General features: G+C 37.8%; 1 protein-coding gene across 2 annotated transcripts; it reads right to left on the bottom strand.

Moving 5' to 3' along the window:
• Window positions 1-37,493: 37,493 nt before the first annotated feature.
• Window positions 37,494-129,235, bottom strand: LOC149237414 (syntaxin-71-like). Of its 2 annotated transcripts, XM_089372648.1 has the most exons (10): window positions 128,783-129,235; window positions 128,574-128,699; window positions 103,785-103,953; window positions 103,432-103,514; window positions 72,872-72,940; window positions 72,731-72,775; window positions 72,569-72,631; window positions 72,051-72,167; window positions 71,403-71,479; window positions 37,494-37,919 (listed from the first exon to the last, which is right to left on the bottom strand). In XM_089372648.1, exons 1-10 carry the CDS (start codon window positions 128,936-128,938, stop codon window positions 37,904-37,906), a joined length of 921 nt encoding a protein of 306 aa, XP_089228774.1. In that variant the 5' UTR covers window positions 128,939-129,235; the 3' UTR covers window positions 37,494-37,903. The 2 variants fall into 2 exon arrangements, with proteins under 2 accessions (XP_089228774.1, XP_089228775.1); XM_089372649.1 differs by lacking the exon at window positions 72,051-72,167 and having other exon boundaries at window positions 128,783-129,232.
• Between the last annotated feature and the right edge of the window lie 14,944 nt (window positions 129,236-144,179).

Here is a 144,179-nt window from a genome sequence, read left to right as displayed (position 1 = left end):
AAATCTAAAGGAGACCTTGGTGTGAAACCAAAACAAGTCTCAAAAGGAGATCTTTGTGTAGAAGAATGTTTTGCTATGTGGTAAGCATGTTGCACATAACACAAATGTTCATCCCAAAGCTTAGGATGTTTGCTGCAATATCCTCTAAGTAACTGGATCACTGTCATGTTAGCTACTTCTGTCTAACCATCAGTTTGTGGATGAAAAGTTGTGCTTTTCTTCAGTTTGGTGTCCATCAGTTCCCACAGGCTTGACCAAAACTTCCCTACAAATCGGGTGTGAGATCAGATACAATGAAAGTGGTTAATCCAAAATGAACCCATACATGTTCAAAGAACAGTTTTGTAGTTCGTTCAACTATAATTTGCTTATTACAAGGCATCAAAATACACATTTTACTGAACCTATCCACAACAACATACAGATAATCATGACCTCTCCTAGATTTAGGCAGTCCTCCAACAAAATCCATGGAAACACTTTCCCAAGGGTGAGAAGGAACTGGTAATGGAGTGTGCAAGCCTAGTTTTCTATTTTTGGGTTTGCTTTTAGCACACATAGTACACCCTCTTACATATCTAGAAACTGTCTCATTCATTTTGGGCCAATAACAAAATCTTTGCAGCTATGCAACTGTTTTACTTACCCCAAAGTGACCTGATATCAGAGAAGTGTGTGCTTCTCTAATTAACCTTACTCTCTCAGTTTGTGGAATGCATAACTTCCCACAATGGTATAAGAGTCGGTCCTTCACATGATAGTCCAATTCTTCTACTCTTTTGCCTTGACTTAAAGTTGCATATACATCTTTAAAGTCTATATCTTGAGCATATTGTTCAATGTAGCTTTCATGTAACACAGAATTATGCTTAAGTATAGTAGATGCACTTATAATGGGTCTAGATAACATGTCTGCAACTTTATTATGTATGCCCTTTTTATATCTGATGACTAAATGAAATTGTTGTAGAAAACCCATCCATCTGTAGTGTCTTGATTGTTGCAACTTAGTTTGGGAGTGTAGATATTGAAGTGGTTAATGATCAGTATGTATTACTGTCTCTTTGTCCATTAAGTAATGTTTCCACTTTTTCACACTTTGTACTAATGCATACAATTCTTTATCATATGTAGGGTAGTTAACTACTGCAGGATTAAAAGTCTCATAATGATAACATATGGGTCTATCGTGTTGTGTCAACACTGCTCCCATGGCATAGTCACTGGCATCTATTTGGATCTCAAATGGTCTTTGAAGATCAGGCAGTGCTAGTACAGGTGTTGTACTAATCTTTTCTTTCAAGGTGTCAAAGGCTTTCTGATGTTTGCCTCCCCACTGAAACACCTTGTTCAATCCTGTCAAAGCATGTAATGGAGCTGCAATTGAGGAAAAGTTAGAAATGAACTTCCTCTAATATTGTGCTACTCCTAAGAAGCTTCTAACTTCTGTAGAGATTTGGGTTTAGGCCAGTTCACAATGACTGCCACTTTAGAGGGATCTATCTTCAATTCACCACCCCCTACTATATGACCCAAATAATTCAGAGATGTTGTGCAAAATTCACATTTTGAGAGTTTAACATGAAGTTTTTCTCTTTTCAAAACATCTAATGTCTGCTTAACATGTTTTAAGTGTTCTTCCCATGTTTTACTAAAAATCAGAATGTCATCCAGATACACAATAACAAAATCATCAAGAAAAGGTCTGAGTACATCATTCATTAATCTCATGAAAGTAGCAGAAGCATTAGTTAAGCCAAAAGGCTTAACCAACCACTCATACAATCCCTTCTTTGTTTTGAAAGCAGTCTTCCATGCATCTTGTTCTGCAACTCTGACCTGATGGTATCCACTGTGCAAGTCTATCTTGGAAAAATAAACAGCTTCTTTCAATTGATCCAAAAGATCATCTATGCGAGGAAGGGGATAACGATTTTTGATTGTTATCCTATTCAGTGCTCAATAATCAATGCACATTCTCCATGAGCCATCTTTCTTTCTCACCAAAACGATTGGTGACCCACATGGTGATGTGCTAGGTCTGATGAACCCCTTCTTGAGCAACTCCTGCACCTGCTTCTTTATTTCAGCATTCTCTAAAGCAGACAACCTGTACATTCCAATATCAGGCAATGGAGCATCTTGCTGCAAAATAATATCGTGTACTATTTCCTTTTTGGGTGGCAGACCTTTAGGTTCCTGAAACAAGATATCATACTCTGAAAAAACCTTTTCTAAATCAGCTTGTTGTTTAGCATTACAGCCCTCAAATACATTGGTTTTATCAGGTTTCTTTTCCTTTACAACTATCAATAAGAATTGTTTGCATGAATTTATCATTCTTTTCATCTGCCGTGAGTTTATAAAAGTATAATTATTCTTGAGCTTATGAGCTCTTACAAAGTATTTGATTCCATATTTAACAAGTAGATACTTGTTCTCAGCTCTATAGAAAATAGCTTTTCTGTCATACAAGTAAGGACTTCCTAAAACAATTCCACATATATCCAAAGGAATTATGTCTAACTCAACCTCATCTACAAATGTTGAACCAAAATAAAACTTGAGTTTGCATTGTCTAGTCACTTGTAGTTGTGCTTTATCATTCAACCATCCTAATGGGTATGGTTTCTTTTGAGGTGTAGTTACTAATCCAAACTTCTTTACAATTGCTTCAGAAATTAAATTTACTTGTGAGCCACTATCAAACAAAGTATCAATCTTTTGATGTTTGGAAATAACTCAAATATGGAAAAGCTCATGTCTTTTTCTCTCATTTTCTTCATCAATAATAGATTAAGCAGAATTACTAGTAGATGCTTCAGAACTCTTACCTTTTATACCTGTGGTTGCAATAATTGTTTCATCTCCTAAGTCTGACCCCAAATCCTTCTGAATAGCTGCAGCAGTCTTCTTCTTCTTGCCCTCGAACTTCTTAGGTCTCAGCTCTGGATGTAGAATCCAACAATTCTCATCATCATGCCCATCCTTTTTACAATGAGTGCATGAAGCTTTGCTCTTTTGTGCAGTGTTAGCCTTCCTTGCTTTCCATTTCAGCTTTCTTTTCTCCTTATTCTTGCTTGCAGTGGGTTGGGATGGTCCCCCAACTTCTGGATTTCCATTCTTTCCTCTAGCTTCTAGATGAGTAGCTTGTACAGATACCTCATCTATACTAGTGGGATTAAACATGAGGATGGTGTGCCTCATGTAGCTGTGTAGACCACCAATGTACTTCAAAAGAGTTTTAGGTGAGTCTAATGAGATTCCTAGAATCAATGCTCTCTTTCTAAATTCTTGAGTATACCCTTGCACACTTTGCCCTTTCAACTGTCGAAGAGTTTGCCAACTCATCATGGCTTGTTGCATGTAGGCCAATGGATAGAACTGCTTTTTGATTGCAGAAACAAATTCACTGCAGACAGAGATAGTCGTACCATGTCTCTTCAAGTCAACTTGGGTCCTGCCTTCCCACCAAAACAAGGCAGTGCCTCCAAGGCATAGGCTTTCCAGCTGAATCTTGCTCTTGTATGAATCAATACTCTGCACTCTGCAATAAACATCAATTTTTCTAATCCAATTGTCCAACTTTTCTACATTCAACTCTCCATCATATATAGGCAAATCAAATTTAACATCTAGCTTAATCAAAGATGCCTTCTTGTTATGTACAGGGCTATTAGGAGGTGTGAGAAAGCTTTCCTCTTTCCCTTTGCCCTTTGAGTGGTCATGGAAATGTGACTCATCTTCTCCTTTGTCTTGCTTAGAGCCTGATGAATCTTCATCCTTATGTTTTCTAAAGTCCCTATACATTTCTTCTACCATGGACTTTATGGCTAGGAAACTTTCTATGAATTAAGGGTCTGGCCCCACAGAACCTTCTTCTAACATTGTCTTCTGAGGATAGACTCTCCCAATTTCAGGATTAGTTTCGACCAACTCTCCTTCTCCTAATTTGAGCTTTGATCTAGTTAGCATTCAACAGCTAAACCAACACAAGCTTGTCTAACCTTAACAGCCTAGAGCTCTGATACCACTTGATCTGAAAATCACTCTTGAGTGACCTCAGTTAATTAATTATTGAATGAAGGTATTACAGACTCATGTGTTGGTGTGTGTCTATGTTATTTTAGGCAACGGATCGATCAGATTGCAAAATATACAGACACTGGAAATAGAAAACAGCAGAGAAACATAGTAAGAAAAAACAAGAACACAACAATTAATAAGGATTTCACCCTATCCTCCAGGGCTACGTCTCTAGTCCAGCTCTCAGTGGTGGCATTCTTTTATTGTGTCTTTAAAGCAGAGAATTACAATAAGGAGCTCAATCTGAGTCTCCTGAAATAGAATTGCTTGGCAGGGTGGTTCTTGGATTCCCCAAGCCCCTAGAGTGCACAGACTCTTTTCCTTACCAGCTCTTGACCTCTCTGGTCTTTAATTGGGGAGCCCAATGTGGTGCTTAGTTCCCCGACAGATCCTCTCAGGGATGGTTCGATGCTACCTTATGCTGCAGGTCAGCTTGCCTCTCTTTCTTTCTGCTCTTTGCTTCACTGTCTCTTCGTTCTCTGTCTTCGTCTTCTTCTTTCTCCTTGTGTTATGTTCTGTCTGTTCATGGCTTTAAAGCCAGTCGCTCTCATGATTGCTCGTTTCCTCTTCCGCCCCCGTCGAATTGCCTGCTGTTGCTCGCTTGGAGTTCCCTGTCTCGGCGTCATCATCAATGGCTTACAGGGAGTGGCCACTTGTCCTCTTGCGAACTGCGCCAACTCTTCCTCGTCGGTTTGGTTTTCTAGTTACACTATGGAATGAGTCATCCACCATCTCAGCGGTCAAATCGGACCTCAAATCCTTATACATCACGGCTTAATCCCCTGTTAAATCTGGTTCCCCCATCGAGCACGATCTCAGCCGTTAGATCTGGAGCCCCCAGATCCGACGCCATTCGCTCATTTTGCGTGGTTGACTTGCTCGGCCTTTAGTGCACGATGCGCAGCGGTTTTCTCTCTCCTCCGCCTGCCACGCATCGGGCAATGAGTGGAATCACTCACTTTTCTTCAATTCCGCTTACCGCCCAAGGGTGCCCCCGATAAATACCGTCGGTTTTGCAGCGCGGGTCCCACCTTTAGCCTTTAGCGCTTTCCCCACGATTTTCCTGGCTTCCATGCAACCGAGCACTTCGAGGCTTTCCTTCTCGGGGGGTTTTGCCCAGCGATGCGCGATTCACGCATCAGAAACTGCCTCCTTTTCCCGATCCGCGCTTCCCAATGGCCAGTTTCACCTCCCGCGTGGTCTCCATGGGCCTCGGTCAACGCGCTTTGACTGAGGTCCTTGTTGTTCCTCGCTGGCTACCAACTGCCACTCTTCAAATGTCTTCTTGATCGCTCTATGCTCTTGAATTCGAAGTTTTGTCCTGATTTGATATAGTCATGGTGCTTTGACCATTCTTCATGGATCCAATTTGGATCAACAGCTCCACTCTGTTTAGCATTTGTGTACATTTAGTCTGCAAAGCAACATATAGCATGATGAACTTGATCTTTTTATAAATCAAAAAGAGAATAAAAATAAACAAACGAATGAAAAATGTATACAGTTGTCTCTAAAATGCAATACCATATCCATGGCATAAAAAATTGAGGATCAAAACAAAATACATCTCAAAAGTAGACAAAGCAACAGTGTCTGAAAACTAACTTATGTAGCAATTTTATTACTCTTAAGTAGAACAAGCTAGTTGTGACTCTTGAGTCATGAAAAAGCAGGTTAATCCAACATTACTCCTACATTTTGTGCAGCACAGTTCATCTTGGTAACAAAAGCTAGAGATGCTAGCAAACAATTAAAATCTCGGATGTCTGAATTCAAAGATGTGGTTACCTAGCCTCGAATGCTTTGGATAGCTGCAATCAGCAACTTATCTCCAACAATCATTCTGACATTCCTTATGATGGTTTCTTTGCCAATTTTTCCTACCTGACAATTAAACACAGGTGGCATGGATCTAAATTTCTATGCACTTGATTTTGGAATCTACATCACTGCATGAATGGCAAGAAAAATCTTAAATAAAAAACAAAAAAAGTAGCTACCTTGTACTGAGCATAGAGGTGTTCCAATGTAGTCATATAAGCAGGAGGCAAGGACATTCTTATGATCGAGAACAACCTCGGAAACAACACGTTGGCAGCACTAGGAATTCGCATTGATCCTTTTGCAAGGTTCATGCATCTTGCATTTTCTTGCTTCAATTGAAGATGAAGAAGGGTGATGGAAGGCAATTTAAGAAGTATTAAACCAAAACAAATTGTTGATAGGATAAAACCAAGAACTAATGACTTAATTAACCTGTAGGAGACATATAACCTCCAGTGCATTAAATGGAAATTGCCACCGCACTATCAATTACGTCATCTATAGGTTATAATTTAAATCTAGCAACCGAGAAACAAAATACCTCCCCAAAAATAATACATTTGATTGCTTATAAAAGTAGAGGCCATCTAAAGTAATATTAGTTAAATTTACCATGTCATAAAGAGAACCCTGGCTAGCAACTTCAAATCCTCATAAATTACTGCATCATCATAAATTTCTGAAAGAGTGGAATACCTTATTCAAACAAGAATTCTCACAAATTTGCTTAAATAAAACAAAAATCCTAGTTATGGGATTGCGAGAGAAGCCTTTATGACTCACTCAAATTACTATCCTTCATTTATCTACTCAACCAAGCGGTGGCAAAGGTCTCGAGTTCTACTCCCGACTACTACCGAGGTTCTATTGCTCGATTCATTCATAGTTTCTCCACCTGAGGAATAGTCGGCCCTAATTTGTGATATATTCGATTGATTGTAATTTTTGTAAATCACTGCAACCAATTGCTCATAGTTATCTCTTAACACCATGTGAAATATATGGTTCTGTTTCGAATTGTAACTGACTATCAGATTGAATTGTAACTAACTGATACCTATTTTTAATTTGATGGCATACAATATTTCAATCGTCTAACACTAAAATCAATGACCCATTATCGCATACGTGGCATGGGATAGGAGTTGTTCTCAAAGGGAATGCCTTACGGCGTAATTATTCAATTAAATTAAGAGGATTCACTTTATAAAGTTATAATTGTAATTAAGCTATAACTTATTTTTTTATAAGATATAACTTAAATGTATTATAAAAATATTTTAATAAAGCATATTTATGGTAGTAAATAAATTTGTAATTTTTAATATATGGGCATGAACTTTACTCAGAATTTGAAATTGTAAATAAATAAAATTGTAACTTAAAAATGGGCATGATCCTTACTTAGAATTTGATATATCCCCAATTTGGATTTGATATATCCCCTTTTATCTAGTTTTAATACATCTTCTTCTGTCAATGTGAAAAGTGAACTAATAATTCTCCATCAAATTATTCTCTTTTTGAAAAATAATACTTTACATATAAAATTATTTTTAATTAATAACTCTTTCTTTTCTTTTTTTGGTAGGTAAGCACCCACAGGGGATTTGAACTAGTGACCTATCGCAAGGAGTGTCTTAACAGTACACCCATTCACCGTCAATCCAAAGCCCCATGGGCTAATTAATAACTCTTTCACTTACTCATTCTTTTTTATAATTTATTTTAAAAATATTCTTTATTTAGATTTGGTGCATCCCACCTACCCTATGTTAGAGTAGGTTCATGATCCTCCTCTAAATATATAATTAGAAAATATTCCTTCTAGGTTCATGATCCTCCCATCCTATACATTTAGAAAAATATTCCTTCACACATTTGATCTCTACTTTTGGTCACGGTCTCTTTCTCTTCTTCATTCATTTTTTTCATTTGTGGTAGAATAAAATATCCTAATATCAACGAGAACTTATCATACAAAAAGGTTTCTCAAGTTAATAAAGATTAATTGTTATGAAACTAGCTCACAAAAATATAGAAAAGATAGATCAACGCCTTAGAATTCAACCTCTTCAAGGGGGCAACCTCCTTTACATTACACAAATGAACAATTCTTGGATGATCCAAATGACAAGACCTCCTTTCTATATATAGGAGTCTAAGGGGTCATAATATAATCAAAGCCGACATAACAATAATAATGTAAGGGCCTAATAATAATAATAGTGGGCTTCTATGGGCACAATAATAAAAATATGGGGACTACATGGGCGCAACAATATAATAAGGGAGTTGTAATAGTAGCAATAAGGGGTTACACTAGTAGTATAAGGACATAACATGCCCCTCTCCTTCAAAAAGTGTTGTACTCAATGCTTGAGTAGTTCTTGATGCTTCTGTATAAAATTCTTGTCCTCCCATGTCGAATCTTCAGCGGGTAAGTTCTTCCACTTGATGAGATACTTTGAAATTGATCGATTTCGTAGATGTCGGATTCTTGTTTTTGTGACTGCTCCAGGCTCCAATATGATTTTTCCTTCCTCATCAAGTTCTAGAAATATTGTTTGAACTGGGATCTTCTACAACTTTTGAATGAGTGGCCACACTTCTTTTTCCTTCTTCCATTCATCCCTTGCTTCGTTTATCCAATCTGGTTGGATAATAGAAATAACACAAAACAATGCTTCCACATCCTCATCCTTTCTTGAGAGTGCATCTGCAACAACATTTTGCTTCCCTTTTTTGTAGATGATTTCAAAGTCATAACCCAACATATTTGTGACCCATTTTGTATGTTCTTCTAAAGATAATCTTTGTTCTAAAAAGTATTTAAGACTATCATAATCCATTTTTACCTTGAAGTGTCTTCCCATTAGATAAGGTCGCCATTTCTTAAGTGCATGTAGTATTGCCAACATTTCCTTCTCATAAATAGCTTGCTTGAGATGTAACCGTAAAAATACCCAATCACATACATCAAAACTTGTTTCACTACGATGTTGATCTGCTTGTTGTTTCATTTGATTCTGCACCAAAGTGGCATTATCCTTTAAAAGTTAGATAACTTCTTGTTGATACTCGATGTGATCTTTCACTGCTTGAATCTTTTTCTTCTTGATATGTCCTTCTATCTTGAGAGTTTGAGGAGTGGTAATTTCTTCCAATGCATTACAAGATATGGTCAAATTCATTTCTTGATGCTCGATGTGATCTTTCACTTCTTGAACATTTTTCTTCTTAATATGTCCTTTTATCTTGATAGTTTGAGTGGTAATTCTGGCCAATGCATTACAATATATGGTCGGATTCATTTATTTTTTCTCGATGTGATCTTTCACTTCTTGAACCTTTTTCTTCTTGATATGTCCTTCTATCTTGAGAGTTTTAGGAGTGGTAATTCTTGCCAATGCTTTACAAGATATGGTCGGATTCATTTCTTCTTTCTCTGGGGTTGGTTCCTGGTGTATATCCTATTCTTTTGATGTTTCTTGATCATTTTCTTCCTCCTCTTCACAATCAATGTAAAATAATTTCTTCTCGGCACACTTATGACCTTTAATGTATTTGTTATACAATTGTAACAAAGCCCTTTTGATCTTTTTTCTTCCAATTTTTGTGGTGTCAACCTTGTAGGTTGTGGAAGGCTAGGAGAAACAACACTTCTATCTTTATAGTTGTGATGGGTAGACTTCCTTGTTTCCATAATTTTACTTTCCACTTTTCTTGCCAACCTCCAATGAATCAGGTTGCCAAAGACGAACCTCATGTTGAATGTTATCCTTTAAAGTCCCTATGGAGACATCAATCCTCTGCTTCTCTGGAATATCATTTTCCCTTACATTCAATTTTTGAAAGTCCTCAATGTACTCTACCATTGAACACTTTTGCTTGAGATTTATCAATTGGCTAAAAAAGGTGTTTATCTTTGTATCCTCATAATGTGCTATCATTTCCTCCATGAAAATTAACCACGTAACAAGTGGTTTACGAGAACAAAGCCCTTTATACCATAAAATGTGATCTGGTTCTAAATATGAAGATGCAATACTTACCTTTTGTAACAGTGGTGTACCATGTAGATCAAAATATTTATCCATCTGTAGTATCCAATTTACCAGATCCTTGCCATCAAACTTCCTCATCTCACTTTTTCTTGATTTTAGGAGCTTGATATTGAAACGACTGTAACTTTGTAATTTCAGATCTTTAAGTTCTGAAATTTTGGCCTGTAATAGCCCTCTGAGCCCTCTTTCTAACTCCACAAATCTGATCGCAATTGGATTCCTGATGAAAGATTTATTCTCAATCTCCCGTGATAACCTAATTATAGACTAGTTCAATAGATTGAACTTGTACGATGTTCCACGTGTCACTGTTTCAAGCTTAGGTTCTAAAAATTATACCCAAACAAAATACAGTCCGTTCTTTTTCTGTAACTTCTTACGAAATTTTAATTTGATGCTCAGAGAGAAAGTTATGACGATTTTCCAAAGGTCACATGTTTAGGATGTAATTCGGGAGTCTGCAAAAACCCTAACTTCCTCGGGTCATATATCTGAAAATATAATGAGACAAGATCTGAAATTTGGACCTGAGGTTCAGACCGATTTCCTCTCAAATGGGTTGTTTTTTTAGCTTTTGAAACTTCGTAGCAAAAAAATTTATAGCAAAAAATTCCACGACTACCTTGTTTAGATGAAATTCTGGAGCTTGCTAAAACCCTAACTTCCTCATACCATATCTCCGAAAATATAGCGAGAAAATCTCTGAAATCTGGACCCGAGGTTCAGCAAGATTGTGTCTCAAATGGGTTTTTATTTTAGCTTCTGAAACTTCGTATAAATAAAGTTATAGCAAAAATTCCACGATGATCTATTTGGAGCAGTGAAGCCCTAGAATCCAAAGCTCTGATACCAAATGTTACGAAACCAGCTCACAAAAAGATAGATTAACGCCTTAGAATTCAACCTCTTCGAGGGGGAAACCTCCTTTACATTACACGAATGAACAATTATTGGATGATACGAATGACAAGACCTCCTTTCTATATATAGGAGTCTAAGGGGTCATAATATAATCAGAGCCGACATAACAATAATAATGTAAGGGCACAAAAATAATAATAATAGTGGGCTTCTATGGGGCATAATAATAACAATATGGGGACTACATGGGCACAATAATATAATAAGGGGGTTGCAATAATAACAATAAGGGGTTACACTAGTAATATAGGGACCTAACATTAATTTTATGTTGAAATCCCAATCACTGGTATTTTCTTTTAAATTTCTCTCTTAATCACATTGCCTTACAGTCTCCATCTATCGCTTAAAGGCTGCAATTTATGCGTGAAAATGACTTTCATCACCTTAGAGCATATTTTGGCTTTAAGCCATCATGATTCAAATATTAATTGCGAAATATTTTCATTCACGACAAATTATCTTGAAAGAGTGAGAAACAAAGTAGCTTCCATATAAAACACTCTAATTTGAGCATAAATTTTCACTTTTCACAATGACTTTGAAGTGTCCTCAGTTAATAATTTATGTTTTAAATGGACCTCCTTAACTCTAAAGTGCATTTGAATGTTAATCAATATTGACTAAGTGTGAGGTCATCACAACCTTTGTAATCAATTGGCTTATTGAAAGTATTTTCTCCAACTTTATATAATATTACAACAACACAAATCGTGTAACTTTTTATTTTTGTTTAATGGTGTGTAACATTTAATTTTTTATTAGTTTTCAAAGTTGTGTTTAAGTTTAAGGGTGGGTAAAATTTAAATTTATTAGTTTAAAATGTTGTGTTTAAGGGTGTGTAAATTTTAATTTTTTATTAGCTTTCAAAATTGTGTTTAAAAGGGTGTTGGAATATTTAAATTTGAATTTATCAAGTTTTTGATTATTTAGTGGTTGATTATTTGGTTTGGTGGTTTTAAAATTGAAGGAATTACAAAAATGTTGTTATCATTTTTTTCTAGAATAAGCGCTTTCAAACTTTACGTGAAAATCAAGAAAACGTTATGTCAAATTAGGTCATTCCTCTTACTCCACTTGCAAATCAAACAACTTTTGTCATTGCACTTCGGCCCTTAACTACAAATGAAGCAATTACGTGTGATTGGAACTTTTAAAATCACATGGAAACCACACAAATATGGAAGTGGAAGTACATGAATTAAGTAAAATGTTATAATTGAAATGTTAGTTGTACAAGTTGTTGATATTTGATTTATATACATTATATATTTGACACATGTGATTTTACATGTGTAGGTGATTGTCATTTAAAAAATACATAAAGAAGATATTAGAGATTGGAAGAGATAAATTTCTTATTTAATTTGTGAAATACATAAGTATCTACTTGAACATTATCTCATACATCTAGTGAAGGAGAATGAAATATGTGGCACGCAAGGAAATGTGGTTGGTGGAGAGACACATGAAGGCATTAAAGGTTCCTTGTTAAACAATGATCATGTCCATAGGAATTAATTGTCTAAGTTTTTAGGTTCACAAAGCACCAAGAGAAGAGGTGGTGTCTAAAGACATGATTGCTTTGTTTCCACTAGCCAATAAGACAACTTAACATGGATCTTATCTGCCTTTAAATAAACTACATTCAAGATAAACACCATGGGAGAAACCATGGGTGATCATACATAGGAATATCTAAAACAATCGATAACTTGACTAAGTCAAGTTTACTTGAACCACCCTAACAATCCCCCTCCTTAAACTTGACTTGGGGAGATTGACCTGGTCCTAATCATTTTCTATTGAAGTCCATATAAAAAGTTTCCATACCAGATTACATGGGTAACTAGTCAAAGCACCGAGAGAAGTGGTGGTGTCTAAATGGGGGGGTGGTGTTGGGAAATCTAAATGGAGGTATGTGAAAGATAGTAGCTTTTATATTAATTATTTCTTCTTATCTATATTATAAAGCTTGTTTTATAACTAAATTGATAATTGTATTCATCTAAGTTGTGAAGAGTACGATGTATTGTAAACATTTCAAATAGTCTTGATTGGATAAAGGTATAGATAGAACGTTGCAAAAAAGTTGATTAGGTTAGTCATTTATTGGAGGGGGGTGGTGTTGCGAAATCTAAATGGAGGTAAGTGAAAGATAGTAGCTTTTATTTTAATTATTTCTTCTTATCTATATTAGAAATCTTGTTTGATAACTAAATTGATATTTTTATTCATCTAAGTTGTGAAGAGTATGATGTATTGTAAACATTTCAAATAGTCTTGATTGGAAGGTATAGATAAAACGTTGAAAAAAAGTTGATTGGGTTAGTCATTTATTATTAAATTGAGTCCAAGAGAAATCCTATAAAGTATATACTAGAAGAAGATAATCAAGAAGATATAAGATAATAGAAACATGTGTTAAATGAATGGGTCCATGAAGCTAGTCCAAAGAAAATTTGAAGTCCAAGTTTTGAAATTATATTCATTTAAGTTACAACGATTCTCTCTGTAAGAGGATTGTTGTGCAGAGTGCGGAGATGGATTTCATTGGCTTCCCACTCAGCACAATGTGACCAACATGAAATTACTGCAAAAATATTTGGAACATCCAAGAGAAGGTATGCGCATATAGAGAAGATATGCAACAAGAGAAGATATGCACATATAGAGAATATATGCACATATACGGAAGTTGAGAATATATGCACATATACGGAAGTTGCGAATATACGAAAGATATGCGCATTTACAGAAGACATGCACATATATGGAAAATAGTTGCATATACAAAAGTTGTGCATATATAGAAGCTATGTAGAACTCCAACCTCTATATATGCACAGGATTCATATATGTGCATGTCTTCCATATATGCACAACTTTATTATATGTGCATGTCTTCTAAATATATGCTTCTTCCGTATATGCACTTCTTAAGTATATCCACAGAATATATGTGCATATGGAGATTGTCATATATGCATATATGGAAGATATTCGTATATACAAAAGTTTCACATGCACAAGAGATATGCGCATATACAGAAGATATGTACATGTCCATATATGCACAAATTATGTATATGCACAACTTCAGTATATGTGCATATCTTTTGTATATGTGTTTTTCCTATTTTTGTGCACATCTTTTTGATATGCGCATATACGTAAGATATGTGCATATACGGAGGATATGCAAATATGCAAAATTTGTGCATATACGAAAGATATGCACATATGCAGAATTTTTTCAAATACAAAAGATATGTGCATATATAGAAACTGTTGTGTATGCATATTATAGAAGTTGCGCATATACAGAAAATTTTTACATATACAAAATATATGCACATATACTAAAGTTGTGCATATACAGAAGATATTCATATATGGAGGTTGCCATATATGCATATTATGGAAGTTGCAAACTACTTTTGTATATATGCAACTTTTGTACATGTGCATATACAAAAGTTGTGCATATATAGAAGTTGTGCATAACTTTGGTCTCTAGATATTCGTAGGTTCCATATAATCTTATGTATATGTGCATATACAAAATCTATGCACAACTTCAACCTCCATATGTGCACAACTTTTGTATATATTCATATACGAAATATGTGCACATATACAGAATATATGCGCATATATATAAGTTGTGCACATATGGAAGATATGTGATACAGAAGATGCACATATATAAAGTTTTGCTACCTCTGTATATAAAAATTATGTTTCTTTTGTAAATACACATATCTTTTGTATATGTGCATATATTCCATAAATACGCATACTTTCGTATATGTGCATATCTTCTGTATATGCGCAACTTCGGTATATGCGTATATATTTTTGTATATGTGAAACTTCTATATATACACATATATTTTGTATATGTGCATATTTTTCGTATATTCACATACACATGCACAACTTTAACCTTCATATATACACAACTTCCATATATATGCATATTTTCCCTATACGCATATACGGAAGTTGTGCATATAGAGAAGGTATGCACATATACAGAAAAAGATGTGCATTTACGGAAGATATGTACATATACTAAAGTTGTTTAGAACTCTAACCTCCATATATGTGCAGGCTTCATATATGTGCACGTCTTCCATATATGCACAACTTCCATATATGTGCATGTCTTCCGTATATGTGCTTCCATATATGCACTTCTTCAGTATAGGCATGAAGATATGCACATATGGAAGTTGTCGTATATGCATATATACATAAGTTGCACATGCACATGAGATATGCACATATCTTACATATATGTGTAACTTCAATATATATGTTTCTTTTGTATATGTGCATATCTTCTCAATATGCGTATATACAAAATATATGTGCATATACAGAAGATACGCATATACAAAGGATATGCACATATACAAAAATTGTGCATATACGAAATATATGCACATATACGAAAGATATGTTCATATACAGAAGTTGTGCATAAATAGAGACTGTTTTGTATGCATATTATGGAAGTTGCACACAACTTCTATATATACTTAGCTTTTGTATATGTGCATAAACAAAAGTTGCACATATACAGAGAATATATGCATTTACAGAAGTTGTGCATATACGGAAGATATGCACAACTTCCGTATATACGTAACTTCCATATATGCGCATATACAAAAGTTGAGAATAACTTCAACCTTCTTATATACTCAACTTCAATAAGTATATAACATGTCAATTTCACATATATACGGAATATATGAGCATATATAGAAGTTGTACATATATGGAAGATATGCGCTTATACAGAAGTTGTGCATAACTTCGGTCTCTATAAATGTGCAGGTTCCATATAATCTTCTGTATATGCGCAACTTTCATATATGTGCATATACAAAATCTATGCACAACTTTAACCTCCATATATGTGCATCTTCTGTATATGTGCATATACGGAAGATATGCACATATATGAGTTGTGCACATATGGAATATATGCGATACAGAAGATGCACATATATAAATTTGTGCTACTTCCGTATATATAAGAGTTATGCTTCTTTCGTAAATGTGCATATCTTCCGTATATGTGCATATCTTTTGTATATGTGAAACTTCTGTATATGCACATATCTTTTGTATATGTGCATATTTTCCATATATGCACAACTTCAACCTTCATATATACACAACTTCTATATATATGCATATTTTCCATATGGCACATTTTTTGTGTAAACACATATACGGAATTTGTGCATATAGAGAAGGTATGCATATATATGGAAGATATGCACATATACAAAAGTTGTGGAGAACTCTAGCCTCCATATATGTGCAGGCTTCATATATGTGCACGTCTTCCATATATACACAATTTCCATATATGTGCTTCTGTATATGCACTTCTTTAGTATAGGCACAGAAGATATGTGCATATGGAGGTTGTCGCATATGCATATATGGAAGATATGCGTATATACGGAAGTTGCACATGCACATGAGATATGCACATATCCATATATGCACATATCTTTTGTATATGTGTAACTTTCGTATATACGTTTCTTTTGTATATGTTGATATCTTCTAAATATGTGTATATATGGAATATATGTGCATATACGGAAGATACGCATATACAGAGGATATGCACATATACAGAAGTTGCACATATACGAAAGATATGTGCATATACGGAAGTTGTGCATATATGAACGATATGTGCATATATAGAGAAAGTTGAGTATGCATATTACGGAAGTTGTGCATAAATTCTATATATATTTATCTTTTGTATATATTCATATACGAAAGTTGCGCATATACAAAGGATATACGCATATACAAAAGTTGTGCATATACGGAAGATATGCAACTTTTATATATACGTAACTTCCATATATGAGCATATACAGAAGTTGAGCATAACTTCAACATTATTATATACTCAACTTCAATAAGTATATAACATGTCAAGTTCAAGCTTATTGATTTTTGTGAACCTCATAGAGGAAATTTGTCACCTAAACAAAATTGTCATATTAAAATTCAACTTGTAAAGACTCAATATTGCATTTGTTTTATACATTTGAGTTAAGGTAGAGTGATATTAATTTTTAAGTTTTGTTATGCATTAAGACAAAGACTCAATATCACAATTGTTACCACACTTATCATGGATGTTTCCTCTTTTTACTAATGTACATTTTCTTTGGTGCACTCTCACTATGCATATTTCTTACCGATATTCTCACCATACATACTTTTTGTGCTCTTATTCTCACATGTCTCAAAAAAATCTTACACACTTCTTGTATTCTCACTATACATATGTTTTGTGCCCTATACTTCTTGTATTCTCCTTGGGCACTAAAACAAAAGCTCGATCAAGGGTTGAAAACTAACCCTTGATCGAGCTATAACACTCGATCGAGCCATAGCGCTCGATCGAGCGTTAAGGCTCGATTAAGCCCTTTTTTTATATTATGTGGTTCGATATAATTTATTTCCATATTGTTTATTTTGTACAAATAATGATCTAATTAGTTTACATTAATTAATTAATTAATCAATTAGTTGTAAAAAAAATGCATAAAATCAATTTCATGTACATGATACATCTACATCAATATCATGTACATGATACATCTATTATTATAAGTAAGCAAAGTTCCATGGTAATGATATGTTCGTCCATGCATGCAACATCGAGTAAGATATAAATATAAAAGTAACTTAACTTGCAAACTTGATAATTTGTAAATAAAAAAATAAATCCATTATAACTACATTCATAAAAAGTAATGTAACATTGATAGAATATAACATCGAATCCACATCATGAATTTAAAATTCAATGAAGATGTTGTCATAAACACAAGTCTAAATTCATGTATTTTTATTCAAAATTGGTCCAGCTATACATTTTTCTTTTTTACAAAATAGAACTTCATTTCCAACATAGATAATGGAAGCTCATGCCCATAAATGACATAATGGAAAAATGACATCATGATTGATCTAAAATATGGGTCTATAAGTCACCCTCACCCCTCTTGGCACTCCCAAGTGCATTTCCAAATTGATATTTCTGCAAAAATTACAATAATCAATTAGTTGTAAAAAATGAAATGCATAGAATCAATTTCATTAATTCATGATGAGATTTTGATCAAATACTCATTCTCACCATGAGGATCTGAGGAAATGGAGAAGACTTCCCTTCCTGGGTAGATGGTGGAGCACTTGGTGATGGATATAGGCATGGTTCAGGGGTGATGGATAAAGGCATGGTGGAAGTGAAATAGGAAAAAGGTAGTGGGTGTGGGTGATGATACACCCCCACCTGGTTGTACGATAGTGGGAATCACTCTAGGCCAAGGGATTAACCTAGGGGGGGAATTGGAATGTTAAGGGTGGATGATTGAAACAATGAGAATGGTGGATGACTAAAGGGTAGGGGTGAGCATTGGGAAGGTCTTAGAGAGGTGGTTATAGGCATGGAAGAATTTATGAAGGAAAAAGGTGGTGGGTGTGGGCGATGATACATCCTCATTGGTTGTACAATAGGGGAAAGCACCCTTGGGGAGGAAATTGGGATATTAATGGTTGGAGCAGTGTTCTCAATGCTAGATCTTTTTTCACTAACATGTTCATCAAATAACCAAATTCGACAATTTGGAATGTTGTGAGATGTGGGTCCTTCAATTGTAACAACAAAAACATGAATATAGTTATGCAAATGTATTGAACATGATAATATATCGCATTTCACGTAAAACAATGCATAGTATCAAATTTCCATACCAATTTTGTGTATAATAGAAAGCTCTATTTGGATTTATGGGCCCAATATAGGTGTTTCATTCAAATCAAATCAAATTCTAGACCTTTCTGTAGTAGGATGAGTGACACTAGGTAGTACATTTTCACCCAAAATAGTGTTACTCACCAACATCTCGACTTTCAATACATGTTTACAAATATTTCCATTCAAGGCCCAGTTGCATTTGCAAAAGTGTAGATTGGAACCCTTATATATGACATTGTACCAAATGTCACAAGTATCCTTATTTTGGCTACGAACCCAATAATCATTGTTACTATTTTCATTAGGCACACAATCTTCATTTGGGATTTTCTTAGCTCTACACTTAGATGAATTCAATTGTTCCTGGATTTTTCTAGGTCATACAAAACCAGCGTCTTTTAAACGTTGCATATGATTGTAATATAATACAACCTTTGTCAACAACACATAGATTAACCAATCAACCCGTCTATGGCATGCATTTTTCTTCTCACTTAGGTATATTTCCTTGATATACCGATGGTAATATTCAATTACATTATTTGTATCTTGATTAGAATGTGGAAATTTTCTGTATGCTTTTGCCCACATATTTGTAGAAAGAAATTTATTAGTTATATATTAATAAATATACATATGACATGCAAAATAAAGTCATTAAAACCACCAACAAGAAACTTACATATTTTGTTGTTGGCTAACCAAGTAGTTTTAAAATATTCCAAAAACTTTTTATGTTCACTGAATTCTTCAAAGAAGCTTTCAACTTCCTTTTTTACAGATTCATCATCTTGACATGTGTGCATGATTTCTCCTAAAGCATGAAAAATGTGTATTTGGTTTTCCCTTCCTTGGACCTTATTTCCAACATTCTTCAACCATGCACGACGAACATGCCACACACATAATAATATTGTACACTTGATTGAAGACTTGGAATAACATAATTTTTAGAGAGAATATACATTAAAAATATTTTTTATGCCTCTTATAAAAATAATAAACACATCACCTTAACGCTTCAATTTCAGCAGTAGCATCATCTGTGATGAAGGCTTGAACATGCCAATCTAGTCGATCTTTGTTTCCAATTGAAAATAAGGCCAACATCCATTTAGAAAGATCGGTTATAGTATTGCGTAATGATATCACCCAAGCCACTAGAACCCCATTGTGATGTTCGTCTAAAACTATTAAGGTGTAAAGTTGATACTACATTACAAAAAATGTGCATAAATATATTTATATAAGATACATGCATTAATATGAGGTTGAATAAATGAATCAGATTTAGGATAAGTATGTACTCACCCCATATTTGTTTGTACTAAATGTTGAATCCATTGAGATAATATTATTGTGAGAGTATTTTAGCACCATTAAACACATCCACTTTGTTTGTATGCCTATGATAAAATGGATGTTTTCAACAAGATCTTGTTTTGATAAAAGAAAAAACTCTCAGTTTGTTCCTTATACCAAGATTCTACAATGTTTAGATCACTTTGATCTTTAACATACTCTAGACTTATGGTATCATTGTAAATGTTTAATATATATTGTCTTGTCATGTATGTATCTCGATATATCCCTGTGTATAACTCACTAGATCCATCCTTCATATCAGAGATGAACTTTTCCCATATCAATGAAACATTAAAACCTCTTTGAATGAAATTTTTTACACTAGATCGCATATCCATTGTTAAATGTGGTGCATAATTGAGTCTCATAGGCCTACCGATTGCATCTTTCCCACGACAAATAGCATTGGATTTACCAATACGCCTACATGTAGTATATATTATTATAGCATCATCTGATCTAAGTTGAAGTCGTCACGCAAAGAAGTGACATTGGCAACCGACTTCAATACTTTCATGTCGATTGTGGTCTGTCTTTTGATCTGAGGACGCACTCCTAATTCTCTTTTTCGACTGTGGACCATATGCACACTAATCACTGTATGTAAAAAAATACAACAACTTAGATGTAATATTTATTCATATTGAAAAAATTGTACGTGTCTTGAAAAAGGTATATAGAGACTCACATAGCGTACTCCAGATATGTTGAAAAAGATGTGTCTGATATCCTCTATTTTGTTACTTCGATGAGACTTAAGAATAAATTGAGTGGGTGCACTTTCATTTGATTCCTCTCCACCTATGAAATCATGAAGTCGACAATATGGAATAACTGCAACTTGGTCCCCATCAATCTTTGTCCATGTTAAGTCTTCTGCTTAAAATAGTATCATATCTTCTGGTTCTTCAAATTCCAACTCATTAATCCTATCCCATTTAGTCATTCTTCAAATACCTATACATATTGCATTCAAAATAATTTATTTTGAGTAAATATTATGGTCTTGATTAATGCATAGCGTACTAAGTATGGAAGTCTCATTTTTAGGTAAATATTTTATACTTTTCAGGTAAACCACTTTAGGATTAAGTAATATTGAGGGGATCTTAGATGACATTGTGCGATAAGTAAGATCATAAGAGATTGGGTCATTAATAAACTTAAATATTTCTGACAAATTTAGACTAACCATGTATGACATATGAAGTCTTTGTGGAGGTGGTGCCACCATGTTAGTGTCAAGGGGCGACTTGTGATGAGTCACTGAGGTGGAAGGGGTCAAAGGGAACTACCTAACACTGATGCATGAGATGGTGTGCTAATGGGGCCCTTCAAATAGGGATGAAAGGGAGAGACATAAAACCTCTCCCCAACAAACCCCCCAATATCGAGAGTAAAACCACTAAAAAATGTTGTGAATTAAGACAAAAAGAAATCCTCTCTATCAAATCTTCTTTGAGAAAAAAAGACACAACGGTGGTGACTTACTAATGTTATAGAATAGGATAGGGACTCAACTAGGATAGAATAGGATCAACTAGCTCAGAAAGCCAAGACTCACCAAACCACACCTCATTTTGCAATCTAGTTGCTCTAGCCAAAAAGCCAAAGCCTAACCATCATCCATGAAGAATAAAGGGTGGAACCTCACACCAAATCAAAATTGTGTGGAACCAAATAGTTTCTCATGTAAGAAACGAGTGGATTTGGGTATCTTCACATTACATGCCCTGCAATATGATTATTAGATTTACTGTGTGCCTCCATATATAGAATATACATGTATTGTCCTTTATGAGAAACTTAGGAGATGCGGTAAATGCCCAACTTATCATTAATAATCAAGCCCCCCTCTATTTTAGTATTAATGCATTTATTTGCATATATCTTAATCAAAGCATTATTCTCCCTTAAAGCATGCAAGAAGTTAACCCTAGAGAGGTCTTGGATACCTCCTTCACCCACTTTAGTATTAAATCCAAAAGAGAGTTCAGTGGAGTAATGTGAACCATATGGCTTGTTACATTCTAAAAATCCATCACCACCTTCAAAATTTGAAAACCAAAGTAGGATGAAGCCATCAAACCTTCAAATAGGGCACAAGATTTAGCATAATTAATTTTTGAAATATCAAGAACCCAAACAAATGCACTTTCAATTAATCCTGTAGGATCTGTAATAACCTCTTTATCACCCACCACCCCACTTTATAACATGCTAATTACCAAGTTAAGAAAATTAGTAGAATTTTTAGAATTTTAATTGAATCATCAATAATTATTAATAGTAGGGATTTAATTTTCATGGAATATTCTAGAATTTTTATGGTCTTTTTGTCTTTAATTAAGTTGACTAATTAAAAAAAATGCCACATAACCAAATGTCATATAAAACAAGTCATGGTTTTTGGTCATGTGGTATTGATAGGTTTTGATATTGTAAAAAAAACTTATTTACATTAGCAAATCTCCATGACTAAAAAACTTGTTACATGTTTTTCTAAATGTATACAAGTTTAAATTATGTATTACTTGTTTTTTGTAATTAATAATAATAATAATAATTTAAAATATTTTTTTTAATCTTAATAATATGATATATACTAAAGTAATGTGTTTTGTTATTGATTATGAATTGATGTCTATCAATATTTATTAGTCATCTAATTTATATGGTTGCACTAGTTTTATTGAACTTTTCTAATTAAACATTTTTTTTTCAAAAACACAAGCTCTAGAAGTAAAATTTATACTTTGATATAGAGAGAGAGAGAGAGTCATGTCTCCTTCTAAGAAATATAGTCCTACTCTTGTCACTACATTTGACGAGTTCAATAGGTTATTTATTCAATATACCTGTGCTCTTTTTAAATGGTGTTACTTATATTTCTTTCTTCACTTATAAATAAATGTTAAGAACATTGGTTTGGCTCCTAAGACATAAAAATTAATAAACCATAACCGGTTATATATCATTTAGTAAAAAATTTCAAAATCTCAATGATTATTGTTTACATTATAATTAATAGTAATAATAATAATTTAAAATAAAATTATAATTTAGTTAATTTTAATTTTTTTTAATCTTAATAATATGAGATATAGTAAAAGATGTGTTTTGTTATTAATTACAAATTGATGTCTACAATATTTATTAGCCATCTCATTTATATGGTTGCACTAGTTTTATTATTTTGAACTTTTCTAACCAAACATAAGCTTTGCAACTAAATTTTTTAGTTATGAGAATTGTAGTCCTACTTTTGTCACTTCATTTGACGAATTTGGTAGGTTATTTATTCAATATGTCTGTGTTTTTTAAACTGTGTTAGTCATATCTCTTTCTCCACTTATAAATAAATGTTAAGAACATTGATTTGGCTCCTAAGACATAAAACTTAATAAACCATAACCGGTTATATAGCATTTGGTAACAAATTTCAAAATCTCAATGACCAGTAAGTTTATTATTTACATTTTAGTATAACAAAATTTACATTTGGATATTAACAACAGTATTTTGGGAACATATTTCAATTCCTACAAGATATATTATGAAGTAAGTTTACACTTATTTTCATTTTTTTAATGGATAATTTGAATTTGATTAAATTATTAAGTTTTGGTATTAATAATAGTATTTTACAATCATAATTACATTTCCACAATAGTTAATGGACAAAAAGGAAGCATTATTTATAAGTAATTAGAATTTATAATTATAGTGAATTAAATATAGTTAATGGTTTCAATTTTCTTAATTAATTATGATTTGATTAATTGTTTTTATTATTTAAAATACTTTTTTCTTAAACTTAAATAATTTGTTTCGATTTTTATTTCTAGAATTTATTTTAATGTATATTCATGTGAAACAGAATTGGAATGTTTTGTTTATCATTGTCTTATTATTCTTAACATGAAAAAGGTATTTATGTATTCTTAAAATGGAATGTGTATCACTTTTGTGGTGAGGCGGAGGGCAGGATGTGTATTAAAAAAAAAATGACATACATAAAACGAAGTGAAAAATAAATTGTTACTTTCCCTTTAAGTTAAGTTATGTGATCAATCAAACAAGGAAAATGGTTTTAGTTTGTTTTGCATATGATAAAAGATCCTATGAAGATCTATTCATCCTTTCGACTCTCAAAGTAATTGGGCCTTGTGGAGATATCTTTTATGACGGGTACTGGGGCTACGTTCCGAAAGAACTAGTGACGCTTCCAACAGCCAAAAGAATCAACCAAGGTAATGAATGAGGCTTTAGTGCTTCCCACACCTCCACCTATAGGGAAAGATGCCCTAAAATTTGGCCAATTGGATAACTTCGTCTCATGGGGGCAATCGAGTCTTTAGCTTCTTGGTAATCGGTGATCAGTACCGAGCACTATATAGGTCGGGTAGCCCCATATAGTACCGCACACACTGAGCCTAAGTTGAACCCCCTCTGAATTGGGTTTCTTTGATGCCCAGATAGTCTTTTCCGTGGGATGATTGAAGGATTTGAAGCACCCTAAAAGACAACTTCTATGTTTCAAAATGTAACATGACCATGGCGGCTTATTGGATGCCTACCCCCAACAGTCCTAACCTAAACTATAAATTATTTTATGGCCCCTGTGGGGAAATTTAGTTTGTTCAAGTTATGATTTTTTTTAGGTGTCTTCCTTCACTTATGGTGTGAAAAAGTAAGCTCAAAGAAACTGAGTACAAAAGCTCCCAAAACTTTATGTCCTGTGTTCAAAGTTTAGAGTAGCTTAGTGTGTGTAGTGCAATGTGTATGTAAGTGACAAAGTGAACATGCATAGTTTATAGAGATGTGGATATGCGATGATCCTTTACAAAATCCCATACTTACACTAAATTAGGTGTATTCTTTACCTGCAAATAAAATAATGTATAGTTGATGGGCCACTTCTTTCCTATTACACTATTTGAGCCTAAAAAGGGAGATGGAAAACCGAGTGCTTTGAAAAATCTTTCAGATGCAAGCCCAGGATCATCTAAAATACGCAAGGGAAGCAGGGGCTACTCCCCTTCTTTAATAACACACAGTTCCTAATCCCAATGCTAATGAAGTAAAAATGCTTTGGTTAGTAAAAAGTATGTGTGGTTTATGGACCACTTACTCTTTTGCTAATTAAGCTAGGTGACTTGGGTAAAATAGCAAAACAAATTGAAAAAGATGTGTGGATTATGGCCACTTACTTTTCCCCTTAATTAAGCTATGTGTGAAATGTAAAAAATATAAAGTAAAGGCTAAGTCACTACCCTACTAATATTGATTATTAAAACAATTAAATAATTTGAACTAAAAAAAATGTAGAGGTGAAAGCAATTCACTAAAGATTGTCAGTCGCCCAAAAAATAAAAATTACAACAATTGTTTGTGTACTCTATAAACTGTGTGGGTTATCCTCTGCATGTGAGAGCAGACCGGGTGTCTGTCTAAGATAAAATGATGATTGTTAAGCAAAATTATAGATATTAAGAGTGAGAATGATTATAAGTAATATGCATTATGAATGTTCTAGATTAAAACTTATATGATTAGGGAACAACATATTTTATAAATGATACTAGACTATAAATAATTTAATTAAAATTTACAATCTCAATAAAAAAAATTAGTATTGAAGAACTAAGGGCAAAATTTATACCCTTATCATAAATTCAGTTAAATTAAATGACAGCCTAAGCAATAACACAAGGCCCTATGGAAGGAAATTAAAGCAGAGTAGAAAGAAATATCAAAGCACTATGCAAAACAAACATAGAGATAAAAAATTATACGAATTATATGTTATTAGTCAGCCAAAAGGCCTTCTGTAATATTTTTTCTCAAAACTTTGGAAATGAGTGGATATTTATGGTAGGAATGTAGCTCGAGGGAAATTTTACTCAAAATTGCATATTGCTAAGCTTTTCATGATTGTCAGTTGTATTAGTGGTGACCTATCTATCATGGACAATTTTTTTATAGTAAAAAATTAAAATGGCCCTGTCCAATATATAAAATCATTATGATATCAATTAAAAACTATTTTCCAATGAATAAGAAGAGATTATTTGATTATGATATCAATTAAAAACTATTTTCCAATGAATAAGAAGAGATTATTTTATGCAGTATCCAAAAAAAACCTACATGATCTTGTCATGGGGTGTTTATCCCAACACTAGAAATGCAAAGGTGTAACAAAAGTGGAAGCCCTTGTTAGTGCAAAAGACAAGCATAAATGAGGATATGACAACATGGCAATTATGGTGCAACCTATATGGCAATTGTCCAAAACTATATTGCATAGTTAATAGGCAAATTCAAGCAGCCTTTTAGAAAACCAGTTAGTTGAATTATTGTTTCAGAACTATGGCCAACTTCTATTAAAAGTCGTGCAATACTTTAAAATAATTTAAAATTAAATGTGAAATTTCCATGCCAGTACTAAAATTACAAATGCATATACAAGCTCATCATAATCAAATTGTACCATGCATATATCACAATCATGGCTCAATTAGAATAATCATAAACAATTTATCAAAAAATACTCTAACTATAACCTCTCATCAATTTTGTTAGCTAATGATTTCTTGTCAATAGAGGATCTTTACAATGTACTTCCTCTTTTATATTTCCATATTAGAACAACAAAACCCAAAAGAAACTCAGATTCAAAAAGAGAACTGCAATCTCAAAATGTTAAAATATTTTTTGTAACTTTGAACATATATTATCAATTATAATTCTATTTTTAGTAATTTGATTCTTATTAATTGTTTTCTTTTAGCTAACATGCATAGCCACAATAATTGGCAAATACACACCTTACCAACTAAAAGTAATCTTTATTAGCATGACAATTATTATGATTGATGCTAAATATCACAAGTTGTCTATCATGGCTGAACTATCACAATTATTACGATTGATGCTAAATATCACAAGTTGTCTATAATAAATGCTTATTTGTTATACATTTGAATATGCCCACAAACAAAAATATGACATTCTTCATTCTGAAATCAGACTTGGACAGATAAGCAAGGTTTGTGTTTGCAATGTTGATGGGTTCTTGAGACTGATAAGCCTATATAACTTGGATAAGACAAACTAGGTTACCGTTTGCAATGCTTACAGGCTTTTGATACTGATAAGCCTATGAAACTTCCGAGTATGTAGTGACACAGTAAAAATACTTATGGGTTCTCCAGACGAAGTCCCTAAAATTTTGGGTACATTTATTTGTTAAGTTTGAATGTGCCCAAAAACAGAGACATCAACATTCTTCATTATGAAATTAGAGTCAGATCGGACCAACAAGTGTTGTGTTTGAAGCACTTATGAGTTCCCAATACTGATAAGCCTATAAGCTTTTGGGTATGTACAAAGACAGAAAAAACACTTATGGGTTCTCAACACTGAGCCTACAAGACTGTCGGGCCTGTTTATTTGTCGAATTTGAATACACATTAGTATTGACAATCAACTTGACTTTTAGGGGCTTAAAAGAATGAAAGGAATGAAATTTATAAAATTTGACCAGTAAATTTCCAACATTTTAGTTGTCAAATGCATTCATAGTTTTTCAATACCATTACTGAACTTCATTAAAAAATTTACAATATCTTTGGTAAAGTTAGGGTTTGGTACCAAACTTTAGTCTGTATTATTCGGTTTGGTAGTAGTTGTTTCTTATGGGGTTGCATCAATGGCTATGGTTTTTATTAACAAGGTCATTCTCATGCAGTATCGAGCTTGTATTCACCCAGAAACCTGAATTAAAAACCCAAGGTGCAAATCCTAAGTGACTTTAACAACATAGATACGTCTGTCACAAAGAGGGACTCAATTCCCTACAGCTACTTAGGTAGAGAAGAGCCCTCCAAAGTTCTTCTTGCCCAATCCCGAAACAGAGCTTCCCTGATTTCTTTACCAACAATTCTTGATTCCTGAGCAGGTCTATATAGCACAGGGATTGATCTATTACCACTATGATGATTGTCACCTTGAATTTCTTATGGATTTGTCTCCATCGAATGTGATTGTGTTGTGATTTGAGTGTGTACGGTACATCATGTGACTCCTGAGATGTCGATGTCTGATCCATGGATGTATGGTCTGGGCTGTGATTTTTGTGTGTACGGGTACATCATGCAACCCCTGAGATGTCGATGTATGATCCATGGATGTATGGTCTGAATCTGTCCAAGAGTATTAATTAGTCTATAGATTGGAAATATTGGTTTTTGCACTACAATGGACTAGCAGCAAAATTCGTATGATGGCAACAACCATAGGAATGGTAGTAGGAATTATGCAGGCAACAACAACAAAAATTGCACGAGCGACAGTAGCAACATACAAACAGTTGTCCTACAACAATATGGGCAACAATAGCGACATATAGTTTATCGTACAAACTCTAATATTCGATAATGCAATAAACACACAAATTACTTAATGGCACAATTAAAATAGGTTATTTTTAAAAGGAATGAATATGAAAGAGATGGTGGCAATGGCACAATTAAAATAGATTATTTTTAAAAGGAATGAATATGAAAGAGATGGTGGCTCACATGTAAAGGGCGCATATAAATAATCCAAGTGGGTGCCCCTTCAAAAAAATCTTATTTTTATATCATAATTTCATATCATAACATTCAATTAATGTGGTTGTTGTTGTTGTTGTTATATTTTTATTTTTTTCTTTATTTTTTATTTTTTATATTCATAACATGCCCTCTAAAGGGAGTGGACTCTAAAGCTATTTAATTTTAAACGCCACGTTTATTACAAGATTTGTGTGAGATGTCATTCTTTGTTATGAGACTCCAGGGGTCCCTCTCCGCCTTTAGTGTGTTGATCATAAGTGCATGGCTCTCTTCATGCATGAGGTGGTGACTCTTAAACAACATACCTAGCGAGATTATCCAAACCATCTCCCCATCAAGTTGATTACATTTTTCTTTTCACATACTTCAACATTTGAAGGCATTAAGTGTCATGCAAACCCTCTAAATTTGTGTAATGTTTGTACTCAATCACTGCAAGTTTTTACAACAACATATTTACGAGTTTGACAACCCATCTTCACAAGGATACAAAGGACTACGCATTCTCACCATGGGCTTAGTCAATAATGTAGTCCATATACATGGACTCTAGTTTTTTCCATCAATGTCAACTATAAGGAGAATGTGTATTGGTTGTTTTCAAGCTCCTCCCAAGGACACCAAATTAGGGCCTCTCAAAACTAGATTCTCCCTAGGCAACATCATCAAGCAATATTTAGTGCCTTCTCAATGATTGTTGCCATTACAAATACTTCTCACTCCACTCTTTACTTTTTTGTATCTTCTTAGCTCTATTTTTTGTTATTGTATTACTTAGTCACTTGAATCTTCTATTTTATACCTTTTAGAGTATCCTTTTACACTCATATAGCTTTATTATCACTGATTATATTTAGTGCCTTCTCAGTGATTGTTGCCATCACAAATACTTCTCACTCCACTCTTTACTTTTTTTTATCTTCTTAGCTCTCTTTTTTGATATTGTATTACATAGTCACTTGAATCTTCTATTTTATACCTTTCAGAGTATCTTTTTACACTCATAGCTTTATTATCACTGATTATACTTCTTGTGACCCATTATTCTTGTCATTTGTTAATGCCAATATAATTGCCATATCTTATATGTCTTCAACTTAGTGGTGTTTGTTGCATAAAAGGTTTCTAAATGAAGTTCCTATAATACTAGGGTTCAAAGGGACACCTAGTTCATTTGTTTTATTGTTCGAGTTATGAATGAATTAATGAATGATATTCTAACGTCCACGAGACTATAAATAGTCTATGGGACCACCAACTTCCATGTTTTTCACCTTTTGCAATTAAATCCTTTTCTTATTCAAATTGATGATGAGTTGGTCCATCCTTCTAACAATCCCTTTGTTGAAAACACAATGCCAAGAAACTGTTGCTAACATATTGCCATAACTATCCCTGATGTCCCTAAAAGCATCACATTCCAAAATGAAATGTTTTTTCGATTCCATTGCCCCATAAGTGCAAAAAATACACACCCGTTCTTCCCAAACTTTTTTAGGTCTTTTCCATCGTCTCGTTTCACACCGAAGTTGATGCGAGTTAGTTCTTAATTGAGCAATAAGAATATTTTCTCTCCACATAATGCTAGCTCCAATGTACTCTTTTTGTTAGAGATCACAAGGTTGAATTCCTCAACATGTACTTCTTTCTACCCAACTCTTTTTCTCATATAAACAGAACTTCTCCATAAAAAAATTCTTTAACGCATTGCTATTCTGGGACACATTGAGGTAGATATTCCATTTTTACATTCATTTGTTGTTTTGCCTCATACATGTTTTCTTTCTTTCACTCATGCCTTCTTTGAAGATAACTTTATGCCATCTACCTACTCTCATTTGCTCAATTCTTTTTAGATATCTTATGAGACGCGCCATAGCAATTGTATCGATGGGAGTTGTTCCTGTTTCACTCAACATCATCTCATAAAGAACCGAATTTTCTATTTTGAACTTGCTCATGAACAAGCATTTTTGGATTTTCTCAATATGTTTTCATTTTGACGCGAGGGGGCTGCTAGCCCACAATTCACACCCATACAACGTCACTGGATGTAATAGTCAAAAAATCACTTTAATCATTTTCCAATCCCATAGCTCTACCTCTCTACCTCTATTTTGAAGAGCATATAATACTTTCCACCCTCTAAAAATTCTCTATTTCATGCAATCTTCCCAATTAAGCTTCTTGTTGAAATCAATCTCGAGGTACTTGTACTCATTTACTTCTTCAAGAGTATTTCCTCAAAAGAGAACATATTATGGTTCTATTTCTTTTTATTGGAGAAAATCATTATTTTGGTCTTGCTAGTATTGACTTGCATCCCCACTACTCTACAAAAATGCACAAGGGCATATAGGTGCATCTGCAATCCATGGGCCAATTTAGCAATCAATACAAGGTCATCAACATATAAAAGAATCTTTATCACAAAATCCCCCAAACGAACACCATCTCCACCTTGCAAATTTAACCACTCTTCCAATTTATCAATATATAAACCAAAAAGAGTAGGGGATAAAGGGCAGTCTTGTTTGACTCCAATGTCACTTCTGAAGCTTCCCAAAATGTTTGTTGAAGTTCTAATTGACTTTTGCCTCTTCATATAGCCTATGGACAGTGGCTCTATAATGCGAAGAAATTTCAAGTTCTTTTATTCTACACAACTTATCTCTAAAGACTGTCAAATGCCTTTTATGATCAGGCATTATGGAATTTTTCAGATTTCTCTAGTCCTTTCTACAGCTCTCTTTTGTAGCAAGTTGGTAATTATTAATTCAATATGTTTTTTGTTCAACTGCATCAAAAACTATCTTCCTTCATGCATTATTTATGTCATGATTGATGCATAATGCCAATGTCAGTCTAGTATATTAAGCCATAATGATATCAGCTTCCCTGAACAAATCATGACCATACAAGATAATTGTTGCTGTTGTCCAAAAGGTTCAAAGTTGGTCCCTGGCAAATAGTTTTATTCAAATAACAAATAATTGAAAATCATCGTCACATCAAATTGAAAATTCCAAGAAATGCAATATCCCCGGCATGAGATTAAGATGTATGAGTCGACATAAAACTGCACACATGAAACCATGGCACAAGAAGGTAATATTTACAATATTTTCCTATCAAGTTCCTTGTTGAGAGCACTTACATCAGAAACCACTCCCTTCTTATGAAGATCTGGGAAGATGAATCATTGCCTCTGAACAAGAAGTAATTGCAATCCTCTAATATACTTAAAGAAACTCAACATATAAGACCAAATGGGAAACACTTGAGAATATTCCTAAAGAAACCTTGACTGATTACAAAAAATAAAATTTTACAACAAAACCCATAGCTTGATTTGAAAGTAAACTCTCTACCTCTAAAACATAACATAAAACACATTTAAATAGTTGACATCATTACCTACATTGTGTCGTCATCAATGCAAACCTACATAATGACATAAATTAATCACTATAAGATATATAAATAAGCCAAACATGTTTTATATATATATATATATATATATATATATATATATATATATATATATATATATAATTTGTTGGGTGTGCATTGTACTCTTCGTAGGTAGACTTACACTCATCCCAACACATAAGGGGTCAAAGGGGGCCTATGGTTCTTAGACACAATGTAAGCTAATTCTAGTTAAGGAATTAGGATTGTAATCTAATCTGGATGAATTGACAGGGTTTTAAATGCTACAGAATACCTAAATATTGCATTGTCAACAATGAAGATAATATAGTGAGAAAAAGAGAGGTGTGGCTCTTAGGTTGGTTTTCCTAATTAAGGATTTCTAAGGTCAATCTTGTGGATACTTTGTGAATGTCACATTGGAATTTAAGTAATTTAGATTTTGCCAGTGGTGTTTTTCTTGCACAGGATTATCAAATTCTTCATTGTTTGGACAAACCAGGGTTGCTTGGGAGCAGGTGCGACATTTTCAGAAGCTCCCCGTTTGGGAGCGAATCCCAGAGCATTTTTTATAATATATATATATATATTATAAAAAATGCTCTGGGATTCGCTCCCAAACGGGGAGCTTCTGAAAATGTCGCACCTGCTCCCAAGCAACCCTGGTTTGTCCAAACAATGAAGATATATATTATTTTTTTATATTTTGATACATTATGTCAACAAAAACATGTAGAATGGTGAATTAGATATAAAAAACGTTAAAAAAAACAAAAAACAAAAAAAAAACCAACAACAACAATCATCTAGAAGTTATAATCTTCATTAACCACGTCCACAAGTTAGTAACATACAACATATTGAGTCTCATGAATCATGATTCATCAATCTTAAAGTTTCAACTTCAAGCTTTCAAAATTGAAAATTCAATATATATAATTTATCATCATTGATCGCCAAAGTTGTACTTGTAAGCCAAGTTTAACCATTACAACAAATAATATCTAACATGAAATTAAATGTTATAAAATGAAATGAAATGAAACAACTTTCACGAAGCATCATATTCATAATTCATTACCAATGAGTTATAATTGCCAACTTCAAACTTAAATTGTCATATATTGTTTACAAAAATATCATGATAAATATGAAATAGTCAACAGTTATAAAAACTACTAGAAACTAGAAAAGACAAGTAAATCTATCATCTACATCTTTTTCTTGCCACCACAAATAATGTCTAATTTCTGAGTAGGTCATGGTGGTCTTCTAGGAGTCTCCCCCCGCACATACCCACGAATAGAACCAAAAGGCACATGCCCTCCACGTGAGGATGTACATGGAGGCGGCGACGGCAAAGGAACAAGACTCGAAACTCGAGAACTGCTACTGGATGGTGGGGGTGGCATGGTTGTTGCTTCATCTTCCTCTCTCATAAGTTTTGCTTCCAATTCTTCAAGATGTATAGTGCCATCCTCCAAATTATCATCCTCTGGGTGGTTGTCCCAAATTTTATATGTTGGATCCTCATAAGGCTGATCACAGTAATGACTCAACAACCTCAAGTTGTGGTGCACATAACCCAAGCTTTCTGCCCGGTTTTCATTGAGTTTGTTTCTTCTCACATTATGTATGAAGCTTTAGGTGCTCCAACACCTCTCTGCAGAAGAAGTATTTACAACCTGTGAGAATTTTTCTGCCAATTTTGGCAAGTCCTTGGCCGCCATATGCTTCCCACCATGTGAGAGCATCAAATATGTCTCTATCTTCCATTGCATGGAAGGAACCAAACAAACCAATGCAATTGAAGTATCTGACTAATTCAAGACGCAGATTAGCACATTCCTCCCTGTTAGGTATCAACTTGTCTAATGCTTGCAAATATCTTGTAGATACCTCTTCATCTATATGGGGTTCGACCCTAACCCCACCCCTTGGTGCAGGTTGGTCCAACCAGATGCAGAGTAGTATTTTGGCATAAGGATATACGCCAAGGCATGTAGTGGAACATTAAGTTTATCCCACCGTGTACACACACAATTGTGAATCAGTGTATACAAGTTGGAATCATCTTTTTGAACAATATCTTTTATTTGCCCCAACATGGTATCCATCTGTTCATACACCTCCCCAATCACTGGTTTATATGTATCTGCAAATCGAATCATGTGATAAATGGGCTTGGTGAATTCCAATACTTGCCTCACACGTGCCCAAAACTGAACATCAAGAGCGGACTCTTCCACTTATTCAAAGCCTTGCCTGTCAGCGACATTTGTAGCCCTTTCCATTAATACCTGCCAGTGTGGACTTGATACCATGCTATCCAATGACTCTCTTACCTTCAAAAGGCGCTTGAAGGTGAGGTAATAGCTACCAAATCTAGTCTTCGCAATCTTCAACAACTCCAATCTTGAGCCACTGTGGAAAAGGCCATGGGTATTGCTATGATTTGTAATAGATCTTATCATTTCTTTGCCTCTTGTACAAATCACCAATCCATTTGTATTGTTGGTTTTTGTTCTTAATAATATCATGCATCAAAAGGTTCATTGTGTGAACCAAACACCCAGACTAAAATATGTTGGGGTATTTATCCTCAATAATTACTCCCACTGCTTTACAATTAAGAGCATTATCAATGATGACTTGGATGACATTGTATGGCCCAATACGATCAATTGTTTCAGGTAATGATTCTGCAATGTTGACGTCGGTCTTGAACTTGTCTAAGTAATCATATGCTGAAAGAAGGATGGCAGCACTAACAGACACAGCAAGAACACTTATCAATGACTTGCCTTTTACATTTGTCCATCCATCAGATACAATGGACACCCCATGCTCATTCCAAGAATTTGTCATTCTACTCAAAGAATGTGATATTTTTGCTTTTTCATGATCAAGTCCAATGATTCTCGCCTTGTCATACCCAGGGCTCTTGTATCCTTTAGGGGCATCATTTATGGCAGAAACCATTTCATGCCAATAAGGTGAGCGAAGAACATTGAATGGTATCCCACATGCATAGAGAAACCTGTAAACTTTTGAATCCACATCATTCCTACACCCTTCATCAAGGAAATCTGATATGGTTCGACGCCTTAAAGAGATGTTTGGTGACCCTGTGCCTCCATATCCACTGCCATGGGAGGAAGCTGAAGGAGTTCTTTGTGCATGTGATTGTGAGCTTGGTTCAAAGAAACCTTTTGAATTTTTAGATTTGTATTGGGCTTTCCTCCTCTTCCCTTATGTATTTGGCTCTATCCGTTGATGACACACTTGTACAAGTTTTGATTCCTATTTGTTTATCTGCATCCCTTGGCCTTTTCCCGCAGAGGTGTTTTCTGGCACAAGTGTATGAACCTGTGTAATTATTGTTGCAATGGGGGAAGTGAAATTTAGTGGTTCCACCCCCTTTCCCTGCTTCAAGCCTATTAACATATTTCCACAATGGGGTTTGGTCTTGTTTAGTTTTTTGAGCCGACTCATGTTCACTCTCTTCCAGCTCCTCCTCACCAAGGTACTCCTCTCCGGGGTTTTCATCAAATCCACCATAACCCACTTCTTCATCCCCTTCTTAATTTTCAACCCTCCTTTTTCTACTCTCCAACACCATAATAACCAAAAAATGAACCAAGAAAAAGAAAATGCCAAGCAATATAACCATGATGTTTGACATTTGAAGTTTTGAATCTACAAAAAAATGGAATGGGAATGGGAAATAGAGAAAAAAAAATATTTATTTAGGAATGAAAAAAAAAAATTGCTAAATTAGAGTGTAGATCCTACCTCTTTGGCCTCCAATCTCCCCTTGCAAGCTCTTGCAAGCTCTTCAATCTCCCCTTGGATGCCTCTCCTTGTTCCAAATTCTCTCTTGCTCTCTTTCACTCGCCTGCTCTCTCTCACTCTCTCACACTTAGAAATTTAGAATGAAATGAATAATGAGATGGAGAGGGTTTATTTATCCACCCACCCCGTTCCCTCCCTCCCCCCCCTCCTTTTTTTCCCCTCCCCTCACCTTCCTTCTCTCCACGCCATTGTCGCCTCTCCCTCCCGCGCAAACATCGCTCTCCGCCGAATGGGAGCGATTTTTCCAACCCGGGAGCGGTCGGGAGCGATCGCTCCCCGGTTGGAAAAATCGCTCCTGGAGTGACGGGAGCGACGCTCCCTCCATCGCTCCCAAAAAAAAACAGGGAGCGAATTCCGAGTTGCTCCCTCCCAAAGCGCGGATTGGGAGCGGGATCAGGAGGGGGGGGTGGGGGGGCACTCCCCTGCAACACTGGGACAAACATTCTTAGCATTTACTACATCGTTTGGTTTGTTATCTTTGTATTAGAGTATCCCAATATAAACAACATAAACATTAACCTCTAGGAATGCTTCACTGTATTTCTACTAAATAGCAAAAACTAGAAAATGAAAATGCGGTTGGTCGATCTAGAGTGGTTCACAAGGGATGATGCCTGAATCAGAGAAGAATCCAGTTACGATTGGAACTAGCCAAACTAGCAAATCCTAAGTTGGACCAACACTCGAAAAATTTGGGTGCCAAAATATCAAAAAAGGAAAGAAAAATGTTTGGAACAACAGTTGAATGATTTTGTCTTAGGGAAATACAATCTTGGACTGAAGCGAAACTAGTTGCTATAAACAAACAATAATGCAGATCCCATTGTCTTCGAGGATATTGATTTCTCCTTCAAAAAGATTGTGAAAACTCAACCAACAGCAATTGAGGTTAATGACTAGGGGTTGATAAACTTTGAGCCAAGCAACACTAGAAGATCAAAGCACTAGTACGATCCTTGGAGAACAACGAAGTGATGATGAGGATCCCAGTGTAGGGGGCAATTTGGTGGTATGTAGTTTGTTTGTTGTTGAATCATGGTTTTTTGGACTCCAAAGATCATTTACAGACATGATGTCTATGCAAATTGTTTCATATATTAATTGCATGAAGTGTCCTTTTGTTACTCTCACTCTTACATGCTATATAGAGTAAACTTTACATATATATATATATATATTGTAGATTATATCTATTTTTTAGGTGACTCGTACTTTAACCACAGTTTTCTGGCCATCCCCAGACCAGTCCCAGTCTGCCCCTCAACTACTTATGGTTCAGTCCCTCTCTAACCCTCGATCAACTTTGGTGCCAATTCTGGTTCTGATAAACTTTGGTTGCCAGTAACAAAATCAATATCCTATTAAACAAATATTGAACATCAACAAACGAGTTCACTTACATGCACTGACTGTAAACGGCACATACATACAAAGGATTTTCTTACAAAGTGTGCACTGAATAATTTTATCCACAACAAAACCATGTGTATTTGGATATCTCGATGAAAAAGGAAAAATATTGTGTTCAATAACAAAGTACACACTTTTAGATTAAACAATGAATTAGAATGCTTTGATAGGCCACAAAAGAACACACAAACTTTCTCGAAATGAATATGTATGTATTCAATGCCATTTTTACAATGAGACAAGAATCTAGACTATATAGTACTGATCATTCAATAAAAATCATCAGACTAAAAGAGGTAACACATTAAACAAATGCCATCATTGTGAATAATACCACAAATATGTTTGTGAAATTGTGAATAGTGCAATACTGCAGAGAAGAAGGCAATCAGTTCTCTGCAAGATTTGTCAGCAGCAACAGAGCTGCCACATACCAGGAAAAACCAACTTCTAAGTCACATTGCTTCCCGCTGCAAGCAACTTCTGGTTTTGAAATCTTTCATCTATTTCTTCAAGACACTGCAAGTGGAAGCAAACACAACATCACTTCTCTCGTTTTACTTATAACACTTCACACGAAAGTATTTTACCTATGTGCCCTATGATAGCATGCTTTAATCTGAACGCAAAAAAGAATTCAGCAGTAAAAGTCATTACTACTGCATGAAACCTGTATGGAATTGCCCTTGTGCTTCCTATAAGGAAATCTACAATAAGAATAAAAATCCAGGAAAACAACTCCAGACCCAAAAAAAAAAAACCTGGAAAAGGGAGTCCAATGGAAATAAGAAGACAGGAAAGAGGAATTCCATTAAACCAATTATCATTGCAGATTGAATAAGCATTCAGAATAATTTATGATCCTAGAGCGAGCAATTAGAAAGAAGGCCAAATTAAGTTGTTCACATGCCAATGCACAAAATGAGCTGCATGATCAAGCAGCAACAACACCTCCTCAACTGAACACATGTCAGCATATTCCAACTGAAATATGCATATCAACACACTTTCAGGTCTTCAAAGATGGCCAGTTTAGAATGCCAGAAAGCTGTTTATTCAGATTTAGACCAGGAATCGAATTTAATATAATCAAGTATTCCAAGACTTCCCTCGTTTAATCTAATAAAATGTGTCTTTTTATTAAAAGTAAACAAATATTTGGATTCAATGTTAATTTTTTAAATTATACAGAGATATTGTCATGCCATTATGTATTATTACGACTTTATAGACCATAGTTAGAAAAATGTTGTAACTTTAATGTTCCATAGAAAAGGGGATATTTTAATTTGATGGTTGATTAAGTTTTCGTTGCAATGGGTCAAGTTATCTTAGGCTAAGATCTCAAATAAGCTATAGTTTTAACCTTAAAATATATGTAAATATATATAATGTTCTTGATAGAATAACTCCTTTTGATTTAGGTGTTGATTTTTAAGTTGTTTAATATTTGTAGTCACAATATTTAATTTTTAATGTCATGGTTGAAAATATTGGAATTTTAAGGTTTTTCGTAATCATATATTTAGTTTTAATGTCATGGTTGACAAATGTTGGAAGTTTAAAGTTTTTCTTAGTCATGATATTTGGTCTTAGACAAAAACTTAAAAGAAAACCAATTCCACGTTTCTATGGACTGTGCTATATTTGTTGGTTGGCATAGAAATGTCAGGGCACTAATAGTCCCCAACAAGAAGACCTGAAGACAAACCCTTGAATTTGCACCCAAAACCTTGGGGATGAAATTGTCATGAATAAATAACTTGGTGTCCATCACGAGGATGTTAATTTTTGGTTGTTTGTAGTTCTTAGAAGAGGGCGCATGAACCTTGCAGGCAATTCCTTGCAGATGGGTGTGCCGTGTGGGAGAGATTCCCTTACCCCCCAATGATAGATTCCTTATACTTATGCCACTTGCAATCGTCTACTTTTGGTTTACTGTAAGGTTATGACAGATCTGTCTTACACAGCTATCAGAGATTAATGATGGACTCATTACACAGCTAATGACAGATTCCTTCCATGGAAAAGTGTGTAAGAGCTATTCTAGGCAAAGGTCAGGCACATTGCCTGGGAGTGATTCTTCTGTATGTGGGTTTGACTACATGACGAAAACACTAGTCAAGTATTACTACATGAGGGAAACACTGGTCAAGGTTATATAGTCATACATGTGACATGTGTGAACACATAATGTGAGTGTGAAGGCGCAAAAGAAGCCATTGTAGTCCATCTACAATGGTATTGTAGTCCTTATAATTGCATTAATAATAAGATATTGATTGCTGTTATAGAATCCCAGCTTCTTGAGAATCATTTGAGGTTCTACCTCTGGACTGACTTTTGTCAGTGGAGAGTGGTAAGATCTTGTGACTCTCTTGATCAATTATTTTTCATTATTACTTCATGGTTCAGCAGAGCAGAGATGAAATGATAGAGATGGTACATGACGACAAGATGGCATGATGACCACAGATGGATTGGCAGGTGGAATTCTCCTAGTTGAGAGGGAGTGTTAAAATTGGAAACTATGGACGAATTCCACCTTGGGACAGCTTATTTGATAGAGATGATGATTGCATTAGATTCCTCTTTTCGAGAGGTCCAAGATTGACATAAAGATCATCTCATTCGGACAAGCTTAAGTGTGATTTTGAAATTATGCCCTCACATGTGCAAATTGTTCAAGTCAGCCTCATCATCATGTAGGCTCAAGAAGCCCAATGGATGTGTCTCCTCACCCACAACGAATTGTATAAATACAAGAGACCTCAGACCTCATTTGGCACATTCATCACTCACACAATCTTCTCTATCTTCATTTGATTGGTTCATACGGCTATTGGGAAGCTTCTCTCTCTCACACGTGTGGCAAGGAGGAGGAGTTTTCTAGGCAGAATTACAAGCCGAAATTTCAGAGTTCTGGGACAGGTTTGACCAGCATTGACCGAGGGTTTGTTGACCAAGTTTGACTGCGTTTTTGGGGTCAAAAGTTCAATTTTTCTAAGCCACATCTTTGAGCACAAAAAACCGAGAAATTATGGGTTGATTGACCTGCGTTGACTTCAGGGTTGACTGTTGATTGACGGCAAAAAAATTACAACAGTTTTCTCTCTCCTTTGACCGAGCTATTTTGGGCTGAATTTGTCCTCCTGACCAGGCCGAGTTTGACAGAGGAAGACCGAGTTTCTTTGAGGACAATTTGATGTTGTTTTGAGCAGCGTTGAGTTTCGGGTTAGGGCTGAAGTTTGACTGCAGTTGACTGCAGAAATTCACAGGGTTGTTTTGACTTTGTATTGGACAAGTCAATTTGACTTTTGTACTCTCTCTCTCTGCTAAACTTTTGATTTAATAATAAGAAAAATTGATCAAAGAGTTTTCCCCACATTGTGGTTTTTCCCTGGCATCTGCCAAATCTGGTGTCCTCTTGTCTTGGCTTGTCTTCTGCATTTTGTTTCATGTTCTATCTGCTTTCACTGTCAATGTGATTATTGTGATTTCTATTGGAAATTGAAAATTGTTATTGGGCTACTAAGGAACATTGAAGTAAATTGTGTTAAGCATAGAACATGCCATTGTTAACTAAAATTAACAATAGGCAATGATTTTGATGCTATGTAGGTACTTGTTGTAGCATGAGTTTTTTGAATGCTAGAGGCGATCTAGACCCTGTTTGTTGATGTATTTTCGGTTCAAAGATGGATTGCACTCAATGCTATTCTGGTTATGTTCACCCTTACATGCTATATAAATGAGAACTTGTAATTTGTGGACCGGTGGTTGATGAAGATTATAGCTACTAGATGAATGATGTTATATGCTTTAACCCATGTTTTTATGTTTTTTATCACTAATTCATCATTCTATATGCTTTTGTTGGCACATATGCATCAAAATATATAAAAATATATATTATATAAAATTCGCTCCCAAAATTGCTCCCGACCCTGGAGCTTTTGAAAATGTCGCTCCCTGCTCTTGATTCCACTCCCAAGCAGCCATGCCTCTGTCCTTGATCAATAAGACTGAAAACAAGCTCTTCTTCAGTCCTGTTACATACAGCACATTCTTTATTTCCACTGTTCCACTTGAATCGAGCTTGAACTTAATGGTTCTCTCTCCCTTCACTAGATACTTAGCATCATCACCAAGCTCCGCATGAACCCTTGAGAATTTCTCCATCATACCACTAAACAGGTCACATGCTTCTGTCATATGGTGTGATGCACCATTGTCCAAGTACCAAGCACTCTTATTGATGGTGCTGGTAGATAGACAGAATACCAATGAGAAGTCCCCGAACTTCACTGCAAACTCATCAAGTTGTACCTTTGTTGACAGTGTTGTATATTGCGACTTCCCCTTTCTTGATTTTAAAGGCAATTAAGATGAGCACAATTTTCTACCAAATAATTACTTCCAATGATACAATTATATCTTTAACACATTCCATATCATTAAGCAATTACACTTCAGAAAATTTCAACCATGAATACAATAGGGCAGTAGAGATCACAATAAAACAATGATGCCCAAAAGACACAAAATATATCCTGGGAAAACCCTAACCAAGGAAAAACCCAACAATCTTTTCTTGGGAGAAATTTGTCCAATGCAATCAAATGTACATCTGAATTTTTCAGTCAAAACAAAGTCAAATTGACAACACCATATTCCAACTCAAAACTGGTCAAAGGAGAGAAAAAAATCAACTTCTGTTTAGCTAGTCAAATCTGGTCAACAAGCCAAATTTCAGCGTCTGCTGCTCCTAGTCAACCCCGATCAAAGAGGCCAAATTTCAGCCCTACAACTCCCTCAGAAATTTTGGTCAAACTGTCATAGTTGACTGCGGTCAACCTTGGTCAAATAGATTCAGTCAACATCCAAAATTCTACCCAAAAATTTGATCAACATTCAGCCAAAGATGCTCAGAACATTCAAACCAATAACCAATCAAAGATTCAAGTCAAAGCAGCCCGGAATTTGCCAATTCAAAATTAGTCAAACAGATATGAAGATGGTCAAACTTCATTGGTCAACTTCAAGTGTCTTTCTTCTCCTTCACACGTGTGAATAGAATGCTTCTTGTTGAACAAATCCAAGTTGATGAGGTGCCAAAAGAGGAGGTACAAATGTCAATATATATGAGTCAAGCCATGTTGGTTTTGACCAAGGGTCAAACCCATTCAAGAGGTGGGGTCGACTTGTCAAAATGGTTCGATATGAACAGTAAAATACTATTTTATTTTTGTTTGGCCTTGTTGACTTTAATACCGACCGCAACTACATAATTTCAACGCCCTTCTCTTTCTTCTTCTCTAGAAACTGTGATGCATAGTGCCCATTCTTGTGGCAAATGAAGCAGTTGAGCTTGCTCAAGCCCTTCTTCCCTGGTTGTGATCCTTCATTGTTACCCATGGAACCATTCCCTGTGCCCTTCTTGGCCAAACTGACCTAGGCTAGGTTCCTCTCAATCTCCTTGTTTGTTGGACTTACACTCTTCCTGGGTGCAATTATCCTAGAGCCTCTCCCAATTTGAAAGTTTTTCCCAAGCGCAAAACTCCCTTGATAAATGGTTCCCATGACTTGGGAAAAGCATTCATTGTCGCATTTACGAGCTCTACGCCCTCCACTTCCCCCCAATGGCTACAGGTTGATATGTATCCAATTGATCCTCATGAAATGACTGGTAACGTTATCAGATTTTGACATCTAGATGGATTTGAGCTTGTTTCTCAAGTTCATCTTCATGTTTATGTTGTCACCCTAAAACGAGTCCACTAGAGCTTTGAACATCTCCCTGACCAACTCCTTATCCACCAAGTGAGGGATCAAATGACCCTTCACAACATCCATGATAACCCTTTGGGCTCTAATGTCATTTTCATGAGCCACCTTGTCAACTAGGTCAATTAATTTATGAATGAGCTTTCCTGCAAACTCTCAGAGGTCATGCTCCTTCAAAAGCAAGGTCACCCTCACCTTCCAAGACAGGAAGTTACATGCTCCATCAAACTGATCTTCAAACCTACGACTAGTTGTTGCCATTACTAAATCTAATAACTTTCAGCCCCATGTTAATTCCTTCTAGCAACCACAAGAATGATAATGTGGTTGGTTTATAGATCTACTAATGTCTCCTTGTGTATCCAATAGATCTACTACAAATCTTTCTAGATCTAAGTTTTGGTCCTTTAAAACACCTACACATTTAAATTTACCAAATCCTTGATTAGAACAACCTTCCTCTTGCCCTCTAAAATATGATCTTCACCAATTTGTTGGTTGATTTGAAATGTTCCAATGGTTGTACCTCCCTATTTTGTGCTTTGTACAGTCCTACCCACACTTGTACGGCTTGCCCGGCACATTGTATGATTGTCCTGGTTTATGAATGGCCCTGCCCTACACATTATACAAGCCTGCCCAGGATGTACAAACTCCCCTGCATGTTGTATGACTATCATGTGTGTTGTACGATTGCCTTTTGTGCTCTACATATTGTTGACTATCATACCAACTATCATCACCTACACTCCTCTATAGTACTACAACTGAATCCTTATACATAGGTATGGTCGTTGCATGTACTATAGCATACTTCCAAACTTTGTTCAACTACTACCACGTCACTTTGTTGCATATAGCAGTTTTTATCGTCAGCAGTCACCTACTTGTGCACTCGTACGAAACTCTTGACACCTATACGATCTCCCTTTGTACGAACTACTATAGTGATTCCTATACAATACTCCTACAACCTCGACTTCCATAGATTGGTTACTGTGCAATACTTAGATTGGCCTCCCTATTAGAGACAAATCTCTAATACCATGTTAATTTTACTAACCCCAACTATTGACAATTTATTACCTAGCAAATCACTTGATGTAAATTTATTAACAACAGATTTACTAAATAAAAGCACTACTAAGATTCTTAACAAATAAATATAATATAAAACATAAAACAATGGAAGCAAAAATAACACCAATCTCATACACATGCACAGTGCACACACACAAATTCCTCCCTTAAAATTTGTTGTTTCATTAATAAATTATCTTCAATGTACAATGGCTTTCCCAACAAGGAAAATAAATTGCCCATTGAAAAAAAAAATTACGAACAGCAAAAACCTAGAAATTTTCCAACTGCTAAAACCCTCCCTTAAAGAGATGTTTGATGACCGTAGTTATCATATCTCTAAGTGGTTTCCAAAGGCTTTGGCCTCTTTATTTTTGTATATATTTTTATCAAAAATATGAGGCTAAATACCATGACAAGTGATAGATTCAATATATGACAAGTGGAAAGACTTCCAATGATGTTTTCAATTTTTAATGTGATGCTCTTGACATCTTTCTGAATGTAACTTTTGACAACATCTTGATAATCAAATTTGCAAATTTTCCCTTGGGAAAAAAGTTAAAACAGATTCATATATAAGCTCCAAGGGTTAGTTCAAGTGGTTTGACTTGCCATGCCAAAGCTATATTGGCCAAGGAAGTCACGTGTTCAAATCCACCTGCATCCCTTAGAGTTAGGCATACATGTTATCCACCAGTTGGCATTTACCCTGGGTATTGTTACCCACCAAAAATTGGGTAACCCTATAGGAGAAAATATGTTATCCTTCTTTGGAAAACCTCCCAACCAGCAACCCTACATTGCTTAGTGCATGATGATATGCCATGATCCTCCACCATTTGCATCGACCATATACCTCTCACCATCTGGCACTCATCTTGAAAGAAGGTGGGTCATCATTCAACAAGTACTTTAACCATCTTGCAATCATTTTCTTTTACTTAATGTTTTGGGCATTCTAACATGGATTAAGGGGTGATCTGCATGATTGACCAATCTTGACTGTAAACATGTTCTCTCACTTTACCAGGGAGGTTAGTTTTTGACCCTAATCTCGTGGGACATCCTCTAAGGCCTTATGGTTATAAGAAGGGCACTACTTGGGAGACTTGGATTGAAGTTGTGTGTCCATTTATTCCATACTTACCACTTTCCATCGTTTCCCAATTTTCATCTCCATTCTTCAGGCTTGTGGTCATTGGTTCATTGGAATGGCACCCTATTATGCTCATCATCCTTGAGTCTAGGCCAAACAAATTTTCCTAGACGTTGGTGCGGATGAAAAAAGGATAATAGCATAAAATGGTCACAACAAAAGAAAAGAAAAGTTAAATTGCAAAAGATCGCTAAGATATTAATTAGTGTGTGGGAAAAAGCCTAGCATAAGCTCTACCCCCCTCATTAGCATCACCCAATTCCTTAAGCACTTGATGCTCCATCATATAATAAAGCAACTCTTGCATGTCCCAACCTTGATGAGTGATAAACTGACTCATCATTAAGGGGCAAATAAATGCTAAATCATTAAAAGCAAGCTTGGGCTCCTAAGTTATGTTCCTATTCAAAGCATTATCAAAAAGTAAAATGCACACCACAATGGTGGAAAAGGCAAGTTGAGGAAAGGAGTAACTCATGCCTCCATGACTGCTCTCTCCTTACATCTATACACTCAAGATGATGGACCTCCAGTAGTTGGTCCCATGGCCATGGCACCTTTCCTCAAAGTATTTTCCATCCATTGCCACTATTATCACAAGCACCTTTGGATTGAAGGGTTGACCTAGGATATGTCACTTCCCCTAAGGGGATGGAAATACCTAATAGGGTTAACCATCTAGCGATACCTAACACAAGTACAAAACTCTTTTTACAAGACTTGGTCTAGTTAGATATTGGAAGGTGATCTTAGTTTGAAGTGTTATTATGCCCTTAACAATTAAGTATGGCCCACTATGATTCATGTATGGTCATTGTCCTTAATGATTGGTGGCTTTCACTTGATCTTGAGATGGTTTTGCTAGGTGGTTCTTCACACAACAACTGAGGCAAGCACATTACATCACTACACTACAGAATGTGCCCAAGTCGTTTTGCACCTTCTAGAGAGCTTGGTGTTGGATTTACTTGATGTTGTACCTAACGGACCAAGGACACCACCAGGCTAGGATTGACATTGTTTGATGGGTGTTGCCTGATCTAGAGTCCAAATGATAATGGTCATTGCTAGGATAACAAGGGAGGACTTGTACTCACACTTGGAGCACCAATGCTAAAGAGAGATAGTGCCATGTCACCCATCTAGCCCTTGAGAGGGTGGTGTAGGGAACCAAAAGCATGGTTTGTTGGAATTTCCATGCACCCTAGGCAGTGTTGCACGAAGCGCCCCCCCCCCCCCCACGGTTCCAAGCCCTGAAGCGCGTCCCGTACGGAAGCGCCTAGGAAGCTTGGTCGGAAGCGGCACTTCCGAATTCGGAAGCGCCGCTTCGGCATTTTTTGCCGCTTCCTCGACTTTTTGGAAGCGTGGCGCTTCCGAAGCGCGCTTCGTACGGCGCTTCGGGCGTCGGAAGCGTGGCGCTTCGGAGGGGGAAGCGTACGCTTCCGTACGCTTTCCGTACGCTTCTGGAAAAGCTTCCGGAAAAGCGTTTAGAAAATCGTTTTTTTTTTCAATTTTTATTTTTATTTTTGGTGAGTTTGCTTGTTGGGGGTGGGTCCACCTTGGGTTAGGGTGACGAATGAAGGCAAAAAAAATATAAATATAGCAGATGCTCCCTCATGGTAATGTTAAATTCTTAAAGTAAAAGTGACATTCTCCTTTATTTTTCATTTTCATCCTTTTACTTAAATTTTTAACATTACCATGAAATGACTCAGGATGTTTGAGAGTGGTTCCAGCCTCATTGGACTTCATATGGAGAAAATAGAATTTCATATCCTATTCAAAATTCAGCAGACTTAATAGTTTTCAGGAATTCAGGATCAATGGGATTGTGGCATTTCATTAGATTATATCAAGTATGAAGGTATGCGATTAGCATTTAATCAAGAGCACCAAGCCCTATATGTACCTAGTGTTGGTGGTGTTAATTGTTGAACTCCTTTGTTTGTGGCACGCCCTTAGCAAAAAATTACCTTTCAATCAAGTCAAAATCATCGATCAAGCATCTTAAGCTTTTTCTACCATATTTTAAGTCTTGAGTTAGGTAGTTTGATAAAAATTGGGCAATGTTGACTAATATCCCTAGACAATCGAGGTAGAGGCAAAGGCTAGACAAGAGGAGAAGAATCTAGATTTTAAATGGTTGATGCTCGAATAATTAATCATTAATGTACAATGGATGCCATATCTATCTTGATTTATGCAAAAATATGCATGTTTTCATGTCTTCTACAATTAATTTGCTATTTGGGATGTTTGTTTCGAGTATAAATGCAAAAAAATATAAAAATATATATATATATAGCAAACGCTTCCGCGGACGCTTCGCTTCCTAGATTTTTGGAAAATGATGCTTCTGCGCTTCCGCTTCCAAAAAACGCTTCCGCTTCGCTCCCGCTTCGTGCAACATTGACCCTAGGTCTACTATATGCCCTAGCAAGGAACACAAACACACTAGAGATGCCCAACAAAAAACAACTTTGCACAACAAAATATAACAACAATGAGATCAATAACTGTACACAATATTTTTCTGCCCAAAACATGTTCCTTATTAGTCCTTCAATAAGAAAACCTTAGGGCTCCCATACTAGGGATCATGGCCCTTTACAAACCCCAGTGCAATGCTAATATACACAGTGAGTCCTTTGACCAATACAACAAGGTTGAGGCCAATTCTTTTAGGTCCTCATTTGCCCAACTATAAATACAAGCAGTTGTCCTTCCCCTACAAAATACAACCAACATGAACTTGACTTACCTGGGCTTGTTCCTTTAGCAAACAGTCCTCATATCATCCTTGTTCTACCTTGTTGTAGCAGACTTCTTTCTGTTGCTACAGAGTTCTTTTGTCCACATGGTCTGCTCCAGCAGACAGCTGTCCAGCGTTCCTGTAGCCTTGGCCAGATCCTTTATGCCTATGGCTACCTTGCTGCCTTCTACCAGTCCTTTGGCTCACATGTCCAGGTCACAAACTTCTTGTTGTCCCCTATTGTAGGGCTTAACTTACCCTAACCAAACCTCTGAGCTGCAATAACAGCCCTAATATGCCTCCTCTTGGACACGGCCAACTACAGCAACCTTTGTCCAGTCGTTCTAGGCCTTGGTTGCCCTCCTGTAGGCCTTGGCTTACCCTCACCAACCTTCAGCCCCCATTGTTCAGCAAAACCGGCCGGTCTGAACTAGTAACCAGTCAAACCGGCCGGTTAGCAAGCCCACCGAGTCAAACTAGCTTAAAACCCTGGTTTACCTCCTGATTTCACCTGTTTTTTTCCCTAACCGACCGGTTTAGTATGGAACCGGCTGGTTTGTGGCCAAACCAACCTGTTTTGTCCTAAACCGGCCGGTTTATTGCTAGGGCAACTATAACCCCTACAAAATGCATTTTTGTGAGTTTTGAAGCTGGTTTGAGGGAAATTTGGGGTTGTTTTCCTCCAAAAATAGTCCTTCTAAGAAAAACATGCTTACCCTCTCATTTTCCTGACACATCTCAACCCTAACAATGTTGGCAATTAATGGTAATGTTAAATTCTTAAAGTAAAAGTGACATTTCCTTTAATTTTCATTTTCATCTTTTTACTTAAACTTTTAACATTACCATGAAATGACTCAGGATGTTTGAGAGTGGTTTTGACCTCGTTGGATTTCATATGGAGAAACTAGAATTTTAGATTTCACTCAAAATTCAGCGGACTTAATGATTTTCAGGATTTCATGGTTTGGGGGTTTGCAATGTTTCCATTTGATTCTATCATGCGTGAGGGTATGAGATTGGCATTTGATCAAGAGCATGAAGCCCTTTAAGAACCTTGATCATGGTGGCATCAATTGTTGAACTTTGTTGATGTTTGTGGCACTGATTGTTGAACTCTACAATGGCCTTAACAAGAATGCACCCTTCACTCAAAGGAAAACAACTAGTTAGGCATGCTAATCTTTTTCTACCACATTATAAGGTTGAGGAGATGAACCCTTCACTCAAACCAAAATCATTGGTTAGGCATGTTAAACCTTTTCAATTTCTATCATGTTATAAAGTTGAGCAATCCAAGCCTCAAGACTTTGAGCAAGATGATGTTCATGTATATCTTTTTGATGATGTTTATGTATTTCTAGTAGCATTGAATCAATGATGAGTTTCATAAGTGACCATGTTGATCAGTGATTTGTAGTTTTGATGTCTATTTTTGCTACTACTAAAGTTGTAGAGGAGTTTTAGGAGTCCTCAAACTCGGAGGCATATTATTTATGTAGCTCGTGTTGATGATCTCTTGTCTAGTAGTGGTGATGAGTTTGATCATGATGAGGAGTGATCATGTTGTTGATCACTGATATGTAGACTTGTAGTAGTTCAGTGACCCCATAGCTTAGAGCATTGTTTTCGGACTCTAGAGACCATTTAGAGCCTCATTGATTATGTATTTCGTTGCGGATATGTATTGCACTTGATGCCATTTTGATATATTCACCTTTACATGGTATATAGATGAGCAACCTTGCATATTTTGTTTCTATTGGCTTGGAATCATGGTTTTAAATCTTAAAAATAGTTTTTTTCATTAAAAAATAATTATTTAATGTATTTTTTTAAATCGTTCATTTAGAGCTTACCAATGCCTGTTCAACCGGTTCCAGTCCGAAACCCGGTTCATTAGGTGGACCGGTCCGGTCACTGGTTCCAATTTTTAAAACATTGGTTCAACCATTGTCTAAGTTACGGCCACCTTTCTAGCATAGTCCAGGCCATGCAAGCTGAAACCAGCCCTAATACACCATAACATACCCTTATCTGGTCTATTATAGACCTCAATCCTAGCTCTACGGCCCTTCTTGCTATAGAACCTCCCTTCTAGACTTGTGGCCAGCCTAACCAACATTACTACCCTCGATCTAGGGCTCAGCCCACCGCAACAGCTACCAAAACCTGGTTGTGGCTTCTTCTTTTGGGTCAGCGGTTGCCCTAGCAATACTCGACCTCTTTCTTCCTTGGTAGCAGATCCCTTTGCTATCCTGGACATAGAAACTCGACCTCTTTTAGCTGGTTGCAACTCCTAGGGTTGTATGTGACTCCTTTGCTTGCCTAGGCTAAGTCCTTCTAGCCTCCTCCACACAAGTGAAGTCCTTCTCACTTGATGTAATATTTAGCCTCTCCTTTGGCTAGTATATATAGTTTTCCATGTGTCACTTAAGGAACCCCTTGGTCCATTAAGGTGTGTTTCTCACTCAAATATTTAACAATTAATTAGAATATAAATCTTATTATTTTGGGTTCCAAGCCCATTCCTTTGGGTCAAAACCCCAAACTTTGGATATCTTGCCCACAAGCTCTCCTTTTATGGATTTTCTCCACTCATAAATACCTTCCAAACTACCAAGATTTCAACATCATTTTTGAACATGGAGGCACTTTGAGACATTTCTTGAGGTCTCCCCTCAAGACCTATAGTTGACCCATCCCATGCATTTATATAGCATCTATGGCCCAAAAAGGACATGAAATCATGCTTTTGGAGGACATCGACCCACATGTGTGGGATTTTATGGCATTATTTTATTGATTTGAGCTATGGGGTTAGCATGTAACCCCTTGTCTTGTCAAACACTCAAAGTCAAACTTGTTTTTGGGCTTGCGGACTAATATTTTCGAAAGTGAAGAGATAGACTTCATATAAATAGAAGATCCCTTCACTCGCTCTTTTCATCATCACACATGTGAAGTCGGCTCTCCTTTCTAGAGTGCAAATCGCCTTAGTCTTTTTCGCTACTTGGTAAAGATGTGATTTTATGGAGAATTTTGCTATTGGAGATTGATTATTGCACCAGAGATGTCTTTTCGGGATTGAAAGAAGGATTTTCTTGGATGAATTTGTAAGTTTATTGTTGATCTTTCTATATTTCGCATGTACATAAATATATGCTAGGGTTTCTAAATGTTCCATCATTAAAAGTGTATTTTTTATTGGAAAGCTTGGCAAAATGTTGCATGTAAAAATATAATTCCTTGAAAACCATACAGGAACTCCTAATGTGAGTCTTCTATTAAAAATTTTCCCTTGCAAAAAGGATAGCTAGAGTTTTACAAGAGTAAAAATATCCCCCCTTACTACAATCAATTTTCCTTTTCCTTGAAAATTTTCCCTAAAACTCCATTTGCCCAAGTAGGAGTAGGCAATGGCTAAAGTTGTGTTGATCAAAAATCATTCAAACTAAAATATTTTCTCTTCTTTTATATCTCCTAGGCTTTGTAAGGCAAACTTCTAAGGCTTTTCAAGGGCCCTAGCCTTGAAAATTATAAACTTCCCTAAATAGGGTTGATGTCATTTCATTGCAGCCCACTTCTTCTCCTGTGGCCCGCCTCGCCATTGGATCTAGATCAGGGTCCACCTCTTCTCCTACTGGCTCCGTTCTATTGCTTCCTCCCTGCTGGAGGTCAAGTCCAGGCTCGGATTGGGCGCCGCTTCTAACCTGTTTGCCTCTGAGAATGATCTTGTCTCCGCTGTCGCAGCGCAGGTTGGTGGCGCCAACAATGGCAGGAGCTGCCGAGGAGTTGTCTCCATGGCCAAGAAGAGAGTCGGGGATTTGAAGGAACCCGATCTTAAGGGCAAGAAGGGTTATGTCCGGGTCAATTTGAAGGTCCCCCTCGATGAAAATCAGAACATCACCGATGATATGCGTATCAGGGTCGCTGTTCCCACCATCAAGCACTCGATCGGCAACGGGGCCAAGGTTATTCTTACAAGTCATCTTACGGGGCAGGCAAATTTCCTAGGGATACCGGATCTGATTGATTCCTTGGGGTTTCGTAATCGCACCCTAGATCTGGTGCACATTGCAACCGATTGGGCTCCGATATGGTCAAACCCCCCTCAACCAGGAATCTATGTAGCAGATTGCCCCCTGAAATGGCCAGATCTAAATCAATATTTTCAGATCTGAGGGTTCCCACAACTCGAAGACAGGAAGGAACTGGCGAAGGTGCGCGGCAAAGCAAAGATGGGGGCAAACTTCATCGATAGCAGCGTTTCAATGCAGAACGACACAACACTGAACACCGCAAGGCTAGAAGATCCATCAGCTAGCCCAGATCTGGCGATGCAAGAACCTGACAGAGCTCTGATATGCTCAGATCTGGACACCTGGGCAACAGATCGAGCCCTTTCTCAGACGGATCCACACCCTACCGAGGCGGATCTTATACAAATATTCATCAAAACATTGGAAGGCGGGCATTTTTGCTAGAGGATTTGGAAGGGGAGCAGGATCCAGGATCTAAGGTATAAAATACAAAACCACCTTGGTATACCAACATATAGGCAAAATCTGATCTACACGGGTCTCAATTTACAGGATAACTACACCCTTCAGGATTATAACATAACCATAGACTCGACCATCATAATCAATCTCCGCCTGCGGGGTGGATGTTCTGGAACCAGCTCAAAGAGCACAAGCTCCTTTAAGGATGCCGTCAAAGGTAAGGGAAAAGCACAAACCAAACCAACAACAATGCCTGAGCTTCCTGGGCCCTACATTGTAGAACAAAAAACTGAGAATCCTGCTCTCACCATCGCAATGCCTGAGGTAAATAATTTGTACTCAGATCTCTACTCCAAATCAGTTATATGCAAATTCAATGGATTTTGGCCCAAATCTGATGTTTTGCACCAATGGATATATGATACATGGTCACCAAACTGCGAAATATACTTATGCCCCAAGGGGTTTTTCATAGTCAGATTCAAAACAGAACAGGAAAGGGAACACATCCTCAATAAGGGACCATGGTTCTGGGGAAATGCAGGGCTCTTCATGACCCCTTGGTTTCCAGAATTCGATGCTAACACAATGGTGGTATCAAAGATGCCAGTTTGGGTCAGGCTGCACAACCTTCCACTACACTTCTGGCATCATAATGTATTAATCGCCATAGGGAACACTCTGGGAAAGTTCCTAAAGATTGATGGGGACAGACTTACAAGGGGAATATTTACTTTCGCCAGAATATGTGTTGAAGTAGATCTTAGCCAAGGATTACCAGGAAGTATAACACTGAATTTCAATAATACACAGTGGACACAACCTTTAGATTACGAAAATACAGCATTCTGATGCCGTGGATGTCTACAAACAGGCCACCTCCATAACGCCTGTCCACAAGCAAAACAAATCCCCAAATGGAACAAGAAGCAACAAAGAAAGCCAAAAGGATGGCAATATACAGCCCCCTTGGATGAAGAAGCAGACACAGCAGAGAATAAAGCAGAAATGGATGATCAAAAAGTCTAGAACAGCACACTAAAGGAAGAGGAAGACCCCAGCAACCCCCTGCAGCAACTAGAATCCTAGCCAACAGGAATGGAAATATCGGGCAACAAGCGAACTCATGGATCAGAAGGATCTAATTCTGACAAAGACTCTCCCATAAATACAAACGAAAACCCGCTATCCATTGTAACAGCCATCCCCAACACTGGAGGTTGGCGAAAGGTGGAGAAAAAGAAAGGGAGAAAAGAATAGTATTTTATCTTTTATTTTTTATTGGTTGTTGTCTGGTTTCTGTGAAAACATAAATAGACCATATGCATATGCTTCTTAGCATCTACAAAATGTAATTTTGTCTTATGAATAAAATTACGATTTTTTCCAAGGGAAAAAAGGGTTGATGTCATTTTTCCCTAGCTATTTTGTGCTCTAGAAACCCTAAACCCTAGCCAAGCTTCAACTAGAAGCCCATTTGAGGGTTTATCTTGTTCTTTTGTTAATCTGATCATTAGATAAAACCTTTCTATAACTTCTACATGTCTAAGTATACCTTTATCACTGCATATCAAAAAGCCCTACCTTGTAGTAGTGTTTAGCTAGTCAAGGGTTGGTACACATTGCTCCTTTATAAATAAAAAGAAAACCTTGTCTATCTACATCACCTAGAGCCCTCTATCTAGAATATTCCTATAAGTGAATACAGGGAAGCCTCCCTTGTGGTGAAACTCTACTTAACAGCGAGAGGGAGATTGTTGAGGTAACAGTTACAATCTTCCCTCCTTATTGCTACAAGGTCTAGCTCTCGCCATGAGAACCCCCTCACATAACCTGCTAAATTTTGCAGCAAAAAGTACCATTCATGGAATATAATAAAGTGCCTACAAAACTTCCCCAAATTAAAGTTTCATGGAATATATCTATATATATATATATATATATATATATATATATATATATTGTTACTGAATTCGGCATGCGAGGGTCAAGGATCCACGGATCCAATCCGGATCCACCTTGATCCATCCAAGAAACATCAATGTGGTGGATCCCTGTTTGTTGGAAATGGATCCCGACTTTCAGAAACAGATCCCTACTTCAGGAAATGGATCTTGTGTAAAAAAGACTGGATTTCAAATTAATTGCAGTGTGGTTTTTAATTTTAGGTTTCTTTTGATGTTTTTAATTCGATGCAGTAGTCCCTTTTGCTTTGTCCCATGAGTTTGTCAGTGCTTGCTCGATTTCAAATAGCAACAGCGCAAGCGGCAACAAACAAGGATTTGGCATTCTCTAGGCAACAACCCCATTGAGCACTCAGATTTGGAATGACATAACTTATGATATCAAATGGGTTTTTTTTAAACCTCCATGTGTCCATCCATCCGTCCATCTTTTGACCCTTTGTCCATGGAATCCGCCACCCTTCTCTTTGTTTAGTGTTGTATAAATTTATAATCAATTAAAATTTAAATCACAGAGCGCCAAAAAAAAATTGAAGGGATAAGGGCAGAGTAAGGGTATTATAATGTAACATTAATTTTTGTTACTAGTTGTAAGTCAAACAGTGGAAAAAATGACATAAGTTCCATTTTGATAACAATAAGTAATGTGAGTTGTCGTTTGAATATGCAATCACAACACTTGGTTTTGGTTCAACCTTATCTTTGCCATTCAACATATATTCATGCCAATGTGCAACCACAATACTTGGCTTTCGTTTAACCATATTTTTCCCCTTAACATACATTCAAGGCATTAGACATCCAAGACAAATTTGATTGCGTTTTGAACTCTGTTTTATTAGAAAAACTCATGCCCAACACTGGTCGTAATCATTGGTTCGAGGGGTGAATGTATGTCTTAGTAAATTATTTGAATTTCTTACATTATATGTTTAAATTATAATACCAATGCTTAATGTTATTGAAATTATTAAACACCTGTATAATTTAAAAAGCCACATTAAATTAAACAATAAATTTCACATTAATTATTTAAATACGTGGCTGTAATGCATATTTAAATTCCTGTGGCTGTAATGCACATTATTTCTTATAAGTTATATTATATGTTTAAATTATAATTATTTAAAATTATTTCTCAGGAGGCTTATATACATGTATATGATAAGAAATAATAAGAATGTTGAATAATGTAAATTATAATTATTTATAATACAATATTATAATATATTCAATATTGGATGTATTCACAGTAGAGCCTCTTGGTATTTTAAATTTTAAATTTTTATGTACTTAAATTTTTAATTTTTATGTATTTTAACTTTTAATTTTGTTTAATCATAATGGTTTGAATTTTCGATTTTCTCATATACGCAATCACACACTATAACCTACAACCTATGGAAATGGAACCATCACAACAGAGTGAAAGGAAAAACATCAAAACAGACTCAAAGTCTCATTTATGGCAGTATGTGGAGATTATTGGAAAAAATCTCAGAGGTGGTTTAAACGCTCGACAAACTAACACAGGGATGCAAGTATGCTCCAGGCCAAAAGATGCAAATGGAAAACTTGGCTAAGGTTTGAGTCCTGCAAAAATTAAATTCTATGCATCTTTGCAAGATGTTGCTGATAGGAAGTTTGCTAAGGGAAAACACCTTGTGCAAAGCTCTACAACTAGGCCTCCATTGCCATCTAGGCCTTGCTGCCACAACTAATAAAATGCCCACTTTAGGCCCTCTTGAACCAACTTTCAATAATCAAGGTAGAGACACAGCGGATGAACATGTAACTCGTTGCATCTATGCAAACGGGCCAGCATTCAATTTGGTGTGTTCCCCTTATTAAGGCGGTTAATGAAGTGCCAAAATAACACAAGAGCCCTAGATATGAAAAGGTTTGCATTACTTTGTTGATATCAAAGATACAATTTGTGGATAAATAGTTACAGTCAATCCGGGATACACGGGCAGACACAGGGGTGTCCATCATTTCTGATGGATAGAGAGACCAAAGAAACCACCCATTAATTAATGTTATTGCAATATGCCCCTAAGGGGCAATGTTTTTGAAGGTTGTTAATTGCAGTGGAATAGAGAAAGATGTATCTTTCATATCCACAATTCTTATTGATGCAATAGAAGGTGTGGGGCCACATAATCTTGTCCAAGTCATTACAGACAATGCACAGGTTTGTAGAGCTACAAGTTTGATTGTGGAGGGTCGATATGATCACATCTTTTGGACTCCATGTGGAGTACATTCATTGAACCTTATGTTTGCCAAGATTGCTGACATTGAATGGATTAATGAAATATGTGTAGCAGCAAAAGTAATTCAAATGTTCATAACCAATCATTCAATGTCTCAGGGCATATATCGTGGTTTTGCAAAGTTGGAGCTACTAACGATACACTTTTTTTAATCAATATTATTTGTATTTGTTATGAAACCAACTCACAAAAAAATAGAAAAGATAGATCAATGCCTTAGAAATAAGCCTCTTCGAGGGGGAAACCTCCTTTACATTACACAAATGAACAATTCTTGGATGATACAAATGACAAGACCTCATTTCTATATATAGGATTCTAAGGGGTCATAATATAATCAGAGCCGACATAACAATAATAATGTAAGGGCACAACAATAACAATATTGGACTTCTATGGAGCACAATAATAACAATATGTGTACTACATGGGCACAACAATATAATAAGGGGGTTGCACTAATAGTAATAAGGGATTACACTAGTAGTATAGGGACCTAACATGCCCCTCTCCTTCAAAAAGTGTTGTCCTCAACGCTTGAGTAGTTCTGGATGCCTCTGTATAAAATTATCATCCTTCCATGTGGAATCTTCAGCGGGTAAGTTCTTCCACTTGATGAGATACTCTGAAATTGATCGATTTCGTAGTTGTCGACTTCTCGGTTCTGTAAATGTTTCAAGGTCCAATATGATTTTTCCTTCCTTGTCAAGTTCTAGCAATATTGTTGGAAATGAGTTGCAATCTAAGTCACAGGACACGTCATCCAGGGTCCTGTGTCCCGTATTTTACGTATTGGACACGAAAACGGCCCCAATACGTGTCGAATATGGTTTTTATCGTGTCCAGGAAAATTTAATACGTATTCTCTAGTTTTCATCGTGTCCAGAATTTCGAAAACGCGTATTTCGTTGGTAGAAAACGTGGCCCTAACGTATTTCGACCAGTTGAATACGTACCCTACAAAAAATGTAATTTAAAGCCCGCGCGATAGATTTTTCCTAGTTATTTTCGTCCTGTGCTGTCTGGAGCTGTCGTGTGGAGCAGGGTGTTTGAAGTTAGCACTGAATTTGGAGTCTGGAGCAGATTGTGGTGCGGCTGGTGCCCGTGCCGATTGCTGTGCAGCGTTCAAGACCGGCCCGTAAACCAGTGAACCGGAACCCCTAAACCCGTGTTCAAATTAACTTATCTATTGGTCAATGATTTCCTTTAATTTTGTGGAACACATATAGTTTGCTTGGCAATGGAATAAAATTTTGTGGTTCATAATAATAGCATAAAATTGTTTATATGGTTCTTAGCCACAAATACGCTCCATTTTGCTGTTCATTTTATGGGATCATCATGATTCATATTGCATTGTTTTTGGTGGATCTGGCATCTAAAATACCTCTCAACAGTGAAACAGATTCTATTGTTCCAATTCCAGTTAAACTCCCTTCAATTTGAATCTTGAAATATAACAAAAACTTCAGCCTATGAAACTGTAATATTGACATCATAAGAGACTCACCTGCCCGTAAAAATATGTTCTCTAAGGCCAAGTATTGTTGGACATCGTACACCATGTTTCTTAAGAAATTCTTGTAGCAAGTTTCGCATTTTGAAAGCTTCTTCTAGATAGTTGTCCTTCAATACGTTGAAGAGTTAGAAGACTCAAACTAAATTGATGCTACAAGTCCCAATGACTTAACATATAGTGCTACCAATTCCCATACCCTTTGAAGGTTTAAGCACAGTTTCTGCAGAATTTATGGTTTCTTCATGATCTTAAATAACATTCACCGTGACCTCAGTGGTTAGTTGTTTCATTGTGGGTAAGCTCTGTTTACACTTCAGTTATCTTGACCAGTGTTTGGGGTACTGTGCATCATTGTCTGATGGTAACACAGTTGACAAAACTTTGAATCCTAACATATATTATCTTTCTTTAAACTTCACTGTGGATGCCTTTGTTCACTATCTATTTCATGCAGTTTGTCAGTTGGAGCATTGCAAGATTAGCCATTGGACTGCGGTTTGAATGTTGGTGTCTTGACTTTGTTTAGAGCACTATAGGCATGCTGATTGGCTGCTAACTTTATCATATCACTCTATTATCACATGATCTCATCATTGTTTGACAATAGACCTCTGGCATGTCACGCTGGTGCATTTCATTCAATTGTAAGTACTGTTCACTGCTCCCTGAATCTACCTTTCACTGCTGGAAATTCATCATTACATCACTGACTAATTGTGGTGATTACACTCTTGATAACATACTATTCATGGTAACAATTTGTCCTAGATTACTGTGGTAAATGTGCTTGTATCAGTTCACTGCTCACTAATGTCATTGATTACAAATCTGCTCTTGAATTACTGTGGTAAAATGAGCCTTAAGGCTGGTATATTTCCCCAATATTTAAGTGTTGTGGATATACCATACTCACTGCCCATTCACTGTCTGGAAATATTTCATGATTATAACATAAGTGTTGCCTTCATTTGCATGTTTTATGATTGAAATGATACAAACTACCCCATATTATGTTGGAAGAGCAATCAAAAGTTTAACTGTAATTTAAATCAGCCTGCATTACTATGATCTATCTATGTACATTGTAAACACTGAACAGTGATACATTTTGATTTTGATGACTTAATGGAAAATATGCATTTATGGTTTTAATATCTAAGTTCTAAATTTATAATTAGTAGTAAGTACTTACTACTTAGTTTCTTATGTGCTTGTAAGTTGTAAATTTTGATTCTATTTATTTTTAAAGTGAACTATGAACTTTGAGAAGTAATTATATTTTAATTTGATTAGATAAGCTGCAACCTGCAATTTAATATGGATAAAAAACTATATTTCGGTATATATATATATATATTATTAAATATATATAAAACGTGTCCCCTGTGTCCTGTTTCCAGGTCACTGCGTTTCGTATTGAATAATCGTATTTACGTGTCCTCCGTGTCTCGTGTCCTCGTGTCATGTGACTTAGGTTGCAATATTATTGGAAATGGGATCTTCGGCAACTTTTGAATGACTTCCCACCTTGCTTTGCCATTCTTCCATTCATCCCTTTCTTTGTTTATCAAATTTGGTTGGATAATTATACCAACCTCTACCATTTCTGCAACCATATGTTCAATTTCACTCCTTTGGGAATATGGATATCTATAAGGCCTGATGTTTGGAGGAACACTTCCCGAAATATGAATGGCATGATCATGATCACGAATACGTGGGAGACCTTTGGGAGTCTCAAATACCTTGGAATGATTGTCCAAGACTTTTTGGAGATCTGGGAAAAAGATGATTTCGATGTGGGAACCATTAGCGAACATAATTGTGCAATTACGCCTCATTGTTCTTTCTTTAGAAGCTTTGTCATTCCGTTAGAGCTGATTATCTTTCCTGGTTTCCCTGCAATACCCCTTAATTCAACTTCCTTTCCTTCCGAAGAAAATTTCATGAAAATTTCTTCAAAATTAAAAGCTATCGTACCCAAAGATTGTAGCCATTGGACTCCTAGTACAACATCAGCACCACCCATTGGAATGGAAAGCATTGGGCTATTCAATACATATTCTCCCATGGATAGCTTGATATTATGGCACTTTCCAGAGCAATTTATGGTTCCTCCACTTACAACTGTCACTTGACACTCTGGTGTTGGATATAGGAAGCAATTCAATTCCTTGGCTATCTTACAATGAATAAAATTATGGGTACTACCCGAATCAATCAACACTATTACCTTTTTCTTATTGATATGTCCTTCTATCTTTATTGTTTGAGGAGTGGTAATTCTGACCAATGCATTACAAGATATGGTCAGATTCATTTCTTCTTTCTCTGGGGTTGGTCCCTGTTGAGTATCATTTTCTTGTGATGTTTCTTGATACTTTTCTTCTTGATATTTCACTACTTGAACCTTCTTCTTCTTCATATGTCCTTCTATCTTGAGAGTTTGAGGAGTGGTAATTCCTACCATTGCAATACAAGATATGGTCAGATTCATTTGTTCTTTCTCTACGATTGGTTCCCGGCGTATATCCTCTTCTTTTGACGTTTCTTGATCCTTTCCGTCATTAGGAGCCCTTTATTGTAGCAGCATTGTCCCACCTTCCTTCAAACCTTCCATATCTTTCTTCAAATCTTCCATGCCTTTCTTCCAATATGCTTTCATACCATCGATATCAGCTTCCATGGCATAGATAAAACTATTTATCTTTTGCTTCTCTAGAATATCATTTACCCTTATATTTGTTAAAATTGACAACTAGGGACAAACTCCATGTGGATCACCTTATTTATGGCTTCTGATATTTTTCTTGGATTCCTCTCACTGAGAGGTGTAGGATTGATCTAAAGATCATTTGATTCCGATAAGTATTTATGGAGATATGAATTTATTTTGATTATGGACAAATTGTCAAGGTCGGCCAGCAAACTTATGTAGGCTCAGAAGCCCAACAATGATGTCTATTCAACCTCAACGTTTGCATATAAATACAAGGAGCATTCTCCTCATTTGGACAATTCAATTCACTCTTCTTCTCTCTCTCTCTCCTACGCATAAAAGGAGCCTCTCTCTCTCACACGTGTGGTTGAAAGGAAGATGTCCTAGGGCAAGGAAGATGCAGAAAGAAGGACGCTAGGGCAGCAGGTCATCTCTTTGACCAACGTTGACCAAGCGTTGACCTTCCAGAAGTGCGGATTGGGTGTGGTTGCCTCTCCTAGGCAGGTCGCAATTTTTGGCACGAAAATCGAGGTGATCTAACCTCTAGTTTGACCAGTATTGACTGCCCTAGTTTAGGGCTACAGTTGACTTCAAAAATCTGCAAATTGACTGAACTTTTGGGGTTGTTCAAGGGCTGTCTCTTCAAGTTGTTTGAGGACAAGTTGACCAAAAATTGACCAAGTATTTTAGAGGTCAATTTCAGCTAGTTTGACCAAGTTTGACTTTGTTGATCTAGGGTTTGCTGCGGCTGATATAAAATTACAGAATTCAGATTTTGTACTATTTCTCTCTGCTAAACTATTGAAGATAAAAGAAGATTTGATCAAAGGGTTTCCCCGCATTAGGGTTTGTCCCTGGCTAGCTGCCACATCTTGCGTCTCTTGTCTTGGCTTGTTTTATGTTGATCATTTAATGTTCTATCTGCACTTAAAGTATATGTGATTGCTAATATGTGGCTAATAAGAAGAAAAATAAGTAAATTGCTCTAAGCATAGAAGATACCGTAATTTAACATGGTATCGGACTTGAGGTGAAGACAAAGCCCAAGCAAGAGCAAGAGCAATCACCAAAGAGAAGGTTGGCAAGGCTATCTGAAATAAATCATGGGGTCCTCAACACACTTCCCTGCTAAAGACAAACTCCGTGAGAAGTCTAACTATCACGGATGGAAGATGTCTCTCGATCTAACATTAGAAGAACAGGAAGTGTTGGACCATGTGAGAGGCGGAATTGTTGAGCCTCCATCAAATGCATCCGCTACTGCTAGGAACAAATGGACCAAGGGGGAAGTCAAAGCAAGGAAGATCCGAGACACTTTCGACAAGCGCTTGGTGGCCTATGTTTCCGATTTGAACACCTCCAAGGAAATCTACGATAGACTGGTGAGTTTATTTAAAGTTAATGATGCAAATCAAGTCTTGTTTCTTAGAAATAAGCTAAAGGAAATCAAGAAGGGCAAAGATCAGAGTATGCAAGCATATTTCTTACGGATCACCGAGATCAAGAACGATCTCCTATCTATTGGGGAAGTAATTCCTGACAGGGAAATGACACTCACAACTCTTGGAGGACTACCATCTGAATGGTATATATTCAGGACTACTCTTCTCAACAATAACGTAATTCCTGGATTTGAGGAATTAATGGCCAGATGCATTCAAGAAAAAACGAGGATGGAAGAGCAAGAAATGCCCATACTTAAAGGTCATCCCTCTACCTTTACTTCTCATACTAAAAGAAGAAACAATTTCAGGGCTAAATTCAAAGGAAAGGCAGGACCTAAGGGTGGAAGAAAAGGACGATGTTACAATTGCAATAAAACGGGTCACTATGCAAGGGAGTGCCCTGATAAAAGGGACTCACATCGGGACGATGATCAAAATCCCTCTCAAGGCAATCAAAGGAGTGGCAGGTCAAATGGCAGAGGTAAAAGAAGTGTCGGAAATCAAGGAAGAGGACAACCATTCAAGAAGGCAAGAAATTCCAGGTATGAATCTAACACTATTAACAATAAGAAAGATGAATATTATCTACCAGCTGTTCTATCTACTATTGCTCCCCCAGACTTGCTGGGAAATTGGCTTATTGATAGTGGTGCCTCAAGGCACTTCACTAGTTACAAAGAAGCTCTTTATAATCTGATAGAGGAGGAAACCAACCTGGAAATTGTTCTTGGAGATAATTCAAAATATCCCATGAAAGGCGTAAGAAATGTCACTCTTCAATTGAATCAAGGTAATACCATTCACTTACAAGATGTATTATATGTACCTGATCTCAAAAAGACACTGGTGTCCATTTCGGCAATGGAAGACAAAGGCTACAAGGTGGCTTTCAACGATGGCAAGGTACGTGTATGGAAAAAGAATCGTACAATTGTGGAAGTTGTCCCACTTTAAGGGGATCTAAAGAAGCTGACACCGGGGAACCGAAGGAAAAGGAAGATGAGACAATGCCCGATGTGGAAGAACCTATGGATCCTATTGATCCTCCTCTGCAAGAGCCTTTCTATTCTAGGAAGAGGCCTTCATGGCTTAGGGGGACACTTGATGATGTTAAAGGACACATTGCACCCCGAGGAACCTTCCGTGAAAGTAAGAAGCCGAACAAGTATCAAGGATATCTGACCATCATGAGCACGATCATCCAAAATGAGACTTCGTCATTCACAGATGTCGTCAAGCATCAAGTATGGAAGGATGCTATGACCGAGGAATATGAGTCCATTATGAAAAACGATGTTTGGGATGTGGTCCCCAGACCCCAGGACAAAGCAGTTGTCACTTCAAAATGGCTTTACAAGATAAAGCATGCAGTTGATGGAAGTGCGGAAAAGTATAAAGCTCGTTTTGTCGCTCGTGGCTTCTCCCAGAAGGAAGGTATACACTATGACGAGATATTTGCACCTGCTGCCCGATAGACCACCATCCGCTCAATCATAGCCCTTGCTGCTTCGCAAGGATGGAACCTACATCAAATGGATGTCAAGACTACGTTCTTACATGGTTCGATCAAAGAGGAGGTCTATGTGGAGCAACCCGAAGGATTTGAGATTTATGATCGAGAATCTCATGTGTACAGGTTGAAGAAGGCTCTCTATGGGCTACAGCAAGCACCCCAAGCATGGTATGAGAGGATCGATAGCTACTTGATGAAGCTGGGATTCACTAGGAGTGAAGCCGACCCTAACCTTTACTTTAAGGTTATAGATGACAAGCCTCTCATACTGGTGCTATATGTTTACGACCTCTTTCTAACAGGTGCAGACCCTCTCATTCATGAATGAAAGACCTAAGACTTATGAATTCGAGATGAAAAACCTGGGACTTATGCACTATTTCCTAGGACTAGAAGTCTGGAAGAAACCAGGGGAAATTTTCCTATCTCAAGGAAAATATGTGGTGAAGATATTGGAGAGATTCAGCATGGTGGACTGCAAGCCCGTCACTACCATGATGGAGCATGACTTCAAGAAGTTAAGCGGTAGTGCTGCCGGACATGTTTTACAAAATGCTACCGTGTATCGTCAACTCATCGGAGCATTAATGTTCTTGGTGAACTCCCATTCGAATATATGCTTTGCAACCAACACATTGAGTCAAGATATGGTTGAGCCTCACCACTCACATTGGATTGGTGCCAAGAATATGTTGAGATATCTTCGTGGCACAATCACTCATGGGTTGAGATACACTACCGGAGATGTGAGACTACTTGGGTATACTGATGCTGATTGGGCAGGCAGTGTGGTGGATCGAAAAAGCACTTCCGGGTGTTGTTTCTCTTTGGGATCTACCTCGATATCCTGGATGAGTAAGAAGCAGAAGTCGGTGGCTTTGAGCACCACCGAGGCAGAGTACAATGTTGCTAGCATGGCCTCCTGTAAGGCAGTCTGGTTGCGAAAACTCTTTAGTGAGCTATTTGGATTTACATTGGATACCACTGTGATCCTGTGTGACAACCAGAGCGGGATCCATTTATCAGAGAATCCCGTATTTCATGATTGCTCCAAGCATATTGATATCAGGTACCACTATATTCGAGATATGGTGCAGCGAGGAGCAATAAGGCTCCAACATATCGATACAGATGAACAGGTCACCGACATCTTACAAAGCCCCTAAGAAAGGTCAAATTCCTGACTTTCCGAGAACGACTTGGTGTCATTCAGAGACCCTCTTAAGAGGGTCGTGTATGATGTATTGAGCTCTGGGAGTTCCAGGGGGGGTGGGGTACTTCTTGGAGCGACATGTGACCACAGGGCAACTCACCATCCCCTGGTGGTGCACTATGTATAGAGTAAAGGTTCAACCTTCCCCTGTGACACCCCGTGGCGACTGTGGAACAGGATGATTAGTTCTCCTGTGGACCAGGATGATTCGTTCTCCATGGCGACTGTGGAACAGGATGATTATTTCTCCTGTAGGCCAGGATGATTAGTTCTCTGTGGCATCCACTAGACAGGATGATTCGTTCTCCTATGGACTGGATGATTAGTTCTCCTGTCGAGGCATCCTACCCATGCAGTCTGGGACTCATGGGAAGTACCTTTCATCTTAGCAATGAGCAAGGAAATGAGGATAGGGACCATAGTAGTACTATCGATGGACGCATCATTGTATCTACTGTACTCCCTATGCTAGGATGACCTCCATTGATTTGGGATCAATGATACTGATCTGGGATCAGTGAGAGTGGTACACACTCTGAGACTGACTTCAGGTCAGTGGAGGATGGTATGATACATCCTCGATCATTTCTTCTTCTTCATAGTTCGAGCAGAGCAGAGCAAAGCAGAGCAGAGTGGGATCAAGCTATACAAGACAGTGCATTTGATGGATGGATAGCAGCGACGGCCTGATGGATTGCAGATGAAGTTCTCCCTAGTTGAGAGGGAGTGTTAAAATGGGCAACTAGGGCCAAACTCCATGTGGATCACCTTATTTATGGCTTCTGATATTTTTCCTAGATTCCTCTCATCGAGAGCTGTAGGATTGATCTAAAGATCATTTGATTCCGATAAGTATTTATGGAGATATGAATTTATTTTGATTATGGACAAATTGTCAAGGTTAGCCAGCAAACTTATGTAGGCTTAGAAGCCCAATAGTCATGTCTATTCAACCTCAACGTTTGCATATAAATACAAGGAGCATTCTCCTCATATGGACAATTCAATTCACTCTTCTTCTCTCTCTCTCTCTCCTACGCATAAAAGGAGCCTCTCTCTCTCTCACGTGTGGCTGAAAGGAAGACGGCATAGGGCAAGGAAGACGTAGAAAGGAGGACACTAAGGCAGCAGGTCATCTCTTTGACCAACATTGACCAAGGGTTGACCTTCCAGAAGTGTGGATTGGGTGTGGTTGCCTCTCCTAAGCAGGCCGCAATTTTTGGCATGAAAATCGAGGTGATCTGACCTCTGGTTTGACCAGGATTGACTACCCTAGTTTAGGGCTACAATTGACTTCGGAAATCTGCAAATTCACTAAACTTTTGGGGTTGTTCAAGGGTTGTCTCTTCAGGCTGTTCGAGGACAAGTTGACCAAAAATTGACCAAGTACTTTAGAGGTCAATTTCAGCTAGTTTGACCAAGTTTGACTTTGCTGATCTAGGGTTTGTTGCTGCTGCTGATATAAAATTACAGAATTCAGATTTTGTACTATTTCTCTCTGTTGAACTATTTAAGATAAAAGAAGATTTGATCAAAGGGTTTCCCCACATTGGGGTTTGTCCCTGGCTAGCCGCCACATCTTGTGTCTCTTGTCTTGGCTTGTTTTCTATTGATCATTTAATGTTCTATCTGCACTTTAATTAATGTATATGTGATTACTAATGTGTAGCTAATAAAAAGAAAAATAAGTAAACTGCTGTAAGCATAGAACATACCATAATTTAACAATATTCAATTTTTGAAAGTCCTCAATGTGCTCTGCCATTGAACCCTCTTTTTTTAGATTTATCAATTGGCTAAAGACGGTGTTGCTCTTTGTATCCTCATAATGTGCTATCATTTCCTCTGTGAAAATTGACCAGGTGACAAGTGGTTTACGAGAACAAAACCCTTTATACCATAAAAATTGATTCGGTTCTAAATAATTAGATGCAATACGTACCTTTTGTAACAGTGGTACACCATGTAGATCTTTAAATTCTGAAATTTCGGTCTGTAATAGCCCTCTAAGTCCTCTTTCTAACTCCGTAAGTCTGATCGCAATTGGATTCCCGAAGAAATATTTATTCCCAATCTCCCACGATGACCTAATTATAGACTAGTTTAGTAGAGTGAACTTGTACGATGTGCCACGTGTCACTATTTCAACCTTAGGTTCTGAAAATTATACCCAAACAAAATACAGTCCGTCCTCTTTCTATAACTTCTTACGCAATTTCAATCTGATGCTCAGAGAGAAAGTTATGACAATTTTCCCTAGGTCAGATGTTTAGGATGTAATTTGAGAGTCTGCAAAAACCCTAACTTCCTCAGATCATATATCCGAAAATATAGCGACAAAAGATCTGAAATTTGTAACTGCGGTTCAGACCGATTTCTTCTCAAATGGGTTTTTTTTTAGCTTCTAAAACTTCATAGCAAAAGAGTTATAGCGAAAATTCCATGATGACATGTTTTAGATGAAATTCCGGAGCTTGCAAAAACCCTAACTTCCTTAGATCATATCTCCAAAAATATAGCGAGACAAGATGTGAAATTCGGACCCGAGGTTCAGCGAGATTTCGTCTCAAATGGTTTTCTTTTGTTAGCTTCTGAAACGTCGCAGAAAAAAAGTTATAGCAAAAATTCCACGATGACCTATTTGGAGCAGTGAAACCCTAAAATCCAAAGCTCTGATACCAAATGTTATAAACCAACTCACAAAAAGATAGAAAAGATAGATCGACGCCTTAGAAATAAGCCTCTCTGAGGGGGAAACCTCCTTTATATTACACAAATGAACAATTCTTGGATGATACAAATGACAAGACCTCATTTCTTTATATAGGAGTCTAAAGGGTCATAATATAATCAGAGCCAACATAACAATAATAATGTAAGGGCACAACAATAACAACAGTGGGATTCTATGGGGCACAATAATAACAATATGGGTACTACATGGGCACAACAATATAATAAGGGGGTTGCACTAATAATAATAAGGGGTTACACTAGTAGTATAGGGACATAACAGTATTGGAATTTGGAAATTCTTAATTTTAATTACAAATTTATATATGATTTCTCATTTGAGATTTGACTTTTTGAAACTTGTGAGTTGCCGAAACCCGTTTTGTCTCCCACGCTCTTGTCATAAAGAGCCTTGTGAAGGTGAGACAAGCATTATAAGCAATGTACATTGACCCTCTTTAGGAATCATGAAGGACTTCCACTTCTAATAGAAGGCAAAAAATCAAGTCCATCATTCTTGATGATGCATGGTGGGACAAGGTCCAATACCTTCTAGGGTTCACTGAACCAATCTTGACCTTGATTGAGACATTTGACACAGATACACCTTGCTTGGGGGAAGTTTATGAAAACATTGAGGATAAGGGAAATTATCAAGGCAAGTGAAAATGACCCTTTTGAAACATTTTATTATTTAGTGAAGGACATAGTTACCGAAAGTTGGAAAAAAATGACCACACCATTACACCTTTTGGCATATGCATTGCACCCCAAATATTATCATTCCAAAATTATGTCTTTACCTAGTAGAACAGCGGCAAACAAGGATTCCGAAGTGGTAAAAGGATACAAGACAGCTTTGAGGAAAATGTATAGAGATGTGGGAGTTGCGATGGAAGTGCGTCAAGAATTTGGAGGATTTGTACAATCTACTGGTAGATTTTCAGATCCAGTAGTTATGGATGATTGAGGGAATATCAATCCTATTACTTGGTAGGGCTTCCATGGTGGCAATAGCATTCATCTTTTGACTCTAGCCACCATGTTGTTATCACAGGTTGCTAGTTCCTCATCAATTGAGAGGAATTGAAGTACATATGGCTTCATCCATTCAATGAAGAAAAACAGGTTGGGAGCGGCAAAGGCTAAGGATCTTGTGTATGTTCATTCCAACCTCCATCTTCTATGATCTATCACATGTTGAACCAGAGTATAAAAAATGTTCGAGAAGGATGTGGGATGTGGATTTGAGATCTCTTACTTGAACTTGACACTAAATTCCATGACTCACTTCAACCTACTTAAGGATATTGTTCCACCACCAGTTCATCTTACTGAAGCAACTTCCCACATTCCAGGACCCCTATCATCTATTCATGATGTAGAGTTGCAATATGCATAATAGAATGTAGATCCATTTGAGGATATGTAGTTAAACCTACTGCACATTATGATATTAACAAAGTGATCATGGATGAGACACTCATTTTTGTACTTACTATTACCGTTCATGATATTATCCTTTTTTAATGAAGGAGGATGCATCATTTCAGTGTTTCAGCCTTAATATCATAATATATCTAATGGTTTCAGTTCTAAATGTTGTGATTAATAAATGGATTTGATTTTTGAGCTATGAAAGTGTTTTCTAAAATTTAAAAAAAAATGTTATTATATTTTTTGTACTTGATGTATTCTTGTCATATTCGGATCTTGGATTTTAAAAAATCTAGAGAATCTGGATCCGGGTCCGCATCTGAATCTGTATCCGAATCCTGGAAACTTATATATATATATATAGAGAGAGAGAGAGAGAGAGATTAATACATTCCATTCAAAAAAAAATTGTATGATGAATTTGATTGTCAAATGAATTTATGTCAAATTTCATTGTTGTTGAACTCAAACACAGAACCATGTGACTTAGAACACGCTGAGATATCGGAGAAGGTTGTATGATCAGCAAGGCAGAGCTGATTAAATCCGCAGAAGTTGACTGTGATCTGCAGCGGCAACACATTCTCATGACCCAATCCTGAGCTATAAAATTTCGAGGTTGGTATGTCAGAGTGAACATAACGGTGGGGCTGAACTAGAAAAAAAAATTCCTCACATGGTATCAAAGCAATGGTTGTGGTTCTGGGAAGCTGAAGAAGATATCATAGCAAAGTTGCAGTACTGTTCCTGGATATGTGAGAATCTTGAAATTTGAAACTAGTGTATTATATAACTAAGAGTAATGATGATTTCTTTTTCTTTCCTTTTTTCTTTCTGTTCTTATCTTCTTCTTTTTTTTCTTTTTTTTCCTGTAACTAAGCTGAGCCTAGGCCAGGTCTAGCCAGTCTATTGTATGGAAGAACGATCTACCCACAGTGGAATGCTATCACCAGGATTATGGGAGAGCTTGGATGCCCCTTGGAATGGTTTAATTCCCCCAAAAATGGCTTCCATCCTCAACCCCTGCCCATGAGGTTTGAACCTGAGACCTAGTGGGGACTAAACACCACTCAAACCAACTGGTCTGTGCTAACCGCTATCTCTTTTTCATAATACTTTCCATCTCTTGTTCATAATATTTTCCATATTCTTAATGTCTAAGGATTAGAGATTGAAGGGGAATTGTATCTTCCCTCATACCTGGAAGTTCTAAACCTTCACAGTAAAACAATGCACACAGATATCCATGCACCATGCAAAAAATATAGCCATATGCCATGCAAAGAACATAACCATGCATCATGCAAAGATATGCAACACATTCCCAAGAGTACAATCCTCTTATGAGAGAGAGAGAGAGAGTTCCACAGTTCCACACAGCTTCTGTCATGGCTAAAACATTCTTACAATATTTCCTATTCTTATCAAATTTGGCTTTTCAATCTAAGATCTCTAATCCATAGTATTCAAATGATTCTATCCCTAACAATCATAATAGTGCCCAGTTCAAACCCTAATAATGTATTGTACACTCCACATCTAAAATGAATAATACTCCTACACAGTACCAAGCACAAACAGATATTTCCAGATTGACAGGGAAATTTTCACCCCATTATTTGGATAGGCACAAACAATTTTCTGGTAATTTTTGAAAATTAACCCATTATGGTTGCTCTGGCCAAAATCACAATAAAATGGCATAATTGCATCCGAAAATCTAAGTCTATGCAAGAAAGATGATGCCAGGTTGAAGGTACATGCAAAACAAATCCAATCATTCAACATTTATCTATACACTAATAAAATTTAGGGAAATAAAAGAGATAATAACAGTGATAATTTCTATAAAGCATAAATATTAACCATCAATAAAAAAGATCAGAAAGAGCATTCATACTTGTATAAGTAAGCAGCAATCCCCAGTATTATGCAAAGCAGAATGATATCAATACAGAAATTGCGACTGGACCGCAACTGCAACAAAACATCAAACACCTCCACTGTATTAGAAATGCATCACCCCAGTAAAATTAAATGCTATAAAACAACAGCAATAGACTTGTGTGCATATTCCATATTTCTACTAGTCTTCTTTTCAATGCTGCCGACTATCTGATCTAAAAAAGATTTACCAGAAATAACATTATGCATTAAACTTTTTCATAATGATCAGCTCAACACTATTAAGGAAAGAAGAATATATTAAATTCTTCCTGACTACTGATTCACATTAGTCTCGTCAGCGAAAAACTAAGTTAATGGCACCTTCATTGATCTACCCAACAATAATATAAGAGTTCACCTAATTAATACTTTGTCTCTTGGATTCTCTTCTAATGTACTCCTAGTAACCTGTATTGTCTTCCTAGTAACTTTAATTTATGTAAAAGTTCATCTATAACAAAATCAAAATTGCACAGTTTACATGTCCTGTGTCAGACTCACAAATAATCCAGCAGAGAATTCCAGAGGCAGCAAAAATAAGGGAAGAATGTAAGGCACCCTCCAACAAATCAATCAGAACAAAGTAAAATAGTAGACCCACCTTGCATAAAATACAGCTAAGTTTTAGCATTCTATTCTTTCCCATTTTTATCTGCATTCTGAAGCAACAATTATTTTCATTGAGACAAGCTCTACTGGTTGCAGCAGAAAGCTTGAACTGCAAAAACAACTCCGGTACATAAGGCATCTGCAGATATGGATCCTGCTACTATGTCCAGCTCCAGTTAACACAGGGTTCATTTTCCATCCTCTTTGGAGAATGATTTGCTATATTAAAAACTATTTTAAATCATGTTACAAGGATACCTTAGTTGTGGAAGTGTACAAGACCATGTGCAGCAAGGGAAAAAACATTTTAAATTACAGGTGCGACTGTACAGAAATTTTCATTTAGAGGAGGAGGTCATCAGGATACAGGTTAGCAGGCACTTGCAATGACAATAAGGAGGAGAACCCATGCAACTCCACTTTAAATGAAGAATTCAGCCTCTTTCTGTATCATGGTTCAAACTTCAAAGCAGGTAATAAACACAAGCAAAAGATAGATATCATGATTACCTTAGTAACTGTGTCTTTCAATCTCACATTTGTGTTCTTAAGGTCTGATGTTGCCTTATCCACCTGAATTATAACCACACACCATTAAGATTAGGAAAAGAATCATTGAAAGTAATATGATTTCCACATTATATACAAAAGGTAGTGGAGAAAAAGGTCGACCTTTGTGTCAATCTCATCAATCAAGGGCACTTGTCTATCCAGTTCCTGAAATAAATAGCGTGCAAAATATCTTATAATATATACAGAAAAAATGGAGAAATAAAATTAAGCACAAAACATAATTAAATCCAGAAAAGAAACCTCATTTATGTCGTGAGCCATGTTCTTCAATGTATCAAGGCCCTCTGCAATCATGTCTAATCCTTGATCCTATAATCATCACCATCAGAAATTAATAAGTTCGTCAATCATTTCATAATTCTCGATAAGCGTTTCCAGAATAACATTCATTTTCTTCAGGTTGACGTGAAATATAAGTCCTGTAAAATCCCTGGAATAATTGGATAACCACAAAGCAAATTTATGCAAGTTGCCTGAATTCAAGTTATCTAAAGAACAAAAACGTTTTCTTGTTGCTATAAACAGACCTAAAGGACTACTTTGAGGCTACCAATGCAGTATCTGGTAATTCTAATACATAGTGGTATAATAAAAGTTAAAAAATGGAAGGATAAAGCAGCTGAAACTAGGCAACATGTCTTACTTTACTAATTCAAACTGAGTTGCCAGACAACAACTAATTATTCAGAAAAAAAATTGGAAACTATCCTAAGAATGGTGACTATCTTCTAGCTACTTCAACGCTACATAGGAAAAAACCTATACGTTGAGGCAAAAACTGCAAAGTTTCATAGAATTTTCCATCGGATAGTCAAACATAAAAAGCAGACATATCAAGAACTTAATACTTGAGCAGGCAACAATATGTGGCTATTTTTCTTGCTAATCCCAACTAAATTGCCAAACAAAAGTTACCAAGGATTCCCACATGAGGATGATTATCAGCAAATTATGCAGTGGCTGCAAAAAGACATTGAGAAATGTAGCTCAAACAGGAACTTCTTGCACAGGTTCATTGTGAACGTGCAGGAAGTGAATTGAGACATTTCATTAGAGATCTTCTTGAAAAAGTGATTACAAATTCCATCTTGTAATTTCACTTGAAAAATAAAAATAAAAGTGAAAGTCTAATGTTTTGAAGATTAATTGAGTCTTAGGCATCTAAATGAAATGTTCTAGAAGTTCTATAACATGGTGTCTTAGTTAAGATTTAATCTGAACTACACATCTCAAGATTGAGATATGTGGCAGCTGAGATTGGGGAGATTAGTTATTTCTCTCAAGGCATAAAGAGGACAATATAGGAGAGGTCTACTTCATATGAGAAGAGACCCAGAGAGGTGGAAGAGGGCAGCGAGCATTCAAGGAGAATAACAGAATGCTAAAGATACCAACAAGATACCAGCAGACCATACAGGATGTACACAGTAGCCATTTTTTGCTGATGCACGGGGTGTACACCTTGAAATCTATCTGTACACAATATTTGCTGAAGGAGAAAAAGAGTGGATCGATGTCTAGAAAAAGAAGAAACAGAGCATGCCATACTGATGTAGTGATACCCTCTTTTCACAGGCAATGGACTGTTGTTTGAGGTGATTAAGCTTCGATTAAAGCTCTGTTACACTGGAACCGCTGCCGAAAGGTGGGAAACCCATTCCAATGGTTCCGGTGTTCCCGGGAGCTTTGGAACTGTATGGGAACATTACCTTTTCAGCGGGAGCTTCAATTGGCGTTGGGGAAAGTTCCAGGAGCTTTGAAGACTCTTTTTTTTTGGAGTTCCAGCTTTCCCTGGGGTTGGGGAATACAAAGCCTATAGAGAAATATGCTGAACTACCCACAAAACATGAGCCTATGTTGAAACCTTCGCAGGAAGAAAGGCCAAAGACATCCTTAACACCGATATTCTTAATTAAGAAATTGAAGCAATCTCTTTATGGGTTAAGGAAGCGTGTGGCACCTCGACGTAACGGCGATATCTGGGATGTCATGCTGATGAGTATTTCTTTTGCTGTTTATGTATATATAGCAGAAGATTGTGTGTGCATATTGTATGTGGCAGTCAATGCTTAAACATTAGAGTTGTTTTTTCTCAAAAGAATAACTAGAAAAACATGTCAAAGAACTGATAATGAACTTGACATTATATATATATATATATGGGAGAGACTCAGAGAGAAGAGACACGCAGAGAATATATTTAATATTTATATATAAGAGAGATTAGATATTTATTATTTATATATTTAAATTGATTTTAATATTTGAATATTTTGAATCAATATTAATTTTGATTATTATATGAATCATATAATTAAAAAAATATTTATTATTATTATATTTTAATTTTTTTATTATATAATATTACCGCTCCCGATTAGCCATTTCCTATAAACTTTGAGGAAACCTCTAGCCATTCCGGACACCCGTACCCAAGTTCCCAACGTTCCCACGTTCCAGAAATTCATGCAACATAGGATTAAAGGAATCAAAAGATGTTCATTTTAGATAACAATGGTATGTTTTATGCAGAGTTGCGGGGGAGCGCTCCCCCCCCCCCCGAACCTGCTCCCAATCCGCGCTCTGCGGCTCTAGACGGAAGTGGCTCGGGAGCGGGTCGGGAGTGCGCTCCCAAAATCGCTCCCATTCAGGGAGCACGCTCCCGATAAAAAAATTTCTGCTCCCTACCAAAATCGGGAGCGTCGCTCCCGGAGCAAAAATTAAAGCTCGAGAGCGATCAGGGAGCGATCATCGGGAGCGAGTTCGGGAGCGTCGCTCCCGAAGCAAAAATTAAAGCTCAGGCGTGATCGCTCCCAAGCTTTTAATTTTCGATCCGGGAGCAAAGCGCGCGACGCCGGGAGCGATTCGTGTGAAAAAATTCCACGGATGCCAAAAAAAAAAAAAAAAATTAAGAAAACAATAGAGAAAAAAAAAATGTTTTAAAAGGGCTTGGGGGGCAAAAAATATTTCATTGTGACTTCAATGAGCTGAGGAGAGCAAAGGAGCGAAGAGAAGCGAGGAGCAAGCGCCGAGGAGCAAGGAGCAAGCCTGCAAGGAAGTTAGTAACTTAGTAATTTAGTATTTTAAACCTTAGTTAGGTAGTAATTTAGTAATTTAGTTTAGTTTAGTTAGTTTAGTTAGTTTAGTTTAGTTTATTTAGTAAAAAAATCATGAATCTAAATAAATTAAATTAATTAATCTAAATAAATTAAATTAATTTTCTCATTCCTATTCCCATTCCCATTCCCATTAAATTTTGCAGATTCAAAAGCCTACAAATATCAAACATCATAGACCTGGCTATATTTCTTGGCATTCCTCTTCTTGGTCCCTTTTCTGGTTATTATGGTGCTGGAGAGTAGGAAACAGAGGGGCCAAAATGAAGAGGGGGATGAAGAAGCTGGAGAAAGTGGATTTGATGAAAACCCCGATGAGGAGCTGGAGGAGGGTGAACATGACTCTCAAAAAACTAAACAAGACCAAACCCCATTGTGGAAATATGTTAACAGGCCTGAAGCAGGGAAAGGGGGTGGAACCACTAAATTTCATTGCCCCCATTGCAACAATAATTACACAGGTTCATACACCCGTGCCAGAAAACACCTCTGTGGGAAAAGGCCATGGGATGGAGATAAACAAATAGGAATCAAAACTTGTGCAGCTGTGTCAGCAGCAGATAGAGCCAAATACATAAGGGAAGAGGAGGAAGCCCAATACAAATCTAAAAAATCAAGGGTTTTCTTTGAACCAAGTTCACAATCACAAGCACAAAGAACTCCTTCAGCATCCTCCCAAGGCAGTGGATATGGAGGCACAGGGTCACCAGCTTTAAGGCGTAGAACCATATCAGATTTCCTTGATGAGGGGTGTAGGAATGATGTGGATTCAAAAGTTTACAGGTTTCTCTATGCATGTGGGATACCATTCAATGGTCTTCGCTCACCTTATTGGCACGAAATGGTTTCTGCCATAAATGATGCCCCTAAAGGATACAAGAGCCCTGGGTATGACAAGGCAAGAACCGTTGGACTTGATCATGAAAAAGCAAAAATATCACATTCTTTGAATAGAATAACAAGTTCTTGGACTGAGCATGGGGTGTCCATTGTATCTGATGGATGGACAAATGTAAAAGGCAAGCCACTGATAAGTGTTCTTGCTATGTCTGTTAGTGGTGCCATCATTCTAAATGCATATGATTACTCAGACAAGTTCAAGACCGCCATCAACATTGCAGAAGCATTACTTGAAACAATTGACTGTATTGGGCCATACAATGTCATCCAAGTCATCGCTTATTATGCTCCTAATTGTAAGGCAGCGGGAGAAATTATTGAGGATAAATACCCCAACATACTTTGGTCTGGGTGTTTGGTTCACACATTGAACCTTCTGATGCATGATGTTGTCAAGAACAAAAATGCACAATACAAATGGATTGGTGATTTGTACAAGAAAGGCAAACAAATGATAAAATTTATTACAAATCATAGCAATACCCATGGCCTTTTCCGCAGTCACTCAAGATTGGAGTTGTTGAAGATTGCGAAGACCAGATTTGGTAGCTATTACCTCACCTTTAGGCACCTTTTGAAGGTAAGAGAGTCATTGGTTGTATCAAGTCCACATTGGCAGGTATTAAAGGAAAGGGCTACAAATGCAGCTGACAGGCAAGGTTTTGAACTGGTGGAGGAGGCCGCTCTTGATGGTATGTTTTGGTCAAGTGTGAGGCAAGTATTGGATTTCACCAAGCCCATTTATCGCATGATTTGGTTTGCAGATACAGATAAACTAGTGATTGGCGAGGTGTATGAGTAGATGGATACCATGTTGGGGCAAATAAAAGATACTGTTCATAACAAAGATCCCGACTTGTACAAACTGATTCACGATTGTGTGTGTGTACGATGGAATAAACTTAATCTTCCACTACATTGCTTGGCGTATATCCTTACGCCAAAATACTACTCTACATCTTGATTGGGCCAACCTACACCAGGGGGTGGGAATAGGACCAAACCCCATTTAGATGCAGAGGTAACTAGAGGATATTTGGAAGCATTAGAAAAGTTGATACCTGAGAAGGAGGAATGTGCAGTTGTGCACCTTGAAATAGGCAGATACTTCAGTGGCACTGGTTTGTTTGGTAACTTCCATGTAATGGAAGACAGAGACAGATTTGATTCTCTCACATGGTGGGAAACATATGGCGGCCAGGGACTTTTGCCAAAATTGGCAAAAAAAGTTCTATCACAGGTTGTAAATACTTCTTCTGCAGAGAGGTGTTGGAGCACCTACAGCTTCATACATAATGTGAAAAGAAACAGACTCAATGAAAATCGGGCAGAAAGCTTGGTTTATGTGCACTACAACTTGAGGTTGTTGAGTCATTACTTTGATCGGGCTTATGCGGATCCCACATATAAAATTTGGGACAACCACCCAGAGGATGACAATTTGGAGGATGGCACTATACATCTTGAAGAACTGGAAGAGGAACTTATAAGGGATGAAGATGAAGCAGTTGCAGCAACCATGCCACCTCCATCCAGTAGCAGTGCTCGAGTTCCGAGTCTTGTTCCTTTGTTGTCGCCACCTCCATCTACACCCTCACGTGGAGGGCATGTGCCTTCTAGTTCTGGTCATCGATCTATGCGGAGACTCCTAGAAGACCACCACGACCTGGTCATACAGGAGACTCTCGTGGCAAGGGCCACATGTAGATTTACAGTTTACTTGTCTTTTCTAGTTTCTATTAGTTTTCATCACTGTTGAGCCTTGAGTCCTTGACTCTTTCATATCATAATGATATTTTTTGTAAACAATATATGATTGTGACAATGAAAGTTTGAAGTTTGAAGTTGGCAATTATAACTCATTGGTAATGATTGTGAATTATGAATATGATGCTTCGTGAAAGACTAAAGTTGTTTCATTTCATTTCATTATTCATAATTCATTTTATAACATTTCATTTCATGTTAATAGTTAGAAATATCTAAGATATTATTTCTTGTAATGGTTAAACTTAGCTTACAAGTACAACTTTGGTGATCAATGATGATAAATGTTATATATTGAATTTTCAATTTTGAAAGCTTGAAGTTGAAACTTTAAGATTGAATTTGATGAATCATGATTCACAAGACTCAATATGTTGTAGTTGTAATATGTATGTTACTAACTTGTGGACATGGTTGATGAAGATTATAACTTCTAGATGATTGATGTGATATGGTTCAATGATCAATCTATGTTTTTTTATGTTTTTTATATCTAATTCATCATTCTACATGTTTTTGTTGACATATATGTATCAAAAATTAAAAATTAAAAAATATAAAATATATATATATATATATATATATATTTTTAAAAAAACGCTACGGGATTCACTCCCAAACCGGGAGCTTCTGAAAATATCGCTCCCGCTCCCAAGTAACATTGGTTTTATGCTTGCAACAATTACTTCAATGTCTTTTTATTAGCCCAATGACAATTCCACTTTAATTTCCAATAGCAATCACATAAACCATTAATTCATATTGACAGTAACTGTAGATAGAACATAAACAATAAAAATGCAGATGACAAGTCAAGACAAGCGAACACAGATATTTGCTCAAGCCAGGGAAAAACCCCAAGAGGGGGAAAACCCTTAATCAATCCTTCTTATTAACATATATCAAATGTTCAGCAGAGAGAAAATATCCAATGGAGTACAATGATGAAAGTCAAGTCAATGTGACTTGACTTTTGTAAAGAATCCAAACCAATATCCAAAGTCAAACCTGATCTTGATGAAAGTCTGCAATTCTGAAAAATCAACAGCTCAACGCAGCAGTCAAACAGCTCCTCTTGAGCTCGGTCAAAGTCAGTCAAACAGTTCCTCTTGAGCTCAGTCAAACTCAGTCAAACTCAGCCTCCAATGCCTGGTTAAAGCCAACCCAAAACAGTCCTCCAAAGCCTAGTCAAACTTGGTCAAAGGAGAGAAATTCTGTTGTAATTTTCTGCGGTCAAATAGCCATCAACCCTGAAGTCAACACTGGTCAAAGTTCCCAGATTTCCTCAATTTCTGTGCCAAGCAACTCATCCTTCCAAGATTGAACCTTTGCTGGTCAAAGTAAGTCAAATCAAGGAGAGAAACTTGGTCAAACCAAAGTCAGACTGTCATGCTGCAGAAAGTCAAAGATGCCTCCAAGCCCTGGGATGTGTGAAGAAGAATAGGCTACCTCAGATCTGTATGAACCAATCAATGAAGGAGAGAGAAGAAATGATGTTTGTTGTTGATGTGCCAAATGAGGTTGAGGGTCTCCTTTATTTATATGTGATGGAGGGGGTTCAATTTGTCTAATTGACCCCAAGCCAACCTTGACCAAATGTGCACTTGTGGGCTTGATATCAAAAACATATTTCTGCTTGACTGAATTCAATGCTTCCAAGGTCAATTTTGGTCCTCTCGAAAAGAGGAATTTTGTCCAAACATCATCTTAGGTCAATGAGCCGCCTAAAGTGAAATTTGGCCCTAGTTGCACCTGCCAATATCCATCCATCATCATACCATCTTGATCATCATGTATTATCTTTACATCTCGTCTCGTCTTTGTTTTAGATTGATATAGACAATAAGAAGCAGTCCACATAACGAGGTAGAACCCCAATCGGACTTGATCCTGGGCGATCAAGTTGTTGAACAACATGCATCCTAGACAAAGGAAGTACGGCAGTACATGATGTGTCCATTTGTAGTACTATGGTCCCTAACCACATGAGAGGTACTTCCCAAGAGTCCCAGACTACAAGGGTAGGATGTATGTTGGGGCATCCACAAGAGAACGTGAACCACTCATGCTGCTCATATGCCATAGGAGAAGGTGAACCACTCATCCTATGCATATGTCAGCAACCATAGGGGAAGGTGAACCACTCACCCTATGCTAAATCAGCTGGGGTATATTGTCCATAGGGGAAGGTGAACCACTCACCTTATGCTCATATACCTCCAAGAAGTACCACAGGCCCCCCAAGAGCTCCCAAAGCTCAATGTCCAACTCAAACGGGACCCTCATGGGAGGGTCTTTCCATAACTCCAAGTCTCTCTCAAAAGGCTAAGAACTTGGCCTTCCCCAAGGGCTTTGTGAAGATGTCAGCAACCTGTTCATCAATCCTGATGTGTTGGAGCCTTATTGCTCCCTGTTGTACCGTATCTCGAATAAAGTGGTACCTAATATCAATATGATTGCATCTGTTGTGTAACACGGGATTCTCTGAAAGGTGAATCCCACTTTGGTTGTCACAATAAATGACGATGGTATCCAGCACATGCTCAAATAACTCATTAAAGAGCTTCCTCAACCAAATAGCTTCACAACAGGCCATACTAGCTGCAATATATTCAGCGTTTGTGGTGCTTAGTGCAACAGATTTTTGTTTTTGGCTCATCCATGAAATTGCAGTGGATCCCAAAGAAAAACAATATCCAAATGTGTTTTTTCTATCCACCACACTGCCAACCCAATCAACATCAGAGTATCCATGTAGCATCAAATTTTCGGTAGTAAATCTCAATCCATAATTGATGGTGCCAGGAAGATATCTTAGAAGATTCTTTACAGTAACCCAATGTACATGATGACACTCAACCATAAATTGACTCAAAGTATTTACAGCGAAGCATATGTCCGGTCGGGGGTTCACTAAGAACATCAGGGCCCCCACAAGTTGTCTATATTCAAAAGGATTTGCCAATTTGGGACCAGCAACACTTGCGCATAGCTTCTTGAAATTTAGTTCCATCGGAGTAGACACAGTCGTGCGATCCACCATACCGCATCTTTCTAACTTCACAACGTATTTCCCTTGAGAAATGAAAATCTCACCTGTCTTTTGCTAGACCTCCAAGCCTAAGAAGTAATGCATCGGTCTTAGGTCCTTCATCTCGAATTCGGAATTCAACTCCCTCTTACATTGATAGATGAGAGGCTCTGCACCAGTCAGAGATAAATCATCGACATACAAGACCAAAATAAGTGGCATGTCCTTTTCAACCTTAAAGTATAGGTTTGGGTTAGCATAGCTCATTGTAAATCCTAGCTTCATAAGATAGCTATCAATCCTCTCATACCAAGCCCTAGGGGCTTGCTTTAACCCATAGAGGGCTTTCTTCAACCTGCATACATGTGTCCTTCTATCTTGTACTTCAAACCCCTGAGGTTGTTCCAAGTAGACTTCCTCCTTAAGTGAGTCATGCAGGAAAGCAGTCTTGACATTCATTTGATGTAGGCTCCATCATTGATTGGCTGCAAGAGCAATTATGTTTCAGATAGTGGTATATCGAGCAACGGCAACAAGAGAACTTATTGATCAAATAGTGGTATCTCAAGCAACTAGTGCAAATATTTCATCATAGTCCACTCCTTCCTTTTGAGAGAAACCACGAGCCATGAGCCTTGCCTTATATTTTTAAGCACTTCCATTAGCTCCATGTTTAATTTTGTAGATCAATTTTGAGGTAACACCGGACTTGTCCTTGGGTCTAGGCACCACTTCCTAGACATCATTCTTCATGATTGACTCATACTCCTCAACCATCGCATCTTTTCATACTTGGTGCTTTACAGCTTCTTCAAAAGTGCAAGGTTCAAATTGAATGATAGTACTCATGGCAGCCAAGTACCCTTGCTACTTGTTAGGCTTCTTACTTTCCCGAAATGTTCCTCTTGGAGCAGCATGATTTTCAGCATCTTGAAGTGTATCCTTGAGCCATAGTGGTATTTTCTTTGAGGTAAAGGGATCGAAGGTTCTTCTTGTTTTTCAACAGCACCAACCTTCCTTGAGATGGGGAGATCTATGGCTTTCCCGAGGGTAGCGTCTTCATCAAAGGTAACATCTCCACTTACTTCTACATCTTTTTGGCCAGGTACATAAATTCTATATGCCTTTGAATTTTCACTGTATCCAACGAATACACTTTTCTTCCCATAAGCTTCCAACTTATTCCTTTTCTCTTTAGGCACATGAAAATACACAGGACAACCAAAGATTCTAAAATGAGAAACATCAAGCTTCTTACCAGTGAAGACTTCCTCAGGTGTCTTGAAATCCAAGGCTTGATGAGGGCTCCTATTTTGAACATATACAGCAGTGTTAGCAGCTTCTCCCACAAGAATTTTGGTAGTCCTTGATCATATATCATGGCACGGGTGGCTTCCATAATAGTTCAATTCTTTCTTTCAACAACACCATTTTGCTCTGGAGTGTATGGAACAGTTGTCTCCCTCTTAATGCCGACCTCTGCAAAATTCATTGAATTCATTGGATTCATATTCGGTTCCATTGTCAGTCCTCAACGTCTTGATCTTCTTTCCTATTTGATTCTCCACCAACGCTTTGAAAGAACAGAACCACTTGAACACTTCATCCTTCCTCTTCAAGAAATAAATCCATGTTTTGCATGAGAAGTCATCCACAAAGATTGCATAGTATGTGTATCCTCCTAATGAAGTTACAGGCAAGGCACTAGACAGGTCAGAATGGATCAATTGAAGAATATTAGTCTCTTGCTTTCACTAGAAGGTAATGGTCCCTTTGTATGTTTCCCAGTTGCACAAACTTGACAGACTCCTTCGTGGTTCATATGAGACTTGGGCATCCTTGTGACCATCTTCCTTACCCCCAGTAAGGCTTTGTAATTTAAGTTGGCAAATCTCCGGTGCCATAGCTCACATTGAATAGAAGTATCACTTGTCAATGCTCCCAAAGGACTTCCACCAACTTGATAAAGACCATCAACCCTAAATCCAAGAGTAAAAGCATCTTTGAAGTTTCTATGCCATACACGTACCTTTCCATCAATGAAAGCTACCTTGAAGCCTTTGTCTTCCATCGCAGAAATAGACACCAAATTCTTCTTCAAATTAGGCACATACAAGACTTCCTGAAGATGTATGGTTTGACCATAATTCAAGTGAAGAGTAACAGTTCCTATCCCTTTCACAGGGTAGGTGGCATTATCTCCAAGAATAATCTTTAGATTAGTTTTCTTCTCAACTAAATTTGAGAGGGCCTCCTTATATCCAGTGAAATGCCTTGAGGCTCCACTATCAATTAACCAATGATCCAAAGTATCCAGAGGAGAGGCGGTAGATAGAACAAAAATTAGATTGAACTCGTCGTGTTTTCTACAACATTATTTTCATCATACCTAGCATTTCTTGTCCTCTCGAAAAGTCAATTATTTCCTTCTCGGGCAGCGGGAGCATTCCTTTTTCCTTTATTGTTATACCTGTTGTTTCTTTGATTGTTATTGCTTTTGTAATTGTTGTTGTTGTTGTCATCCCTTGGAGGATTTTTCTTATGAGGACACTCTAACATAGTGGTTGAACTTGTTGCAATTGTAGCATCTTCCTTTGCCTCTTCCTTTGAATCCCTTCTTAGATCCTTGACCCTGCCTCCTTGAATTAAATGGACCAGCATCATTTCTTCTTTTAGCATGTGCAGAGAAAGCAGTAGGTTCATTTCCATTGTAGGACTTATCTCTCTCCATCATCCTTGTTTCCTCTAGAGTGCATCTAGCCAGAAGGTCATCAAAACAATGTATCTTATCATTATTGAGAATGGTGGTGACAAATGTATCTCGTGGTCTTGAAAGATCTCCAAGAGAAATGAGAGTGATTTCCCTATTAGTAGTAACTTCTCCAATAGATAGCAAGTCATTCTTGACTTGAATTATTCTCATACAATAGGATTGGATGGACTCCCCTTTATCCATTTTGATATCCTTTAGCTTGTTTTTGAGAAAGAGGATTTGATTTGCATTGTTCACTTTGAACATCCCAACCAAATTATCATACATTTCCTTAGAGGTTCCCAAATCATAAATATAGGCAACCAAATGCTTTTGAATGGAGTCAATCAAAATTTTCTTAGCTTTGCCCTCAACTTTTCTATACGTTGTTCTAGCAGCAACAGGTGCATTTGAAGGAGGCTCCATACTTCATGTTCCTCCAAGTTCAATGTTATTCAATGTTAGTTTTTATAGCATCGGATGGTGTTATAATATCAACAGTTGTCAAAGAGGCTAAGAAACACTAGGACTCCAAAACCCAGAAAATGCTTTAGGAAAATCCACCTAGAAATGCCTTAATTAAGTTAATTAATTAGTAATTAAATTTTTCCTAAGTATAACTTAGGGAAAATGATTAATTAACAAGAATTAATTGAGGAAGGTGAGATTTCTCTAGAAACTCACACGGATCCACTTGGAAATGATCTCAACCATTGATTAAGTTTTAATCTTCGTTGTTGGAGTCCCAACTAGAGATTATAAGAACATACTTGAGATCGATTTCCTTGGGCAGTTCAATTTTTCCAGAGAGCAGCAGCGTTCTGCAAGAAGAGTTCGGGCCAGAAAAGAGAAGCAGAAACAAAGAGGTGCAGAGATAGTGAGTCCGGAGGAAGCTTTCTAGTTCCAGAGAGTCAGAAAGAGGAGGCTGAAAAATTTCTCCAAGAGGCTGCGCAGAGGCAACATAGAGCCTCAAGTGAGCAGTTCGATTTAGCTGAAGAGGAAGACGTTTTCAGTTCCAGAGGTCGAGAAGATTTCCCAAAGGGCCAGAGAAGCATTTTCCCAGTCAAAAGCATGCAGGACTGCTAGATTAGCAGTTGTTTCAAGCAGTGCATGTGGCAAGAAGCGCTAGGGTGACACAAGGCTTGCGTAGACCACTTGTATTGCTAGCTTTTCAAAGGTCAGATATTGTCGAGATTGCTCGAAGAGAGGGTAAAATCCCTTTGTAAATTTTTGCCAGTATTTCTCTTAGATGGATTCACCAGTTTGGTGATATTTATTGTACTAAAAATTTTCTCACTGCTGCTTAATAATATAAACCTTTAGTTGTTGCACTAGCTTTCTCACATTGAGCTTTTTTGGGGACTTTTGTCCAAAAACAACGGTGTTATATTTTTGTGTGTATGTGTCAATACTCTATCAGTTTCCAACTTATCTTCCGCATTATTTATTTTTGTGAAGATTGCAGTGTGATTAATTCGTTGTTGTCGTAGCAACAAACTACTAAATTAATTTACAGTTAGAAGAATTAATTCCAGATGCTGAAATAAAATTTCAGTAATGAAATTTTCACAATCAAATCAAACGTCATCTTTCAGGCATGATAATCTGACTTGTCATTGAGTTTATCCTCAGACTTGAAATATGAAGTAGTAGCCACGGAGACTAGTCCTTGTCAACAAATATCTGTGATGGCTTTTTCTCCTGCTTGGGCTTGTCCTCACCTAAGCTTTGATACCATGAATTTTAGAAAACAATAGTATGTTTTATGCTTGCAACCTAAGTAACCGGATTCGTCCAAACCCCTCTGCAAATCCGAATCCTGCGAACCGAATACGATTTGCTAGGAATTTGAATCCTAGAACAGGATTCGACGTGTCCATATGGGATTCATATCTTGCGAACCGGATACAATTTGCTAGGAATTTGAATCCTAGAACAGGATTCAACGTGTCCGTACAGGATTCGTACGAATCCTATACGGACACATCGAATCCCGATTCTGGGATTCGAATCCCCTAAATATGCCTTCCGCAGACTTAAAAACGCGCTGTTCTTTTTTGTTTTCACCTTATTTCTCATTCACTTTTGCATAGTTTGAGTTGTGGGCAAGGAGCTAAGGGTTTGGAGCAAGGAGATAAGGGAGTAGAGCATTCGGCAAGGAGATTCAAGCACCAGATAAGTGCATTTTAGCTCCATTTTTTGTATTTCTTATTCTATTACAGCAGTTTGTATATGATTTTATTTTTTACAAATTTGTGCATGTTTTGTTCATTTTTTTTACAGTATTCATGGCTCAATCAAAGGCAGCAGTTATGGGGCAAAGGAAGGGGAAGAATGTCTCCATTAGAGATGCCCCTCCTCCCCCAATATCATCAGAGTCTGCTGCAAGTAATGTTGAGGGAAGAGGAGGACCTAAAGACAACATTGAGAAATATCCCTTGTGGAAATATGTCACAAGAGAGGATGGGACAAGCACCAAGGGGAAGGGAGGAGGCAATGTGCAATGGAGATGCAACTTTTGTCACATTGCTTTCAAAAGCACATATTTCCGTGTGAAAGGCCATTTGTTGGCTTTACCGGGTTGTGGAATTGGAGCTTGTAAAGTTGTTCCTTTACAAAAGAGGAAAGAAATGGAAAAGGAGTCCACTGTTGGTATGGAAAATGTGGCTGCAAAATCAAGAAAAACCAAGAATGAAGACCCCCTTCCATTTTTGAGGAAAGGCACCACCAAATTTCCATTTGAGAGTTCTATTGGGGGACAAGCAGCAAAAAGAAGAGCAATTACACTTGGTCCAATGGACAAGATTTTTCAAAAAGAGAAACGGGAAGAGCTTGATCTCACCATTGCCTTCTTTTTCTATCAAAACTTCATATCATTTAATGTTGCACGCTCACCTTTATTTATTGAGATGTGTCGAGCTCTAACTCATGGGTCTCCATCATGGTATGTGCCTCCTGGTTCAGAGAAGCTTAGAACCACATTGTTGACGAAGGCAAAAAAAGAGGTGCAAAAAATGCTTGAGCCTATTGTAGCATCATGGCCAACATCTGGGGTTAGCATTGTTTCTGATGGATGGACAGATCCAGCACGACACCCAATCATCAACTTCATGGTGTCTTCCTTGAATGGTCCAGTTTTCTTGAAAGCAGTGGATACACTTGGAGAATACAAGGATGCAGAATTTATTGGTGAGTTATTTAATAAAGTTATTGAAGATGTAGGTGTTGATTCTTGTGCAAATCATTACAGATAATGCACATGTTTGCAAGGCTGCTGGCATAATTGTGGAAGCTAAATATCCACAAGTGTTTTGGACACCTTGCATTGTCCATTCATTGAACTTAGCACTGAAATCCATTACTTCTGATGTGCTTTGGATTGGTAACATTATTGAGGATGCACGACATATCCATAACTTTGTGCAAAATCATACAAATGCCCTCACTATCTACAAGGAATACACCAATCTATCATTGTTGAAGATTGTTGATACATGGTTTGCCTCTTCATTCATGATGTTGAAGAGGTTAAGGGAGGTGAAAACCGCTCTTGGGTCCATGGTTATTTCTGAGTTTTGGTCTTTTTGGAGAAAGACAGATCAGGTAGCCTCTAAAAGAGTGAAGGACACAGTGCTAGATGATGCTTGGTGGGAGAGGGTAGATCTAATTATTCAAATCATGGACCCTATCATTTCTTTGCTTCGATTTGCAGAGATAGACAAACCCATCCTAGGAGAGGTTTATGAGGGATGGGATTCCATGATTGAGTTTGTGAGGAGCATTATTCTACAGAGTGAGTGCCCTGAGTATGAGACATCATCAGAGGCCTTCTGTGATACTATACAAGATATTCTTGTCAGCAATGGGACAAGAATTGCACACCTTTACATTGTTTGGCTCACTCATTGAACCCAAAATACTACAGCCATGAGTGGCTGAATGGTGGACCTTCCCGCAGATTCCCTCCTCACATGGATGGTGAAATCTCACAGGGGAGGAAAGAGGCATTCAGGCGGGTTTTTCAGGATAGTGCATTGCTTGATGAGGTGGAGGATGCCTTTGCAGAGTTTTCCACTGTCACTGGTCGATTTGCAAGATATGATTTGATTAGGGACAGGGGGGCTAAGAAGCCCTATTCTTGGTGGGAAAATCATGAGGCAATAAGCCCTCCTCTTCAACAGTTAGCCATGAGGTTCCTCTCTCAAGTGACTTCATCCTCTTGTTGCAAGAGGAATTGGAGCACATATGGGAATTTGCATAGTGTGAACAAGAGCAGGCTTGAGCAGTCCAGGGCAAAGACAATGGTGTATGTGCACACCAACCTTCATCTTATTTACAGGCAAAGAGAAGAGTGGTTGAGGGGAAAGACAAAGATGTGGGATGTCTTTCCTGATGATATGGGTCTAGACAGCAGTGTTGAGTTGGCATTGGCCAACATGGATCTCAATGATCCAGTGCTAGAGCCTGTTAGATTTGATGACAGTGATATTTTTGAGGGGTCATCCTCCACACCAGCAGATGCAGAGGCGACTATGGATACATGGGAGGAGGAGGATGCAGAGGAGAGCAGTGGTGACCATGATGATGAGGACATTGATGTTAATTCTGATGATGCCCTGTAGTTGTTTTGTATTTTCTATTTCTATTTGCCATTGGCATTGCACCAACACTACCTATGTACCACATTTCGATTTGATGACTTAATGAGAAAACTACAGTTGTCAGTGTCTTTATCTTACTATCTTGTAGTTGTAGTTGTAAGTTGTCTTTCATTTATGAATTATGAATTATGAATCATGATTTATGTGACCACTGACATGTATTTGAATTTTGTATGTACTATGCATGCTATAGATGAAGATCTATGTTTGAAATCAATGAATTTGTATCATTAATTAGAATTTGTGTAAGAAATATCTAATTTTTAATATATATATATATATATATATATATATATATATATATATATATTTTTAATAAAATAATATATAACGAATCCTACGTGCCCTGTTCCGGGGGGTCAACGTGTCCAAATCCGACACTCGAATCCCCGAATCCCGAATCCCAGTGTCAGGTGACTTAGCTTGCAGCGAATACTTCAATGTCCTTTTATTAGCCCAATGAAAATTCCACTTAATTTCCAATAGCAATCGCATAAACCATTAATTCAAATTGACAGTAACTATATATAGAACATAAACAATAAAAATGAAGACAAGTCAAGACAAGAACACAGATATTTGGCTCAAGCCAGGGAAAAACTCCCGGAGGGGGAAAACCCTTAATCAATCCTTCTTATTATCAAATATCAAATGTTCAGCAAAGAGATAATATCCAATAGAGTACAATGATGAAATTCAAAGTCAATGTGACTTGACTTTTGTAAAGAATCCAAACCAATATCCAAAGTCAAATCTGATCATGAGGAAAAGTCTGCAATTCTGAAAAGTCAACAGCAATCAACATGCCCTAACCAGTCAGCAGTCAACGGTCAATGCAGCAGTCAAACAGCTCCTCTTGAGCTTGGTCAAAGTCAGTCAAACTCAGCCTCCAATGCTGGTTAAAATTAGCCCAAAACAGTCCTCCAAAGTCCAATCAAACTTGGTCAAAGGCAAGAGAAAGTCTGCTGTAATTTTCTCCGGTCAAAACAGCAGTCAACCATGAAGTCAATGCTGGTCAAAGTACCCATATTTCCTCAATTTCTGTGCCAAGCAACCAGACCTTCCAAGATCAAACTTTTGCTGGTCAAAGTGAGTCAAACCAAGGAGAGAAACTCGGTCAAACCAAAGTCAAACTGTCCTGCTGCAAAAAGTCAACACAGAAAGTCAAAGATGCCTCCAAACCCTCGCACGTGTGAAGAAGAATAGGCTGCCTCAGATCTGTACAAACCAATCAATGAAGGAGAGAGAAGAAATGATGTGTTGTTGATGTGCCAAATGAGGTTGAGGGTCTCTATTTATATCTGATGGAGGGGGTTCAATTTGTCTAATTGACCCCAAGCCAACCTTAACCAAATGTGCAGTTGTGGGCTTGATATCAAAAACATATTTCTTCTTGTCCGAATTCAGTGCTTCCAGGGTCAATTTTGGTCCTCTCAAAAAGAGGAAATTTGTCCAAACATCATCTTAGGTCAATGAGCTGCCCAAAGTGGAATTTGGCCCTAGTTGCACATTTTAACAAAAGATGATTAGAAGAATAAATGCTTGTGTATGTGTTTTATTTCTTCCACTGTTCATTTTTCAGCTATTGTGTGGCCAACGCACTGTTCATTGTATCTAATTTCTGGTGTTAAATAAATTTTGTTCATTAGCACAGCAGTAATCTAGGCTAGAAAAATTTACAAAGGGCCCCCTCCATAGAATGCAATGGAGAATATAAGCTATTTACAATAGGCTACATATCTTATAAGAGACTATATATCATTAGTAAATGGCAAGATGGCACCATGTTTTTAATCACAGTTAATGTGTGGAAGACAACGAAAATGAATATGGCTTGTTAGATCAAAAAACAGCTGAAAAGCCAGTTATGTTGGACAAACTGAATGATTGCAACATTTACCAATTACCAATTGGAGAGGGCATTGTCATAAATAGTTTTCAATAGATATTTGTAACGTACAGATCAACCAGCATACTGTAGTATTGGTGGCCATGCATGGAGAAGCAAATTTGACACGATGACAACAAATACAATGTATACTTCACATAACAGAAGAATTAAGTTACAATCGGAAAAACAATGTCATTAAAATGGAGTTCCCACAAGTATAGTCACAAATCATAATATGAGGTTTAGAGTGTTGCTTCAGAAGACATGCATTCTGAGAATTTAATTGAAGATTACCACAATTCAACCATACATTAAAGGGCAGAATCAATCTGCAAATCATCTCCTAAAGAGTAACATACAGAAGTGTGTTTGGCATGTGTTGGCATGTGGCTACTACATCGACGAACATGCTTGGCTTCCTGTCCTGTGTCTACCTATTTTTGGTGCATGATGAGCAGCATTATTTGAGGAGCTACAATTTCTAGTCTGAGAAATTTTGAATGCATGGACCTATCTCTTAATCTACAAGAAGCGATGGAGGGTTCATCAACAAACAAGTAGTCATTGTAATAATTCCTTCACAGTTAACGACAAGTTATGCGATTGCTGCTATGCATTTCTAGCTCACTAGTTTGATTTAGCAAATTTAATATTTCTCAGATCTACAATCCATCACTTGTCCTCCTGATCTATAATCTAGTATTTGAAAAGCTGAAGTTTTGATTGGCATTTCTTAATGCTTTCAGTTTCAGTTGTAGGGTAAAATCATTGAGTGCGGATATACTATCATAAATTTAAAATAAATTAATATATATATATATATATATATATATAAACTAAAAAAATGAACACCATATCAGAGTTGTATTGCTGAAATTCTTCTGTCTAATGAATGGAGGAAAGTATCTAAGTGTGAAAGGAAGTTGACAATGGATGATTTCAGTGGGTATGATGCCCAACAAGGTCCAGTGATTGCAGCAACCAATGCCTCAGAAAGGTACAGGGATCTGGAAGAGGTTGAACTACATTTATCCCGGTAAAGGCCTAATTGAACCTGTGAAAGGTTGCTAATTTTAGCTGCACTGTTTTTGTTTGAGTTGCAGACCAAGAGACTGCAATCACACAAATATTGGACCACTGGAAACTCCATATATATGTATAAGTATTCAGTACACATACATAACACAGCTTTACCACAAAGCTGGTACAATCTTTCAAATTGTCAAAGACCCTAACTAGGGAAATTGTGAAAACCCTAGCCACCATGAACGATCTCCAACAAGCAAGCATCAACATCATAAATTCCTTGTCGGCTTGAACAAGCTTGCATCACACAAGCTCTCCACACTAGCATGGTTGTCTTCCTTAGTGTTCGCAAACCCTGGCCATCTTGCATCACACAAGTACATACCAAGACAACTAATCTGCATGTCCATCCTAGGGTTTTGAATCCTCAAACCCTAGGTCTTCCACTCCTGCATCGTCAGAAGCATCAAGACCTCCAAAGCATCTAATTGTGAAAGGAAGTTTGCAGTGAATGATTTCGGTTGCTGCAATGCCCAAGAAGCTCCAATTATTGAAGTAATCAATGCCTAAGGAAGTACAAGGATCTAGAAGAAGTTGAACTACATTTTATCTCTATGAGGGGTTAATTGAACCTATGAAAAGCTGTTGATTTTAGCTGAACTGCTTTTTGTTTGAGTTGTGATCCAAGGGACTGCAATTACACAAGTATTGGACCACCAGAGATTCCATATATGTATAAGAATGCAGTACACATACATACCACAGATTTATCACAAAGCTGGTACAATCTTTCATATTATCCAAAACCCTAACTAGGGGAATCATGAAAACCCTAGCTACCACCAATGATCTCCAACATGCATCCACACCAGAAAGTCTTCATTGGCTTCAACAACAAGATTGCATCACACAAGCTCTCCACACTAGCATGGTTGGCTTTCTTAGCACTTGCAAACCCTTGCCATCTTGCATCGCACAAGTCCATACTAAGACAACTCTAGTGGTAGCCTCCAAATCTACATTTTTCTATCCTAGGGTTTGAGTCCTCAAACTTTAGGTCTTTCTCTCCTACATCATCACAAGCAACAAGACCTCCATGGAATGCAAGAACTCCATGATTTCCCTAGACGTATATCCTATAAGAACAAAACTCCAATACCATGCAAGGCATTAGCCACACTATATGTTCTCTACCAGGATAGAAACCCTAGTGATATAACAACAACCACAAGAACCATACCATCTTTGCTAGACACCTAATCCTTGGGGATTTGGTGAATATTTTGTAAATATGTAAATAGGGGAAATATGAACAGCTAGAATAGGAACTAACCTCGAAAGATGAAGCCAAGGGTTACTTTTGTAATTTTATATAAGTATATTCACAATGCAAAAATCACCCAATTCGAGAGTTACTCCATGGCCCGAAATGGTATGAGAGCCAAGCATTCCTAACTGTAAGTGTTTCCTTAGACTTCTACTCGCGCTCAGATATCATAGCATTCCTTCTGAGACCTATCACGCTTAGACCTATTACAGTCAAACCTGTCACACTATGTCTGTATGTGGTTGTTAGTGAATGGCAAATTCATTTCTTCATCCTCCACTTGTATCTTTGCTCTACTTGACCATTTCTTTTGGTTGTGCCCACTCACATGTCCTCAGAAACCCTAGTAGCTTTGTGTCTTCTCACACAATTCTCCTCCCACAAACTGTATTATCAATTTGTTATACCTTTGGTACTATAATTTAGGTGGATCTACATTTCCTCTGACCATATGTTGGAGCACTCGACATAGCACCTCCAAATTTGAGGCATCTCCATGTCGATGAGATAACTGTTGGCGACATTGAAACCTGAGACTGCAAACAAAATGTGACCTCTCATTTTCTCTACATCCCCCAAATTTAAAGGATTGCTTGAACTCACCTTCCATTTTCTCCATTTCCAAATGGTTGCTTGAACCTAGGTCCTGGAAGTGAAGTCCTTGTAGGTGTGCATGGATTAAACACTAACAACTATTTTCATGCTAAAGGATAAAACTATTGAAAGTTGAAACTTTATAACAAATTGACCATCAATGATGTTAAGTTATGGTATGTTCTATGCTTATAACAGTTTACTTCTTTTCCTTATTATATTCCAAAGATTAGCAATCACACGTACATAAAGTAAAGTGCAGATAGAACATTAAACGATCGATAGAAAACAAGCCAAGACAAGAGACACAAGATGTGGCGGCTAGCCAGGGACAAACCCCACAATGTGTGGGGAAACCCTTTGATCAAATCTTCTTTTATCTTCAATAATTCAGCAGAGAGAAATAGTACAATAAATCTGATTCATATCAGCAGTAGCAAACCCTAGATCAATAACATCAGCATTAGCAGCTTCATTATCAAACTAGGGCAGACGATATCTTGCAAACCGTTCGGATTGACTTCATTCCACCACCAAAAGTTGCGGCTTTCAGAGGAGTTTCAAATGAACCTACAGCGCAGTTCCAAAGAGGAGATATTCTAGGCCACGCAGGTCAATCTTTACTTCTGTAGTTGCAGCTTCAGTTTCAGCAGTTTCCGGCTTCAAACTAGGGCAGTCGATATGTTGCAAACCGTTCATCGGATTGACTTCATTCCACCACCAAAAGTTGTGGCTTTCAGAGGAGGTTCAGATGAACCTACAGCGCAGTTCCAAAGAGGAGATCTTCTAGGCCACACAAGTCAATCTTTACTTCTGCAGTTGCAGCTTCAGTTTCAGCAGTTTCCGGCTTCAAACTAGGGCAGTCGATATCTTGCAAACCGTTCATCGAATTGACTTCATTCCACCACCAAAAGTTGCGGCTTTCAGAGGAGGTTCAGATGAACCTACAGCGCAGTTCCAAAGAGGAGATCTTCTAGGCCACGCAAGTCAATCTTTACTTCTGCAGTTGCAGCTTCAAATTCAACAGCTTCCGGCTTCACATGTGTGAGAAAGAGACTCATTTCAGCGCAGTAGAGAAGAGACTCATTTCTGCGTAGTAGAGAGAGAGAGAGAGCTGTGATGAGATGAGTGAGTCCAAATGAGTAAAAGTCCTCTTATATTTATACACAACGTTGGTGGGTCAATAGATGCGACTGTTGGGCTTCTGAGCCTACATGAGTTGTAGGTCGGCTTGATAATAATTCCATAATCAAAATAAATTCATATCTCCATGAATACTTATCGGAATCGGATGATCTTTATATCAATCCTACACCTCTCGACAAGAGGAATCTAATAAAAATATTATCAGCCATGAATAAGATGACCCACATGAAGTTTTTCCCTGGTTGCCAATTTTAACACTCCCTCTCAACCATGGAGAACTTCATCTGCAATCTGTCTATCGGTCATTACTATTCATCCATCAAATGCATTGCCCTGTACAGCCTGACCCTTGCCCTGCTCTGCTCTATTCTGCCTGTTCTGCTTTGTCTTGTTCTGCCCTGCACTGATCCCAGACCAGTCTCAACCGACCCGAAGTCAGCGTCATAGTATGGTACAACTCCTACCACTGGTCCCAGACCAGTATCACAGTCTCAGAAAGTGTACCACTGGTCCCAGACCAGTCTCAACCGACCCGAAGTCAGCGTCATAGTATGTACCACTCTCACTGGTCCCGGACCAGTACTGCACTGACACGAAGTCAGTCTCGGAGTATGTACCACTGGTCCCAGACCAGTCTGAACCGACCCGAAGTCAGCGTCATAGTATGATACAACTCCTACCACTGGTCCCAGACCAGTATCGCAGTCTCAGAGAGTGTACCACTGGTCCCAGACCAGTCTCAACCAGCCCGAAGTCAGCGTCATAGTATGTACCACTCTCACTGGTCTTGTTCCAGTGTGCACCACCAAGGGAGGATGAGTCACCCTGTGGTCATATGTTGCTCCAGTAGGAACCTCAAGCCCTCAGAGCTCCCAGAGCTCAATGTATGCAACATGCAGGACCCTTGTACAAGGGTTTCTTGCCGACTCCAAGTCGTTTGCGAAAATCACAGATTAGATCTTTCCTCGAGGCTTTGACAAGTTGTATCAACCTGTACATCATCTTAATGTGATGGAGCTTCCTTGCTCATCGACTTACCATATCCCAGATGATGTCTATCTGCTGGAGCAATTGACGAATACGGGATTCCTCAATAATCGAATCCCACCTCTGGTTGTTACAGAGAATCACAGTGGTATCCAATGTAAATCCAAACAGCTCACAGAAGAGCTTTCGCAACCAGACTGCCTCACACGAGGTTATGCTAGCAACAATATATCCTGCTTCGGCGGTGCTCAAAGCCACCGACTTCTGCTTCCTGTTCATCCAGGATATCGAAGCAGATCCCAAGGTGAAACAGTACCCGAAAGTGCTCTTACGGTCCACCACACTGCCTGCCCAATCAACATCAGTATATCCAAGTAGTCTCACATCTCCGGCAGTGTATCTTAATCCATGAGAGATTGTGTCCTGAAGACATCTCAGAAGATTCCTGGCATCAATCTAGTGAGGCTCAACCAAATATGAGCTCACAATGCTAACTGCAAAACATATGTTCGGACGGAAGTTCACCAAGAACATCAATGCGAATGAGTTTTTGAAACTCAGAGGCATTTCCCAAGTCTGGTCCGACATCACTACCATATAACTTCTAAAAGTTAAGATCCTCGAGGTAGTCACAGGCTTGCAGTCCATCATACCGAATCTTTCCAATATATTTACCACATATTTTCCTTGAGATAGGAAAATTTCCCTTGGCTTCTGCCACACTTCAAGTCCTTGGTCCTTCATTTCAAATTCAGAAGCCATCTCCCTCTTACATTTGTGAATGAGAGGGTTTGCACCTGTTAGAAAGAGGTCATCCACATACAACACCAGTATGAGAGGCTTGTCATCTTCAACCTTAAAGTAAAGGTTAGGATCAGCTTCACTCCTAGTGAAACCCAGCTTCATCAAGTAGCTATCGATCCTCTCATACCATGCTCGGGGTGCTTGCTTCAGCCCATAGAGAGCCTTCTTCAACCTACATACATGAGATTTTTAATCATAAATCTCAAATCCTTCAGGTTGCTCCACATAGACCTCTTCTTTGATAGAACCATGTAAGAACGCAGTCTTAACATCCATCTGATGTAGGTTCCATCCTTGTGAAGCCACAAGGGCTATGATTAAGCGGATGGTCGTATATCTGGCAACAGGTGCAAATATCATAGTCTATACCTCCCTTCTGGGATAAACCATGAGCAACAAAATGAACCTTATACTTTTCCATCCTTCCATTTGCTGCATGCTTTATCTTGTAAAGCCATTTTGAAGTAACAATTGTCTTGTCCAGGGTCTGGGAACTACTTCCCAGACATCATTCTCCATAATAGACTCATATTCTATGGTCATAGCATCCTTCCATAGTTAATGCTTGATGACATCTGAGAATGATGAAGGTTCATTTTGTATGATCGTGCTCATGATGGTCAGGTATCCCTGATACCTGTTAAGTTTCTTACTTTGATGGAAGGTTCCTCAGGGTGCAGCATGTCCTTCAGCATCATCAAGTATCCCCCTAAGCCATGAAGGCCTCTTCCTAGAAGAGGAAGGCTCATGTGGATGAGGATCAATCGAATCCATGGGTTCTTCTACATCAGGCATTGATTCATCATCCTTTTCTTTCGGTTCCCTAGTGTCGACTTCTTGAGAGCTACTCAAAGTCAGCGGATTGTCCACCTTGCTGAGAGCCATATCTTTGTCAAAGGTGACATCATGACTAATCACGACTTCCCTTTGATCGGTGGTGAACATTTCTTCAGGAGTTTAAGAACCCAATGCTTGATGAGGGCATCGATTTTGTACATATACGGCGGTGATTGTAGTTTCAGCCCATAGAAACTTTGGAAGTCTTTGATCATGTAGCATGGCCCGGACAGCTTCCATCATCGTGTGGTTCTTCCTTCCCACCACACCATTCTGCTCAGGAGTATGTGGTGTAGTAGTCTCCCTCTTAATGCCAACCTCAGGTATGCCTGAGTAAACCAATTGTAATATATCGGAGGTCTTGCTTTGGCTTGAGGGGAATGGTCCCTTTTTGAGCTTTCCTTTGGCACATCCCGGACATACACCTTCTTTCTCTACTTGGAATTCGGGCATCCCTGTTACCATCTGTCTTACATCGGGTAGAGCTTTGTAATGAAGGTGGGCAAACCTCCGATGCCAAAGTTCGGACTAAAGAGTTGTGTCACAAGACATGACACCTAGCGGACTTCCATCGACCTGATATAATGAATCAACACTAAACCCAAGAGTAAAGGCATCTTTAACACTAAATAAACTCACCAGTCTATCGTAGATTTCCTTGGAGGTGTCCAGTTCAGAGATGTAGGCCACCAAGTGCTTGTCGATAGAGTCCCGGATGATCTTCTATTGTTTTGACTTCTCCATTTTTTCATTTGTTCCAGGCAGCAGCGGATGCATTTGATGGAGGCTCAACAATATTGCCTCTCACATGATCCAACACTCCTTGATTCTCAAGGGTTACATCGATAGACATCTTCCATCCGTGATAGTCAGCTTTCTCACGGAGCTTGTCTTCAGCAAGAAAGAGTGTTGAGGACCCCATAGTTCTTTTAGGATAGCCTTGCCAATATTCTCTTCGATGATTGTTCTTGCTCTTGCTCGGGCTTTGTCTTCACCTCAGCTCCAATACCATGTTAAGTTATGGTATGTTCTATGCTTATAACAGTTTACTTCTTTTCCTTATTATATTCCAAAGATTAGCAATCACACGTACATAAAGTAAAGTGCAGATAGAACATTAAACGATCGACAGAAAACAAGCCAAGACAAGAGACACAAGATGTGGCGGCTAGCCAGGGACAAACCCCACAATGTGTGGGGAAACCCTTTGATCAAATCTTCTTTTATCTTCAATAATTCAGCAGAGAGAAATATTACAATAAATCTGATTCATATCAGCAGTAGCAAACCCTAGATCAATAGCATCAGCATTAGCGACTTCATTATCAAACTAGGGCAGACGATATCTTGCCAACCGTTCGTCGGATTGACTTCATTCCACCACCAAAAGTTGCGGCTTTCAGAGGAGGTTCAGATGAACCTACAGCGCAGTTCCAAAGAGGAGATCTTCTAGGCCACGCAGGTCAATCTTTACTTCTGCAATTGCAGCTTCAGTTTCAGCAGTTTCCGACTTCAAACTAGGGCAGTCGATATCTTGCAAACCGTTCATCGGATTGACTTCATTCCACCACCAAAAGTTGCGGCTTTCAGAGGAGGTTCAGATGAACCTACAGCACAATTCCAAAGAGGAGATCTTCTAGGCCACACAAGTCAATCTTTACTTCTGCAGTTGCAGCTTCAGTTTCAGCAGTTTCCGGCTTCAAACTAGGGCAGTCGATATCTTGCAAATCGTTCATCGGATTGACTTCATTCCACCACCAAAAGTTGCGGCTTTCAAAGGAGGTTCAGATGAACCTACAACGCAGTTCCAAAGAGGAGATCTTCTAGGCCACGCAAGTCAATCTTTACTTCTGCAGTTGCAGCTTCAAATTCAACAGCTTCCAGCTTCACATGTGTGAGAGAGAGACCCATTTCAGCGCAGTAGAGAAGAGACTCATTTCTGCGTAGTAGAGAGAGAGAGAGATGTGATGAGATGAGTGAGTCCAAATGAGGAAAAGTCCTCTTATATTTATACACAACGTTGGTGGGTCAATAGATGTGACTGTTGGGCTTCTGAGCCTACATGAGTTGTAGGTCGGCTTGATAATAATTCCATAATCAAAATAAATTCATATCTCCATGAATACTAATCGGAATCGGATGATCTTTATATCAATCCTACACCTCTCGACGAGAGAAATCTAATAAAAATATTATCAGCCATGAATAAGATGACCCACATGAAGTTTTGCCCTGGTTGCCAATTTTAACAAATGAGAATCCATCCCACTCTTAGTGGTGTTTCTTCTCTTGGATACCTTTTTGGTGCTCCATGGGGAAAATGAAAGGGATGGGTCATTGGAACTTTGAAGTTAAAACCATTTGTTGTTTATGCCAATTTTAGTTTAGATACTTCTCATGAATTGAATTTTTCTCAAGACAATTTGTCATTTATGAAGTTGTCATCAAGACAAGGAAGAATAGGATTAGGATTAGGAGATTTCTCTTGATATGATAACTGCTTGTGAATGCTTTTAACTTCTTTAGATTAGGTTATTTTCTTTGCTAATATAATTATAGTGTTCTTCATCAAACAACTATCAAAGCATAAACAATAAAGAAACAAGAGACACAAAATGTAGGCAATCAGCCAAGGCTAAAACCTCTCCAAGCTCGAGAGGAAAACCCAAATGGGTTCTTATAGAATCTTCAATTGACGAATACCAATACCAAGACCCTTGACACAACAACCTCTCCAAGACCAAGTCACAAGACCCTTCTTCACTGCTTCTTCTTCTTGCCCAAGTCAACACAAGTCCAGCTGCTTGTCTTCCTTCAATTTCAGCTACCCTTCAATCTTTCGGCTTCTTAGATCAGGTCTGCAATTTTCGACCTCCTCAGGAACCTTAGTTGCAGCACGTGTGAGAGATTTAGGCTCTTGAATTCTTTCGTTGTAGATGGATACCCTTTCTCCTTCAATTCGGCTTGATAATGAACTTGTTTTCTCCCTTGATCCGCCCTCCAAAGGAGACTCTGATATCTCGGCTTCTCCTGCAATAGATAGTAATACTTCCTCACACGTGTGGAGTGTATTAACCCAAAAACAGATCAGAAAATGGCTCGGTTGTCTTCCCCTTTCCTTCGCTTGGTGATGAGGCTTCTCTTTTGTATTTTTTGCACGTCTTAGCTTAGATTACTTGATGGAAATCTGCTCCAAGGTGAGGCTGAGTTGCCCTATATATAGTGATCTGCCCATCAAAGTAAGCTGACTTTTCCTTGTGACAAGGCCGACATGCATTTCTAGAATTCTCCTTAGGCAGGCTTCAAGTAAGGTTTGTGACATGGTCTTGGAGGGTTCACAAATTTTCTTTTACAATAAATTACATACCCAAATGGGTCTTTCATCTTTGACATTTACTCTATAGAGTCTAGACTTTATGACATGATGTCTAATCCTACAAGCTCACAATGGGAGCCTTAACCATAAAATAAAATTCCTTGATCATGAAGCCCATGAATCAAGCATTGCAAAAAAATAATTTTATTCTCTTCTTTACATTAATTACATAAAATCATAATTACACATGTCATTATGAAGACCAAACCTAGTTACACTTTTCAACAAAAAGAGCCACAGGTTCAAAGGATGAGGTAGAGAGTACATGTTAAAAGCTCTTTCTGAAAGAGCAAATCAATGTCAAAAAAAAAACTGAATCAAAAGTAATATAAAAATCTAGTTATTGTTTAAAAAAGAAAGCATGTCTATTTTATGATGAGTTTCTAGAAGCCAAGGCTAAGAAATCTCTCAAGGAGTTCAGTAGTATCACAACATATCAATAAAGGACATTTAATCATTAGAATTATCAATTCCTATTAGTAATTGTTGCATTTAGATTATTGACGATAGAAAACAATTTACTGCAAGAGTTTCACATTCATGATATGCTTAAATGTTGAAAATTATTATTTGACTCTGTATAAATGGGTGTCTGTATCAGTGTTTTAAAAACCGTTTTCAAAAACCGGTTACCGGTCAAACCGGCCGGTTAGCAAGGCTATCGGTCCGAACCGCCAAAAAACCCGGTTTGATAGGGCATTTCACCTTTTTTCAGCCCTAACCGGTGAAAACCGGCCGGTTTAGGACGGAACCGACCGGTTTGTATCAAACCGGCCGGTTTTTGGCACGCCCACCGTAAAGTTAAAAAATCATATTTTTCACTTTGTTTCAGGGGTTTTGGGGGGAAACTAAGGGTGTTTCAACCCTGACAATGTTAGCAATTAATGGTAATGTTAAATTCTTAAAGTAAAAGTGACATTTCCTTTAATTTTGATTTTCATCATTTTACTTAAATTTTTAACATTACCATGAAATGACTCAGGATGTTTGAGAGTGGTTTCGACCTCATTGGATTTCATATGGAGAAACTAGAATTTTAGATTTCACTCAAAATTCAGCAGACTTAATGGTTTTCAGGATTTCATGGTTTGGGGCTAAACAATAAATGCAATCGGAGCTCCAAATGATGAGCAAAACTCCTGATCTAGATGCCATTGTGTTGGACGATATTGATCCAACATCATAATGGGTGGAGGAGACTGAAGAACCTATGTTTGAGGCTGATTTTGATATCGACATGGCTTTAGCAAGGGATGATGCAGATTATGTGGTGGCATCAGAACTAGGATCAATAGCGGCATCAAGGAAAGGCAAAGAACCAATGGAAGGCACTAGTCATGCAGGTCGACAAACTCGTGCTTCCATTAGGTCCACTTCTATTGTCATTGGTGGCATTGATACTGAGGTTGCAGATCAGGCTGAGGCATCCTCAGACTCTGAACTAGATGATGCCTATGTAGCTCCTGATGATGATCCTGTGTCTAGTAGTGGTGATGAACTTGATGATTGATCATGTGTACACTGTAGACCTGTAGTAGGTCAATGGCCTCATAGCTTGCAGCATTGTTTTTGGACTTTATAGGCCATTTACAGCCTCATTTCTTATGTATTTTGCTATTTTTTCAATGATATGTATTGTACTCGGTGCCATTTTGATATATTCACCTTTACATGGTATAGAAATGAGCAAACTTTGCATATTTTGTCTCTATTCGCTTGGAATCATGGTTTTACATCTTAAAAATAGTTTTGTTTCATTAAAATTAATTATTTAATGTATTTTTTTAAAACTGGTTCGTTTAGACCAAACCAGTCCCGGTTAGACCGGTTCCGGTCGGTAAACCGGTTCATTAGGTGGACCAGTACAGTCACCGGTTCCGGTTTTAGAAACATTGGTCTGTATAAATGGGTGTTTGGTCCCAAATCTTTAGTATTTTGATGAAAACTTTTGTGGAAAGAACCATTTAGTCTGTATTGTAATCTAATATCCAGGATTGCATGTGTGTTGATGCATAATCCTCTTCCAGTGTGAAAGCTGCACCAATATTGTGTAATTTGTGGGGTGAGAACTCGGACTCCTTTATTCATGTTTGTCTAGCTCTCATTAATCTTATCTGTACATATGTTCAATTACTTAAAGAAAAAAAGGATTACAATTTTTTCTTTTTTCTTTTACAATATTGTTCACAATAGTTAGTCCACTCTTCCTTAGTGAGAGCATATTCTTCACTATACGTGGTTTATGGTGAAAATACACTAACTTTATGTACATTTATGAACAATTAATAAGACACTTCCTTAGTGCAAGCATATTCTTCACTACACATGGTTTATGGTGAAAATACACTAATTTTATGTACATTTATGAACAATTAATAAGACAATTTCAATGGAGTATTTGCTTTCAAACTAATAATACAAAGAAACTATAACCAATGGAGTGGATGATAATTATGTTTCTTGCAAATCACTTTTAACTAGGTTATTACAACTGTCATTGAACTAGCTTCTTTGTTTAACATTTACATTGTAAATAAATAGAAATGATAATTATTGACATTCTACAGATAAAATCGTTCATTTACCTGTTTCGCTCTCCGCATTTCAAACTCCTGTCTGAACTGCTTAGATTCCTCAGTGTGCTCATAAAACTCAGTATTCATCCCACCTTATATATAACATAAAATGCAAACAGTAGAAAAATTGATAAATAACATTGACCTTCTATATAATATGAGGCACAAGATTAACTGTTAAAAACTAGTAACACACAATGCACGTGATGCAAAGATATGTTGCAAAATGATCGAATCGTTTTCTTATTGGTGTTCTTATGAGAAACATAATGTATTTAGTCAATTTATCAAAACTTGGAAAACAAATCATCAACTCCAAATTGAGGAAATACTGCATCATTTGGCAATGAAACCACCCCTACCTGGAGATGATGAGTCAATTTTGATTTCCATACGTGTAGTTGCTGTCTTCCATGCTGCAGTTCGTCCAGTGCCTGCGTTTGTTCCATCTGGAATTGAATCAATCTTCTCTGCTAAAGCGGACACTAGATCATTCCGAGTAACAATATCTTCTTTTGAAAGGCCTTTAACCTAATCCATAACATCATCAAGTAGTTAATATTATTAATGTAGACTAAAAATGTGCAAAAGCTTAACAAAAACCATAGCTAAGTTTTTTTTTCAAAAAGAAAAAACAACTTGCTTTCATTATAAAAGTAGTTTCATATACATAGGTTTTCAGCTGTTCCAACTATGTCACAGACATGTCTCAACAAAAATACTACAGCTTATCCACTTATAGTTCTGTTAGACTCTGATTGCAGACCTACTGCTGTCACTACCTCAAAAATCAAAAATATATAGTTGCATATCATTAAAGTACTGACTCTTCAGACCTGTAAAGTCCATTCAAAAAAGGGAAAACATAATGAACATAATACTGTGGATAATCTGGATCATACTACTCCAAAGGGAAAACATATAACATTACGACAGAGTTATTATGGATCCATCATATCTGAATATGCCCGAATGCAGGAACAATCATTTTCATTTGCAGAATACTCTATCAATCCTGGAACAGAACAGCAGCCTTCTTTTGATAGACCTGGTTTTGTTCACGATAAATATGATAGAAAGATATCCTTGAGAATGACCTGATCAGCAGTCTGAACCTATTCATCCAGTTATTACTCCAAAGGGAAAACGTATAACATTACGACAGAGTTATTATGGATCCATCATATCTGAATATGCCCGAATGCAGGAATAAATCATTTTCATTTGCAGAATACTCTATCAATCCTGGAACAGAACAGCAGCCTTCTTTTGATAGACCTGGTTTTGTTCACGATAAATATGATAGAAAGATATCCTTGAGAATGACCTGATGAGCAGTCTGAACCTATTCATCCAGTTATAGAGCTCAGGAATCTCAAAAACGCGGGCCATGTTAACCTAGTCTATGGTCAGTTTAGAATCCCCAGAGATGACTATTTCATCAATGGCAAGCCACTTGGCACAGAAAAGGACTCCCCACAGAGCAGGGAGCTCCACTCTGTTATCTGTACCCTTACCACTGGATCATCTAAAATGATAAAAAACACCGGGACTGATTACAATATACATCCCGCTAACACACATTTCTGATGAAGACTCCCCATCGAAAAAAGCCTACAGGGAATGAAGCCCATATGTCCTTAAGAATGCACCTTCTGCTAGGCAGCTTCTCTTTAATCGGGCCAATCTCCAAGAAATGTGCCGGGATTTTATAACATGTCACTCTAACAGCCAGCTCAATGTTGTCAAATATCCATGCATTTCTTGCCCTCCATAAACCCCACATAACATAAAAAGGCAAAGCTTTGTATTCCTTGTGTTTCCGAAAACACTGTTGGAGACATTGACCCACAGAAGACCTATCCCACTCAGCTCTGATGTTGAGCATCTGAAAAACCTCAATCCAAACAGAAACAGAAAAAGGGCAATGAATAAAGAGTTGAACAACATCTTCTGACAATCCACTGCATGGTAGTAGGTACACATCTATCCAGACCATGTATACCTCTCTTGTACATATTTTCCCATGTAAGAATCTTATTATGAACCACAGCCAAATGAAACATTTTAATTTTTGGTGGAAGTTCCATTTCCTTGTCTTCTGAAACCATAAATTGCTCAGATTGTCTCTACAGTCCTGAGAAATGAAAAAGTATACCTATTTAACCAATATCTGTCCTTTGCAGAAGTTCCCATTCCATGTCACGAATCTGCTTTCGTTGATAGAGTGATACCTGCCAAATTAAGTTGGAGTATGTATCCATCCCATTCAGCAGCAAGTGATCCCGAAAATCCCAAATCCGCAGTCTTCCTCCTTGACCCCATGCCCGCCTCCCATCTTAGGTTGCCAAAAATCTAGTGTTTAATTTCCATCATACTTTTCCATGAGAAAGAAGCCACCTGTTTCTCCAGAGCCCCATCTCTGATCCATTCTGTCATCTGTTTATTTTTAAGATAATTATCCTTGATAATCCTTTGTCATATTCCTGTACCTTGTAAAGCCCTCCATAAATTCTTGATTAACAGTGCTCTCTTGAAGCATTCCAGATCAATGATATCCTGTCCCCCCAAATTTCACCTGACGAGAAAGATACCCAAAGCGAACTAGATGAATCTTTTTAGATTGTCCAGAACCTGCCCACAGAAAGTTAGAAATAATGGAATTGATTTTATTAATAGTCCCTTGTGGAAACTTGTATATATGCATCCAATAGATTGTGATAAGCTGGAGTACTGATCTGATCAAAACAAGTCTGCCCCCTAAAGTCAGCCATCTATGTGACAAGCTAGATAATTTCCTCTCAAATTTCGAAACAATCCAATCCCAATCCTTGCTTCCATACCAATTCAGCTTTATGAAGAAACCCAAATATTTAAACCCACCATCCAATTGCATAGACTGGACATCAAATATTCTGGCTATCTCCAACATCTGCGGGTCCTCATGATCATTCGAGATCAGAACAAACTTCTCTCTACTCATAATAAGGCCCAATGCTTCACCAAAATGTGTCAGGATCTGGTGAAAAGCCTGCCATTCCATTGTAGAGGCTTTGCCCATCAGAAGGACATCATCTACAAACAACAGGTGTGCAAGGATGATTCTCCTCGATATTCTGCACCCTGAGATGATACCTCTAGACCTTGCATCCAAGATCCTTCTGCTTAAACCATCAATCACTATCCGGAACACCAGAGGAGACAGGGCACAACCCTGTCTCAGCCCTCTAGTCACCTTAAAGAAATCTGTTGGAATACCGTTAATAATTACTGTGAAATTCACTGTTGTAATGCATTCCATGATCCAATCCACTGTCAAGAGACCAAACCCAATCTTAGGTAGGATCTGCCTAATGAGATCCCAATCAACATAGTCATATGCCTTAATGAGATCTAGCTTCATATGGCACGCATCTAACTGTCGAGTTCTAATAGAATGAACACATTCCTGAGAAATTGCAACCGCGTCATGGATCTGTCTCTATTCTAAGAATCCAAATTTTTCTTCAGTAATATGCTTAAGATAGAACAGGCTTAATCCTATTTGCAATAAGCTTGGAAATCATTTTACAAATCGTATTACACAGAGAAATGGGACGGTAAACTGCAAAAGATGTACGATGTGTAACCTTAGGGATAAGAGTAATAAAGGTGGCATTCACCGAACCTGAAATCATACAATGACGACGAGTTTCCTCCTCCATCGCCGTAAGATCCTCTAACATAATATCCTGAAAATGTGAGAAGAGCTCCACAGTCCAGCCATCAGGATCTGGGATCTTATCTATGGCCAAGGCTTTTATGACTCCTAAGACCCTATCTTTGTCTACCGGTCTCCCCAACAGACCCTTATCCTCCGCACTAACCATCCACTTTGAAAAATCCACCCCTTCTCTGGCTCTGTATATCTCACTGAAAAATCGTATCCCTTCCTGCTGCATTTCCTTTTGTGTATAAATTATATTTCCCTCACCATTACAAATGACCATATGGCATTCTGTTTTCTTCTATATGTCGCTTGTCTATGGAAACATTCGGTGTTCTTGTTCCCCTCTGCAAACGAAGACATCCTACTTTTAACATGCCATTCCTATTCCTGAATTTTCATAATTTGTTGTTTCCTCAGATCTAAAGCAAATAGATCCTTCTTAGTCCACTCGGAAAAAATATCTGACACCTCAGGGTCAGTCAGAATCTTAATCTGTCTATCCATGGCAATCAATTCCTTAACCAATGCCTTCTTCTTCCCCCTAATCCAGCTTTTGATCGCATGCTTTAAATGATTTAGTTTGTAGCAAACAGAATCCATACATGAAGCATTCAGACCAATAGAGGAGGAAAGCCATGTATTGCGGACCAACACTTCAAATACCTGTTCTTTAAGCCACACAGAATTAAACTTGAAAGGGAAAGACTGATTAGATATATCACCGGATCATTCCAAAAAAAAAATGAAAAATGATCAGAGGTAAGTGAAGGGAGGATCCAAGAGACAAAGTCCTTCATATTCCCAGCCAAAGTCAAACTAACCAGAAAACAATCCACTCTTTTCTGTATGCCCTCCTCCCCCACACGCCCATTCCTCCAGGTCGGCCCAACCTTAGCTGGTTTAATATATGACAGAGAGTGAAAAGCTAATAAATCCATAATAACAGTATCAAATTTATCTTCCTTACGTTGTGAACCCCAGATATCTGCCTTGTCCATAGTAAACTTAAGGTCGCCCAACACAATCAATGAGCTCAGGTCAAGTAGGCTGCTCACATCCAGCCGGTCCCAGAATATTTTCCTATCAGAGTATGGTGCGTATATATTTAAAATATGCAGGCGCACTATAGACCCATGCTGGAAACCAGATAAAAGGATACCTGCATCAGAGTGAAAAGCTCTGAAATCAAATAAATTGGGGTTCCACATGGCAGCCAGTCCTCCCAACAGACCAGAGGCACTAGTTGCGCACACAAACCACTATGGACATAACTTCAAAAAAATCCCAAGTCCTTTCCCTAAATGTCATAGTTTCTTGTAATAGTATCACATCCAGTTTATATACATGAATGGTATTATCAAGGGATTGTCTTTTTTGGGCTAATCCCAACCCCCTCACGTTTAGTGACATAATCCTCATTCAGAAAACACCATACCAGGCATTTCCCATCTAAGGGCCCGCTGAGCATTAAAGGCATCATCAAAATGCCCATTCTTTTCTCATACATAATCCGAAATGGGATTAGGGTGTCCCTCTGCTGATTCCTAAAAGGACGCGAGGAGGTCTGATGGAACCAGCCCACATGACAAGATATTTTTCAGTTTAAAACCCTTTTTTTCGGGTCGTAACATTTTTCCTAGATGATGTACTTACTCCAACTTCCAAATCAAAGGGAAAAGTTTTTTTTTTATGTTAAGGGGTTCAAGCCCAAAGGACTCGTCCCTAGCCAGGTTTGACACCTCCAAGTCTTCTGAAATCGATGATAAGTCAACCCTAGCTAGGTTTGACACCTCCAAGTCTTATGAAATCAATGATAAGTCAATCCTCGAAGGCTTCCCAAATCTAATTGGAGAGGAGAAATATTTCTCCCCCGGATCCAATTGAATCATTCACCCTAGGCCCGCCCAACCCATCTGAATCCGACAAACAATTAACACCGGCCTACAAATATGACCTAACAGAGGAAACAGAATCTAAAGGGTTAGACACCAAATGACTCTTTGTTCTACTACAAATATCATGTGACAGATCATTCAAACGTGAAGGTGTATCGACATCAACACATGGTTGGGCTTCATTTCGCAAGGGTGGATGACAGACACCATAAACTGGAGGAGAGGAATCCTTATAATTACTTGTAACCGAAGGCACTAACTTTACAAATGTTTGACCTATATCCGCCCTCAATTCAATGCGCCTGCCTAACCAATCACAGTATCTGGATCCCATCCTATGTCCCGCCACAAATCACCCAGGGCATTTAGCCAAAAGGTGTCTGTCACGTGGCAACAAAGACATCAGAAAGGCACCCCCCAATAGTCCAATCCTTGTCTGAAAGTGCAAGGGCCCCAATATAAATTGATTTCTGCTGGCAAACCCCCTGAATAGTCCATCTCAATTAACACACCCACAATCCTCTTATCCAAACTTCCCAAAATACCTTCCTCCAGATAGCAAAATTTTCCTACTTTATTCGCAATGGCCGAAATGGCTTCTTTCATCCACAGCTCCAAAGGCAAACTAGGCATTTTGACCCACATGATATTAAGTCTATGAACTTCTCCAAAAGGATTAAATCCCACTTGCCATTGTTGAAGCATGAGGAAACCTCTGCCTTTCACCCATGGGATAGTAGCAATATGAGTTGCATCTTCCAAGCTTAAAAAATGAAAAGTGAACCATCTGTTGAACATAACACTCACCTTAGGTCTATATTTCAGTAATGATGACCAACACCTATCCACCCACAACTTCATCTGATCCCTCGACATGGATGCGAAGGCCCACCTACCAACCAGAGCCTTATGCTTCAACTCTCCATCAAATCCCAATAAACATCCACCCCCAGGACCAAACTCTGGATGCTCTCACTTGACTTAATGGCCTTCTTCCTTTTGTATTGTTGACCTTTGCTTGGAATATCATCTCTAGAAGAAAAAGAGAAATCGACCTTCATGGATGTCTCCTAGTGCAATGATCCAACTCTCGGACCCAATGGATCCACAACCTCTGACTTAGCACTAGACCGTTTAGCGTTCTCTTCTGCTAAAACAATAACTTCTACCAATTCCTCCAGACTCGGGCAGAACTCTTGCATAATCAAATTATCTGGTTCCATCAAAACGCTAAACACCAATATCCAAAGGTCACAGTCAGAGACTAACCACGCGACCGAATACACCTAGAAGTCGAAATCGGACACCATAAAGATGACACACTACCCAGCAGGACAAGGGCTAGCCACCTCAAACAATACAGACACGCAACCTAGCACAATTGAGAAAAACAAATGTGCCAAGTGGATAGGAAGAGATAATGCCACAACACTTTAGCAGATCCCACCACCCTCCACATTGTCAACATGCATATGAATAATATGATATACAACCAAAATGGTTGGGCACAACTCCCTGATCATATGGGACCTGCTACCCAACATTAACCTTTATATCATCTTACAATACATTGAAGTTATAATTTAAGAGACAATGAGACATTCACACATTAATTATGTTCAAGTGTATTTATACAAAAGGGTTGCATTTAAAAAATCATAAGCGCAACTTCCATGGTGGGCTCACTTACCTAGGAAAAAGTTTCTAATAAAGTACTATTTCAAAGCTTTACAAATTGTATTAAGTTATTAAACCATGGAAACAAAAGATGCTTGCAATATTTGAATATAAATGTTTGGACAAACTTGTATTGGGAAAAGTGTGGAATAAGACTGATGTGGATGCCCAAACGGTGTATGATGTGAAGAATTGAGAAGGTTCAATGTTAATCAAGCTCTTGGTAATGAATGAGATGCTTCCTAAAGTTCCTGGCAATCATGCACGTGTCATGCGTGTTACCACCTATATTGCTTGGGGATGCACATGTGATGATTCAGATTGTTTTGCAGTATGGAATGTTGATCCTAGCCTTCAAAGGGTTGGGATGTTGGTAGATAGTTTCTTCGATTGTGCATCATGGAGATCATTGATTCAGTCTCAAATATTTTTGGTTGGATAGTGTTGTGTTTGTTGCTTGTGTGGTGGATTACCATGGCTCAATTCTTTCTTTATGGTGGCATATCTATGTTGATGGAGCTCTAGGGGTTAAAATCTCATGGTCTTGTTATGAGATGTTCCCTAAGTCCCATGGTATGTCTTTGGCAGATGTTATTCTTGGCTAATCAAACCTAGCAATCACGCATTGCATGATCCCTTTTATTACAACTGTGATTTATGGTGGTTGTGTTAAGGTGATACCAACGTCACCACCATGGTACAGAAAACTTATGAGCCCATGTGGATTATCTCTTATAAACCCCTAACCTTATACTAAGCCAATTAAAAAGTTCCTTATCCTATGTTTAGAGATCCCCCTTTTTGTTAGACCCATATGTTTTTTTCCTAGTGTGCAAAAAAAGGTGGCACATAAGTTCATAAAAAATTATATTATAATAATAGAAGGGGAAGGTATTTTATGTAGGGTTGAAAGGTATAAAGCATATGATAAGTGTTAATTTTAGGTATGTTTATGCTTAGAGCAATTTACTTCAATTTTCACAGTTAGCTCAATATCTTTTCCAGATTAGCAATCACATCAGCATTAAAGTAAACTACAAATAGAACATAAACATAAATCGCAGAAGACAAACCAAGACAAGAGGACACAAGATGTGGCGCTAGCCAGGGACAAACCCCAATGTGGGGAAACCCTTGATCAATTCTTCTTATATGTTCTTCAATAGTTCAGCAGAGAGAGAGAGAGGTAGTACATTTACAACAGAGGTCAACACTTTGACTTATCTAGATAAGAGCATAGATCATCTCTAAGAAGATGATACATGAGATCAGTTGAAGACATGCTGCTTCAACTGATTCTCCAAGGTGACTCCTTCACCTATCATTGTACTACATCTCGTCATCATGTTGCACCTCACCATGCTGCACCATGCTGCACCCATCATCACAATGTTGGGCCTCATGACCATGATGTACACATCATACTGTTGCACCTTATGCCGCACTGTTGTCCCATGTGCCATCGTTGTACCATGCTAGCCACTGATGTCCTATGTGGCATACTGTTGTCCCACTGTTAGTGACATAGCCATTCCATGTTTGCTTGTTGTCCCATTCCATGTTTGCTTGTTGTCTTATAACACAAATAAATTCATAACTCCATGAATACTTATCGGAATCGGATGATCTTTAGATCAATCCTATACCTCTTGATGAGAGGGATCCAAGAAAAATATCAGCTGCCATAAATAAGATGACCCACATGGAGTTTGGCAATAGTTGCCAATCTTAACACTCCCTCTCAACTAGGAAGAACTCCATCCGCTGATCCATATGTCCAACTGTACTATCTCTGCCATCATGCCCTACACTGCTCTGCTCTGCTCAACTCTTCTCTACTCTGCTCAGCTCTACTCTGCTCTGCTTTTCTCTGTTTTGTTGAACCATGAAGAAGAAGAATTGATCGAGAATGTCTCATACCATTCTCTACTGACCTGAAGTCAGTTTTATTGATCCTAGATCAATATCACAAGAGAGTGTCTCAAACCACTCATACTGATCCTAGATCAATGGAGGTCATCCTAGCATAGGGAATATGGTAGATACAATGATGCGTCCATCGATAGTACTACTATGGTCCCTAACCCCATTTCCCTGCTCATTGGCCAGATGAGAGGTACTTCCCATGAGTCCCAGACTGCATGGGTAGGATGCCTCGACAGGAGAACCACTCATCCTGTCCCTAAGTCGCCACGGGGTATCACAGGGGAAGGTTGAGCCATTCACCCTGTACATAATGCACCATTAGGGGAGGGTGAGTCGCCCTATGGTCGCGTGTTGCTCTAGTAAGAACCCCAAGCCCCTCGGAGCTCCTAAAGCTCAATGCATGCAACATGCAAAACCCTCATAAGAGGGTCTCTCAACGACTCTAAGTCGTTCGAGAAAGTCACAAATTTGACCTTTCCCCGGGGCTTTGACAGAATGTTTGCGACCTGTACATCAGTCTCAATGTGATAGAGCCTCCTCGCTCATCGACGTACCATATCCCACATAAGGTAATATCTGATGTCTATATATTGGAGCAATCATAGAATACGGGATTCCTTAACAATCGAATCCCTCCCTGGTTGACACAGAAGATCACAGTGGTATCCATCATGTGTACCAACAGCTCACTCAAGAGCTTCCACAACCAGGCAGCTTCACACGAGATCATACTCGTAGCTATGTATACAGTGTCAACGGTGCTTATAGCAACGGACTTCTGCTTCCTGCTCATCCAAGATATCAAACAGAACCCAAAGAGAACCAACACTTGAAAGTGCTCTTGCGATCCTCCACACTACTTGCCGAGTCAGTATTTGAATAATCATGCAGCTTCATATTTCAGGCAGTGTCTCAATCCATGAGAGATTGTGCCCTGGAGATATCTCAAATGATCCTTGGCACCAATCCAGTGAGGCTCAACCGAATATGAGCCCAACATGCTAACTGCAAACATATATTCGAACAAAAGTTCACCAAGAACACCAATGCGAATGAGTTTATGAAATTCAGAGGCATTTCCCAAATTTGGTCCGGCATCACTACCACATAACTTCTGAAAGTTAAGCTCCATCGAGGTAGTCACGGGCTTGCAGTTCACCATTCCCAATTTGGAATCCAACTCCCTCTTACTTTTGAAAATGAGAGGGTCTACACCTGTCAAAAAGAGGTCGTCCTCAGAAGGTGCTGGTATGAGAGGTCTATCATCCACAACCTTCAAGCAATGGTTTGGATCGGCTTCACTCCTAGTGAATCTCAGCGTCATCAGACAGCGATCAATCCTCTCATACTAAGCCCGGGGAGTTTTGCTTCAAGCCATATAGGGCCTTCTTCCACCAGCATACATGAGATTCCCGATCATGAAACTCAAACCCCTCGGGTTGTTCCAAAGCTGTGGACCTGCTACATCAAGGGAATGGTCCCCTTGTAAGATTTTCCTTCAGTACATCTCGGACATGTACCTTCATGCTCTTCTTCGATTCAGGCATCCCTGTCATCATCTAACTCACATCGGGTAGGGTCCCATAATAAGTAGACCTTCGGTGCTATAGATGAGATGTGATAACTGACGTGGTCCCCAATGGACCTCCTGCAACTTGATACAACCCTGAACTCGAAAGTATCTTTGAAAATTCCATTTTCAAATACGTACCTTTCCATCAATGAATGCCACCCTAGAACCTTTGACTTCCATTTCTGAAATGGTCACCAGGTTCTTCTTGCGATCAGGTACACAAAAGAGATTCTTGTAAATGAATCGAGTTACCCTCATTAAATTGAGGGGTAACATTCCCTACACCCTATACGGGATAGGTGGCATCAGCTCCAAGTATAATCCCACGATTGTTTCCATCTCTACTAAATTAGAGAGAGCACCCTTCTATCCAATGAAGTGCCTTGAAGCACTACAAGCAATAAGCCAGATTTCCACAGAATCTGAAGGAGAGGGCCAATACAAGATAACACTTCTTTATCTTATCAGAAACAACATTTGATTCTTCATACCTTGGGTTCCTTACTTTCTTTGAAGAGTCGGTCGTTTCCTTGATGACCTGCATTACCTGTCATTCCTCCGATCATTGAAGATGTCCGTGGAATGATTGTTATCTTCATCAAGAGATGTGTCCCTGCCATTCAGACACTCCTTCGCATAATGGCCAAACTTATTACAAACAAGGCATCTGTCTTTCTTTCCACCCTTAGATCCAGACTTCCCATTGAAGTGATCTTTAGGTGGTCCATCAAAAGCTTCCGCTACGCCATTCTAATAATATTCTCTGCGTCGACTTCACCCTTGGTGAATTTGAAGAGGGATGAGGAATCCATTGATCCATTCGTCCTTACCCAACTGTCTTCAGCGATTGCTCTTTCACTCTTGCTTGGGCATTGTCTTCACCTCAGCTCTGATACCATGTTAATTTTAGGTATGTTCTATGCTTAGAGCAATTTATTTCAATTTTCACAGTTAGCTCAATACCTTTTCCAGATTAGCAATCACATCAGCATTAAAGTAAACTGCAAATAGAACATAAACATAAATCGCAGAAGACAAGCCAAGACAAGAGGACACAAGATGTGGCACTATCCAGGGACAAACCCCAATGTGGGGAAACCCTTGAACAATTCTTCTTATATCTTCTTCAATAGTTCAACAGAGAGAGAAAGAGAGATAGTATATTACAACAGAAGTCAACACTTTGACTTATCTAGATAAGAGCATAGATCATCTCTAAGAAGATGATACATGAGATCATTGAAGACATGTTGCTTCAACTAATTCTCCAAGGTGACTCCTTCACCTATCATTGTGCTGCATCTCGTCATCATGTTGCACCTCACCGTGTTGCACCATGCTGCACCCATCATCACAATGCTGGACCTCATGACCATGTTGTACACATCATACTGTTGCACCTTATGCTGCACTGTTGTCCCATGTGCCATCGTTGTACCATGCTAGCCATTGATGTCCTATGTGGCATACTGTTGTCCCACTGTTAGTGACATAGCCATTCCATGTTTGCTTGTTGTCCCATCACAGCTTGCCATACCTTGCTACTGTCCCATGTGTCTCTGCTGCACAATGTCACAATGTCATTGTTGTCCCATCATTGTCCCATCAATGAGTTTGCAACACCATGTACCTTTGCTGCCATGTCACAACTATTATCTTGCCTTAGCATTCCTTTGTTGTCCCATTTACTATACAACTGTCCCTTGCTACTCCATGCTTACCATCTGTTGTTTCACCATGCTGCACTACTGTACTGCATCACATGTTAGGGCATCACCCTACAGCCCTTATCCTCCATACAAATCAGCAAGACAACCTTTTAAAGGCTGCAGTTCTCCAAGGGAATAACCCTCCACACCTATGCTACTCCTTTTGGCTTTGTTTAACCCCAAATGCAGCACCAAGAAGTAGCCTAGTTGTTGGCTATGGCCTATAGCAACTGCTATAGCTTTCGACCTCCCCCCAATCCTTCAACACACTTCCCTATAACAGCGTCAATCTGTCCTTAAGCTTTATGGCCCTACAGCCCTTCAATCCAGCCCTTAAACAACACTTGTGAAGCCCTTAAAATAGATCCGTTGTACCTACAGCAACTTAGCTTCTCTTCCAAAAATGCCCCGCTGCTCCTCGGCCTCCTTACTTGTTGTTCCTCATCCTAATCTGCCCAGCAATATGCACTTGGAACAACCCTTAACTTACCCTCAAACAGCCCTTCCTAGACTGCGTAGATACCAGCGTTAGAGCTATCCTCCTAGATAGCGTTACGACTTCTCACTAGACTGCGTCCTCTAGATTAGCACAACATATTTCTTCTTCTTGACTACGGTTAGGTTATGTGTAGAATCTAGGGCTAGGACTGTAGCTAGGGCAGCTTTTTTTCCTCCAATGTCTAGGGTTTCCACTCCTAGATTTCTCTTCCACTAAAACCCAAGACAAGTGGAGAGAAATCAAGATAAAAGTGTGTGTGAGAAATGACTCTCAAGTCATCTCCTTTTATACTAAAACGTTGAGCACATGTGGGGTTTATTTGGTTGCTGGCCAACCTTGACGAATTGTCGTATAACACAAATAAATTCATAACTCCGTAAATACTTATCAGGATCGGATGATCTTTAGATCAATCCTACACCTCTCGATGAGAAGGATCCAAGAAAAATATCAGCTGCCATAAATAAGATGACTCAAATGGAGTTTGGCCCTAGTTGCCAATTTTAACAATAAGGGATCTGCCCACCTTATAAAGCCATTGTATATCATGGGGGTTTTTAATTGAAGGTAATATTGTTATTGTAATATCCCTCCCCTTAACAATAAATAATAAATAATAAAAATAAAAATAATAATAGAAAATAAATAATTCAACTTAACTTCGGGACGAAGTTCCTTAAAGTGGGAGAGTATGTAATATCCCTCCCCTTAACAATAAATAATAAATAATAATAATAATATAATAATAAATAATAATATAAATAATAAATCACTTAATAATAAATAATAAAACTAATAAATCATAAATAAATGATATTTAAAATATATACAAGAAAATAAATAAAAGAATAAAAATGGTTATTCTCTAAATAAGAATAAATAGAAATAAAACAAGAAAAAATAGGAAAAAGAAGAAAATAAAACAAGAAAGCTAAAGAAAAGAAAAGAAATAAACAAGAAAACTAAAAAAATCAAGAAAAAAAAAAAGGTCACATGTAGACACATGGAGTGTGTGCATGTGGTTCCCCATCCAATGTTTTGCTCTATTTATTAGAGAGTGAGGAGGATGGGAGGCATTCCATCTTTCTATCTTTCTTTCTCTTGGGAGAATGGTGTTCTAAGACTTAGGAGTCACTGGCAGTAGTATGTTGATTGAGGGCTAGGGGGTGGCCATTTGTAGCAGATACTTGCAGAATTAAGCCTACGATTGGGTGGATAGTCGTCCCCAAAACCTTGTTGTCATCTGGCATACTTTGATCACAGGTAATATAGGTATGAACTTATTTGTTTATGTTTTTAATTAAGAAATTAACTTTATATTTACTTTGTACTGTTACAGTTATGATGGGGGAACAATCTCATTTTTTACTAAGATACCTAAAATGTCATTCCCAACCCCCAAGTACGTCGTTTAGCATTTCGGATATGGAAACTTATACAATACGGCTTCGAACAGCATCGATATGTTTTTGTGACATCAATTTTCTAGAAACATAGATCCCAAGCTTGGAAACATATCAAAGGTTTTTTAAATAAATTTGGAATTGTTTCTGGAAATACGAATGCGTATTACAAAACTCGTGATACGTATCTATATTTCCGGAATCATATCACGCAAAAAGGTCTTAAACCGAGAACGGATTTTGGTTTTTTTAATCTTTTTTTCTTAGGGAAAAGTCGAGTTGCGCCCCCCTCTTAAGTTCATGACCTATTTTCATGATTTCATCATTCACGCCATTGTGTCTTGTGACTTCGTTGCTTGATGAGCCATTATGATTTCAATGTTCGTTGCTTGGAGGAGTCGGAGCCATCACTGACTCGTTAATCATTTGCTTGAGTCTTGGACTTGAGTTGGATGAGCCGAGGAGGTCGTCCGTCGTTGTTGATTGGAGTTGGAGAGGAGACGGTCAACTCTCAACATTGAAAAGCTTGAGACTCGTGAGAGGTATTTCCTATTGAATTGTTGATACTTCCTTCTTAATAAGGTATTTACTATTCATTATAAAAATTGTACCATTGCTTAACACTTACCAGTTATAGACTAGAGTGAGTCCCCTGGGGGCTGTATTTATCTCTTGGATGTTAACTATTCTTTCTTCTAGCCTTCACTGGAAAGAGTCCCTTTTTTCTTATTTTGGCCAAAATATTCTTGGATTTGTGGTCTTTATCTGCGACAAAAATGATGAATTGGCCTAGGTAGATGCTTCAACTAGATTAAAGCCCTTATCCCAAGTATTTATATAATTGGTAGATTACATAGACGATAGGGCTCCTCTCAACAAGATTGGTCTTTGCCTCTTCTTTGTACTTAGTCTTGTCTAGGCAAAGGTCTTAAATTTTAATTGCATATCATAATGAATTTTCTGCCTTCCAATATGTGCCCCTTCTTTTTCCCATTCAGCCAAATTCCTTTTGTGGTTGTGTGTTATTGCAGCGAATAATGCTAATAGATGTTGGGAGTGTGCTTTGTGTTTTTTATTTTTTTACAGTCATAAAATTCTTTTAGTTTGAATTTGTCAATTTTATTTTGTAATTTCCATTCACATCATCATCATGGCAACTTCAAGTTCATCTGTTCATAATGAGGAACAAGAAATTGAATATGCCCCTAAAGTTGATCCAAAGTCACCACTTTGAAATAACTGTTGTAGTGAAGATCAAAGGAAGGGGATCATTGGTATGGGTTTTGTTGAAGAATATAACTAGAGTCAGTCTTCATAATTGTATTTGAGTCATGATGAAATGTATTTGTCAAAAGAAAGAGAAAAGAAATTTATTTGTAAAAGAAAAATCATTTATTGGCATGGGTTTCATGCTTTATTATTTTATCGTTAGGTCAAAGCTTCCATTGTACGCTTCTAGGTTTTATGTCATGAGTCCTAGTCATTGTCATCATGTAATCGACCCTTCTTGGGTTTTATATATCAAGAAAGAAAAATATTTTGATGTAAATTGAGTCAACTCCTCCACCAAGTCGGTTTCAAAGGGAGCCATAAACCACTATATATAGGTAGCAACTTGACCTCATTTAGAGCACAAGACAAGCAAGTTCGATCTACAGTTGCTAGAAGAGAAAAAGAAGAGTGAAATACCTAAGGAGAAGGAGAAAACCCTAGCGAAAAAGGAGACACTTTTCAAGCAAGAAGAAGCCGAACATCTCACTTTTCTGCCACACATGCAAATTTCTATGTAGTTGTAAGAGGGCCGAAATTTCAGATCTGCAGTAGGGCCAAAATTCTAGCGCTGGAGGGCCGAAATTTTGGTTTGTAGTTGGAAGTTGTTTGACTAAGAAGAGACTACTGAAGTTTGGATAATCATTCTGGAAGGCTGACTTGGTGGAGTGAGGAAGGTCTTTTGGTCTAGTCTAAGGTCTTGGATTGTCTCAATTGATTTGAATCTACTAGTGGAAGAGTTTGATTGGGTTTTCCCCTTCATAGGGGTTTTAGCCTTGGCTGAGTGCCTATATCTAGTGCCATTGATCTTCATGTTTTTTATTATATGATTGCTTGATAAGCAGAAGATAAAAAAACATAAAGAAAGTTAATAAGAATACAAGAATATCACAAGTAATTGTCAACATAAGAAAATATTTCTTCCTTTTTTATTTTCTAACATGGTATCAGAGCTAAGGTAAAGGAGGAAAGGAAAACGCAACTTGAAGATCTATTGAAAGGGTCAAGGAATATTACAAAGAAAAAGATCATATAAGAAGCGGAAGGCCTATTATCTAGTAAGGAAAATATTATCTATGGCAACTTCAATGAAGACAAAAAACAAGCTAGAAGGAGCCTCCAACTATAGAGCATGGAAGAAAAGAATAGATCTCATCCTAGCAAAACATAAAGTATTGGATTTTGTACTAGGAAAAGTTAAGGAACCAGCAGACGATGTAGAAAAGGAGAAGTTCAGAGTGTTGAAGAATGTAACTAGGTTCGGTCTTCATAATTGTATAATGACAAAAGAAATTTTTATTATTAATAAAATGACTTATTAAAGCACAAGTTTCATGCTTGGGTCATCAGTTTTAGGTCAAAGCCTCTATTGTAGGCTTCTAGGTTTTATATTGAATCAAATAGAGTCATTGTCAATTTTATTAGACCCTTCTTGGGCTTTTGTATCATGTAAAAAGAATTATTTTTGAGTCAAATAGGTCATTTGTCACCTCCACACCAAGTCGGCCCTATCTTCCTGAAGTCAGCCTACACTAGGGCAATTTGACCCACAAGAAGGCTATATATAAGAGGCAGTTCAATTCATTTGTATCACTCACTCAACAAGTTCGATACTCAAGAAAGAGAGGCAGAAAAAGTGTGAAATTCCTAAGCAAGAAGTTTGCTGGAAGGAACATATTTGAAGTTTTGGACTATCAATTTCTCACACGTGTGAAGTCACTGGGCATTTACTGGGGCCGAAATTTTGAACTCTACTGCAGGTCGATGTTCTGTTGTTGGGGAGGCCGAAATTATGTTGCTACAGGCTCGAAGTTCTAGGTCAAAGTTGCAGTTGGAGAAGAAGGAAGGGTTGACTTGGTGGTTAGAGGAAGTCTAAGTCTAGGTCAAAGAGTCTTGGATAATCTCATCTTGTCTTTGAAACGACTGAATGAAGAGTTTTGACTAGGTTTTCCCCTTTATAGGGGTTTTTCCCTGGTTGTCCACCTACATCTTGTGTCTCTTGTTCTTGTGATCTCCATATACACATAAATTGGTAATTGCTAGATGAAACAAAATATAATAAAAAAGTAAAAGAAGCCAACATAATTCACAAGCAATTATCAAGAATAGGAATCAAACCCTAATTCTTACAAGAATTGATTTCTCAACATGGTATCAGAGCTAAGGACAAAGAAGGTTGGATATCACTTTGTTGGCTTGGAAGAAAGGGTTACTCCCTCTATGACAAGTTACTTAAAGATGGGGGATTCAATATCATAAGAATTGCAGGAAGTTGGATTGGAAGGATCATCTACAATCTATTTAGGATAGTCAAGAGTGAAGGATTTTTGGTTGCACTTACAAGTACTCTTGATGATGATAACACATGGATCATTGACAGTGGAGCATTAAGACATATGACGGGAGAAAATGAACAACTTCATACTCTATCAAGGGAACCATCATCTCATGCAGTGCAGCTAGGAGACAACAATAGTTATGCAGTCAAAGGCCTTGGATCTACACCATTGAAGATGGAAAGTTGAGCAAAGCTACACCTCAACAACATACTCTTTGTCCCAAGTTTGAAAAAGAATTTACTTTCCATTTCTCGTTTAGAAGATAAAGGAGATAGGGTTGTCTTTGTAGATGGTAAAACTTTGGTTTGAGGAAAAGATTCAAGTATTGAAAAGGCAAAAATTATTGAAGTTCATCAAGGAAGACTATATAGAGTTATAACACCATCTCCTCAAGCCCTAGTTCATATGGAGATCAATCCTATCGGACTTTGGCATATAAGATATGGGCATATTCATTACAAGATAATACCCTCACTTAGTCAAATGGTAAAAGGGCATCCCCAACATCAAGGAAGATCATGCAAGGGATGTTCTTTGGGAAAGAATACAAGGAAACATTTTAGAAGCAATAATACAAGGAGATCTTAGATCTCATTCATTCTGATATGTGTGGACCAATGTCTAACAAGTCTCTTGGAGGACATCTTTATTATGTCACCTTCATTGATGATCACTCTAGAAAGACATGGCTCTATTTAAAAGGTTCAAGGAATTTAGATCCGAAGTGGAGACCTTCACCGAAAGAAAGATAAAAACTTTGAGATCCTACAATGGAAGGGAATACACTTCAAAAGAATTTATTGCATATTGTAAAGAAGTTAAAATTGGCAACTAGGGCCAAATTCCACCTTAGGATAGCTCATATGATGGAGATGATTATTGCATTGGATTCCTCTTTTCAAGAGGTCCAATTTTGGTATAAAGATCGTCTCATTCTGACAAGCAGATGGAATTTTGAATTTATTCTCTCTCATGCACAAATTGTCAAGGTCAGCCTCAGTGCAATGTAGGCTTGTGAAGCCCAATAGATGTGTCTCCTCACCCTCAACGAAGTGTATCAATAGGAGTTACATCTCTCCTCATTTGGACATCATCTCAACACATCATCTCTCTCCTCTCTTGATTGGTTCGTACAGCTCAAGGACAACCTCTCTTCTTTGCACATATGGCAGGAGGCCGAATTTCTGGACTGTTTTGGAGGCCAAAATTTTCAATGAACAAGGCAGTGTTGACCACTGTTTTAAAACAGCTGAGCCGACTTGAATTCAGCCGAGTTGACCAAGCCATACCCCTAGCTAGTCCGACTCAGCAGAAAAACGAGTCTAGTGGTCGGTTTGTTACCGAACCGGCTAGTGACGCGCAAAGACACCCATCAAATTGTTTTGGAGGGAAAATCGGACCCCAAAGAGAATTCTAATTTGGTTTCAGGTTTTCTTTAAGGCCATCTACCTCTCCCAAGCCTATAAAAGCTACCCAACCCCCTCACATTTCCTCACAACTATCTCATTGTATTTGTGTGAAAATTTGTGAGGAGTTTGTGAAAAGTTGTGGAGTTTGTTTTTGGAGCAGCAGTGAGGAATCTTGGGCAATCATTGGAGCAGCAGTGAGGAGCTTCTTGGGCAACCATTGGAGCAGCACTAAGGAGTTGGATTGTTGGAGCAGCATTAAGGAGTCGATTGTGCCTAGAGGTATTTTTTTTTCACTTCTAAAATTTGTTTTTGCTTTCTTTCTTTTTTATGCAAATCTGGAAATTGAAAAGAGTAATTTTTGTAAAAGAAATGAACATCGAAGCATTGTTTTTTTGTTTTCATTTTTAGATTTTTTCCTTTCATTTCCAAGTCCAAATATCGGAAAATGGCTCCTAGAATGAAAGATGTTGCTTGGGCATATGCTGAAATGATTGATAATCAAATGCATTGCAAATTGTCATAGAAAAATTAAGGGAGGTGGAGGGAGCATTCATAGGCTGAAACAACACTTAGCTGGAGTTATAAGCCAAATTACTCCATGTGAAACACCATCAAAACAAATTGGGGAGATTAGGAAGGAGTTGCTAGATAAATTTGAGAAGTTTGAGAAAAAAAAAGCTAGGCAAAAAGAAATAGAGACTGAAATTGGGAGGAAGAGGAGTATAAAACAAATGATGGCTGCCAACCCTAATTTTGATTATGAGGGCTCTTCATCTATCCCTTGCACTGATGCATCCAACCCCTTTCGCTATGTTCCTCCCCCTTTGGAGTCTATTCAAGAAAAGGGTAAGGGTAAAATGAAAAAGAAGGGTGATATCAAAAGTTATTTCACACCCTTTTCTCCCTCTGATAGTGCACATGGTCCTCAAGCTAACAGAGGTCAAATGCAACCCACTCTAGATGACCATTGGAAGAAATAATTGAGAGAGACTGCATGTGATTACATAACTAGATGGGGGTATGATGCTGATATCCCCTTCAATGCTTCTCATTCGCCATATTATGAACCTATGTTTGATGCCATATTTGCTGCTAGAAAGGACTTTAAAGGCCCTACTATGCATGAGTTAAGGGGATCTCTTTTGCAAAAAGAAGTTTCCTCCATTGATGAATATTTGAAAGATTTCAAAAGCTAATGGGAAAAAACAAGATGTACCATTGTGTCAAATGGATGGACTGATCAAAGGAACCATATCATCATTAACTTTCTTATCTTTTGCCTACAGTGAACCATGTTTCTAAAATCAGTTGATGCATCTGATAAGGTGAAAGATGCACATTTGTTTCAGCTTTTGGATGAGGTTGTTGAAGAGGTGGGGGTGGCTAATGTTGTTCAAATCATCACAGATAATGTCTCTAACTATGTTCTTGCTAGTAAAATGTTAGAGGAAAAACACAAAACCATCTTTTGGACCCCATGTGCCGCACATTGCATAGACCTCATGCTTGAAGATATTGGCAAAATAAATTGGGTCAAGAACACTGTAGAGCATGCCAAAAGCATAACAAAATATATCTACAATCACTCATGGATTTTGAGCCTGATGAGGAAACACACAGGGGGCAAGGATATTATTAGGCCTGCCATCACTAGATTTGCAACTCATTTTTTGACATTGCAATCTATGCTTTCCCAACATAGAAACTTACAAAGGGTGTTTTACAGTGATGAATGGAATGAATGTCAATAGTCTTGCAAACAGGATGGCAAAGATGTGAGAAAGAAAGTTAATGAAAAAATATTTTGGAAAAAGGCAGCAGAGATTGTGAAACTTGTTGAGCCACTGGTTAAGGTGTTGCGGTTGTTGGATGGGGAAAAATTGGCTATGGGCTTCATTTATGAGGCTATGGATCAAGCAAAGGAGCAAATAAAGGCAGTATACAATGATAGAGTGGCTAAGTATGGGCCCATTTGGGAAATCATTGATCAAAGATGGAACAATCAACTCCATCCTCCTATACATGCAGTTGGGTTTCTCTGAACCCATGGTATCATTATAAAGCTTTGGAGGCAAAAGCTTTGACTGGGGAGGTTAGAGATGGATTGATTGACTGCATTGACCACATGGTCCCTAAGGAGAGTGATCAACTGGAGATACACCGACAGATCACTTGTTTCAGCAGAGCCACAGGTACCTTTGGCAAGAACCTAGCAAGGATTGCAAAGGAAGTAGATGAGCCAGGTAAACAAGAATTTGAATTTTCAAATTCTTATTTTGTTAAATTGTTTATAATTTGAAAGTTGGATATAATTTGTTGAGCTAACTCATTACACAACTATGTTTTTTGTAGCACAATGGTGGGAGGCTTTTGGTAGCTATTGTCTTCAATTGCAGAAGTTTGCAATCCGTATTTTGAGTTAATACTTGCAGTGCTACTGGGTGTGAACACAATTGGTTTGTCTTTGAGAGGATTCACACGAAGAAGAGAAACCATTTGGAACAAAAACGGTTAAATGATCTAGTCTATGTCCAATACAACCGTTGACTAAGACGCAACCAATCGCTGAACAAAAGACCTGATACAGATTCCATTGTGTTGGAAGATATTGATACAACATCAGATTGGGTAGTGGAGAGTTATCCAGCAGAGTTTGATTCTGATGAGGATATTGGTCTTGATTTGGATTTACAGATGGAGGCATTAGTTGAACATAATGTTCAGTTGAATGCAAATCCACTTGTACCATGCCCAAGCCCAAGTCCTCCAATTGCAGGCACTTCCTCTACTCAGCCACGACGGAAGCGCATATCTCGTCTATCTCAGTGTGCAGCTACTGCGCCTGCTAGTGCTACTACTTCTACAGTTGCAGTTCGAGATGGTGATGAGGAGGAGGAGGAGCCATGGGTTTCACTGTCTGACTCTGATTCAGAGTCTGAACCAGATGATATTGGCTTCTCTAGCAGTTGCCAGTAGTACTAGTGACTAGTGATGTTTTACAGTTTACTTTTGTTGTAGATCATTTAGAGCCTTCTTGGTTATGTGTTTTTGTTTTGATCTATATATCATGTATGTATTGGACAGTGCACTGGGTGACATTTTGATATAATGGATATATTCATGAGCCTACTTTGATCATCTGTTGTCTTATCTCTATATTCTAATGCTTTGTGTTTGGAAACATGAATGAAAATATTTAAAAATATGTTTTTTCATTAAAAAAATAAATATTTAATGTATTTTTTACAACGACCGAGTCATTGAAATCAAACCGGCCAAGTCAATACCGAGTCGGAGTCGAAGTTGGAGCCAACCCTCGGCCGGTTCCGAACCCGAGTCGAAGTTTTAAAACATTGATGCTATATAGATGGACATAAGAGGAGTTTCTCTTCAAACATTGATGGTCATTAGTACTAAGCAGCATCACCTACAAAACATAGTTATAGATTGGGTCAAGTCCATTGGCAGCATACAAGATGATACCCCCATTCATTTAATGACAACCTGGCCCTAGGGATGTAGCCCTTTTTAGAGGGGGGTTGTTAGTCCGTCATGCACTATGTTATTGACCTTGTAGTTGATGTTTTGTTGTTATGATGCGCTTTATGATGGTTGATAGCAGATGATGTTTTTGGACTCATTATCTGCTTGGTAATTATTTATTTGATGATTAATTATGAGTATTTCATTTATTTCATTGATGATTGATAGTGAGTAGTGATGACTATTTTATTGATGATTGATCATGAGTTTCAATGACTATTTCCTTAATGAATGATCATGAGTTTCAATGACTATTTCCTTGATGATTATGTATATATCCATGACAGTTCACTTCCCTTCATGATGCATTTTGTGACACTTTTATCTCTACTCCTAAAGCTTAATTTCACCCCAAGTCTGATGTAGTGGGAATGGAAAGGCCAAGAGACATTCATGGAAGGGAATCATTATCTTTTAAAAGATTAGAAAAGAGACGCTTATCTTGTGTGAGGGAGCCAGTTGTAGGTGAAGGATCTAAAATTCTTGGGTTTTTGGTAAAGGATATAGAATTCTTGCCTTCAGAAAAAGATTGATTTCGAATGGGAAAAATCTGATAGCTGCTCTCGCCTAGTCTCTATACATAAATGAGGCTGGGAGTGTACCTGGCCAAGTAAGTATACTAATGCCCATTGAAATTGGCAATTGAATTTTGGGCTCTGGGGCTCCACAACTGAGAGTAGTACCTGTGGTACCTAACTAATTCGAGATAATCACTGGGAGATGAAATTGAACAATATAGTGCTTGGAGAGTAACTTCACTACTGAGAGTAGTACATGACCAATCAGGGGTATTCACTAGGAGCTATAGTGGGCATTTTTGCACACCATTTTCCCAAGGCTTATCAGGATCCTGTAAGTCCATGAGTCTCCCAACCACACCATGGTTGATCAGTTGAATATTTTATATATCTGCTGGGCAAAGTGAGTGAATTTTGGTTGAGCACTTAGTGCTTTTTTATCGCTACACCCTTATTGGGCTTGAGCCCCTGCTCATGGTGCACCAACTAAGTTCAGGTGACTCAGTTGTTTGGGTGGAAAGATGCATCTTGGACACAATTTGCCCTTTACTGGCACTGCTTGTCGAGCATTGGTTTGGACCAGATGTGGGTCATCAGCAAGGCAAAGGGATTGCAAGTACTTAATGTTCTGCTGCTTAGAACAGTATTTCATTGTAAATTTTACCTGATTTGTTTATATGGGGTCGATTTACTTGACTGTTTAGATATGATGAGTTACTTGATATATATATATATATACTCTAAAGAGAGAGAGATAGAAAGAATTTAGCAGAACACCCCTCCAGCCAGCTATGCTGGGCAGTACTCCTACAGTAAACAACCTTACACATGAATTAAGATTTATTATAGTAACTACAGGTCAAACTACAAAATGAGATGTATTGCAGATTTCAGCTGTCAAGGCGTCAAATGTTAACCCTGGCTTAAACCCATTAGTAGCAAAGCAACAGGACAGTATATTGATTAGGAAAACAAAATCATTTTTCTTTTCTTTTTTTGTTCCTTATTCAATTGGGCTTTTAGTTGCTACTGTGGAAAGTGGCAATTGCCAATATGCCAGTATCATTTTAGAATCGCGGACCTTCCAAGCCACAGTAAGTGTATGGGTGCCTAATAAGCCCGAATTTATGTTTGAGCCCTCAGTTCCGATGGCTCAAAATTAAAAGCCTGTGGAGCTATATCATTGCAGGTTCAACTTGGTCAGGAAGAAAGTAAGACACTAAGTTTAAATGCATGCTCCTATCTGATTCATTGGCCCACATTGACGCCAGGCTCGGGAATTCACACTCATTCTTCGCCGGTAAAGCCACACTAAAACGTCAAGGTCATTTGATCTAGTAAATTTCCTATATTATAATCAAAACAATGGGTGTCGTTACGATCTATTAAAGCTTCATTTAGTCCAGCTTCTAACTAGCTAGATCCGAGCTTCATATAAAAGGCTCTAGACGATTGGCAAGGCGCTGGTCGTACAAAAATATGGAATTTAAATAAAGGAATACCACATTTAGCCTAGGTCCCAAAAAGCTTCGAACCCGGGCTGCCTAGAACTACGGAATTCAACATTGAAATGAAAAGGCTGCTACATCATTAAAATATCGATTAATTGAAGATAAAATCTATGAAACCATGAGAAAGCCCTGAAAAGCACTAGGATCAAATTATGGATAGCTAACCCTGACCTTTTTCTGAGCCAATTTCTGCAACTTGGGGATCTCTTCATGCAATCTGGCCTTGGTGCGTCGAATTTCAGCATTCAGAGTCGCGACCACTGCCCTGTTCTTCTCCTTCGCGGCATCGTCAGCTTTCTGGTACCGAAAAAGCCACAAAATTTAGCAGTTTTTCACGGCATTTTAGAAATCGAACCAGGGAAAATGTAGGGAATACCGACCTGCTTTGCGGCCTCGATGTCGGCCTCGACAACGGTATAAAGCCTAACGAAGGCGTCATTTCCGGAGATCTGATTCTCCTTCTGTTTGTCGATGTCGTATTTTTCATACTTGTTGCAGATGGCGTCCACCCGCGTAAGAATGTCGATGACACTCATCTTCGCAGTGATCAGATCTGATGTGCTCGAAGCCTACTCTTGCGGATCTGCGTTTTCCCTCGGAATTCCTTACCCGAGAAGAAAACAAGGATTCCAGCTGAGAGCCTTGATTTCAAATCTCTTGCAGTAGGATTGATTAAACAAACATATTGAAAGATTGATTAAAAATCCTTGAGTGAAAGATTGCAGAGTGACTATAAAGGTGCAACAAATTGTCAGAAGAGATGTAGGTTGCTGAACTGTCACAATTCGGTGGGAAGTAAAATTGAGCTTGTTCAAATTTGAAATCCGCATGGAATTAGCTGTCGTTTATAGGAATTTGGCATCGAAGGTCGAATAAAGTTGTGTGGTAGTCCACCTTTCTTGCGTTATACATTTGACTTTTTTGTTTTCATTTATCAACTCACAAATTTGACCTCCCCAAAACGATTTCACGTCATCTTCGTATAATGATGTGGACACTTTTCAAGAGGTAATATGTGATTATGCGAGGTATGATTAGTGTTGTATTAATTTATTTTTTTGTGTAAGTTTTATTTTGGAGTTGTTTTTAGTGTGATTTTTGTTTTTTTGTGGGTTTTTCAGTCTAATTTCTCTAAAATTCGGCAGGAATTTATTCAAATCACAAGTTTGATGGGTAACCCCTGCACAATCTAAGTGCCCTAGGGATTTTTGAGGGTGTTGAATCCATATATACAGGCAAAAAACCAGTTTAAATAACACAAATCAAAATTTCACCTCAAATTTTTCAGTCAGATTCCGGCATTGGAAAGTCCAAAAGGTCGCACTAAAGACAACTCCTTTTATTTTTACTCTTTCAATGTTGTGATTCATGTGTGTAATCATAGTTTCATTATTTTATTTTCAAGTGTGTGGGGCTAGGTATTTGTGTTGTGGAATGAATGGATTGAATGCAAGATCTTTATTGCATTATGTGAGAGTATTATCGAATATAATGTGCATGGTGTTCTTCTTATTTAGCAATTTTTTTTCCTTTGTTTGGTGGTTAGGTTATTCATTTGCTTGAGATTTGTCAACTAGCCTTGGAACTCTAATTGAACACCCCATACGTCTTCTTCAAGGTCTAGCATAGGGACATCAAACAATTGGACCTATACTCAATAGGCCCTTTCTTTTGTAGAGTGGGAAGACCTTTACTCGTTGCTTTGTGTATCCCTATACTCTTGGCTAATTCTTCTACTCAGTGCTAAGTGTAGGCATTTGCCTTTCTCTTTACCAAGCACAATGCTTCAACTCGCCATTTAGCACATTCACCAAGCGAAGCCACTTTGCTCTCTAGGTCTACATTTGGGCAAATTTCTTCCCTTTAATTTCCTTTGCTTGATGATGCACCTTTCTTTTCTTAGCGATATTGTACTTGGCCAAAATTAATTTTTCATTGTGCAATGGAATACAGAGTGGGATGAAAGATCTGGTTGAGATACCCCATTGCATGCAATGTACTGTGCACCAATGCAAAGATGAAATAAGCATTTAATCCATTTATTGAATAGGATGATGTGTCAGTGCCTGAATTTGTCTCCTACATTTTAAGGCCCCAATTTCAACAAAAATTGATGTCATTTAGTCTTTTCCCCAACAACAACGCACAAAAAGATGGAATGTCCAATGAACTTTGACTTTGTTAGTGTCAATGGACCCTAGAGTGGTATCAAATTCTTGTGATGTGAAACTCCTTAATGACAGAGCAAAATGAATGGGTTCTTTAACCCCATATTTATGGTGAAATCCCCCAGTTTCAAGTAAATCATAGACAAAGGTGTGAGCCTTAATGATCCGGATTGGATCATGGTCTTATTTGTCATCCATCTTGATGCTTTCATAGTGGAAAAAGTGGAGGAATCAGCGCACATGACCATTTTTACTGATGGGACATAGTTTGGCACATTGGGGTTTGAAACCTTCTAGGAGCATTTTGAGGCATCAAATGACATTTTTTGGAGGTAAAACTTTGTCGCTTCAGTGTGCCTTTTTTCCATATTCTACACATAAAGACATTTCCAATGGCGCAAGAATCACCTCAATCGAATTTTGGTACCAGAAAGTTGACGATGTCACGAAGGAGAAGAACATGACAGTGGTCACAACTCTGAATGTTGAAATTCGACACACCAAGACTAGATTGTATGAAGAGATCCCCAAGTTATAGAAATTGGCTCAAAAAAAGGTTAGATTTAGTTATCCTTAAGTGATTTTCAGGGCTTTCTTATGGTTTCATAGATTTTCTCTTTACTTAGTTGATATTTTAATGATGTGGCATCCTTTTCATTTCAATGTTGAATGTTGTAGTTCTAGGCAACCCGATTTCAAAGCTTTTTGGGACCTAGGCTAAATGTGGTATTCCATTATTTAAATTCCATAATTTTGTACGATTAGCATCTTGCCAATCATCAAGAGCCTTCTACATGAAGCTCAAATCTAGCTAGTTAGAAGTTGGACTAAATGGAGTTTTACTAGATAGTAACGACACCCATTGTTTTGATTATAATATAGGAAATCCATTGATCAAACGACCTTGACATTTTAGGGTGCCATTACCAGAGAAGAATGAGTGTGTATTCCCAAGCCTTATGTGAATGTGGGCCAATGAATAAGATAGGGGCATGCATTTAAATTTAGTGTCTTATTTTCTTACGGACCAAGTTGAACCTGCAATGATATAGCTCCATGGGCTTTTAATTTTGAGCAATCGAAGCTTAGGGATCAAACATAAATTCATGCTTATTAGGCAACCATACACTTATTGTGGCTTGGGAGGTCTGCAATTTTAAAACGATAATGGCATACTAGAAATAGGAGTATATATGCAAAAGTTATGCCACTCGGAAGTTGACCTTCTTGTTTTGTCCACCATAATTTGATAGGATGTTACTTCAACCCCCATTTCTCAAGGAAAAGGGGCTAGCCATGTGATCATGAAAAAGAATACTCTAGAAGTGTCCATATTGTGACTTTGGTTAAGAGTCGAGGGAGTTAAGCCTAACCACTAGTAGACTATCAAGTTATTTTATAACTGGACCACTAGCAGGAAAAGGGGGTTCCATTATTTTTTAGTGCATTTGTTCCATAGACGAGTAGAGTAACCAAGAGGGATAGGGAGAGAGAACATAGAGAGGATTTTTGCACTATAGTGGCCCACGGACGATAGGCCTTGCTTCTTTGTACTCGCATCCATTTTCTATTTAGAGAAATAGAGTAGAGTGGCCTCACCTTCCAGCTGGGTTTTCTCCCGAAAGGTTTTCTTGCGTTATATATTGTGCCAAATTGTGGTTTTATGAGTTTTTATTTCGTTGTCCTCTATTTTCTGCATAATTATAATTTGCATGCATATACAATAAACAATAATTTACATATCCAAAAATCTAAAGAAAAATAAACCCTCATAGTGTAGATTTTGGATTTTTAAGTACTATAATTAATCAAATCTATTGTGACGAACTATCGAGTGGAATATCCATGACAGTTTATAGATCACACGAGAAAGTGTTGGAAGTATTTTGAAGAAAGTGGTAAGTATAAGGCATCGAGCAAAGGATATGTGTTTAGCGCCTTTACTCGCCAAGTATACAAGGCATGTGCTTAGTGTGTGAGAAAGCAAGTTTGTTTGAAGATTGTTGAGTACATAGATTATTAGGTTCCTAAGCAAGGAGAAGACAAGCAACAAAAAAATGATGACAACGAGAGGTAGAAATTGATTGCATTGTCCCACTAAGCAAAGAGTTTTGCATTGCTCATGGCTATTGCTTAGCAACAAGTAGGTGGTTTGTGGTCAACAAATTTAAGAGAAATGCAAGATATAATGCAACAAGAACAAGCATAGTAAGTAGTTTGATTAAAAGTTATGAGCTCCATTAATTTTGAACATGCATGTTTGTCAAAGGAGAGGTGGCTAAGTATGTCATTGATTCAAGCTCCTATGATTCTTTGTTTAGTTTGAAGAAGGTCACAAAGGAGGGTCAAAAAACTAAATGAAGGACCCCAAAATTCATCACATTCAAACAAAAAGAAAGGTCATGGAGTGAAGATCAAAGTAAGAGGAAAGGCTATTGAGCATTCAACAAGTAGATGCATAAAATGGATCAATCAATCATAGAGTGGGGAATGCAATCTTTGATCACACATGAGAAAAAGGAAATGATATATTGTGTGTAAGTATATGAATGGCAAGCAAAGGGGCATATGCTTGGTGGCCATGTGCTCAACAAAAAAGGGGTCAAGGACTCATCCTGATGCATTGACGAAAGGAACTCAACGTCAACAAAGAAAGCATGGTTGGATTTCCTAGCAAAGTGGAAGGGCCACAAAGGAAGGGAAATTAATGGAGAAAAGGGAAACCAAGTAAAGGCCCACATGCTTGATGACCTTATGCATGATGGATATGAAATAATGAGTATCATTCAAGCCTTAACCAAAATGAAAGACTAATGCCCTAATAAGTGGAGAAGTCACATATAAAGCAAATAAGGGACATGAGAATAAAGTGCATGCTATGGGTAAGGTGGTTTTAGACGAGTGTAGGAATGTGTAGAAGTTTGATTCCCTTACATCAATGATGCACATAGAAGCAAGTTGAGATGATGGAAAGACTAAGGCAATCCTACTAGTGCATATGTGGACCAACCAACCACAACCATGTAGCACCAGGGCCCATAACTTGAAAGTGCATGTTGGCACCCTTTTTCCCATATAAAGTTAAATGGACAAAGCACGGCTCCTAACTCTAATAATTTTCATTGGAAGGAGTGCAAGGCACCAAGTTAGCACATCTAGAGACAATCATTTGTATGTCACATATGCCTAGGGTGTCCAACATTGTGCTCACAACTATTGTAATTTAAATAAAAAGGGGGATCTCCCGAAGACCAATGTTTAATTGGTCATCATTGAGATAAGTTCTCTCTAACATGAAATAACACAAGCAGCCTTGAAGCTACCTAAATTTTAAATGTCATTGTGGGAAAATTGTGGAAGGTGTTGAGAAATTGTTCCCAAAAGGTACTACAAGTTAATAAGTTGTATACATCCTTTACCAAAAAAGAGATCTTAGTATCATGTAATTATATACATTGAAATGATGCATGCAAAGGGATAACTACAAGGGCAATGTAGGTAAGAATGCTCATATCTCATGTATAAGAATGAATGCACAATTGGTCAACATTAATACCTCCATACCTATTGAAGTTCTCATGAATAAATAATGATTGATTGCCTCAACAAGAAAACGATAAATTATGCTTCGTTACTTGATGCACACAAAAGGCGATGGATATGTTGTAGTGAGGGGGGACTTGTTGAAGAGACACTGGTTATTGCACATTAATGAAGATAGATACCTCCACCAACTAAAAGATAAGTTTGATGCTTATTTATATGTGTACTTGCAACAAAGAAGGGGTTTGATCTCCTCTACTGGAGGGGTATGTTATTGGCCCAATTGTATTAATTTATTTTATATCTGTAAGTGTGCCCATCGCTTCTTCCCCTTCTATACTTCATACCTATTATTCCAAAATTGCATCTAATAATATCATGGATCCATTGCTACTTGTGTGATTCTCATGGATTGTATCCTCAAATTGTGTATATAAAGGAAAATTTGATGTAATGATCTCAATGTCAACCCCTCAAGGTTTCTTTGTAAACTCTGAAGGATTAATTACAAATTGCACATACCTTATTAGAACCAAGCAAATCTATGTAGTGAGGCCCCTTTGAAGTTTGTACGCAGAAGAGAGGAGATCCCCTCAGTAATTCTCTCATCCTCCTCAACTCAGCAACAGGCTTTGGATATGGTAAATTAGGCCTTGGCTGGTCAATTTATGGGTTTATGGTACCTAAAAGCAATGGAAGAATGGCTTCAAAAAACTTGGTTTGGAATGATTAAGGAAAACCTCTCGCACTTTTTTAGTGGGAAAGGGTGTTTTTTTTTTCAAAGGAAGATTAAGTTCTGATATTCATAATTGGGTTGTATTTTTCAGGAACAAGGGGATTGTGCTTGAATCAATGCAATATGGATTTCATTCTAGAAAATGACATCCCTTCGACGGTTCTAGTGTGGTTTCGCCTGCCTCGTCTACCACTTCACTGTTAGTGGAAAGACATCCTGAGGGCAATAGGGAATTCACTGGGAAATTACATTGATAAAGTAGAACCAAGGGCCAAAATGTTGGCTTGCGCCCATATCTACATGGAGGTAGACTTGGAAAAGGATTTACCGGAGGTCGTGGAACTAGTAATTGACATTTGGAAATTCATCCAACAAGTGGATTACACGCAATTGCCATTCAAGTGTAATTAATGCCATGAGTATGGGTACTTTATGAAAAATTGCCCCAAGAACGAACAAGTGGAGCCAACTACCCAAGACAATAATGATTAGTAGCACCGACTTAAAGATAGAAAGAATCTAATAAAGCAAGGACCTGACCAACATAAAACACAGAACGAGACCGCTCAATCTGGTATTCTTAAGACTCCACAAAAGAAATCGAAGGAAGCTACTTTGGGATCGAGCTTATCTCCAAAATAGAAGAATAAAGATAAATTTACCTTTGAATCAGTTAAGGAAGGTCCCTCAGGTTTTATCCATACAAATTGGTATGACAGTCTGTCTCTTGATCCTCACAATATTGTGATTACAGACACAGTTGTTGTGATCAACCAAATCCCAATAGATACTGTATTGATTCAAATTCAAGAATTTTATCCCTCGCTAGAAGTGGCCAACAATATGGAAATTGGGGAAATTCTCAGATCGCCCAAGGGAATTGATCCCACCCAACTCCTCTTATTGGGAAGGAAAGGATCCATGGACATGTAAGACAAAACAAATGATGAACAGTTGGAGGTGGTCTAGAAAGTCTAATATGGGAAGAAGAAGGGAAAGGAACAAGATGAAAAGGACAAAGAGCTTGGATAGCAAAGACCAATCCCTAGAATAATAAGAAATAAGAATATGCATGATGCCTCTAGGGTAGCCCCACCCTTGGGTGGATCCTAAACTGAAAATTTATGAAATGATGAAAGTCCTCTCATGTAATTGTTGAGGATTGGGCAATAAGGAGCATTCTATGAGAAGCCTAATTAAAAGAGAAAGGCCATCCATTATCCTTTTTAGGAAACTAAGATGGAGGAAGCATTGGTCATCAAAAAGTGTAGTAAGGTGTTCAAGGCTACTAGAGCCATTTCCGAGAGTGCTCAAGGTGCATTTGGGGGGATTTGCACTTGTTGGGATGAATTGGTGTGGACTTATATGTCCTCTTAGCAGTCTCAACATTGGATCATGATGAATGTATTTCATAAAATTACCATGTATCAACTTAAGGTGGTAAACCTTTATATGCCAACCCAATCTGGAGAAAAACAGGAGTGTTGGAACTCTTTGATGGCCTTGCTAGATGCAGAGGATAGTGACAAGCTATTAATTGTCGAGGACTTCAATGTCACCATTGCACAAGTTGAAAAGAAAGGTGGATCGTTGGTTAGAGACACTTTTAGAGAAAAAATGGAGGATCTTATGTTTGCTTGGAGTTTGTAGGATGTCAAGCCCACAAGAGGTAAGTTTACATGGAACAACAAATGAATCAGCCCAGGGCATATTGCATCTAGGTTGGATAAGTTTTTGCTTCATATTTCATTTTTAGAGGGCCCCTTTGTGTGGTCTTCAAAAATCTTCTTGTGGGCAGACTATGATCATTGACCAATTATGCTCTCTCAGTCTAAAGTACAAAGGTATGGTCCTCTCCCATTTCAATTTAATCATCTTTGGCATCAAAATGAAGAGTGTGTCACACTCATCAAGACCACACGAGGTCATTAGATTAAAGAGTATCCCATGCAAATTTGGAAAGAAAAATTAAAAGGTTAAAATGGGCCCTTAAAGCTTGGGCAAAAGTAAAGTTTACTACAATCGAGGAACAAGTGAGAAAAAGTCAACTAGAGTTTGAATTAGCCTAGGTGCAACTGGAAAATGAGCATGTTTCATTCAATTCCTTGATGAGAGAAAATGAGACATTTTCTACCTATCAAAAGGCCTTAATGGTTAAGGAGTAGCATTGGAGACTAAAGTCCCAAAGTTTGTGGCTAAAGGAAGAGGACCGGCACATGACATTATTTCACAAGAAAGAAAAAGGCAAGAGAGCTCAGAAACAATGTGCAAGAGATAATAGACTTACGGGGGGTCAAATTGACTACTTATCAACAAATCAAAGATGAAGCAATGGTGCATTTTCAAGCCCTTTACTCTGACCCAAGCCCAAGTGATCTAGAGATGGAAAAAACAATGTTGGAGAATGTCCCCATATTGGTGTCGGAGGAGGAAAATTTGGCTCTTACTAAACCTATTTCGGAGGAGGAAATCTAGGAAGCAATGTGGGATTTTAACCTTGACAAAGGCCCAGGACCTGATGGGTTTTTTGATCATTTTTACAAGCAATGCTGGAATGTCATCAAAATTGATCTAGTAAGAATGGTTCAATATGTTCATCAGTCATGTAAATTAGGTGGAGCTATAAAAAAAAATAATCTTGCTTTAATTCCAAAGGAGACTAACTCATCATCCTTCTGTAGATTTCGACCAATCTCCTTACGTAATGTGTCTTACAAGGTCATAATTAAAATTATAGCAAATAGATTGAAGGCTCTACTCCCAAAGCTAATTTCTCTTAATCAAGGAGGGTTTGTGTCAAAAAGGAAAATTATGGATAACATAGTGATGGTTCAGGAGGTTGTTCACTCAAGCAAAACTAAAGGAAACAAAGGAATGATTATTAAAATAGTCATGGCAAATGCTTTTGCGCATGTTCATCACTCTTTTTTTAAAGTCGTGCTAGGAAAATTTGTATTTCATGCCCAATTTATTAGATGGGTTGAAGCTTGCATCTCAAGTCCTTAGATCACCCCCCTAGTGAATGAGAAGCCCACATAATTTTTTTTTAGCATCAAGATGACTTAGGTAGGGATATTCTCTCTTCCTAGCCCTGTACATCATAATGATTGATTCGTTAAGCAAAAATTTGGACGTGGAAAGGAATGTTGATCTTCTTCCTAGAATTTCAATTATTAATGGAGTTAAGAATATTAACCACTTACAATTTAATGATGACACTCTCCTACTAGGTGGTGCATCTATTCAAATTGAAAGAATATTTAAAACAATTTTGGATACTTTTACCCATGCTCCAGGAGGTCTAATAAACAATCTCAAATCACATTTGTACACTTAGAATGTCTCAAAAAGGGACACGGTAGGCAACTCTTTGTTTCTCGACATGAATCACAATGACTCTTTGTTTCCCTTTCTTTGTTGAATGGAAATCCTTTTCACACTTAAGCATCCTTGTATGTCTTGTGGCAATAAGAATCTTTGTGTGGCAAGCAGTCCTAGAAAGAATAAAGAAAAAAATGAATCAATGGGGTGCCTCTTGGCTAAGTATAGCTAGTAGAATAATTCTTCTCAAGTTTTTTCTATCAAATCTTCCTTTACATCAATGGTCTTCCATGTTGGCCCATATAAGTATTCAAATTGAGATTACAAAACAATTAAGGGAAATTTTCGTGGCAAGGAAGTAGATCTAATGCCAAAAAGTTTCATTTAGTTAATTGTAAAATGCTACAACCCCTCTCTCTAGGGGAGGGTTGGGCTTAAGAGACCCATGGCTGCTAAATCTGTCGATGGGAGTGAAAATAGTATGGCGATTTGTTTTAGGAAGATTCAATTGGTGGAAGCAAATTATCATAAGGAAATACTTGGGGAGATTAAGGCTAAAATGCTTAGATGCCCCCTTGCCTTCTTGTAATGGTTCACCAATATGGAAACTAATTGTTGTAGAAAACCATCTCATTGTTTCTAAGCTTACATGGCTACGAGGCTTTGGGAAACATATCTCAATGGATCAAGCTAGAATCATGAAAAATCCACCTTTAATAGACATACTCGAACTCTCCCCTTTTTTGAATTAGTTGTCTTCATAGGGGAAATCTTGTTTGAAGGACATCTGAGTTTGGGACACAGATGGAAATTGGAGTAATTGCGACATAGGTTTCCCTCCACAGCCTTCAGGTAATTTGGTTTCAATATTACTTCAAAACTTTAGTGGTTGTGCACCCAAATCGATCAAATCAAAATATAGCCGAGTATGGGGTTGCACTGGCTATTTGGTAAAAGAAGGGTATAATTCATTAGTTAGCCAATGAGAGCTTCTCCAAGCTGCAAGAATTTGGAAATGGGTGTGGAAAAAGGACAAACTACCCAAATTCAATGCCTTTAGTTGGATGCTTTTACACAATAAAATCTTGATGTTTGAAAATTTGCGCAAGCGAGGCATATAGGGACCTTCACGGTGTGTTTTATGCAATAATCAAATGGAAGATATTCCACATATTTTCTAGAGTTTTCCATTTGCAACGAAGGTTTAGCAGTGTTTGATCATAGGCCTCAGATAAAAAATTTGCTTCCCCAATGATTGGGAGGTTGCACTAAAGAATTTCCATATTCCTTACCATGGCTCCTTCAAAGGAAAGGTCATTCTCAAACGAGCCTAGATTTCCCTCCAAAAATTCATGTGTTGGGAGATTTAGCTCTCACGTAACCATGCAATTTTTATAGAAAATAAAATCGAACAAGAGGTGGCTGCTAATAGGCCTCTTAGTTGATTAGATGAGGTTATCCACTCTCACCTAGAAAACAACGTAAAATCTTCGATGTTGAGACCCGAGAAGAGAGATTGGTTTAGTAGGGTGGGAAGCAATCTCTAGGGATCGAATTCCTTGAGATTCATGAAGCTCATATGGAGAAATTAGATACTGTGAATGACAGAAGAAGAGTTTAATTGTTGGCAGGTGTTTCTGGGAAAATTAGTGTCTTGTCGAATGACTAACCCTTTAGGTTTGGCAGCTACCCTAGAAACAACAGTTTAAAGCAATTCAATGATTTTTCCTACGTATAACAAAAAAGAGAAAGATAGTGGAACCAACCTGGAACTTCTGCTTAATCCCTTGCTTGATCTCTCTCTCCTTTGGCAGATCCTGCAACTCCTCCCCATACTTAACACGCTTGGAGAGTACCTGCACAAGTACAACAACAAAGAACCGTCAAAGCATCGTGATCTATTACAACATAAACATTACAAAATCAGATATATAATGAACAAAATGATAGCATTCACAATTGCACAATCATATGGGAGAAAACTTAAATAACTTTATTAATAGAAAGGAGAATTACAACCCAATTGTCTGATCCAGTGCCATCCTCCCAGCTTCAATCCTTCTTCACCTCATGAAATAGCAAGATCACACCAACAAGAATACAATGCTCTCTCCTCAATTACAAACTATCAACACTTACTTGCAATTCACAAAATTCCAGCCTCCAGATCTCTTGGATGGGAGATCCTTTTATAGATGTTTGCAAGGGTGTGAGTCATCCATGGGGTTTGATGAGTGTCATTCCACTTGTTACAATTGGTTCCACAAGAGAGGGGAATTGGAGATGGTTTCCTAGTTCTCTTGTTCATTCTTGGGCGAATTCGGAGAGGCAAGTGGCACAAGAGAAGTTTCTAGAAGATTCCATGAGCAACCAACTAACAAAATGTCCCATAAATTTGTCCATATTCGCCCATCGCACCGTATAGAAGGCCTAAACAGTATGCATCGCACTTTGCCAGTGGAGCAGTGAGTATGGTTCAATTTAGGCAATTTCTGGATGGTTTCTCAGATGGAACTTTTGGGGAATGTTGTATTCAGATGACTATGTTCCTTTAGGGTATGAAACAACTCTTTTAGGGGTTGATGAGCCCTAATATATTGACATTTAAGTTTGGGGTTGATGTGCCCAAATATGTCTATAATAGTAGGTGACAAAGAATATTTTTCTCTTATTTTTTGATGGAGCCTCAAAAGGAAATCCTGGGGTGGCAGGTGCAAGGGGGGGTTATTTTTTATCCTGATGGACAAAAGGAGGATAGGTATGAATGGAGTCTTGGCCACCTGACTAACAATATGGCAGAAGACTATGCCTTGTTTCAAGGCTTAAAGATTGCTCAAGTAAAGGAATTGCACAGATCATTGTAATTGGGGATTCACAAAATATTATAAGGGCTTTGGTTATGGATCGTAGGCCCAAAGACATGCAATTTACTATTGTTCTATCTCAAATTCTGATGACTAAATTTCATTTAATTTTTTTGTTTCATGTTCTAAGAAAATTTAATAAAGAGGTTGATAGCTTGGCCAACCAAGCATGCAAAAGGGGGGTGGGGTCTTTATGTTTGAACTCTCACCTCAACATTGAATCTCTCCCATGACAAATCCCATGGCAAGTCGAGCTCAACACATGGACTAGAACAGGGAAAAAATCAGGATTGATCTTGTTAATTAATAAGTGCATGTATTTCAAATGTTTTTTGTTCTTAGGCACATTTTGGAATTTTTTTGCATATAGATATAGAATTTTGGTATCGGTTGAAATAAGGATTGAGGCTATCTGGTTTCAGTATTCATGGAGAAACTTACATCTCCCATCCTTCATCCTCAGTCCAACCTCTTTGTAATCTCACAATCTATTTTTATTAATACAAATACATTATTTCAATTTTTTTTTTTTTTTAAATTGAGAGATTGATTAGCATGGTTCATTGAAAGTGCAATGCCTTCACAGATTTCTACATCCACACTCAAAACTTGATTGAGGATTATCTCAATGCCATAGGCCAATGGTTGAAACACCATTACACACTGAGTAGATCCCTCAAAAAGGTTTCCTTTCTTGTTCGTATTTTCATTCTCCAGCATGAACCCCTTTTTATCTATTGTAAAATTAAAATATGAAAGATACAATGTTAACTCTCATGGAAAGGAGGAATTGTTCTACATGGTGAACACTTACACTATCCCGATCCTTTCTAGAATAGGATCACTGAGTGTTACATTGATAAACACCCCTAGCCTTAATAAATAAATCACTTATGGTACCACTATATTTTAACGGTACACAAGCTACTCAACCAAGTACAACATAACAAGTTCCTTTTACAAAATTACAGATTACAATAAGAATGTACTAATTCATAATAAATAACACTCAAGAATGCTAACAAGATAAGTATAGATAGGTCAACTCATTTCTCATATGTCAAAATAGTTAATGGTAGATAAACGCAAAGTAAAGTGTACCAAACATCACAACAAAATAACACATATGAGAATGTCTAGAAAAGCCAACCAATGTTAATAGGAAAACTACACCATGTACAATAGAGTTACACAAGGTACATCAAAGCCTCTAGGGCAATAATGTCAACTAAATCAATCTACGACTCTAAGGTTCATAGGACAAACGTCACAACCTTTGGTTCATAACTTGAAACAATTACAACAACCTATGGCTCATAATGATTCACAACACTAGGGATGTCTTAGTGTGTTCAATCTCTTCTATATGATTTTCTAATTCTTTAGACATAAATTCATTACATAGATAAAGACTGTGATGATCAAGTTTGATTGTGCCAAACACAAATACCTTGGAAATTTCCTTGTTTTAGGTTTTATTGGATTAAGGTTGATGATAATCTCTTTTAGATATCTAATTATTATCTTTGACTTTACCATCTAACTTGCATGTACAAGTAAAAAAGAGGCTCCAATAAAATATTCCTAATCAACCACATATGCTCAACTTCCAATATGATGGTGTTGCAACTTTAGTGCAAGTATGCACCTCTGTTGGACAACAAACCTCTATGTATTACACTAAATTTTGTCACCATGATTGTCGATTCAGATCTCTCGCCATTCGATGGCTGTCTCAAGTGAACCCCCTATGAAGCTTAAAGTAAAACAATACCAAGTACAAAAGGAATTTTGGGTTGCACTACTTAAAACCCATTTTTGAGCATCTGTGTAGTTTTCCTAGCCATTACCTGCACATGTGCAGTTTTTACCATTGTGGCCTGCACAATTCTATGCATTTTCTTCCACTATAAACTGTGCAGTCCTGTTCACGCAAGTAAAAATAAAAAAAGAAAATTCTAGAAGATTTGATGGAGGAATATTATCCAAATTAGAAACCTCGAACTACTACATACCTGCGCCTCATCCCTTGGTTCATGGAACTAATCTCCTCCTCTTAAGCATCATATCCCTTGAGAAGAGGAACTAGAAACCTCCTCCTCTTGCCTATAAATTGAGCACAAGACTAGAGGATGAGGAGAGACTTGGATTTGTAAACTTATGTTGTTGATTTTGGGTCTGAAGAGCTTGTCATCAAGGGAAGGAATGAAGACCATTGGAAGAGGCTTGTGACATCAAGGCAACTAGGTTGTAAGCTTGTTCTCCTTTGAATTTAATACAAAGTAGTTGTTATTTCCTAATTGCGTCTATTTTGATGTTATTTGTGAGATTCCTTGATCACTCGCATGGTTTATAACTGATTATTGATTCAACTATATGTTGTATGTTAAGTTAGGGATTTCATTTACCTTCGATTTTATATGCGAGATGCTTTGATCCCTTTGAATGTTTTTGTCTACACATATCTCTTTTGGAGCATCACGGAGAAACTGTTGAAAGCATTGGGAAAGCCTCTAAAGCATTGAGGAAACGCTGGTTGTAGAAAGCACTGAGACGACTTCTATAAGCACATCGCTAATAGGTAAGTGATTCTTTGTGTACTACATGTTTCATGTTTTAGTTATAGGCTAAGGAAAGGTAGCAATTCTTTTGATATGTGTTACTAGGTTTTGTTGGAAATCTAGGGAGATCCTTCTTGTATGCAAGAAGTGATTTGTCTGCTTAACAAATTGGTGACCATACTGGGGAACAAGTGTTCCTTTTATTGTGTCCTACTGTGACCATTGACACCTTTAGACCCTTTTAAGAATTGAAATTTCTAGTTTGAGACCTTTATTTTTATTTTTTCTAAAATTTTCTCGGACTACGCATTTGATCTTTAGGCACAGTGAGCATATCTGCGCATTATTCCTTTAGCACCAGTGCGTATGTGCTTGAATCAAACTAATGACCTACACAACCCTGTAATTTTTTTGAAAAAACTTGGTTTCTCTTATTTAAGTCCATATTTTTTGTTTTTATGATTCTTAAGCTTGCTTACAGTCTTATAGAGGCTTTGTCAATTTGATTGAGTGTTTTGAAGTTTCTTTTTGAAGAAATTATTAATTTTATTTCCTTTGGTCATTACTCAGAGGTGTGTCTCAGT

This window comes from Pinus tabuliformis, chromosome 8 (genome assembly GCF_031772625.1).
Source record: "Pinus tabuliformis cultivar Carrire ecotype Pingquan chromosome 8, CPIR1, whole genome shotgun sequence".
Lineage (NCBI taxonomy): Eukaryota > Viridiplantae > Streptophyta > Pinopsida > Pinales > Pinaceae > Pinus > Pinus tabuliformis.
Note: the sequence above shows the minus strand (reverse complement) of the source record. Positions and strands in the feature narration are given on the sequence as shown.

Bases quoted from the DNA above. Each gene is read 5' to 3' on its own strand.
- LOC149237414 (XM_089372648.1), bottom strand. From the start codon at position 128,938: ATGAGTGTCATCGACATTCTTACGCGGGTGGACGCCATCTGCAACAAG. The intron at 103,515-103,784 runs GTAGGGGTGGTT...GTTATATATAAG, and splicing joins AATTGACTCATCATCTCCAG to GTGGGATGAATACTGAGTTT. The intron at 71,480-72,050 runs GTGGGTCTACTA...GTTTTGTTGCAG, and splicing joins TTAGCTGTATTTTATGCAAG to TTGCGGTCCAGTCGCAATTT.